Raw genomic sequence first — 129,346 nt, forward strand, 5'->3', positions numbered from 1 at the left:
CTGCAACGACCAGGTCTCTGGGGCGCTGCACCCCCCTAGATACTGGCTTTCTCTGTCACACGCCTCAAATTGTGGCATTTGAGGCTTCCATTCACCTTTTTTTCTGTGTATTACCCTACTTCTATATACTATTTTGCTGTAAAAAATAAAAATACAGGCCACATATTTTACAGTGTGGTATCACCGTGACACGCCTTATCTATCTGTGGGCTACAAATTGTGGCATTTGAGGCTTCCATTCACCTTTTTTTGCTGTGTGTTACCCTAGTTCTATACACTATTTTGCTGTAAAAAAAAATACAGGCCACATATTTTGCAGGGTGGTATCTCCGTGACATGCCTCATCTATCTTTTGGTTACAAATTGTGGCATTTGAGGCACCCATTGAACTGTTTTTGCTGTGTGTTACCCTAGTTTTTGACACCAGCTTGCTAAAAAAAATTGTTACCTACAGGGCAGATATTTTAAACTGCGGTTTTCCCTCACATGGATCACATATAAGTTCAATCCAAAATCAGTCTTTTGTAGTGAACGTGGAAAATATTGTAGTCCATTTAAAATGGTCAAGGCTTGTGGCAAGGGATGGGGTAGTGGACGTGATGGTGATGTTGCATGCAGAGGTCAAGGCCGTGGGCAAGCTGAAAGTGGGCCACAACAAACACCCACATTTGCTGGCTCGACCTTCCTGTCCCAATTACTAGGGGATCACAGCAGGACAGCAGTTTTGAAGCCAGAGCAGTGTGAAAAGGTTGATGGTTGGATAGCGGATAATACTTCCAGTCTGTTTCACACCAGCACCCTGTCTTTTACACATTCAAGTCTGAGTAGCCGTGAGTCTGGACTACATATTCCTCACCCTGATCCTCCTTCCTACCACAATGCTGAGTGCCCAGAGACAACTGATCCCACACATGGACACTCCGAAGAGCTGTTCACTTTTCCATTTATAGATTCAGGCCTCTCGCTTGGTCCACTTGAAGCGGGGCAAGATGAGATTCAATGTAGCGATACCCAAATATTTGAGCAGCCATGGTCACATGAAGGTGACAATGGGAACATGTCACAAGAGGTGGACGAAGATGACACACAATTGCCAGAAAGTCAGAAGGAGGACCAGGGTGCGGAAGTGGAAGACGAGGTGGTGGATGATATAGTAACTGACCCAACCTGGCAGGAGGACATGCAAAGTGAGGACAGCAGCACACAGGGGGAGGGAGGTGTAGCACCCCAACAAGCAGGAAGAAGCAGTGTGGTGGCTGCAGACAGAAGGCGTGCAATCGTTCCCCGTAACACCAACAAGACGGAAGTTCAACTGTTAGGTCTTCCTGAGTCTGTTTGTTTTTTAAAGACTCTCCCGATAACCCCAAACAGGCCATTTTCACCACTTGCCATACCCACATCAGGAGGGGTAGCAAAACTACCAGCATGACCACCACACGCATTATTAGGCACATGGCAGAAAAGCACCCAACTTTATGGGCCGAACCACAGGCTCCAGGAACAATGTCTGCGGGTGACACCACTGCTTCTTCCACTGTTGTGCATGCAAGCCAATTCCCTGTCCATGGTGAATGCGAAAATGCCTCCTATCCTGCACCTGTCATTGCCCCCACTCAACTAGCACCATCATCAAGCACGTCCACGTCCTTGTAACAGCACAGCCTTCAGTTATCCATACCCCAGTTTTTGGAACGCAAGCGGAAATACGCAGTCAAGACGTCCAGGCCACAGTACTAAATTCACACATTTCTCATCTGATTGCACTTGAAATGTTGTCTTTTAGGCTAGTTGAGACGGAAGCTTTCCGCAACCTGATGGCGGCGGCTGTCCCAATGTATTCAATCCCCAGCAACCACTATTTCTCCCGGTGTGCCGTCCCGGCATTAACCATATGTCCCACAATATTGCCCATGCCCTCAACAATGCTGTTACTGGGAAAGTCCACCTAACCACGGAAACGTGGACAAGTGCTTGTGGTCAGGGATGGTACATCTCACTGATGGCAAACTGGGTTAACACAGTGGAAGCTGGGACCCAGTCGGACCTTGTTTTGGAACATGTACTCCCGATGCTGAATATTGCAGGCCCTACATCAATCGTGGTTGCTCCCACAGTCTACAGCTCCTGCACTTCCTCCTCCTCCTCTTCAACCTCCATCTCCGAAATGACCCCATCAGTCACAAGCTTTAAGCACTGCAGCAATGCCTCAGCCAAGCGGCAACAGGCTGTGCTGAAGCTAATATGCTTAGGTGACAAACCACACAATTCTGAAGAGTTGTGGACAGCTCTAAAAGAGCAGGCAGATCTGTGGCTGACACCGCTGAACCTACAGCCAGCATGGTCGTGTGTGACAATGGCCAGAACCTGGTGGCGGCTCTGATGCGAGGTGAGCTCACACGTGCCATGCCTGAACCTCATGGTTCAGCGGTTTCTCAAAACCTACCCGGAGCTGCCCGATCTGCTTGTCGAAGTATGTCGCATGTGTGCCCATTTTAGAAAGTCAGGTACAGCTTCAGCCACCCTTGCCCGTGCTTCAGCAAAGTTTGCAGCTTCCGGCTCACCGACTGGTGTGTGATGTGCCCACGAGTTTGAACTCTACACTGCATATGCTGGAAAGGATTTGTGAGCAGAAGAGGGCTGTTGTTGACTACCAGCATTAACAAGGTGATTGGTACTCAGTTCAGACTCCAGACATAAGACCTCAGTAGTGGACATGGATGTCAGACGTATGTAACATCCTCCAAAACTTTGAGGACTCCACCAAGATGGTGAGTGGTGATCATGCCATAATTAGCTTCACCATCCCGCTTCTCTGTGTTCTGAAATGCTCCATGCTCACAATCAAAGAGGATGCATTGCAGGCAGAGCAGGAGGACATTGAGCAAGGAACCATACATGATGATTACACACAGCCCACCTCATCTCATCCCAACATGGCTTGGGTGACAATGTGGAAGAGGCGGAGGAAGAACAGCTTTCGTGCTCTATAGACGGTACTACAAGCACTACTGTCATACCATCTATTAAGCGTGGATGGCTTGATGACAGGGGGCAGGAGGATAGCAGGGTCAGTCGTCCTCTTGGTGAGGAGGCCCAGGGGAGACTACTGCACGGCAGCCGGTACCAAAGCAGGGGGAAAGGAAAGGACAAGGCAGGGACGACGGGAAAGAAACAAGAAAGAAGATGAGGAACGGGTAATGGGAGACTGACAAAATGGATGGAGAGTGGGAGACAAACCAGTAGACAGATGAGGACACAAGACCACGGAAGAACAGGAGACGAAGGCGGAAGGACTAGGCTGAGGAACAGGAGCACCGAGGAAACGGAGACACAGGGGAACTGGAGCTGAAAGAGAAGCACGGAAACAGACAATGGTTAGGCACTGAAACGAAAAACCAGAAACGAAAGACAAGCCGCAAAGAGAACGCAGAGTATGCTAGGAAGCGTGAGAGCCAGAGACACTTGCTAGAAAAACAAATGACAAACAGGCACAGCCAAAAGGAAGAGGCGGCCTTAAATGCAGACCGGCAGCGTACCTTCCAGGTCATGGTCCTCCAGGACCACAGAGAGCAGCAGAAGGAGCGTCTGGACAAAAGGGCAGTGTGCGCGTGCGCAGAGAACCCTAGTGCGCATGCCCGACAGGAAGCAGGAGCCGGGAGAGCGAGCAGAGGAGACGGCGCTGAAGGAAGAACAGGAGCACGCTGGGACGCCGTGGAGCGGTAAGTATTAGCGGACTGCAGGGACCGCGGCGGTGATAACGGCGACCTGACACCAGTAATGACTGTCATCCAAAATTTTGATCATACGAGGGTCACGGGAAAAGCAGTGCAACATAAAGTCAGCCATGCATGCCAGACTGGCACCAGGCAAGACTTCTGTGTCCTCCTAACGCTCCCTGTAGACGGGGTGTTCTACCTGGTCCACTCGTCCTGGGGAGGTTCGCTGTTTCGGTTCAGTGGGTTCACCTATCTCGTTCTCCTGGTCCCAAATCGTAATAACTGGTTAGTGACAATTTTAGACCCACGCTACAAGGAGAACTTTCAATATATTCTTCCAGAGGCAGACTGGTGTACTAAAATGGTGCTTTACCAGAAAGCCCTTGCTGCGGAATTATTAAAAAAATTCCCATCCGTAAACACTGGTGGCAGAGGTCACAGTTCCTTGGACAACTAAGGAGTTCAGGCGAGAGAGACAGAAGTACAATCCAGCACAGGCAGAGGAACAATGGCAAAGATCCGGGACAGTTTTTTCAGATCCTCCCATCACAGTGGCTGTCACAAGGAGTGCAAAGTTTTGGAAGATGCTGAGGGAGTACCTTGCTGACCGTACCACCGTCCTTTGTGATTCCTCTGTAACTTATAATTATTAGGTCTCAAAGCTGGACACGTGGCATGAACAGGCTCTCTACACCTTGGAGGTCCTGGCCTGTCCTGCCACTAGCGTTCTGTCAGGGCGGGTTTTTAGTGCCACTGGTGGAATTATAACTGATAAGCGAATCCTTCTGAAAACTGAAAATGTTTACAGGCTGACTCATATAAAAATGAACAAGGGCTGGATTGGGCCAGACTTCTGTACACCAATGCATTATAACAGTGAATCCTAACCTCAAATCCAGATATTTTGGGGGAGATACAGAACAGACCAAAAGTTTGGACACACCTCATTTAAAGATTTTTCTGTATTTTCATGACTATGAAAATTGCACATTCTCTCTGAAGGCATCAAAACTATGAATTAACACATGTGGAATAATATACTTAACAAAAAAGTGTGAAACAACTGAAATTACCGTATTTTTCCGACTATAAGACGCACTTTTTCCCAAAAAAAATTGTGAGGAAAATGGGGGGTGCATCTTATAGTTGGAACGTAGGCTTACCGGCATTGTGGTGGCGACAGAGGTGCGGGGATGATGTGGCGCGGTGACCGGAATGGCGTGAGCTGGGTCCCGTGCACATTTGAGCTGAATCCGTGGCCCGGTAATGAAGGAGAGCAGCAGAGCTGGGTGAGTTACGGTTTTCCCAGTGGCGGCGGCCATCTTCCTGAGGCCGCGCGTGCGCAGATTGAGTTTTCTGTTTCCTCGTACTTCAGGAAAATGGCCGCGGGAGGCCGCGCGTGCGCAGATGGAGATCGCGGTGGCCATTTTCCTGAAGCCGAGTTCGCAGATTGAGATCTCGGCTTCAGGAAAATGGCCGCCGCGATCTCCATCTGCGCACGCGCGGCCTCCCGCGGCCATTTTACTGAAGCCATGGGAAGCAGAGTACTGAATCTGCGCACGCGCGGCCTCAGGAAGATGGCCGCCGCCACCGGGAAAACCGTAACTCACCCAGCTCTGCTGCTCTCCTTCAATACCCGGCCACGCATTCATCTCAAATGTGCACGGGACCCTGCTCACGCCATACCGGTCACCGCACCACATCATCCCCGCACCTCTGTCGCCGCCACAATGCCGGTAAGCCCGCCGCCACCGGGAAAACCATGACTCACCCAGCTTGGCTGCTCTCCTTCAATACTGCCGTGGCGTCACCTCACATGGGGAAGGGACCCTGGCTGCCGCCACCTGAGGATGTGACCGCACATCTTCCGCCACCACAGCACTGCCGCAACCTCCCCATGGACACCAGGCCATGGCGTCGCCCACCTAAGCAGGATGGGACCCTGCTCAGGTGCACGCCGTTCCGCCCACCGCACCTCAGCATCACCTCACCTCTGCCACCACCATGCCTCCTGCGACCCTGCTCTGCCACTGCCTGCCCTCAGGTAAGAGATCTTAAATTCAGACAATAAGACGGACCCCCATCTTATAAAAAATCTTTTTTTCTGCAATTTTCACCCCAAATTTGGGGTGCGTCTTATGGTACGGGTATGTCTTATATTCTAGGTTCTTCAAAGTAGCCACCTTTTGCTTTGATGACTGCTTTGCACACTCTTGGCATTCTCTTGATGAGCTTCAAGAGGTAGTCACCGGGAATGGTTTGAAGAGTCTCCCTCGTCAAAGCTGAAGCGAAACGCACGTTGGGCCGTGCGGGTCTATTACCAGGGTATGTACGATCATGGCAACATAACACTGTAAGATGATCATGTTTGATGCACTAATATGGTTCGTATTTTAGTAATTAGGCTACTTTCTATTTGGTATTCCCCATTTTTATATTTATTATCACCTTATCTATTTATACTTTTTGGGACAATTTAGTATTTATGTACAGCGCTCACTTTATTCTGAGTACTTACTTGATATATGCACTTCTAGTTAGAAATGTGAGTATTTAGTGCATTTTAGCCTTTGACATATATTCAATCACTGTTTGGTTTTCTATACGGAACAAAACAATAATAGTAGTGATCATCTTTTTACTGATTAAATTTATTGTCAATTTGATGTATATATTTATTGCCCATACCCCTAGATGGAACCTTGCACTCTATTGCCACCTGGTGGTCTGTTCCCTAATTTTAATGTTGTGATTATTATGTAAACAATAAACTATATACTTTTTAGAAGACTCTTTGGTTTGTGTATCATATTTGTAGGTGTTGAGTGTTTTGATAGATACACGACTCTACATATATTTATCTGTTTGGTTTATTAACCCCATACACTTAGTGTATGGGCATTACAAATATAGGAGACCCGCTCCTTTAACCCCTTAACGACCGACGATACGCCTTTTAACGGCGGCCGCTAAGGGTACTTAAACCACAGCGCCGTTAATTAACGGCGCTGTGGAAAAAGTGAATAGCGCCCCCCAGAGTCGGATTTTCTCCGGGGTCTCGGCTGCCAGGGGTAGCCGAGACCCCAGAGAACATGATTCGGGGGATTTTTAACCGACCCCGCATTTGCGATCGCCGGTAATTAACCGTTTACCGGCGTTCGCAAAAAAAAAAACGCAATCTCTTTTTAATTTCTCTGTCCTCCGATGTGATCGCACATCGGAGGACAGAGAAAAGGGGTCCCAGGTAGCCCCCCAATACTCACCTATCTCCCCCGATGCTCCTCGTGTCTCCCGGTGGGCGCCGCCATCTTCAAAATGGCGGGCGCATTCGCAGTGCGCCCGCCGGCCGGCACCGGGAGAATCTTTGGGGTCTCGGCTGCCGAGGGTAGCCGAGACCCCAAAGAACATGATCGGGGTCGGTTTTACCGACCCCTGTTTTGCGATCGCCGGTAATTAACTGTTTACCGGCGACCGCAAAAAAAAAAAAAAAAAGTAAAGTGTAATTCTCTGTCGTCTGATGTGATCGCACATCAGAGGACAGAGAAATAGGGGGATTCGGGGACCCTAGCACACTCATCTGTGTCCCTGGGTCCTCCTGCTGCTCCTCCTGGCTGCCGGGGAAAAGAAAATGGCGGGCACATGCGCAGTGCGCCCGCCATCTGTCTCCATCTGCTGGCCGGCAGGAGAACAGCAGTTGGGGCTAAAATTAGGGTTAGGGGTAGGGTTAGGGGTAGGGTTAGGGTTAGGGGTAGGGTTAGGGGTAGGGTTAGGGGTAGGGTTAGGGCTAGGGTTAGGGTTAGGGTTAGGGGTAGGGTTAGGGGTAGGGCTAGGGTTAGGGCTAGGGTTAGGGCTAGGGTTAGGAGTAGGGTTAGGGGTAGGGTTAGGGCTAGGGTTAGGGGTAGGGTTAGGGGTAGGGCTAGGGTTAGGGCTAGGGTTAGGGCTAGGGGTAGGGTTAGGGTTAGGGCTAGGGTTAGGGCTAGGGTTAGGGCTAAGGTTAGGGCTAGGGCTAAATTTAGGGTTAGGGTTGGGGCTAAATTTAGGGTTAGGCTTCTTTCACACTTACGTCGGTACGGGGCCGTCGCAATGCGTCGGCCCAATATACCGACGCACGTTGTGAAAATTGTGCACAACGTGGGCAGCGGATGTAGTTTTTCAACGCATCCGCTGCCCAATCTATGTCCTGGGGAGGAGGGGGCGGAGTTACGGCAACGCATGCGCGGTCAGAAATGGCGGATGCGACGTACAAAAAAATGTTTTATTGGACTTTTTTGTGCCGACGGTCCACCAAAACACAACTGATCCAGTGCACGACGGACGCGACGTGTGGCCATCCGTCACGATCCGTCGGCCATACAAGTCTATGGGCAAAAAACGCATCCTGCGGGCACATTTGCAGGATCCGTTTCTTGTCCAAAACTACGGATTGTGACGGATGCCAAACGACGCAAGTGTGAAAGTAGCCTTAGGGCTAGGGTTAGGGTTGGGGCTAAAGTTAGGGCTAGGGTTGGGGCTAAAGTTAGGGTTAGAGTTGGGATTAGGGCTAGGGTTTGGATTAGGGTTGGTATTAGGGTTAGGGTTGGCATTAGGGTTACGCTTGGGATTAGGGTTAGGTTTGGGATTAGGGTTAAGGTTAGGGTTGTGATTGGGGGTGTATTGGGATTAGGGTAAGGTTTGAGGTTAGGGTTGAGATTAGGATTAGGGGTGTGTTGGATTTAGGGTTTTGATTAGGGTTATGGTTAGGGTTGACATTAGGGTTGTTTTGGGGTAAGGGTTGTGATTATCGTTAGGGTTAGTGATTAGGATTATGGATCAGGTTGGGATTAGGGTTAGGGGTGTGCTGGAGTTGGGTTGGAGCTAGAATTGGGGGGTTTCCACTGTTTAGGTACATCAGGGGGTCTCCAAACACGACAGCCAATTTTGCGCTCAAAAAGTCAAATGGTGCTCCCTCCCTTCTGAGCTCTGCCGTGCGCCCAAACAGTGGGTTACCCCCACATATGGGGCATCAGCGTACTCGGGATAAATTGGACAACAACTTCTGGGGTCCAATTTCTCTTGTTACCCTTGTGAAAATAAAAACTTGGGGGCTACAAAATCTTTTTTGTGGAAAAATATATATATATTTTTTTTTATGACTTTTTTTATAAACTTCTGTGAAGCACTTGGGCATTCAAAGTTCTCACCACACATCTATATAAGTTCCTTGGGGGGTCTAGTTTCCAAAATGGGGTCACTTGTGGGGGGTTACTACTGTTTAGGTACATCAGGGCCTCTGCAAACGCAACATAATGCCCACAGACCATTCTATCAAAGTCTGCATTCCAAAACGGCGCTCCTTCCCTTCCGAGCTCTGCCGTGCGCCCAAACAGTGGTTTACCCCCACATATGGCACATCAGTGTACTCGGGATAAATTGGACAACAACTATTGCAGTCCAATTTCTCCTGTTACCTTTGTGAAAATAAAAACTTGGGGGCTACAATATCTTTTTTGTGGAAAAAAAAATATTTTTTATTTTCACGACTCTGCATTCTAAACTTCTGTGAAGCACTTGGGCATTCAAAGTTCTCACCACACATCTAGATAAGTTCCTTGGGGGGTCTAGTTTCCAAAATGGGGTCACTTGTGGGGGGTTACTACTGTTTAGGTACATCAGGGGCTCTGCAATCGCAACATAATGCCCACAGACCATTCTATCAAAGTCTGCATTCCAAAACGGCGCTCCTTCCCTTCCGAGCTCTGCTGTGCGCCTAAACAGTGGTTTACCCCCACATATGGGGTACCACCATACTCAGGACAAATTGGACAACAAATTTGGTGTCCAATTTTTCTTGTTACCCTTGTGAAAATAAAAACTTGGGGGCTAAAAAATCTTTTTTGTGGAAAAAAAAAATATTTTTTATTTTCACGACTCTGCATTATAAACTTCTGTGAAGCACTTGGGCATTCAAAGTTCTCACCACACATCTAGATAAGTTCCATGGTGGGTCTAGTTTCCAAAATGGGGTCACTTGTGGGGGATTTCTACTGTTTAGGCACATCAGGGGCTCTCCAAACGCGACATGGCGTCCGATCTTAATTCCAGCCAATTCTGCATTGAAAAAGTAAAACTGCACTCTTTCTCTTCCAAGCTCTGCGGTGCGCCCAAACAGTGGTTTACCCCCACATATTGGGTATCGACGTACTCAGGAGAAATTGCACAACAACTTTAGTGGTCTAATTTCTCCTGTTACCCTTGTGAAAATTAAAATTTGTGGGCAAAAAGATCATTTTTGTAGAAAAAATGCGATTTTTTTTTTCAGGGCTCTACGTTATAAACTTCTGTGAAGCACATGGGGGTTCAAAGTGCTCACCACACATCTAGATAAGTTCCTTAAGGGGTCTAGTTTCCAAAATGGTGTCACTTGTGGGGGTTTCCACTGTTTAGGCACATCAGGGGCTCTCCAAACACGACATGGCGTCCAATCTCAATTCCAGCCAATTCTACATTGAAAAAGTAAAACGGCGCTCCTTCACTTCTAAGTTCTGCGGTGCGTCCAAAAAGTGGTTTACCCCCACATATGGGGTATTGGCGTATTCAGGAGAAATTACATAACAAAATTTATGGTTACATTTCTGTTTTTACACATGTGAAAATAAAAAAAATGGTTCTGAATTAAGATGTTTGCAAAAAAAAGTTAAATGTTCATTTTTTCCTTCCACATTGTTTCAGTTCCTGTGAAGCACGTAAAGGGTTAATAAATTTCTTGAATGTGGTTTTGAGCACCTTGAGGGGTGTAGTTTTTAGAATGGTGTCACACTTGGGTATTTTCTATCATATAGACCCCTCAAAATGACTTCAAATGTGATGTGGTCCCTAAAAAAAATGGTGTTGTAAAAATGAGAAATTGCTGGTCAACTTTTAACCCTTATAACTCCCTAACAAAAAAAATTTTTGTTTCCAAAATTGTGCTAATGTAAAGTAGACATGTGGGAAATGTTATTTATTAACTATTTTGTGTGACATATCTCTCTGATTTAAGGGCATAAAAATACAAAGTTTGAAAATTGCAAAATTTTAAAAATTTTCGCCATATTTCCGTTTTTTTTCATAAATAATCGCAAGTAATATCGAAGAAATGTTACCACTAACATGAAGTACAATATGTCACGAAAAAACAATCTCAGAATCAGCGGGATCCGTTGAAGCGTTCCAGAGTTATAACCTCATAAAGTGACAGTGGTCAGAATTGCAAAAATTGGCTCGGTCATTAAGTACCAAATTGGCTCTGTCACTAAGGGGTTAACCATGGAAAACATTTTTCTGAAGCCATCCTTCACATTTCTTCCTTGGATGATTGGCATGCATGCAAATTTGGGGCATGCCTTGTATTCACTTCATGGGCAAACTTTATGTGACTTAAAAATATAATAATGTGAACTTGGTTTTCCTGTGACCAGCCAGTACGTGGGTTCGAAGGCTTATTGGGATGTGTATAACTTTGTGGCAGGGCAGGCCTTGCCCTCAATGCATAGGCTAACAGTATGGCAGTACCAAACGAAAAATAATGGGAACTTTGGTTTCATGTGACCATCCAGGATGTCTGTTCAAAGGGTTATTGGGGTGAATGTATCTTTAGAGCAGGGCAGGCCTTGCATTCAATGCTTAAGCAAACACTATGGGAGACCCACTTTCTTAGAATGGGAACATTTTTTCAGGAGGCTCTCCTGTAAGTCTCATGAAAGGGTTATTGGGGTGCATCCTAATTTTTGGCAGCCCAGCCACTCACTGCATAGGCAATAACAATATAACAGTATAGGAGACCCACTGTATAATAATTGACCTTTAAGAATATTAATGCCGCCTGATCCCACTATAAAAATAGGCTTTATGACTTTGAGTCCCTCCTTCATAAATGAAACAAGATGTGTCTGCGTATGTGTCACACACCACATGGCCAGCTAGGGGTGTTAAATGTTACAATGACATTTCCCAGTGAATGCATTTTTATTGGTTGAAAGCAATGTTAAAGTTGAAAAATGCATCAAAAAGGCTACGTGTGAACATAGCCCAAGTGGTGGAGGAACATTTTTTTGGGGGTTCTTTATTTTACCTTATATATAAATTATAATAATATAGTATATATCAGGATATGAAAAGAATAGTTACCCGATTTGCTATAAATAAACTATGTGTTATTATAGTAGAAATGTATGAAAACTGTATTATAAATAAGAGTGATAAATATGACAGACATTTCTGAAAGTATTAGAAGTATGTTAAAAATATTAAAATAATTAAGATCCCCAATGAAAAGACCAATAAAATGTATTAACAATATGATAAATTGTTATAATAAATAATACAATTTATGAAGTCAGAAAGGTGGTCACAAAAATACATCTGTGATTTTGCTGAGTCCATTTGGAGTAAGGTGTTTAGTTTATAAATCCAAAATATTTCTTTCTGATGTAGTTGTCCAGTGCGATTCTGAACCTGTGGGGGAATCTCCTCTGTGGGGAATATTTTCCATTGTTTGTCATCTTTATTGTGTTTGATGGTGCAGTGGCGTGAAAGCCCATGTTTGAGAAAACCCTATTGAATCTTGGAACGGTGCGAGTTCAGCCTTTTGTGGAGGGGTTGGGTCGTCCTTCCCACATATACATTCTGACATTAGCATATAATTACATAATGACATAACTGGTGGAACATGACATGGGACTTTTCATAGGGAAAATTTCACCTGTAGAAATAAAGGTGATTTCAGAGAGACCATGGCAGATCGCATGACAACATAGACAATTTTTCAGATTGTACGTAATGATTTTATTAGGAAGACATGCCACATTTAGTGAATCTTCCATCTTCTTTTTTATCTCTCTTAGTGCTAGGACATTTTTTAATGATGGAGTTGAAATGTCAAAAACGGATTGCTGGGTAATGTTTTTCCCACTCCAGCTGTCTGACTTGCTCACAATGCTCCTGCAGAGTACGTGAGTAACTCAATAACTCATCTAGGAAAATTACCACAAATCTACCAATCAGGTGTATTGAATGCGGTCTTCCATTCATCACCACAGCGTATACGTATAAGGTCATATGGCCCTCTCACGTTGAGTTTGTAAAATAATTTTTTGCTTTTCGCTGCTACAGCACCCAAGAGAGAGGGATTCGTCCATAGGAACAGGAAACCTACAGAAATAAAAGGGGTGGTACCCCTCTCCTCCTCAGTTGGTTTCCTGTCCCTATAGGATTCCCTGGAACACCTGCATGAAATGAAGATCCCAGGGCCAATGCACTCGCCTGCATGGTCTCTGTGGGAACAGCAGGGGCTGCGGCTTATGAAGCAGCGGCGGGGGGACCCACGGCATGCAGCCTCCCCCCTCATCTGGACGCTATCTGGCAGGCTTCAGGGAGATGACTCTGCCTCCCGAGGACACGTTCGGTAGTGGAAGCGGGGCGCGGCCACAGTAAGTGATCTCCGGCGTGTCTGACCTGGAAGTAGCTGAAGCACTTCCGGGGGAAGGCCCGGGAGGCGGTATTGATGGCACCATGTTTTAAAAATGCCGGTGGTATCCAGAGCGGAATGCTCGTTATGTCGTCCCTGGTGCATGAGGTGCACCCAATAGCGGTGGAGCAGAGCAGCACTACTAAGAGTAGCAGCAATAGAAGTACTAAAAGTGCCAGGAGTGGCCACAGTGGCAGCACAAAAAGCAGCAGTACTAAAAAGAGCGGACGCTCCAGAGAGGAGACTTCCACAGGCACAGGGCAACGGAGTAGAGAAGTGGATCTACCTAGAACCCGCATGGCGTCTCCCCCTTCAGAACCGATACTGTTATAGCTTCATTGAGTGAGTGTGAACAAGCCTTTACCTATTAAGATGACCCCTTCCTTCTCTATACCTCTCCCTCCTAGGCTAAGAAAACCCATAAGTCGAAACATGTGGAATGCGCCCTGTGTATACACTCCCTTCCCAACTCAAACCCCAAACGGTTGTGCCCAGGTTGCATTGATCAGACCTTGCAAGAAGAGGCTGCAGTAGTAACCAGAAATATCAGAGCCTTGATCAGACAGAAAATTCAGGCTCTGGAGTGCAATGGTTCAAAGAAACAGTGGAACAGAGTCCCCTCCCCCATCTCAAGTTCAGGATCCGAAGAGGGCTTGATCCGATCATCTTGTCCCTCTGATTCATCTGATTCATCATCTAGTTCATCAGACGACGATGGCAGAACTTGCTTCTCCATCGATAGCATAGATAATCTTGTGAAATCTGTTAGGAATACAATGGGGTGCAGAGACATGAAAGAGTCTCGGTCCGCACAAGATATAATGTTTGCTGGACTAGCACAGAAGAAGCGGCGTGCCTTTCCAGTGGTCTCCGCCATTAAAGACCTTGTTAAAAAGGAATTGGACAGACAAGGTAAAGGATTCCTCCCATCCTGTTCTAAAAGGCGTTATCCTTTTAGTGACGAGTAACTGGCCATAGGGTCTAAGATTCCAAAAGTAGATGTGGCTGTTGCATCCACATCAAAACAGTTGTTTTTACCAGTGGAGGATGCAGGGGTCTTGTCGGACCCAATGGACCACAAAACTGAAGCCTTGCTTAAAAGGTCCTGGGAAACAAAGACTGGAGCTTTCAAACCTGCCATCTCCGGCACATGCATGGCAAGATCACTATTAGTCTGGATAGATCAGCTGGAACAACAGGTCAAAGGGAAAGTGGCGAGAGAAAAAATCCTACAGACAATTCCATTGATCAAAGATGCCACAGCATTTTTAGCTGACGCATCAACAAATTCTTTGTGTCTGGCGTCTAGGTTAGCTGGCCTGGTTAACGCGGCTCGATGAGCCCTCTGGCTAAAGGGCTGGAAAGGGGATTCACAGTCCAAATCTAGACTTTGTATTATCCCATGTCAGGGTGAGTTCCTATTTGGAAAAGTGCTCGATGATTTACTCACCAAAGCAGGGGAGAGAAGGAAGGGATTCCCTAAACAATTTCTTCCTTCCTACAGGAGGGTGTTTAGAAGACGGCCATTTAATAGAAGGAAGCCATATAAGCCACAAAAAGACTGCTGGGATTCGAAAGAAACAAGGCAAAGAGGTGCTTTGTTTAGTGGATCCGATGCAACTAGACGTAATAGATACCGATAAAATAAAAACCCCAGTAGGTGGTAGGTTAATATTTTTTCACCACAAATGGAGACATATAACATCAAGTCAGTGGATCTGGGTTCAAATTGGAGTTTTGTCGGATTCCACAGGATGCATTCATACTGACATCCCTTAGAGGGCCAGAACAACATGAGGCGCTCCAATTACAAATCTTCAGTCTTTTGGCCAAAAAGGTCCTGGTAGAAGTGCCAAAGGATCAGGAAGGAAGAGGATTTTATTACCCTTTATTCCTGGTCCCCAAAGCTGATGGTTCATTCCGTACTATAATAAATCTTAGGAAATTGAATACCTTTCTGTATGAATGTACCTTTAAAATGGAATAAATCAGGTCTACTATCAAACTTTTGTTCCCCAGATGTTTTATGGTCGGACTAGACTTGAGGGATGCGTATTATCTTCCTATTCACGCCAAACAGCAGCAGTACCTCTGGGTGGCGGTCAATCTGGCAGGTCAAACCCGACATTTCCAGTTAGCTGCAATGCCGTTTGGCCTTTCGATGGCTCCTCGAGTGTTCACAAAACTTATGCTGGAGGTGATGGTTATCTATCTTATGGCTGCGACGGCCGAGCCGACGCCTCCACGTCGCCAGACATGACGACGTGGGGCGAGCGTCCCAAGTGGGAATGGAATGTGGACCCACTGGACCACATAGAGTTACCTGGACCTACCCAGACTAGGGAAGGGCAGGGTCTGTGGCAGCTGAGCATGTGAACAAGATGGCGATATGCAGAACTAGATTACACCGCACAACTTCAGGTATGAAGAAACAAAGTTTACTTAAATTAAAGCACAGTACATAACAAAACATAATGATGTCAGGATCCCGATTCCACACATCAGAGTAGGGTACACATCTCAGGATAACAGACGAAGGCAGGAGTACATCACGGGTTGATGACGTCCAGGGTTATCTGGCACGGGCATACTAGGACGGCCTCACTAAGGCCTCAGGCATAGCACTGGCTCAAGACACAAAAGAGAATAGTAAAACAAAAAACACTCAGTTTGAAAAAAATTGCAGTAATCCGCAAGTGCTAGTAAAAGATGTAAAAAAAACAGTGTATTTGGTTGATAGGTTTTTTGCAAAAAATGTATACTAAGCTGCTCTACCAAACTTCACGGTATACCCATATCAGAGCAGTCCTAACTAATGTATGCAATCCCTATCTGATGTATTTAAAAACCTGATCATCTGTATATTACCTGTGTGAACAGGGTTCAGAGAGGAAAAATCCATGTGTGCATACAGAGTAGAACAGCTTTTGTGCAGATAGCCCAAGAGGACTGGCTCAGCAGGAGAACATCAGACACCGGCTTGGGCGGACTTCAGATGATGGCAGGGATCATTACGGGTTGATGCAGTCCAGGGTTATCTGGCACCGGGCATACTAGGACAGCCTCTCTCTCAGGCCACAGGCTCAGCAGGAGAACATCAGACACCAATCCAGGAAGGACATCATCACTGGGTAGACCTCAGGACATCAGGGTACAGGCAGGACATCAGGACACAGGCTGGACATCAGGACACAGGCTGACATCAGGACACAGGATAGACATCTGGGACACTGGCGTGGCAGCCCAGGGCATCAGGTCATCGGACACAGGAAGGACATCAGACACAGGCTGGACATCAGGAATACCGGATAGACATCTGGGACACTGGCGTGGCAGCCCAGGTCATCGGCTGGGACACGGATGGCACAGGACCAGGTAGCGGTGGTCATCAGGTCCCTAGCTACGGCTGTCAGGCTCCGCGCATCGGACCTAGAAAGGAAATCAAGCATGATGGTGCAAGCACCGCCGGACTGAAACTGGGCCAGACGGGGTTAGCACCGCATGGAAGGCTGAGCACAGCATAGTAAGAGCTCAGCAAGAACATCGGACTCCATCTTTAAAAGATGAGCCCTGAAAGTTCAGTCACTGGGTACGGAGTGTCAGACACAAAAGGACTTCAGGAACATAACACAACGGACACAGTTCAGACAGGATCAGGTACTGGATATGCAGCCTCAAGGATAGGCAGGTCTGGGTACTCTGCCCCCAGAGTAGGCGGAAAAACAAAACACAAACGGATCTGGATATGCAGCCTCCAGGATAGGCGGTTCTGGGTACTCTGCCGCCAGATTAGGCGGAAAAACAAAACAAACGGATCTGGATATGCAGCCTCCAGGATAGGCGGGTCTGGAAACTCTGCCCCCAGATTAGGCGGAAAAATAAAACACAAGCAGATTATTATTATTATTATTATAGCGCCATTTATTCCATGGCGCTTTACATGTGAGGAGGGGTATACATAGTAAAAACAGGTACAATAATCTTGAACAATACAAGTCACGACTGGTACAGAAGGAGAAAGGACCCTGACCGTGAGGGCTCACAATCTACAAGGGATGGGTGAGGATACAGTAGGTAAGGATAGAGCTGGTCGTGCAGTGGTTTTGTCGATCGGTGATTACTGCAGGTTGTAGGCTTGCCGGAAGAGGTAGGACTTCAGGTTCTTTTTGAAGGTTTCGATGGTAGGTGAGAGTTTGATATGTTGTGGTAGAGTTCCAGAGTAGGGGTGATGCGCGAGAGAAATCTTGTATGCGATTGTGGGAAGAGGAGATAAGAGGGGAGTAGAGAAGGAGTTCTTGTGAGGATCGGAGGTTGCGTGCAGGAAAGTACCGGGAGACGAGGTCACAGATGTATGGAGGAGACAGGCAGATCTGGGTACTCTGCCTGTTGTGAATTCTGTGGCAGAGCTCCCTCCTGTGGTCACAAGTGGTACTTCGGCTGGTTCTCTCTGTGAGCTTCCGTTGGTGGAGGAAAGTGGTACTGCGGCTTCTGAGTTTCCTTCCTCAGGTGATGTGGTGAAGTCGTTAGGTGCTGCTCTATTTAACTCCACCTAGTGCTTTGATCCTGGCCTCCAGTCAATGTTCTAGTATTGGACCTGTTTCCTCCTGGATCGTTCCTGTGGCCTGCTGCTCTGCATAGCTAAGTTCTTCTTTGCTATTTGTTTGCTGTTTTTTTCTGTCCAGCTTGTCATTTTGTTTTTTACTGCTTGCTGGAAGCTCTGGGACGCAGAGGGTGTACCTCCGTGCCGTTAGTTCGGTACGGAGGGTCTTTTTGCCCCCTTTGCGTGGTTTTTGTAGGGTTTTGTGTTGACCGCAAAGTTACCTTTCCTATCCTCGCTCTGTTCAGAAAGTTGGGCCTCACTTTGCTAAATCTATTTCATCTCTACGTTTGTCTTTTCATCTTAACTCACAGTCATTATATGTGGGGGCTGCCTTTTCCTTTGGGGTATTTCTCTGAGGCAAGGTAGGCTTATTTTCTATCTTCAGGCTAGCTAGTTTCTCAGGCCGTGCTGAGTTGCATAGGGAGCGTTAGGCGCAATCCACGGCTGCCTTTAGTGTGTTGGAGAGGATTAGGGATTGCGGTCAACAGAGTTCCCACGTCTCAGAGCTCGTTCTTGTTTTTTGGGTTATTGCCAGGTCACTGTATGTGCGCTGACCTCTATGTCCATTGTGGTACTGAATTACCTTTCATAACAGTACTGGAGGCCAAAAGTACTAATGATTCTCAATAGAGGGAAAAAAGAAGTTCTGAGACCATTTTTTTTTTTCTTTGCACTGTGTTTTGCCTTTTTTTTCCCCTAGACATTTGGGTGGTTCAGGACACAGGTGTAGCAATGGACATTAAAGGTCTGTCTTCATGTGTGGATCAGCTCACGGCAAGAGTACAAAGTATTCAAGACTTTGTGGTTCAGAATTCTATGTTAGAACCGAGAATTCCTATTTGTGATTTGTTTTTTGGAGATAGAACTAAATTTCTGAGTTTCAAAAATAATTGTAAACTATTTCTGGCTTTGAAACCTCGCTCCTCTGGTGACCCAGTTCAACAAGTTAGGATCGTTATTTCTTTTTTGCATGGCGACCCTCAGGACTGGGCATTTTCTCTTGCGTCAGGAAATCCTGCATTAAGTAATATCGATGCATTTTTCCTGGCGCTCGGATTGCTGTACGATGAGCCTAATTCTGTGGATCAGGCAGAGAAGAATTTGCTGGCTCTGTGTCAGGGTCAGGATGAAATAGAGGTATATTGTCAGAGATTTAGAAAGTGGTCCGTACTCACTCAGTGGAATGAAGGTGCGCTCGCAGCTATTTTCAGAAAAGGTCTCTCTAAAGCCCTTAAGGATGTCATGGTGGGATTTCCTATGCCTGCTGGTCTGAATGAGTCTATGTCTTTGGCCATTCAGATCGGTCGACGCTTGCGCGAGCGTAAATCTGTGCACCATTTGGCGGTATTACCTGAGCTTAAACCTGAGCCTATGCAGTGCGATAGGACTTTGACCAGAGTTGAACAGCAAGAACACAGACGTCTGAATGGGCTGTGTTTCTACTGTGGTGATTGCACTCATGCTATCTCTGATTGTCCTAAGCGCACTAAGTGGTTCGCTAGGTCTGCCACCATTGGTACGGTACAGTCAAAATTTCTTCTGTCTGTTACCTTGATCTGCTCTTTGTCATCGTATTCTGTCATGGCATTTGTGGACTCAGGCGCTGCTCTGAATTTGATGGACTTGGAGTATGCTAGGCGTTGTGGGTTTTTCTTGGAGCCCTTGCAGTGTCCTATTCCATTGAGAGGAATTGATGCTACGCCTTTGGCCAAGAATAAGCCTCAGTACTGGACCCAGCTGACCATGTGCATGGCTCCTGCACATCAGGAGGTTATTCGCTTTCTGGTGTTGCATAATCTGCATGATGTGGTCGTGTTGGGGTTGCCATGGCTACAAGTCCATAATCCAGTATTAGATTGGAAATCCATGTCTGTGTCCAGCTGGGGTTGTCAGGGGATACATGGTGATGTCCCATTTCTGACTATTTCGTCATCCACCCCTTCTGAGGTTCCTGAGTTCTTGTCTGATTACCGGGATTTATTTGATGAGCCCAAGTCCGATACCCTACCTCCGCATAGGGATTGTGATTGTGCTATCGATTTGATTCCTGGTAGTAAATTCCCAAAAGGTCGACTGTTTAATTTATCTGTGCCTGAGCACGCCGCTATGCGGTGTTATGTGAAGGAGTCTTTGGAGAAGGGGCATATTCGCCCGTTATCGTCGCCATTAGGAGCAGGGTTCTTTTTTGTAGCCAAGAAGGATGGTTCACTGAGACCTTGTATAGATTACCGCCTTCTAAATAAGATCACGGTTAAATTTCAGTACCCCTTGCCATTGTTATCTGATTTGTTTGCTCGGATTAAGGGGGCTAGTTGGTTCACCAAGATAGATCTTCGTGGTGCGTATAATCTTGTGCGTATTAAGCGAGGCGATGAGTGGAAAACTGCATTTAATACGCCCGAGGGCCATTTTGAGTATCTAGTAATGCCATTCGGACCTGCCAATGCTCCATCAGTGTTTCAGTCCTTTATGCATGACATCTTCCGAGAGTACCTGGATAAATTCCTGATTGTGTACTTAGATGACATTTTGATCTTCTCGGATGATTGGGAGTCTCATGTGAAGCAGGTCAGAACGGTGTTTCAGGTCCTGCGTGCTAATTCTTTGTTTGTGAAGGGATCAAAGTGTCTCTTTGGTGTTCAGAAGGTTTCATTTTTGGGGTTCATCTTTTCCCCTTCTACTATCGAGATGGATCCTGTTAAGGTCCAAGCCATCCATAATTGGACTCAGCCGACATCTCTGAAAAGTCTGCAAAAGTTCCTGGGCTTTGCTAATTTTTATCGTCGCTTCATCTGCAATTTTTCTAGTATTGCTAAACCATTGACCGATTTGACCAAGAAAGGTGCTGATTTGGTCAATTGGTCTTCTGCTGCGGTGGAAGCTTTTCAAGAGTTGAAGCGTCGTTTTTCTTCTGCCCCTGTGTTGTGTCAACCAGATGTTTCGCTTCCGTTCCAGGTCGAGGTTGATGCTTCTGAGATTGGAGCAGGGGCTGTTTTGTCGCAGAGAAGTTCTGATTGCTCGGTGATGAAACCATGCGCCTTCTTTTCCAGGAAGTTTTCGCCTGCTGAGCGAAATTATGATGTGGGCAATCGAGAGTTGCTGGCCATGAAGTGGGCATTCGAGGAGTGGCGTCATTGGCTTGAAGGAGCTAAGCATCGCGTGGTGGTCTTGACTGATCATAAGAACTTGACTTATCTCGAGTCCGCCAAGCGGTTGAATCCTAGACAAGCTCGTTGGTCGTTGTTTTTTTGCCCGTTTTGACTTTGTGATTTCATACCTTCCGGGCTCTAAAAATGTGAAGGCGGATGCTCTGTCTAGGAGTTTTGTGCCCGACTCTCCGGGTGTATCTGAGCCGGCGGGTATCCTCAAAGAGGGAGTAATTGTGTCTGCCATCTCCCCTGATTTGCGGCGGGTGCTGCAAAAATTTCAGGCTAATAAACCTGATCGTTGCCCAGCGGAGAAACTGTTTGTCCCTGATAGGTGGACGAATAAAGTTATCTCTGAGGTTCATTGTTCGGTGTTGGCTGGTCATCCTGGAATCTTTGGTACCAGAGAGTTAGTGGCTAGATCCTTTTGGTGGCCATCTCTGTCGCGGGATGTGCGTACTTTTGTGCAGTCCTGTGGGATTTGTGCTCGGGCTAAGCCCTGCTGTTCTCGTGCCAGTGGGTTGCTTTTGCCCTTGCCAGTCCCGAAGAGGCCTTGGACACATATCTCTATGGATTTTATTTCAGATCTTCCCGTCTCTCAAAAGATGTCAGTCATTTGGGTGGTCTGTGATCGCTTCTCTAAGATGGTCCATTTGGTACCCTTGTCTAAATTGCCTTCCTCCTCTGATTTGGTGCCATTGTTTTTCCAGCATGTGGTTCGTTTACATGGCATTCCAGAGAATATCGTTTCTGACAGAGGTTCCCAGTTTGTTTCGAGGTTTTGGCGAGCCTTTTGTGGTAGGATGGGCATTGACTTGTCTTTTTCCTCGGCTTTCCATCCTCAGACTAATGGCCAGACCGAACGAACCAATCAGACCTTGGAAACATATCTGAGATGCTTTGTTTCTGCTGATCAGGATGACTGGGTGTCCTTTTTGCCTTTGGCTGAGTTCGCCCTTAATAATCAGGCCAGCTCGGCTACCTTGGTTTCACCGTTTTTATGCAACTCTGGGTTCCATCCTTGTTTCTCTTCAGGGCAGGTTGAGTCTTCGGACTGTCCTGGTGTGGATACTGTGGTGGACAGGTTGCAGCAGATTTGGACTCATGTAGTGGACAATTTGACTTTGTCCCAGGAGAAGGCTCAACGTTTCGCTAATCGCAGATGCTGTGTGGGTCCCCGACTTCGGGTTGGGGACTTGGTTTGGTTATCTTCTCGTCATATTCCTATGAAGGTTTCCTCTCCTAAGTTTAAACCTCGTTTTATTGGTCCGTATAGGATTTCTGAGGTTCTTAATCCTGTGTCTTTTCGTCTGACCCTTCCAGATTCTTTTTCCATACATAACGTATTCCATAGGTCATTGTTGCGGAGATACGTGGCACCTATGGTTCCATCTGTTGATCCTCCTGCCCCGGTTTTGGTGGAGGGGGAGTTGGAGTATATTGTGGAGAAGATTTTGGATTCTCGTGTTTCAAGGCGGAAACTCCAGTATCTGGTTAAGTGGAAGGGTTATGCTCAGGAAGATAATTCCTGGGTCTTTGCCTCTGATGTCCATGCTCCCGATCTTGTTCGTGCCTTTCATATGGCTCATCCTGGTCGTCCTGGGAGCTCTGGTGAGGGTTCGGTGACCCCTCCTCAAGGGGGGGTACTGTTGTGAATTCTGTGGCAGAGCTCCCTCCTGTGGTCACAAGTAGTACTTCGGCTGGTTCTCTCTGTGAGCTTCCATTGGTGGAGGAAAGTGGTACTGCGGCTTCTGAGTTTCCTTCCTCAGGTGATGTGGTGAAGTCATTAGGTGCTGCTCTATTTAACTCCACCTAGTGCTTTGATCCTGGCCTCCAGTCAATGTTCTAGTATTGGACCTGTTTCCTCCTGGATCGTTCCTGTGGCCTGCTGCTCTGCATAGCTAAGTTCTTCTTTGCTATTTGTTTGCTGTTTTTTTCTGTCCAGCTTGTCATTTTGTTTTTTACTGCTTGCTGGAAGCTCTGGGACGCAGAGGGTGTACCTCCGTGCCGTTAGTTCGGTACGGAGTGTCTTTTTGCCCCCTTTGCGTGGTTTTTGTAGGGTTTTGTGTTGACCGCAAAGTTACCTTTCCTGTTGTGAATTCTGTGGCAGAGCTCCCTCCTGTGGTCACAAGTGGTACTTCGGCTGATTCTCTCTGTGAGCTTCCGTTGGTGGAGGAAAGTGGTACTGCGGCCTCTGAGTTTCCTTCCTCTGGTGATGTGGTGAAGTCGTTAGGTGCTGCTCTATTTAACTCCACCTAGTGCTTTGATCCTGGCCTCCAGTCAATGTTCTAGTATTGGACCTGTTTCCTCCTGGATCGTTCCTGTGGCCTGCTGCTCTGCATAGCTAAGTTCCGCTTTTGCTTTTTGTTTGCTGTTTTTTTCTGTCCAGCTTGCTTATTTGTTTTCTCGTGCTTGCTGGAAGCTCTGGGACGCAGAGGGTGTACCTCCGTGCCGTTAGTTCGGTACGGAGGGTCTTTTTGCCCCCTTTGCGTGGTTGTTTGTAGGGTTTTGTGTTGACCGCAAAGTTACCTTTCCTATCCTCGCTCTGTTCAGAAAGCCGGGCCTCACTTTGCTAAATCTATTTCATCTCTACGTTTGTCTTTTCATCTTTACTCACAGTCATTATATGTGGGGGCTACCTTTTCCTTTGAGGTATTTCTCTGAGGCAAGGTAGGCTTATTTTCTATCTTCAGGCTAGCTAGTTTCTCAGGCTTTGCCAAGTTGCATAGGGAGCGTTAGGCGCAATCCACGGCTGCCTTTAGTGTGGTTGGAGAGGATTAGGGATTGCGGTCAGCAGAGTTTCCACGTCTCAGAGCTCGTTCTATGTTTTTGGGTTACTGTCAGGTCACTGTATGTGCTCTGACTCCTATGTCCATTGTGGTACTGAATTACCAAATCATGACACTTTCCTATCCTCGCTCTGTTCAGAAAGTTGGGCCTCACTTTGCTAAATCTATTTCATCTCTACGTTTGTCTTTTCATCTTAACTCACAGTCATTATATGTGGGGGCTGCATTTTCCTTTGGGGTATTTCTCTGAGGCAAGGTAGGCTTATTTTCTATCTTCAGGCTAGCTAGTTTCTCAGGCCATGCCGAGTTGCATAGGGAGCGTTAGGCGCAATCCACGGCTGTCTTTAGAGTGTTGGAGAGGATTAGGGATTGCGGTCAACAGAGTTCCCACGTCTCAGAGCTCGTTCTTGTTTTTTGGGTTATTGCCAGGTCACTGTATGTGCGCTGACCTCTATGTCCATTGTGGTACTGAATTACCTTTCATAACATCTGCCCCCAGAACAGGCGGCAGACAGGTATCAGCTCTCCCAGAACATACTGCAGACAGAACGGGAGCTGGATACTTCACATACAGTACAAGGCAAGACACAGAAACACAATGCAATGCTCTGGCAACGCCCAACAGGAAAGGGAGTTGATATAGGAACTGCCTCTCAGCAATAGGCTGAGGGAGCATCAGCGCACACACAAACCCTGATAAAAGCAGAGTAGGTGTGGCCGCGCACACCCTAAGCACAAACAGAAACCATTACTGCACAGTCAGCAGAGGAACTGTGGCTTAGGGAACCTGGCAGTGACTGCTAGTCTGAACACACGTGGAAAGTCATGCACCAGCTGCAGAGGACCTCGCAACCTGAGGATAGCTTCCACAGCGGTAGCCAGGGGCCGCACATGCGGGTGGTCATGCAGCAGGGCAAAGACATCACAGCACATGTATAGCTATGCAGCGGCACAGGGAACTGAGCAGCATCCATACAGGTAAAATACAACAGTATCCCTGCACATTAAAGGGAGAGGAGAAAGGGTTAAAGCAGAGACATGCAGAGTAACACCGAAGAAACAAGGTATAAACCCAGCGGTGTTACAATCTACGTCAACAGGATAAACTAATCATGCCGTATGTAGATGATTTTCTAGTAATAGGAAAATCTGCCTCCCAATGTAAAGAGCACCTGGCAAATACTATTTAATCTTTACAGACATTAGGATGGATTGTGAATTTCAAAAAATCCAGGCTGGTTCCAGAAACCTTAGAGTCCTTCGTGGGACTACATCTGGACTCCGAAAGTCAGAAGTGTCTCCTCCCAGAATCCAAAAAGATTACCATAATCTCAAAAGTTAGTTTAGGGAAGGACAGCCCTCACATGTCACTAAGGAAGGCCATGTCCGTCATAGGGTCACTCACCTCCTGTAGTCCAGCAGTCCAATGGGCTCAATACCATACTAGATCCTTGCAACATGAGATTCTATATGCACAGCACCATTGTGATGGGCGTTTAGACATAAAAATTACCCTGTCTGAGGAGGTATTAGATTCCCTATCTTTGTGGTTAAATGGAAATCATCTGTCCAGGGGGGTTCCATGGACAATAAGACCCTTTAAAATAATTACCACTGACGCTAGTCCAGATGGGTGGGGTGCTCATTTGGGGAAGAATCTAGCTCAGGGCCTCTGGAACACTGTTGAATTACAACATTCCTCCAATTGGAAGGAATTGAAAGCAGTTAATCATGCTTTGAATTGTTTCCTTCCCCAGCTCCAAGGAACTCACATACTGTAAGAATCCTATCATACAATGTGACAGTAGTTGCGTATTTAAATCATCATGGCGGAAAGCAATCAAAAAGTCTAATGTCTACCTCTAGGAATATTTTCGACTTAGCAGAAATCAACTTGTTGTCTCTCACGGCTCTTCACATCAGAAGCGAGGAAAATACGAAGGCCGACTTCCTCAGTCCCCACACGCTACGGCAGGGAGAATGGACTCTCAATGGTCACATATTCAAGATAATAGTGGAATTATGGGGGCTTCCACAAATAGATCTGTTTGCGACCAGGAAAAACAGGCAGGTGCGGAAGTTCGCCTCTATAAACACAGCATATCGGCCAGACAGTAGATTCGCTTCAATTTTCCTGGCAATTCGACCTTGCATACGCCTTTCCGCCGAGGAAAGAGCAAGGGTGATTCTCATAGCACCCTTCTGGCCAAAGAGACTTTGGTTCTCATGCCTCTGAGCCATGTCTGTATGAGACCCCTGGATACTGCCAGCGGACCCGGATGTGCTATCTCAGGGACCATTCTATCACCCGCAAGTGAAAGGCCTCTACTTGATGGCGTGGAACTTGATAAGCAGATACTAAGATCAAATGGCTTCTCCAATGACCTTATCAACACACTGCTGCTAAGTAGGTAAGAATCTACAACCACAATATATGGCAGAGTGTGGAGAAAGTTTCTGGACTACTATACGGAACCCTTCTCTGAAGTAGTTCCGATTAAAGCCATCCTAGAGGTTTTACAGAAAGGTTGAGAGCTGGGACTATCAGTCAATACATTAAGAGTTCAGGTATCTGCTTTAGGAGCCCTTTATGGTGTCAATATAGCAGGAGATAGATGGATAGCACGATTCATTAAGGCATGTGAAAGAAGTAATCCAGTACACATCCCGCGTCTTCCACCTTGGGACTTGAACCTGGTCCTTGATGCCCTAACTGGCCCCCTTTTGAAGCATTAGAATATATCCTTTTAAAAAACATTTCATATAAGGTAGCTCTATTAGTGGCCTTAACATCTGCCAGAAGGGATATACAAGTCCTTTCGGTAGATCCTCCTTTCCTATTAATATTCCAGGATAGGATAATTCTCAATCCAGATCCTTTATACCTCCCTAAAGTGGCGACAAGCTATCAGGTCACAAGAGATTTTCCTTCCTTCCTTTCATAACGATCCGTCAGGTCCGGAGGAAGAGAAGCTTTATATGTTGGATGTAAGGAGAGCAGTCTTGAGTTACATAGAACCCAGTCCTGGAGACAGAGTAGGGCTCTTTTTATATCTTCTCAGGGTCACAGAAAGGGTCACGGGGTCACAAAGGCTACCTTGTCCCGATGGATCAGAGATGCCATTTGTCTGGCCTACCCGGCAAAAGGCGAGAATCCTCCAGAAGGAGTTAAGGCACATTCTGCTCGGGCTATGGCATCCTCGTGGGCGGAGAAAATGAACATCTCCATTGACCTTATATGTAAGGCCGCCACCTGGTCGACACTTTCAACTTTCTATAATTATTATAAGCTTGACCTGTCTTCGTCATCTGACTTGGCTTTTGGTAGAGCTGTCCTCAGCACGGTGGTCCCACCCAGGTGACGGTTTTCTGCAAATCTCTCATGTAGGTGCTGTCATAGCGAAGAGTAAAAGGACGGATTACTTACCGGTAATGCTGTTTTAATAAGTCCGCGACAGCATTCACTCACTTCCCTCCCTAGTCAAATATATTATTAATAGAATAATGATTCCCTCACGGATGGATATATGTAAATAAGAAAAAATGTATAGAAATTGTGAATAAGTATTAAACTAACACTGGACGGTTCCTCTCGTACTCTGAAAAACAACGGTGGACCGCCCCTTTAATTTCTGTAGGTTTCCTGTTCCTATGGGCGGATCCCTCTCTCATGTGGGTGCTGCCGTGGACTCATTAAAAGATCATTACCGGTAAGTAATCCGGCTTATCTCCAGATAATTGGCTAAACAGGTCAGATATAAGGGGTAAAGGATAGGGAAGGTGAGCTGTGATTTTATTAATCTCTCTGAAGTCCAAGCATGGACGCAGCCCTCCATCCTATTAACAAGAACCCCCACAGCGACTGGAGAGGTGCATGGCCGTATATGACACTTAGCCGGACACTGGAAGGGGATAAATAAGCGAGATTTCGGCATTTTAGCTCCTGGTGTGGAGTCGATAGCACAATCATATGTCGCCATATAGTAGACGTCCGGTAACTGGTGATAATTCCCTCATGTGTGGGGTCTCTTTGTCTCCAGAGAAATCACACGTTACAGTCCACACATAACACTGTGTAGAGAAGGCGGCGTGAGGTAATTGTGCCAGTAGTGAGGGGAAATAATGGCGGAAACGTCACTGACTGAGGAGAAGTTTCCATGTAGCGTCTTCACTGCGGATATCATTCACTGAGGCTCCTGATCATGTGACCCCTGACTCCTCCCCTCATGTGACCTCATCACAGGTCCTGTGCGTGCGCACAGAGCAGCCTTATATGTGGAGTGCGGCTCTGCAGGTGGAGGTATGTGGAGATTCTCCATTACTGAGGGGGGGGGCATTAACCCCTTCAGCACTGAGACTCTTTTGGTGTTATTGTTGCCACTTTATAAGAATCATTGCATTTTTGTTCTGTTTCCTGTAATTGATACACACGGCCCAACTATGGAGGACAGGAAGTGAGGGAACGGATTGTTCTCCTAGTACAGTGCCCCTTTCTTGGCCCCCACACAGTGTAATGCCCCCATTATGCCCCTGTAAGCAGGGTTCTGCCTCACAACCAGCTGCCTCAGGCACTTTACCATGAGCTGGTACCTCAGATTCTTCCCCGCACCCCTTTCCTTTGTTGGCGCCAAATCTGTTCTGCCTTTGGGGCTCTGGCCTTTATAATATCAGTAACTGCGTCATCAAGGTCTCCTGACCAGGTGCACCATCTAGACTCTTCCTCCCTGAAACCTCCCTCTTCCCATTGATGTCACATGGTCCCGTCTGGACGGCAGATTGCAGTATTTGTACAAATGCAGCACAGCCCTGAGGAGTCTTTTTTATGACCCTCCTTTTTACACCCCTTATGTAATATATATGATGCCGCTCACACAGTATAATGTTTCCACAGTACTGGCATCTCTCGTAAAAAAGGTATTTTCACACTACCGCCATACCTTCACACACAGTATAATGTTCGTACAGTACCGCCATACCACCACACACAATATAATGTTCTCATAGCTCCGCCATACCCCTACACACAGTATAATGTTCTCACAGTACCACCATACCCCCACACACAGTATAATGTTCTCACAGTACCATCATACCCCCACACACAGTATAATGTTCTCACAGTACCATCATACCCCCATACACAGTATAATCTTCTCATAGTGCCACCATACCCCCATACACAGTATAATGTTCCTACAGTTCCGCCATACCCCCCACACACTATAATGTTCCTACAGTATCTCCATCCCACCACACACAGTATAATCTTCTCACAGTACCTCCACCCCACCACACACAGTATAATCTTCTCTTAGTACCGCCATACCTCCACACACAGTATAATGTTCTCACAGTACCTCCATCCCACCACACACAGTATAATGTTCTCACAGTACTGCCATCCCACCACACACAGTATAATGTTCTCACAGTACCGCCATAGCCCCACACACAGTATAAAGTTCCCACAGTACCATCATCCCACCACACACAGTATTTTGTTCCCACAATAGCGGCTTCCCACAGACACAGGATAATGTTTCCACAGGACTGGCATCCCCCTTACACACAGTATAATATCCCCACAGTAATGCCATCCCTCCACTTTCTAATGTTCCCACAGTTCTGCCCCCTACATGCACAGTATGGTGCCATCCACCTCACTGACTACCTCCGACCACTGACAGTTAATTAATAAATACTCACTTAGCCTCATTCTTGGTGCAAATACTTGGTTGCTATGATGCCCATAAAATGAGATGGCTCATGGGGTGTGGTATTGGTCATCCTCTCCGTCCCTTCATCACAATTTCAGCGATATCCACATTCCCATGATGGTGATACCGTTGAATAGATTAGTGAATCAGGGAGTTGAAAGCTCCTGATCCACCATTCAGCCTTCACTTTTGAGTCTGAGACTCCGTGCACTGCAGACACAATGATGTCACTACATCACACCTGTAGTATTGAGCCTCAGTACTCACACCGCACAGACCAGGGCAGCGCTCCTCAGGAACAGGGTTGGCTGAGTAGTGTACGTATGTTTTTTTTTTCAAATATCAGGAATTGTGGGGGGCATCATATTAAGAGAAGAGCTGTTGGGACCCCATACTGAATGTGTGGCTGTTAGGGGCCATTATACTGGGGTTGTGGTGGACTGTAAATGCCACCGTACTGAGTGGGGGTCTTTATTTTGTCTAGTAGGATGTGGTGGCCATAATTAGAGATGAGCGAATATGTTAAGAAAACGTAAAAAAGCGAAAGAGACATGCATATACACAGGGATCAACAAGGAAGATTAACAAATTTTATTTATCCAAAGTTTTTTTAAACCACACAAATGACAATTTAAAAAAATTTTAAACTCACAAAACACAAAATATACCCAAAAACAAAATATGGAGAGAGAATAGAAAGCACTGGTCCGGTCCATTATCATATTACCTCATCAACAGTATAATATATAATAACACCTATAATAGATTGGTACCCAATATAGATACAGAAAGTGCAAAGTGCAATCTCTGTGTCAGCCTATGAGGACAAAGTAAATATCCTAAATGCAAAAAGAGCAATTAGTGCCATAATAATAAAGCATCATAGCTAAAGTCGTCACAATTGCTCAATGTGCAAAATACCTCTCCAGAAAGATTTAGCACCAAATGGACATGTTCACACCATACATATCACTGGAGAGAATGGACGATCTAAAACCGGCTCCCATGTAACCCACCCAACGCGTGTCGTCACCTCAGTGACTTCATCAGGGGCAAAGTAGTATGGTTAGCTAGCAAAACAGTGGAATATATATATACACACTTACAAATTGAACAATTCAATGCAGCTGTGGCACGAGTCCCGCCGGAACAAAACAACACTGACAAATTTTCCCATTGGATCCCAGAAACAGTTTGTGCGCATGATCAGGAATCTCCATGGAGATAGAATGGTATCAACTCTATTACACAGGCGCAGTAGCCTAAGTGACTTCCGGGATTGAGTAGGCGGCACATCACTGCGTAAGTGGCCAGACGTTTGCCTAGTGCGCATGCGTAGAGGTCTCCATGGTGAAGCATTGGCGTCAACTCTTTTGTGCAAGCGCAGCGACTTGTACACGGCTGGAATACCTACAGATAGCCACAAAGAGTACGCAAATAAGTAGTTGTAAAGACAGGGATACCCAGCACTCCACAAAGTGCTGGACTTGTCATAGCGTACTAAAGTGCAAGCTTGCCTCCTAATGTCATGCAAAAGTGCAGCAGAACGAACATCCTAAGAAATAAACAATGAGTCATTACATAAACAGCCAAATAATTGAAAGAAAGATAATAGAATACACAGACGCAACAGCGTGGATGGCCTCAAAAATAGACATTGAGACATTGTGAAGTCGGCTGAAGTAGTGTATAATCCAGATGATTCGTCAAACTCAATCTGACAGATGCCCCGCCCCCTATCAAAGTGTATCAAAATGTGTAACCCCTCCCCTTGTCTGACGGCTGGTATCCAGCTGTCCCTCCTTGTTTGATTTCCCCTTTTGATATAGTTTGATATATTTTAATTTGTTGCAGTTTGATATTATTCACGTATTTGATTTATATTAGATGTTCGAGTTTGATTCTGTAAGCTGTGTTTTATTCACAGTGTACACATATAGTGCAGAACTTTTGTTTTATAACACACCAAGCTGTTTATTTGTGTCTCTACTGACCATTAACTAAATGCTTATTTACACAAACAGAAAAGTTATTTGTGTCTCTACTGACCATTAACTAAATGCTTATTTTCACAAACAGAAAAGACAGATTTTCTGTTTGTACCTGTATTGTACCTGTAGGGTTATGTAGGGTTATCTGCGGGTCATTTGCTGGGAATTGTGTTTTATTTATGTTTTTATAACGCACCATGTTTGTTTTTGTATTTGCTTTCTCTTTGCGGCTGTAATTGTTATCTGAGGGGTCATTTGCGCTTTCTCTTTGTGACTGCAGAGGTTATCTGAGGGTCATTTGTTTTTTGTATTCGCTTTCTCAGGGTCAGTGGTATATAATTATATCTTAGGATCTGTACGCTTACATACAGCATGTTATGTTCTGTGAAGCAAACCCTAGGAAACACACAGATCAGCTTAAAATGTTTTTGCTAACCATGATTTTCCCTTTCATCCTGGTATTATTTAAATCACACACACTAATATTGTTTTGGACTCTAGCAAGTGGTAATGCCAAATTCTGAAAATAGCCATTTTATATTGAATTACTAACGTTTTTCTATTTTAGCGCTGCCACATCCACATATATTATTCCAGCTTTCTTTAATTCTGCATTATTTTATCACACATTAATTTCACAGCTGATGAAAATAGCCATTTTATATTGAATTACTGCAGCTCGCGGAGCGTTACCACTGGACTCGTTTCTCAATTAATTTTCCAGCTGGCGGAGCTATCTATAATTATGCTATCTATAATTATGCTTATACCTTAGGCGTGTATTTACATGGCACTGTAATTCGCACTTTTACACACTATATGTGGATTACAGCCGGTATACAGTAACAGTCGGCATGACTGAGTGTAATATTGCACTCAATACTGTGCAAAGGGTCTGAATACTTATGTCCGTGTGATATTTCAGTTTTTCTTTTTAATAAATTCGCAAAAAAAATCTACATTTCTGTTTTGTTCAGGCATGATGGAGTGCAGAGTGTACATTAATATATATATCTCAGAATGCAGCTGAATAGTGTTGCTAATTAGTCCATATAAATATCAAAACTTTGGGTTTCTACATAATTTTCTAAGTGTATGAAAATACACCAATATTAACTATTTGTGCTATTTTAGGCGTAAATTTGGTCTATATGTATAACAGTCAGGAGTTGGGGCGATGAAATATGTGTTACAAGCGTAGTGAATTGCAGATATATTCTGCAGTGTATGTCATTTTGAGAAATGTGTAGCATAACCAATTACCTATCACGGCCACTAGATGGCAGAATATCATATTAATTATACATTGGGGTTTACTTTTGGAAACTTACAAATTCATTGGAAAATTTTTAAGCCATTATTGCTTAGGCAAATACAGAATATAAAAAGTAAAAACATTAAATAGTACAAAAATGTTTTATTGTCAGAACTAATTGGAAATAAAGAACACATTTTAAGCTAACCGCACTCACTTTACACAATCAGAAAAAAGGAAACACACTTTAAGTTAGTTAACAGCATGATGCTGACAAATGCATCTTTGCGGAATCTGATAACAACGCGCTGAACAAAGGGATGAGCCTGAAAATCTTGATCTTTTAAAGCTTTTTTACATTTCTATTGGTGTTACATTTCTATTGGTGTTACTTTTGCACATGTATTACTGGATTCTTTAAAAATATGAATATTATCTAGTTTACTTATGTTGCGGTATTTTATTTTCCTGGTGTTACTTTTGCACATGTATTACTGTTTTTCTTGTTTTTTGTGTAAAATCTCGGTCAGGCAGGCACGAACACACACACACACACAACACACAGAACCCACACACAACAAACACACATAACATACAAAACACACAACACATACAACACATACGACAAACATACACACACAACATACAGAACACATACAACACATGCAGCACACACAACAAATACACAGAACACACACACAAGAAATAGACATTTAGGACTTATTTATGTTATTATGTTTTTGCACTTTGCCTGTGCTGCCTATAATTTGACTCCTTTTTATTCAAAGACAGCTAACATATGCAGACTTTTAAAGCTTTTTTTTACATTTCTATTGGTGTTACATTTCTATTGGTGTTACTTTTGCACATGTATTACTGGATTCTTTAAAAATATGAATATTATCTAGTTTACTTATGCTGCGGTATTTTATTTTCCTGGTGTTACTTTTGCACACGTATTATTGTTTTTCTTGTTTTTGTGTAAAATCTCGGTCAGGAAGGCACGAACACACACACACACACACACAACGCAGAACCCACACACAACAAACACACATAACATACAACACACACACAACACATACAACACACACGACAAACATACACACACAACATACAGAACACATACAACACATGCGGCACACACAACACACACACAACAAACACACAGAACACACACACACAAGAAATAGACAATTAGGACTTATTTATGTTATTATGTTTTTGCACTTTGCCTGTGCTGCCTATAATTTGACCCCTTTTTATTCAAAGACAGCTAACATATGCAGACTTTTAAAGCTTTTTTTTACATTTCTATTGGTGTTACATTTCTATTGGTGTTACTTTTGCACATGTATTACTGGCGTCTTTAAAAAATATGAATATTATTTAGTTTACTTATGTTACAGTATTTTATTTTCCGTGTGTTACTTTTGCACATGTATTACTGGCGTCTTTAAAAAATATGAATATTATTTAGTTTACTTATGTTACAGTATTTTATTTTCCGTGTCTTACTTATGCACATGTATTACTGGCAGCTTCAACAGTTATGATCCATACCTTTTCTATATAAATATGGGTAAATGAATACACCATTATAGAACCATTTCGAATCCGTGTTTTGTTGATACAAATCTTGAATTTGCGCGCTCTGATAACAATAAGAAAAACAACAATTGTTCAGGAATGTCACAAAAGCGCGTTGCTTCGCGGCCTTACTAGGGATCTCAGGATCCCATGTTTAGTACTGTCATATGTTGCATAATTTTAGCACATTTCCTGTACCACAGTATATTTTATCATGTGCATCATTATTAGTCATTTAGGACTTATTTATGTTATCATGTTTTTGCACTTTATTAATATGCTGTCCACATAGGTCAGTGATTTCTTGCACTTTATTAATATGCTGTCCACATAGGGCAGTGATTTTTGCACTTTATTAATGTGCTGTCCACATATAGTATTTTTGATATCTCAAAAGGGTGTGACACATTCCCATATATTATTCCAGCTTTCTTTAATTCTACATTATTTTAGCACATATTAATTTTACAGGGCCTGTGCTTCCTATAATTTGACTGCTTTTTATTCAAAGACATCTAACATATGCAGACTTTTAAAGCTTTTTTACATTTCTATTGGTGTTACATTTCTATTGGTGTTACTTTTGCACATGTATTACTGGCTTCTTTAAAAATATGAATATTATCTAGTTTACTTATGTTGCAGTATTTTATTTTCCTGGTGTTACTTTTGTACATGTATTACTGGCTTCTTCAAAAAATATGATTATTATCTAGTTTACTTATGTTGCAGTATTTTATTTTCCTGGTCTTACTTTTGCACATGTATTACTGGTGTCTTTAAAAAATATGAATATTATTAACCAATTAGCTATCACGGCCACTAGATGTCAGAATATCATATTAATTATACATTGGGGATTACTTTTGGAAACTTACAAATTCATTGGAAATTTTTAAGCCATTATTGCTTAGGCAAATTCCTTGGAAATTATAAATTTATTATACTAACTACAGGCACGCATATTGATAAAACTTTACCTCAGCCTCAATGACCCATGTAATTTTTTGCTGAATTAAAAATTATACAGTTATTTCATATTTTTTGGGGCTTACTTCCAGGAGAAATTATTGATAGAAACCCAAAGTTTTGATAAGTGTATGAAAATACACCAATATTAACTATTTGTGCTATTTTAGGCTCAAATTTGGTCTATATGCATAACAGTCAGGAGTTGGGTCGAAGAAATATGTGTTACATGCGTGATGAATTGCAGATATATTCTGAAGTGTACGGCATTTTGAGAAATGTGTAGCATAACCAATTACCTATCACGGCCACTAGATGGCAGAATATCATATTAATTATACATCGGGGTTTACTTTTGGAAACTTACAAAGGCGGTGTGTATGTGCACAGGATGAGTTATTTTGTTTTTATAATCACTAGTATTCATATTAAATGCCTCTTTAGCTTTATGAGTAAGAGACATCCTACAAATAGAATCCTTTTCCCTAGTAGTTTTATATTCCATGTCTGATATATTTCTACACAAAGCTACAAAACTATTTTGTAGTTTATAATGTATCACAGTAGTTTCATGTGAAGTTACATCTTAGGCTCTGTTCAGACTATTGTAATATCTGTAGCTTAAAATAGAGCCAAATAGCTACTTTCAAACCCGGACATACACCATTGATTTTCTTCACAAATGGATCCAATATACACTATATATGGCTCAAATACAGACGGCAGGCATCCTATTTACACTGCACTTTATAAAATCTTTCGTTTGAAAGGTTATTCTGTATTTCTAAAGCGCAACTCTGTATCGATAAGCGAGTAATTCTAAAAGCACAGTCAAACATATGTGTCAAAGTTTATTTTTCTGCGTTATGGTTTAAAGTTATAATCATTTAAATAATAATTTTCTCATTAGATATGTGACTTGCACTATTTATTTGCTTAGGCTAGATCATTTACAGTTTAACAATACATTTTATTACAAAAATGACCTTATCTGGGTACCTAGAAATAACCTAGCAGCATTAGTAAGCCCCTTTCTTTTTGCATTATCAAGTAAGTACGTAAGTTTATATGCATAAAGCTTTTAATATAGCGCACCAAACATTACATGGTTTTTGATTTCTCTGAACTGTCGCAAACAAAACATATAAGGTTAAAAATACGAACATTATTGAATATAATGTTTTACTTTTGTTTACAGTATTTTATTTTCCGGGTGTTACTTTTGTTCATGTACTACTGGCTTCTTCTTCAGTTGTGATTTTTACCTTTTCTATATAAATATGGGTAAATGAATTGTCCATTATAGAACCATTTTGAACCCGTGCTTTGGCGGCCTTAAACATTTTGTATAACAGATGTGTTTCTCCTGATTTTTCTTGCTTAAGGGCTCACTGATGTTTTAATAAACTTTGAATAAATAACTGGGCATACATAAGAAACCATGCAATATATCTTTATAGAAATAATACTTCTGCACTCATGGCCACTTCTCCGCCACCTTTGTCTCCTGAACTCATCATTCACTGTGAAATAATGCAAAAATTCATCTTTGTATTGACGGATGCCGCAACATTTTGCCATTGTAAGTTTATGGTTCTGTATGTTATGTGTGTTTGTTGTGTGTGTGTGTGTGTGTGTGTGTGTGCTGCATGTGTTGTATGTGTTCTGTATGTTGTGTGTGTGTGTGTGTATGTTTGTCGTGTGTTGTATGTGTTGTGTGTGTTTTGTATGTTATGTGTGTTTGTTGTGTGTGTGTTCAGTGTTGTGTGTGTGTGTTCTGTGTGTTTGTTGTGTATGTTTGCAGTGTGTGTTGTGTGTGTGTGTGTGTCTGCAGCCATCTCCTTTCTGTAATTCTCCTCTCTCCTTACAGAACCATAAACTGCACTGAAGAAGAAGCCAGTAGTACATGAACAAAAGTAACACCCGGAAAATAAAATACTGTAAACAAAAGTAAAACATTATATTCAATAATGTTCATATTTTTAACCTTATATGTTTTGTTTGCGACAGTTCAGAGAAATCAAAAACCATGTCATGTTTGGTGCGCTATATTAAATGCTTTATGCATATAAACTTACGTACTTACTTGATAATGCAAAAAGAAAGGGGCTTACTAATGCTGCTAGGTTATTTCTAGGTACCCAGATAAGGTCATTTTTGTAATAAAATGTATTGTTAAACTGTAAATGATCTAGCCTAAGCAAATAAATAGTGCAAGTCACATATCTAATGAGAAAATTATTATTTAAATGATTATAACTTTAAATCATAACGCAGAAAAATAAACTTTGACACATATGTTTGACTGTGCTTTTAGAATTACTCGCTTATCGATACAGAGTTGCGCTTTAGAAATACAGAATAACCTTTCAAACGAAAGATTTTATAAAGTGCAGTGTAAATAGGATGCCTGCCGTCTGTATTTGAGCCATATATAGTGTATATTGGATCCATTTGTGAAGAAAATCAATGGTGTATGTCCGGGTTTGAAAGTAGCTATTTGGCTCTATTTTAAGCTACAGATATTACAATAGTCTGAACAGAGCCTAAGATGTAACTTCACATGAAACTACTGTGATACATTATAAACTACAAAATAGTTTTGTAGCTTTGTGTAGAAATATATCAGACATGGAATATAAAACTACTAGGGAAAAGGATTCTATTTGTAGGATGTCTCTTACTCATAAAGCTAAAGAGGCATTTAATATGAATACTAGTGATTATAAAAACAAAATAAGTCATCCTGTGCACATACACACCGCCTTTGTAAGTTTCCAAAAGTAAACCCCGATGTATAATTAATATGATATTCTGCCATCTAGTGGCCGTGATAGGTAATTGGTTATGCTACACATTTCTCAAAATGCCGTACACTTCAGAATATATCTGCAATTCATCACGCATGTAACACATATTTCTTCGACCCAACTCCTGACTGTTATGCATATAGACCAAATTTGAGCCTAAAATAGCACAAATAGTTAATATTGGTGTATTTTCATACACTTATCAAAACTTTGGGTTTCTATCAATAATTTCTCCTGGAAGTAAGCCCCAAAAAATATGAAATAACTGTATAATTTTTAATTCAGCAAAAAATTACATGGGTCATTGAGGCTGAGGTAAAGTTTTATCAATATGCGTGCCTGTAGTTAGTATAATAAATTTATAATTTCCAAGGAATTTGCCTAAGCAATAATGGCTTAAAAATTTCCAATGAATTTGTAAGTTTCCAAAAGTAATCCCCAATGTATAATTAATATGATATTCTGACATCTAGTGGCCGTGATAGCTAATTGGTTAATAATATTCATATTTTTTAAAGACGCCAGTAATACATGTGCAAAAGTAAGACCAGGAAAATAAAATACTGCAACATAAGTAAACTAGATAATATTCATATTTTTTAAAGAAGCCAGTAATACATGTACAAAAGTAACACCAGGAAAATAAAATACTGCAACATAAGTAAACTAGATAATATTCATATTTTTAAAGAAGCCAGTAATACATGTGCAAAAGTAACACCAATAGAAATGTAACACCAATAGAAATGTAAAAAAGCTTTAAAAGTCTGCATATGTTAGATGTCTTTGAATAAAAAGCAGTCAAATTATAGGAAGCACAGGCCCTGTAAAATTAATATGTGCTAAAATAATGTAGAATTAAAGAAAGCTGGAATAATATATGGGAATGTGTCACACCCTTTTGAGATATCAAAAATACTATATGTGGACAGCATATTAATAAAGTGCAAAAATCACTGCCCTATGTGGACAGCATATTAATAAAGTGCAAAAACATGATAACATAAATAAGTCCTAAATGACTAATAATGATGCACATGATAAAATATACTGTGGTACAGGAAATGTGCTAAAATTATGCAACATATGACAGTACTAAACATGGGATCCTGAGATCCCTAGTAAGGCCGCGAAGCAACGCGCTTTTGTGACATTCCTGAACAATTGTTGTTTTTCTTATTGTTATCAGAGCGCGCAAATTCAAGATTTGTATCAACAAAACACGGATTCGAAATGGTTCTATAATGGTGTATTCATTTACCCATATTTATATAGAAAAGGTATGGATCATAACTGTTGAAGCCGCTAGTAATACATGTGCATAAGTAAGACACGGAAAATAAAATACTGTAACATAAGTAAACTAAATAATATTCATATTTTTTAAAGACGCCAGTAATACATGTGCAAAAGTAACACACGGAAAATAAAATACTGTAACATAAGTAAACTAAATAATATTCATATTTTTTAAAGACGCCAGTAATACATGTGCAAAAGTAACACCAATAGAAATGTAACACCAATAGAAATGTAAAAAAAAGCTTTAAAAGTCTGCATATGTTAGCTGTCTTTGAATAAAAAGGAGTCAAATTATAGGCAGCACAGGCAAAGTGCAAAAACATAATAACATAAATAAGTCCTAAATGTCTATTTCTTGTGTGTGTGTGTGTTCTGTGTATTTGTTGTGTGTGTGTGTTGTGTGTGCCGCATGTGTTGTATGTGTTCTGTATGTTGTGTGTGTATGTTTGTCGTGTGTGTTGTATGTGTTGTGTGTTTTGTATGTTATGTGTGTTTGTTGTGTGTGGGTTCTGTGTGTTGTGTGTGTGTGTGTTCGTGCCTGCCTGACCGAGATTTTACACAAAAAACAAGAAAAACAGTAATACGTGTGCAAAAGTAACACCAGGAAAATAAAATACCGCAACATAAGTAAACTAGATAATATTCATATTTTTAAAGAATCCAGTAATACATGTGCAAAAGTAACACCAATAGAAATGTAACACCAATAGAAATGTAAAAAAGCTTTAAAAGATCAAGATTTTCAGGCTCATCCCTTTGTTCAGCGCGTTGTTATCAGATTCCGCAAAGATGCATTTGTCAGCATCATGCTGTTAACTAACTTAAAGTGTGTTTCCTTTTTTCTGATTGTGTAAAGTGAGTGCGGTTAGCTTAAAATGTGTTCTTTATTTCCAATTAGTTCTGACAATAAAACATTTTTGTACTATTTAATGTTTTTACTTTTTATATTCTGTATTTGCCTAAGCAATAATGGCTTAAAAATTTTCCAATGAATTTGTAAGTTTCCAAAAGTAAACCCCAATGTATAATTAATATGATATTCTGCCATCTAGTGGCCGTGATAGGTAATTGGCTATGCTACACATTTCTCAAAATGACATACACTGCAGAATATATCTGCAATTCACTACGCTTGTAACACATATTTCATTGCCCCAACTCCTGACTGTTATACATATAGACCAAATTTACGCCTAAAATAGCACAAATAGTTAATATTGGTGTATTTTCATACACTTATCAAAACTTTGGGTTTCTACATAATTTTCTATTTATATGGACTAATTAGCAATACTATTCAGCTGCATTCTGAGATATATATATTAATGTACACTCTGCACTCCATCATGCCTGAACAAAACAGAAATGTAGATTTTTTTTGCGAATTTATTAAAAAGAAAAACTGAAATATCACACGGACATAAGTATTCAGACCCTTTGCACAGTGTTGAGTGCAATATTACACTCAGTCATGCCGACTGTTACTGTATACCGGCTGTAATCCACATATAGTGTGTAAAAGTGCGAATTACAGTGCCATGTAAATACACGCCTAAGGTATAAGCATAATTATAGATAGCTCCGCCAGCTGGGAAATTAATTGAGAAACGAGTCCAGTGGTAACGCTCCGCGAGCTGCAGTAATTCAATATAAAATGGCTATTTTCATCAGCTGTGAAATTAATGTGTGATAAAATAATGCAGAATTAAAGAAAGCCACCACAGTCTCCTCCCACCACCCTAAAAACAGGTTTGCATATGAGGGCGCACACTGCACCCCCCATAGCAGTACCAGAGATCTGCATGTAGTATTTCCTGTCCAAAATAAAATAATTTTTGTAAAGGACAAAATGGAGTTGTTCCAACAGGAACAGATTATGCTCACCGCCATCTTGATGTCTATCCAAAAAGAAGGATACCGCTTGGATTCTTTGATCATGAGCTATGCTGGTATATAATGATTCCACATCAAGACTGATCAGGATAGTACCCTCTGGAATATACAACTCTTCAAGATTTGTCATCAGATGTACTGAGTCCCTTATATAGGAATCCAAGGAAAAGGCTAGTGGTTGGAGAAAATGATCCAAGTAGAGGCATGGCCGTTCCATAATGCCACCGATGCCGGATACTATCGGCCTCCCCGGAGGTTGGGTGAGTGACTTATGCACTTTCAGCAAGATGTAAAATGTAGGAACTACAGGATGATGAGTAGCAAGGAAATCAGCTTCCTTCTTGTTCAGGAAGCCCTCATAGGTTGCGTTTTTTATCAGACGATCCAATTTGTCCTTAAATACCCACGTAGGGTCTGAGAGAAGAGCATGATAAAAATTATTAAAGTGTTATTGAGTTGACGTAACGCCTCCATAACATACCGTACATGTCATGTGGCCAAAGGACCACATTTCCTCCTTTGTCTGCCCCCCGAATTAAAAACTCCCCATTGTTGCGTAGTTCCTGTAAGGCTCTCCTTTCTTCAATATTTCTTCAATATTACGGCTGCACACTTCCCGGATAATTATGCTTTCTATATAAACGTGAGTTATCCACTACAGCACACACTTCCCCTGACGAAGCCGCTGCGACGGCGATACGCGTGGGGTTCTCTCCACATTCCCTATTTTGTCCTACGCTGGTTACACCTGAGCATGGACATCTGCATGACTCTTTGTAGTCACATCATCTTTGGGCTCCAGCTTGCTTTCTCCTCACCTCAGCTGAGTATATAGGACATATTCTTGCTCCCACTACCTATACAGGTCTTTACCCTTTCCATCTGTCTTGCACCTTATTCAAGGGCTTTTCAGTGGGTTTAGTATGGGTACCCTTTCAGCAGGGTTCACTATGTTCCAGCTATTTGAGGACACATAGGGATCTTGGTTATTTAGCTTTTATGCATTCTTACTTGTGTGCTTTCAGCATATTGGATGTGATTCCCTCTCAGCTGGGGGGTATCATTTTTCTATATGAGGTGATACATATTGATACTGACCCAATGTATTATGCTTTATATACATATCTTGTGCAGAGATACGGTGTTTAAATAGGGGTGTTTTGTACATTATTGTTACATTTTAATTGTTTTTATATGTTTTTTGTGGTGTTTAACCCCTTAGCGACCGCCGATACGCCTTTTAACGGCGGCCACTAAGGGTACTTAAACCACAGCGCCGTTAATTAACGGCGCTGTGGAAAAAGTACATAGCGCCCCCCACAGGCCGATTTTCTCCGGGGTCTCGGCTGCCAGGGGTAGCCGAGACCCCAGAGAACATGATTCGGGGGGGTTTTAACCCTCCCCGCATTTGCGATCGCCGGTAATTAACCGTTTACCGGCGATCGCAAAAAAAAAAAAAAAAAAAGCGATCTCTTTTTAATTTCTCTGTCCTCCGATGTGATCGCACATCGGAGGACAGAGAAAAGGGGTCCCAGGTGGCCCCCCAATACTCACCTAGCTCCCCCGATGCTCCTCGTGTCTCCCGGTGGGCGCCGCCATCTTCAAAATGGCGGGCGCATGCGCAGTGCGCCCGCCGGCCGGCACCGGGAGAATCTTTGGGGTCTCGGCTGCCGGGGGTAGCCGAGACCCCAAAGAGCATGATCGGGGTCGGTATTACCGACCCCTGTTTTGCGATCGCCGGTAATGAACTGTTTACCGGCGACCGCAAAAAAAAAAAAAAAAAGTAAAGTGTAATTCTCTGTCCTCTGATGTGATCGCACATCAGAGGACAGAGAAATAGGGGGATTCGGGGACCCTAGCATACTCACCTAGGTCCCTGGATCCTCTTGCTGCTCCTCCTGGCCGCCGGCAGAAGAACATGGCGGACGCATGCCCAGTGCGCCCGCCATCTGTCTCCATCTGCCGGCCGGCAGGAGAACAGCAGTTAGGGCTAAAATTAGGGTTAGGGTTAGGGGTAGGGTTAGGGGTAGGGTTAGGGTTAGGGGTAGGGTTAGGGGTAGGGTTAGGTTAGGGGTAGGGTTAGGGTTAGGGGTAGGGTTAGGGCTAGGTTAGGGCTAGGGTTAGGGGTAGGGTTAGGGCTAGGTTAGGGCTAGGGTTAGGGTTAGGGGTAGGGCTAGGGTTAGGGGTAGGGTTAGGGCTAGGGTTAGGGCTAGGGTTAGGTTAGGGGTAGGGTTAGGGGTAGGGTTAGGTTAGGGGTAGGGTTAGGGGTAGGGTTAGGTTAGGGGTAGGGTTAGGGCTAGGGTTGGGGCTAAATTTAGGGTTAGGGTTGGGGCTAAATTTAGGGTTAGGGTTGGGGCTAAATTTAGGGTTAGGCTTCTTTCACACTTACGTCGGTACGGGGCCGTCGCAATGCGTCGGCCCGACATACCGACGCACATTGTGAAAATTGTGCACAACGTGGGCAGCAGCTGTAGTTTTTCAACGCATCCGCTGCCCAATCTATGTCCTGGGGAGGAGGGGGCGGAGTTACGGCCACGCATGCGCGGTCAGAAATGGCGGATGCGACGTACAAAAAAACGTTTCATTGAACTTTTTTTGTGCCGACGCTCCGCCAAAACACAACTGATCCAGTGCACGACGGACGCGACGTGTGGCCATCCATCACGATCCGTCGGCAATACAAGTCTATGGGCAAAAAACGCATCCTGCGGGCACATTTGCAGGATCCGTTTCTTGTCCAAAACGACGGATTGCGACGGATGCCAAACGACGCAAGTGTGAAAGTAGCCTTAGGGCTAGGGTTAGGGTTGGGGCTAAAGTTAGGGTTAGAGCTGGGATTAGGGTTTGGATTAGGGTTGGTATTAGGGTTAGGGTTGGCATTAGGGTTACGCTTGGGATTAGGGTTAGGTTTGGGATTAGGGTTAAGGTTAGGGTTGTGATTAGGGGTGTATTGGGATTAGGGTTAGGTTTGAGGTTAGGGTTGAGATTAGGATTAGGGGTGTGTTGGATTTAGGGTTTTGATTAGGGTTATGGTTAGGGTTGACATTACGGTTGTTTTGGGGTAAGGGTTGTGATTATGGTTAGGGTTAGTGATTAGGATTATGGATCAGGTTGGGATTAGGGTTAGGGGTGTGTTGGGGTTAGGGTTGGAGCTAGAATTGGGGGGTTTCCACTGTTTAAGTACATCAGGGGGTCTCCAAACACGACAGCCAATTTTGCGCTCAAAAAGTCAAATGGTGCTCCCTCCCTTCTGAGCTCTGCCGTGTGCCCAAACAGTGGGTTACCCCCACATATGGGGCATCAGCGTACTCGGGATAAATTGGACAACAACTTCTGGGGTCCAATTTCTCTTGTTACCCTTGTGAAAATAAAAACTTGGGGGCTACAAAATCTTTTTTGTGGAAAAAAAATATTTTTTATTTTCACGACTCTGCATTCTAAACTTCTGTGAAGCACTTGGGCATTCAAAGTCCTCACCACACATCTATATAAGTTCCTTGGGGGGTCTAGTTTCCAAAATGGGGTCACTTGTGGGGGGTTACTACAGTTTAGGTATATCAGGGGCTCTGCAATCGCAACATAATGCCCACAGACCATTCTATCAAAGTCTGCATTCCAAAAAGGCGCTCCTTCCCTTCCGAGCTCTGCCGTGCGCCCACACAGTGGTTTACCCCCACATATGGCGCATCAGCGTACTCGGGATAAATTGGACAACAACTATTGCAGTCCAATTTCTCCTGTTACCCTTGTGAAAATAAAAACTTGGGGGCTACAATATCTTTTTTGTGGAAAAAAAAATATTTTTTATTTTCACGACTCTGCATTCTAAACTTCTGTGAAGCACTTGGGCATTCAAAGTTCTCACCACACATCTAGATAAGTTCCTTGGGGGGTCTAGTTTCCAAAATGGGGTCACTTGTGGAGGGTTTCTACTGGTTAGGTACATCAGGGGCTCTGCAAACGCAACATAATACCCGCAGACCATTCTATCAAAGTCTGCATTTCAAAACGGCGCTCCTTCCTTCCGAGCTCTGCCGTGCGCCCAAACAGTGGTTTACCCCCACATATGGGGTACCAGCATACTCAGGACAAATTGGACAACAACTTTTGGGGTCCAATTTCTCTTGTTACCCTTGTGAAAATAAAAACTTGGGGGCTAAAAATCTTTTTTGTGGAAAAAAAAAATATTTTTTATTTTCACGGCTCTGCATTATAAACTTCTGTGAAGCACTTGGGCATTCAAGGTTCTCACCACACATCTAGATAAGTTCCATGGGGGGGTCTAGTTTCCAAAATGGGGTCACTTGTGGGGGGTTTCCACTGTTTAGGCACATCAGGGGCTCTCCAAACGCGACATGGCGTCCAATCTCAATTCCAGCCAATTCTACATTGAAAAAGTAAAACGGCACTCCTTCTCTTCCAAGCTCTGCGGTGCGCCCTAACAGTGGTTTACCCCCACATATTGGGTATCAGCGTACTCAGGAGAAATTGCACAACAACTTTTGTGGTCTAATTTCTCCTGTTACCCTTGTGAAAATAAAAATTTGTGGGCAAAAAGATCATTTTTGTAGAAAAAATGCGATTTTTTTTTTTTCACGGCTCTACGTTATAAACTTCTGTGAAGCACATGGGGGTTCAAAGTGCTCGCCACACATCTAGATAAGTTCCTTAAGGGGTCTAGTTTCCAAAATGGGGTCACTTGTGGGGGGTTTCCACTGTTTAGGCACATCAGGGGCTCTCCAAACGCGACATGGCGTCCAATCTCAATTCCAGCCAATTCTACATTGAAAAAGTAAAACGGCGCTCCTTCACTTCCAAGCTCTGCGGTGCGCCCAAACAGTGGTTTACCCTCACATATGGGGTATCGACGTATTCAGGAGAAATCGCACAACAACTTTTGTGGTCTAATTTCTCCTGTTACCCTTGTGAAAATAAGAATTTGTGGGCGAAAAGATCATTTTTGTGTAAACAAAAGCGATTTTTTATTTTCACGGCTCTACGTTATAAACTTCTGTGATGCACTTGGGGGTTCAAAGTGCTCACCACACATCTAGATAAGTTCCTTAAGGGGTCTAGTTTCCAAAATGGTGTCACTTGTGGGGAGTTTCCACTGTTTAGGCACATCAGGGGCTCTCTAAACGTGACATGGCGTCCGATCTCAATTCCAGCCAATTCTGCATTGAAAAAGTCAAACGGCGCTCCTTCACTTCTAAGCTCTGCGGTGCGCCCTAACAGTGGTTTACCCCCACATATGGGGTATCGGCGTATTCAGGAGAAATTGCATAACAAAATTTATGGTTACATTTCTGTTTTTACATTTGTGAAAATAAAAAAAATGGTTCTGAATTAAGATGTTTGCAAAAAAAAGTTAAATGTTCATTTTTTCCTTCCACATTGTTTCAGTTCCTGTGAAGCACGTAAAGGGTTAATAAACTTCTTGAATGTGGTTTTGAGAACCTTGTGGGGTGTAGTTTTTAGAAAGGTGTCACACTTCATTATTTTCTATCATATAGACCCCTCAAAATGACTTCAAATGTGATGTGGTCCCTAAAAAAAAATGGTGTTGTAAAAATGAGAAATTGCTGGTCAACTTTTAACCCTTATAACTCCCTAACAAAAAAAAATTTTGTTTCCAAAATTGTGCTGATGTAAAGTAGACATGTGGGAAATGTTATTTATTAACTATTTTTCGTGACATATCTCTCTGATTTAAGGGCATAAAAATACAAAGTTTGAAAATTGCAAAATTTTAAAAATTTTCGCCATATTTCCGTTTTTTTCATAAATAATCGCAAGTAATATCGAAGAAATTTTACCACTAACATGAAGTACAATATGTCACGAAAAAACAATCTCAGAATCAGCAGGATCCGTTGAAGCGTTCCAGAGTTATAACCTCATAAAGTGACAGTGGTCAGAATTGCAAAAATTGGCCTGGTCATTAAGTACCAAATTGGCTCTGTCACTAAGGGGTTAATAAACATTTGGTCATTTTTCGATATCTTATGGTTGTGCGGGCCTGCTTTATAGTCCAATCTGTTTTCTTTTTCTGGTTTAATTACGACTGGGCATTAAGTGGTTTTTAGTATTATGGGAACCACATAGTCCGCCATACAGTATTATAGACAACCACATAGTCCTCCATACAGTATTATAGGCAACCACATAGTCCTTCATGGAGTATTATGGGCACCACAGTCCTCTATACAGTATTATGGGTGACTAAATAGTCCATCATACAGTATTATGGACGACACATAGTCCTCTATATAATATTATGGGCAACCACATAGTCCTCCATGCAGTATTATGGGCAACCACATAGTCCTCCATGCAGTATTATGGGCAACCACATAGTCCTCCATGCAGTATTATGGGCAACCACATAGTCCTCCATACAGTATTATAGGAAACCACATAGTCCTCCAAGGAGTATTATTATGGGCACCTCATAGTCCTCTATACAGAACTATGGGCGACCACATAGTCCGTCATACAGTATTATGGACACCTCATAGTCTGCCATACAGTATTATGGGCAACCACATAGTCCTCCATGCAGTATTATGGGAAACCACATACTCCTCCATGCAGTATTATAGGCACCATATAGTCCTCCATACAGTATTATCAGCACCACATAGTCCTCCATACAGTATTATGGGCCCCATATAATGCTCATTCATACTGTATTGTTGTGATAGGCAATTCAGTATCACAATGGACATAGCGGTCAGAGCACATACATTGATCTGACAATAACCCAAAATAATAGAACGAGCTCTGAGACGTGGGAACTCTGCAGACCGCAATCCCTAATCCTCTCCAAACAACACTAGAGGCAGCCGTGAATTGCGCCTAACTCTGCCTATGCAACTCGGCACAGCCTGAGAAACTAATTAGCCTGAAGACAGAAAATAAGCCTACCTTGCCTCAGAGAAACACCCCAAAGGAAAAGGCAGCCCCCCACATATAATGACTGTGAGTTAAGATGAAAAGACAAACGTAGGGATGAAATAGATTCAGCAAAGTGAGGCCCGACTTTCTTAACAGAGCGAGGATAGGAAAGATAACTTTGCGGTCTACACAAAACCCTAAAGAAAACCACGCAAAGGGGGCAAAAAGACCCTCCGTACCGAACTAACGGCACGGAGGTACACCCTTTGCGTCCCAGAGCTTCCAGCAAAACAATTAGACAAGCTGGACAGAAAAAATAGCAAACAAATAGCAAAGAAGAACTTAGCTATGCAGAGCAGCAGGCCACAGGAATGATCCAGGGAAAAACAAGTCCAACACTGGAACATTGACAGGAAGCCAGGATCAAAGCATTAGGTGGAGTTAAGTAGAGAAGCACCTAACGACCTCACCAGATCACCTGAGGGAGGAAACTCAGAAGCCGCAGTACCACTTTCCTCCACAAACGGAAGCTCCCAGAGAGAATCAGCCGAAGTACCACTTGTGACCACAGGAGGGAGCTCTGCCACAGAATTCACAACACTGTATATCACGGGCTACATATAATGCTCCTCCATACTGTCATGTCTGCGGATACTTACCCGTCCGTAACCTGCCTCCGGCGTGTCTCCGACGGGGTCGGTCCCTCGCCGCTCCCCATCTGTCTTCTTAGGGTCGCGGCACGTCAGCACTTCGCGCATGCGCGGTCACGCTTTTCCCGCCGCTAAGCCCTCTGGGAGCTCACGACCCGCTGGCTCCGCCCCATCATGGCGGCGCCCATCAGGTATTTCTTCTCGGCATCTGTACAGGTAAGACGCCTGGTTATCTTTTGCAGTTACGCTTGCTTTCCTGCTGGCGTACTCCCTAGTTCCCTGGCTCCCTTTCTCTGCTCGCTCTTCCTGTCTCAGCTGTACCAGCTCGGTGCCTCAACCGTACCTGCCCTGTGTCTTCTCTGTGTCTCTCCCGTACCTGCTCTGTATCTCTGTCGTATCAGCTCTGTATCTCTGCCGTGCCTGCTCAGTGTCTCAGCCATACCTGCCCTGTGTCTCACCCATGTCTGCCCCGTGTCTCAGCCGTACCTGCCCTGTCTTGCCGTGTCTCTCCCGTACCTTCCCTGTCTTGCCGTGTCTCTCCCGTACCTGCCCTGCGTCTCTGTCGTATCAGCTCCGTGACTCTGCCATGCCTGCTCAGTGTCTCAGCCATACCTGCCCTGTGTCTCACCACGTGTCTGCCCCGTGTCTCAGCCGTACCAGCTCGGCGCCTCAGGCGTACCTGCCCTGTCTTGCCGTGTCTGCTCTGTCTCTCCCGTACCTGCCCTGTGTCTCTGTTCGTATCAGCTCCGTGTGTCTGCCGTGCCTGCACAGCGTCTCAGCCATACCTGCTCTGTGTCCACTCGTGCCTACCAATTCAGTTTATTCCTGTTTGTCATTACCTTTTTTGTTCCTCTCTTGCAGCATCGTGCCACCGCTCCGTCTCTGGTTCTCCTGGTCCCATTTACGTCCCATATTCCATAGTTTCCGTTTGCTCTCTGTTCATCTACCACCTCCATACCCCAGTCTCTTCTCTCTCTTTATTTACCCTTAGGCTCCAGCCGTTGTGGTTCCATCCCCTTTGGGCCTGCCCCTAATGCTCCCTGTATAGGGGGTGGTTCTAACAGGTCCGCTCGCCCTTGGGGGCTCTAGAACTATAACCCAGAGGGTCCACTTTTGGGTCTTACCATTCGAGTCCTGATACATACAGTATTATGGGCACCTCATAGTCTGCCATACAGTATTATGGGCAACCACATAGTCCTCCATGCAGTATTATGGGCAACCACATAGTCCTCCATGCAGTATTATGGGCAACCAGATAGTCCTCCATGCAGTATTATGGGCAACCAGATAGTCCTCCATACAGTGTTATGGGCAACCAGATAGTCTGCCATACAGTATTATGGGCAACCACAAAATCCACCATACAGTATTATAGGCCCCTATAATGCTCATGCATACAGTATTATGGGCCCCATGCTTCTCCATACATGATTATGCACTCCCATGTAATGCTGTATACATTAGAAAAAAACTAAAACAAATACTCATCTCAGACGTTCCGGTACACTCAGCGTCTCTCCTGGCTTTGCAATGCTCAGGATAGAGAGGCTGAGCACACAGTGGTGATGTCATAGCTTCCTCTGCCCTGAGACATTGCAGAGTCAGAGGGCGCTGGCACCGTGCTCTCCCGACTCACGGACCCCATAGCGTCTCACCCCCAATGCGGGGGGTCGGGACTGCGTACACGTGCCCCTCTACGTTTTTAAAGGACCTGCATCCCCTTTTTTTTTTTTTTCTTTCTTCCTCGTTCTCTCTGGTGTCCACCGGGTATTTCACCAGTGTCCCGGTGGGCCAGTCCAACCCTGTTTGCGCTCTTTTATGGTGACTGTCGGTTGCGCTCTTTTTTGATGACTGTCGGTTGCGCTCTGTTATAGTCACTTTCGATGGCGCTCTGTTATGGTGACTGTCAGTTGCGCTCTTTTACAATGACTGTCAGTTGCGCTCTTTTACAATGACTGTCAGTTGCGCTCTGTTATAGTCACTTTCGATGGCGCTCTGTTATGGTGACTGTCGGTTGCGCTCTGTAATGATGACTGTCGGTTGCCCTCTGTTATGGTGACTGTCGGTTGCCCTCTGTTATGATGACTGTCGGTTGCCCTCTGTTATGGTGACTGTCGGTTGCGCTTTTTTGATGACTGTCGGTTGCCCTCTGTTATGGTGACTGTCGGTTGTGCTCTGTTATGGTGACTGTCGGTTGCCCTCTGTTATGGTGAATGTCGGTTGCCCTCTGTTATGGTGACTGTCGGTTGCGCTCTGTTATGACTGTCGGTTGCGCTCTGTTATGGTGACTGTCGGTTGCGCTCTGTTATGATGACTGTCGGTTGCCCTCTGTTATGGTGACTGTCGGTTGCCCTCTGTTATGGTGACTGTCGGTTGCGCTCTGTTATGGTGACTGTCGGTTGTGCTCTGTTATGATGACTGTCGGTTGCCCTCTCTTATGGTGACTGTCGGTTGCCCTCTGTTATGATGACTGTCGGTTGCCCTCTGTTATGATGACTGTCGGTTGCCCTCTGTTATGGTAACTGTTGGTTGCGCTCTGTTATGATAACTGTCGGTTGCCCTCTGTTATGGTGACTGTCGGTTGCGCTCTGTTATGGTGACTGTCGGTTGCGCTCTTTTTTGATGACTGTTGGTTGCGCTCTGTTATAGTCACTTTCGATGGCGCTCTGTTATGGTGACTGTCGGTTGCGCTCTTTTTTGATGACTGTCGGTTGCGCTCTGTTATAGTCACTTTCGATGGCGCTCTGTTATGGTGACTGTCGGTTGCGCTCTTTTTTGATGACTGTCGGTTGCGCTCTGTTATAGTCACTTTAGATGGCACTCTGTTATGGTGACTGTCGGTTGCGCTCTGTTATAGTCACTTTCGATGGCGCTCTGTTATGGTGAATGTCGGTTGCGCTCTTTTTTGATGACTGTCGGTTGCGCTCTGTTATAGTCACTTTCGATGGCGCTCTGTTATGGTGACTGTCGGTTGCGCTCTTTTTTGATGACTGTCGGTTGCGCTCTGTTATAGTCACTTTCGATGGCGCTCTGTTATGGTGACTGTCGGTTGCGCTCTTTTTTGATGACTGTCAGTTGCGCTCTGTTATAGTCACTTTCGATGGCGCTCTGTTATGGTGACTGTCGGTTGCGCTCTGTTATAGTCACTTTCGATGGCGCTCTGTTATGGTGACTGTCGGTTGCGCTCTGTTACAGTCACTTTCGATGGCGCTCTGTTATGGTGACTGTCGGTTGCGCTCTTTTTTGATGACTGTCGGTTGCGCTCTGTTATAGTCACTTTCGATGGCGCTCTGTTATGGTGACTGTCGGTTGCGCTCTTTTTTGATGACTGTCAGTTGCGCTCTGTTATAGTCACTTTCGATGGCGCTCTGTTATGGTGACTGTCGGTTGCGCTCTGTTATAGTCACTTTCGATGGCGCTCTGTTATGGTGACTGTCGGTTGCGCTCTTTTTTGATGACTGTCGGCTGCGCTCTGTTATAGTCACTTTCGATGGCGCTCTGTTATGGTGACTGTCGGTTGCGCTCTGTTATAGTCACTTTCGATGGTGCTCTGTTATGGTGACTGTCGGTTGCGCTCTTTTTTGATGACTGTCAGTTGCGCTCTGTTATAGTCACTTTCGATGGCGCTCTGTTATGATGACTGTCGGTTGCGCTCTGTTATAGTCACTTTCGATGGCGCTCTGTTATGGTGACTGTCGGTTGCGCTCTGTTATAGTCACTTTCGATGGCGCTCTGTTATGGTGACTGTCGGTTCCGCTCTTTTTTGATGACTGTCAGTTGCGCTCTGTTATAGTCACTTTCGATGGCGCTCTGTTATGGTGACTGTCGGTTGCGCTCTGTTATAGTCACTTTCGATGGCGCTCTGTTATGGTGACTGTCGGTTCCGCTCTTTTTTGATGACTGTCAGTTGGGCTCTGTTATAGTCACTTTCGATGGCGCTCTGTTATGGTGACTGTCGGTTGCGCTCTGTTATAGTCACTTTCGATGGCGCTCTGTTATGGTGACTGTCGGTTGCGCTCTGTTATAGTCACTTTCGATGGCGCTCTGTTATGGTGACTGTCGGTGGCGCTCTGTAATGATGGCTGTCGGTTGTGCCTTTCTATGAGGACAGTTGGTTGCGCTCTATTATGACTTTCGGTGGTGTTCTGTTGTGATGACTGTCGCTGGCGCTCCGTTATGATGGATGCACCATTAACTGTCATGATCCCAATGGCAGGGGATCACAAAAGGACAAGCACAAAAACAAAACAAGCTCTAGGGTGATGGAACCTGAGCTGACCGCGATCCTGAACCTAAACACACAACTAGCAGTAGCCGGGGAACGTGCCTACGATGAATCCTAGACGTCTCGCGCCAGCCGAAGGATTAACTTCCCCTATTAGAAGAAACACAGACCTCACTTGCCTCCAGAGAAACACCCCACAGAAATAGCAGCCCCCCACATGTAATAACGGTGAAATGAGAGGAAAGCACAAACGTAGTTATGAAAACAGAATCAGCAAAAATGAGGCCCGCTAAAGCTAGATAGCAGAGGATACAAAAGTGAACTGCGCGGTCAGCGAAAAACCCTTCAAAAAAACATCCTGAAATTACTTGAACTCATGTGCCAACTCATGGAACATGAGGAGTAATTTCAGCCCACTAGAGCAACCAGCAGCAAGGAATCACATATCTGCTAGCTGGACTAAGACAAAAATTAAGCAAAACTGGAACAGGAAAATCAAAACTTAGCTTGTCCAGAAGATTACAGACGCAGGTAGCAGAAGTAAAAAGACACACTGATTACATTGATAGCCGGCGAGGAAATGACAAGAAAGCCAGGTTAAATAGGAAACTCCCATAACCTGATGGAACAGGTGGACACCAGAGACCGCAGAGAACAAAAGTCACCCAGTACCATCAGTAACCACCAGAGGGAGCCCAAAAACAGAACCCACAACAGTACCCCCCCTTGAGGAGGGGTCACCGAACCCTCACGAGAACCACCAGGGCGACCAGGATGAGCCCTATGAAATGCACGGACTAAATCGGCAGCATGAACATCAGAGGCAACAACCCAAGAATTATCCTCCTGACCATAACCCTTCCACTTGACCAAATACTGGAGTTTCCGTCTGGAAACACGAGAATCCAAGATCTTCTCCACAACATACTCCAATTCACCCTCCACCAGCACCGGAGCAGGAGGCTCAAGTGAAGGAACAACAGGTACCTCATACTTCCGCAACAACGACCGATGGAACACATTATGAATAGCAAACGATGCCGGGAGATCCAAACGAAACGACACAGGGTTAAGAATTTCCAAGATCCTATAGGGACCGATGAACCGAGGCTAGAACTTAGGAGAAGAGACCTTCATAGGAACAAAACGAGAAGACAACCACACCAAGTCCCCAACAAGAAATCGAGGACCCACGCGGCAACGACGATTAGCAAACTGCTGAGCCCTCTCCTGGGACAACTTCAAATTGTCCACCACATGACTCCAAATCGGATGCAACCTATCCACCACCATGTCCACTCCAGGACAATCAGAAGGCTCCACCTGACCAGAGGAAAAACGAGGATGAAACCCCGAATTACAAAAGAAAGGAGAAACCAAGGTAGCAGAACTAGCCCGATTATTAAGGGCAAACTCGGCAAGCGGCAAAAAGGTAACCCAGTCATCCTGATCAGCAGAAACAAAACACCTCAAATAAGTTTCCAAAGTCTGATTAGTTCGTTCCGTCTGGCCATTCGTCTGAGGATGGAATGCAGACGAAAAGGACAAATCAATGCCCATCTTAGCACAGAACGTCCGCCGAAATCTAGACACAAACTGGGATCCCCTGTCAGAAACGATATTCTCCGGAATGCCATGCAAACGGACCACGTTTTTAAAAAACAGAGGGACCAACTCAGAGGAGGAAGGTAACTTAGGCAAGGGTACCAGATGAACCATCTTAGAAAAGCGGTCACACACAACCCAGATGACGGACATTTTTTGAGAGACAGGGAGATCCGAAATAAAGTCCATGGAAATGTGCGTCCAAGGCCTCTTCGGGATAGGCAAAGGTGACAACAATCCACTGGCCCGAGAACAGCAAGGCTTAGCCCGAGCGCAAACTCCACAAGACTGCACGAAAGAACGCACATCCCTCGACAAGGAAGGCCACCAAAAAGACCTGGCCACCAAGTCTCTAGTACCAAATATTCCAGGATGACCTGCCAACGCAGAAGAATGGACCTCGGAGATGACTCTACTGGTCCAATTATCCGGAACAAACAGTCTTTCCGGCGGACAACGATCAGATTTATCCGCCTGAAACTCCTGCAAAGCACGTCGCAAGTCTGGGGAGACAGCCGACAAAATCACCCCATCCCTAAGGATACCAGTGGGCTCAGAATTTCCAAGGGAGTCAGGCACAAAACTCCTAGAAAGAGCATCCGCCTTCACATTCTTTGAACCTGGCAGGTATGAAACCACAAAATTGAAACGGGAGAAAAACAGTGACCAACGAGCCTGTCTAGGATTCAGACGCCTGGCAGACTCAAGGTACATCAGATTTTTGTGATCAGTCAAGACCACCACACGATGTCTAGCACCCTCCAGCCAATGACGCCACTCCTCAAATGCCCACTTCATGGCCAAAAGCTCCCGATTACCAACATCATAATTCCGTTCAGCGGGCGAAAATTTTCTAGAAAAGAACGCACATGGCTTCATCACTGAGCCATCGGAGCTTCTCTGTGACAAAACCGCCCCCGCTCCGATCTCGGAAGCATCAACCTCAACCTGAAAAGGAAGCGACGTATCTGGCTGGCGCAACACAGGAGCAGAAGAAAACCGGCGCTTAAGTTCCTGAAAGGCCTCCACAGCCACAGGAGACCAATCAGCAACATCAGCACCCTTCTTAGTCAAATCCGTCAAAGGCTTAACAACACTAGAAAAATTAGTTATGAAGCGACGATAAAAATTAGCAAAGCCCAAGAACTTCTGCAGACTCTTAAGAGATGTAGGCTGCGTCCAGTCACAAATAGCCTGAACCTTGACGGGATCCATCTCAATAGTAGAAGGGGAAAAAATATACCCCAAAAAAGAAATCTTCTGGACTCCAAAGAGACATTTAGAACCCTTCACAAACAAAGAATTGGCCCGCAGGACCTGAAACACCTTCCTGACCTGCTGAACATGAGACTCCCAGTCATCAGAAAAAAACAAAACATCATCCAAATACACGATAATAAATTTATCCAGATATTCACGGAAAATATCGTGCATAAAAGACTGGAAGACAGAAGGAGCATTAGAAAGTCCAAAAGGCATCACCAAATACTCGAAATGGCCCTCAGGCGAATTAAATGCGGTCTTCCACTCATCACCCTGCCTTATCCGCACAAGATTATACGCACCCCGAAGATCAATCTTAGTGAACCATTTAGCCCCCTTAATGCGAGCGAACAAATCAGTCAACAATGGCAAAGGATACTGATATTTGACTGTAATCTTATTCAAAAGATGATAATCTATGCAAGGCCTCAAGGAACCATCTTTTTTGGCCACGAAAAAAAAACCTGCTCCCAAAGGGGACGAAGATGGACGGATATGTCCCTTTTCCAAGGACTCCTTAACATAATTCCGCATAGCAGCATGCTCTGGCACTGACAGATTGAACAAACGACCTCTAGGGAATTTACTGCCAGTAATCAAATCTATAGCACAATCGCAATCCCTGTGAGGAGGAAGCGAACTGAGCTTAGGCTCCTCAAAAACCTCCCGGTAATCAGACAAAAATACCGGAACCTCAGAAGGAGTAGATGAAGCCATAGAAATCGGAGATGCATCATCATGAACCCCCTGACATCCCCAGCTTAACACAGACATTGTTTTCCAGTCCAGGACTGGGTTATGAGTTTGTAACCATGGCAGACCAAGCACTAAAACATCATGTAAATTATACAGTACCAGGAAGCGAATCACCTCCTGATGAACAGGAGTCATACGCATGGTCACTTGTGTCCAGTACTGAGGTTTATTCATAGCCAAAGGTGTAGAGTCAATTCCTTTCAAAAGAATAGGAACTTCCAGAGGTTCCAGACTAAACCCACAGCGATTGGCAAATGACCAATCCATAAGACTCAGGGCAGCGCCTGAATCCACATAGGCATCGACGGAAATAGATGATAATGAACAAATCAGAGTCACAGACAGAATGAACTTAGACTGTAAAGTACCAATGGCAACAGACTTATCAACCTTTTTTGTGCGTTTAGAGCATGCTGATATAACATGAGCTGAATCACCACAATAAAAACACAATCCATTTTTCCGCCTATAATTTTGCCGTTCACTTCTGGACTGAATTCTATCACATTGCATTATCTCAGGTGCCTGTTCAGAAGACACCGCCAAATGGTGCACAGGTTTGCGCTCCCGTAAACGCCGATCAATCTGAATAGCCATAGTCATGGACTCATTCAGACCTGTAGTGTTGTGAGTTCTGTTTTTGGGCTCCCTCTGGTGGTTACTGATGGTACTGGGTGACTTGTCTTTCCTGGGTCTCTGGGTTCCACCTGTTCCATCAGGATATGGGAGTTTCCTATTTAACCTGGCTTTGCTGGCATTTCCTCGCCGGTTATCAATGTATCCAGTGTGTCTTGTTACCTCTGCTCCCTGCTCCTAGAACCTTTTGGTCAAGCTAAGTTTGGATTTTCCTGTTTTGGTGTTTTGCTTAATTTGGTTTTTAGTCCAGCCTGCAGATATGTGATTCTTTGCTGCTGGTTGCTCTAGTGGGCTGAAATTGCTCCTCATGTACCATGAGTTGGCACATGAGTTCAAGTAATTTCAGGATGGTTTTTTGAAGGGTTTTTCGCTGACCGCGCAGTTCACTTTTGTATCCTCTGCTATCTAGCTTTAGCGGGCCTCATTTTGCTGAAACTGTTTTCATACTGTGTATGTGCTTTCCTCTCATTTCACCGTCATTATATGTGGGGGGCTGCTATTTCTGTGGGGAATTTCTCTGGAGGCAAGAGAGTTCTGTGTTTCTTCTAATAGGGGAAGTTAGATCTTCGGCTGGAGCGAGACGTCTAGGATCATCGTAGGCACGTTTCCCGGCTACTTTTATTTGTGTGTTAGGTTCAGGGTCGCGGTCAGCTCAGGTTCCATCGCCCTAGAGCTTGTTTGTATCTGTGCTTGTCCTTAAGTGATCCCCTGCCATTGGGATCATGACAGTATAACCGGCCCACTAAGTGTTAATTGTATTGGCTGAAGTAGGAGGATAAGTAGTCTGAGGAAGTTTTTTTTTTTTTTTTTTCTTTCTCTCAGAGTTTGCTGCCTAGCCTTATTGCAGCCTGGCTACTTCCTCCTCCTCTTAATCTTTGAATGGCTCTGATCCCAGCTGTTTATCATGGACGTCCAGAGTTTGGCTTCCAGCCTGAATAATCTTGCCGCTAAGGTTCAAAATATACAGGATTTTGTTGTACATGCTCCTATGTCTGAACCTAGAATTCCTGTCCCAGAGTTTTTTTCTGGAGATAGATCTCGTTTTCTGAATTTTAGGAACAATTGCAAGTTGTTTCTTTCTTTGAAATCTCGCTCCTCTGGAGACCCTGCTCAGCAAGTCAAGATTATTATATCTTTCCTGCGGGGTGACCCTCAGGATTGGGCATTTGCATTGGCACCAGGGGACCCTGCGTTGCTTAATGCGGATGCGTTTTTTCTGGCATTGGGTTTGCTCTATGAGGAACCTAACCAAGAGATTCAGGCTGAAAAAGCTTTGTTGGCCCTCTCTCAGGGGCAAGATGAAGCAGAAATTTATTGTCAAAAATTTCGGAAGTGGTCGGTGCTTACTCAGTGGAATGAGTGCGCCCTGGCTGCAAAGTTCAGAGATGGCCTTTCTGAGGCCATTAAAGATGTTATGGTGGGGTTCCCTGCGCCTACTGGTCTGAATGAGTCTATGACTATGGCTATTCAGATTGATCGGCGTTTACGGGAGCGCAAACCTGTGCACCATTTGGCGGTGTCGTCTGAACCGTCACCTGAGATAATGCAATGTGATAGAATTCAGTCCAGAAGTGAACGGCAAAATTATAGGCGGAAAAAAAGGTTGTGCTTTTATTGTGGTGATTCAGCCCATGTTATATCAGCATGCTCTAAACGCACAAAAAAGGTTGATAAGTCTGTTGCCATTAGTACTTTACAGTCTAAGTTCATTCTGTCTGTGACTCTGATTTGTTCATTATCATCCATTTCCGTCGATGCCTATGTGGATTCAGGCGCTGCCCTGAGTCTTATGGATTGGTCATTTGCCAATCGCTGTGGGTTTAGTCTGGAGCCTCTGGAAGTCCCTATTCCTTTGAAGGGAATTGACTCTACACCTTTGGCTATGAATAAACCTCAGTACTGGACACAAGTGACCATGCGTATGACTCCTGTTCATCAGGAGGTGATTCGCTTCCTGGTACTGTATAATTTGCATGATGTCCTAGTGCTTGGTCTGCCATGGTTACAAACTCATAATCCAGTCCTTGACTGGAAATCAATGTCTGTGTTAAGCTGGGGTTATCAGGGGGTTCATGATGATGCACCTCCGATTTCTATCGCTTCATCTACTCCTTCTGAGATTCCTGTGTTTTTGTCTGACTATCGGGATGTTTTTGAGGAGCCTAAGCTCAGTTCGCTTCCTCCTCACAGGGATTGCGATTGTGCTATAAATTTAATTCCAGGCAGTAAATTTCCTAAAGGTCGTTTGTTCAATCTGTCAGTGCCAGAGCATACTGCTATGCGGGATTATGTTAAGGAGTCCTTGGAAAAGGGACATATCCGTCCATCTTTGTCCCCTTTGGGAGCAGGTTTTTTTTTCATGGCCAAAAAAGATGGTTCCTTGAGGCCTTGTATAGATTATCGTCTTTTGAATAAGATTACCGTAAAATATCAGTATCCTTTGCCATTGTTGACTGATTTGTTTGCTCGCATTAAGGGGGCTAAATGGTTCACTAAGATTGATCTTCGGGGTGCGTATAATCTTATACGAATAAAGCAAGGTGATGAGTGGAAAACCGCATTTAATACGCCTGAGGGCCATTTTGAGTATTTGGTAATGCCTTTTGGACTTTCTAATGCTCCTTCAGTCTTCCAGTCTTTTATGCACGATATTTTCCGTGAATATCTGGATAAATTTATGATTGTGTATTTGGATGATATTTTGTTTTTTTCTGATGACTGGGAGTCTCATGTTCAGCAGGTCAGGAAGGTGTTTCAGGTCCTGCGGGCCAATTCCTTGTTTGTAAAAGGCTCAAAGTGTCTCTTTGGAGTCCAGAAGATTTCTTTCTTGGGGTATATTTTTTCCCCTTCTACTATTGAGATGGATCCCGTCAAGGTTCAGGCTATTTGTGACTGGACGCAGCCTACATCTCTTAAGAGTCTGCAGAAGTTCTTGGGCTTTGCTAATTTCTATCGTCGTTTTATAACTAATTTTTCTAGTGTTGTTAAGCCTTTGAAGGATTTGACTAAGAAGGGTGCTGATGTTGCTAATTGGTCTCCTGCGGCTGTGGAGGCCTTTCAGGAACTTAAGCGCCGGTTTTCTTCTGCTCCTGTGTTGCGTCAGCCAGATGTTTCGCTCCCTTTTCAGGTTGAGGTTGATGCTTCCGAGATTGGAGCGGGGGCGGTTTTGTCACAGAGAAGCTCCGATGGCTCAGTGATGAAGCCATGCGCGTTTTTTTCTAGAAAGTTTTCGCCCGCTGAGCGGAATTATGATGTTGGTAATCGGGAACTTTTGGCCATGAAGTGGGCATTTGAGGAGTGGCGTCATTGGCTAGAGGGTGCTAGACATCGTGTGGTGGTCTTGACTGATCACAAAAATTTGATTTACCTTGAGTCTGCCAGGCGTCTGAATCCTAGACAGGCTCGTTGGTCACTGTTTTTCTCTCGTTTCAATTTTGTGGTTTCATACCTGCCAGGTTCAAAGAATGTGAAGGCGGATGCTCTTTCTAGGAGTTTTGCGCCTGACTCCCTTGGAAATTCTGAGCCCTCTGGTATCCTTAGGGATGGGGTGATTTTGTCTGCTGTCTCCCCAGACTTGCGACGTGCTTTGCAGGAGTTTCAGGCGGGTAAACCTGATCGTTGTCCGCCTGAGAGACTGTTTGTTCCGGATAATTGGACCAGTAGAGTCATCTCCGAGGTCCATTCTTCTGCGTTGGCAGGTCATCCTGGAATATTTGGTACTAGAGACTTGGTGGCCAGGTCTTTTTGGTGGCCTTCCTTGTCGAGGGATGTGCGTTATTTTGTGCAGTCTTGTGAGGTTTGTGCTCGGGCTAAGCCTTGCTGTTCTCGGGCCAGTGGATTGTTGTCACCTTTGCCTATCCCGAAGAGGCCTTGGACGCACATTTCCATGGACTTTATTTCGGATCTCCCTGTCTCTCAAAAAATGTCCGTCATCTGGGTTGTGTGTGATCGCTTTTCTAAAATGGTTCATCTGGTACCCTTGCCTAAGTTACCTTCCTACTCTGAGTTGGTCCCTCTGTTTTTTCAGAATGTGGTTCGTTTGCATGGGATTCCTGAGAACATCGTTTCTGACAGGGGATCCCAGTTTGTGTCTAGATTTTGGCGGACGTTCTGTGCTAAGATGGGCATTGATTTGTCCTTTTCGTCTGCATTCCATCCTCAGACGAATGGCCAGACTGAACGAACTAATCAGACCTTGGAAACTTATTTAAGGTGTTTTGTTTCTGCTGATCAGGATGACTGGGTTACCTTTTTGCCGCTGGCCGAGTTTGCCCTTAATAATCGGGCTAGTTCTGCTACCTTGGTTTCTCCTTTCTTTTGTAATTCGGGGTTTCATCCTCGTTTTTCCTCTGGTCATGTGGAACCTTCTGATTGTCCTGGAGTGGACATGGTGGTGGATAGGTTGCATCGGATTTGGAGTCATGTGGTGGACAATTTGAAGTTGTCCCAGGAGAAGGCTCAGCAGTTTGCTAATCGCCGTCGCCGCGTGGGTCCTCGACTTCTTGTTGGGGACTTGGTGTGGTTGTCTTCTCGTTTTGTTCCTATGAAGGTCTCTTCTCCTAAGTTCAAGCCTCGGTTCATCGGTCCCTATAGGATCTTGGAAATTCTTAACCCTGTGTCGTTTCGTTTGGATCTCCCGGCATGGTTTGCTATTCATAATGTGTTCCATCGGTCGTTGTTGCGGAAGTATGAGGTACCTGTTGTTCCTTCGCTTGAGCCTCCTGCTCCAGTGCTGGTGGAGGGAGAATTGGAGTATGTTGTGGAGAAGATCTTGGATTCTCGTGTTTCCAGACGGAAACTCCAGTATTTGGTCAAGTGGAAGGGTTATGGTCAGGAGGATAATTCTTGGGTGGTTGCCACGGATGTTCATGCTGATGATTTGGTTCGCGCTTTTCATAGGGCTCATCCTGGTCACCCTGGTGGTTCTCGTGAGGGTTCGGTGACCCCTCCTCAAGGGGGGGGTACTGTTGTGAGTTCTGTTTTTGGGCTCCCTCTGGTGGTTACTGATGGTACTGGGTGACTTGTCTTTCCTGGGTCTCTGGGTTCCACCTGTTCCATCAGGTTATGGGAGTTTCCTATTTAACCTGGCTTTGCTGGCATTTCATCGCCGGTTATCAATGTATCCAGTGTGTCTTGTTACCTCTGCTCCCTGCTCCTAGAACCTTTTGGTCAAGCTAAGTTTGGATTTTCCTGTTTTGGTGTTTTGCTTAATTTGGTTTTTAGTCCAGCCTGCAGATATGTGATTCTTTGCTGCTGGTTGCTCTAGTGGGCTGAAATTGCTCCTCATGTACCATGAGTTGGCACATGAGTTCAAGTAATTTCAGGATGGTTTTTTGAAGGGTTTTTCGCTGACCGCGCAGTTCACTTTTGTATCCTCTGCTATCTAGCTTTAGCGGGCCTCATTTTGCTGAAACTGTTTTCATACTGTGTATGTGCTTTCCTCTCATTTCACCGTCATTATATGTGGGGGGCTGCTATGTCTGTGGGGAATTTCTCTGGAGGCAAGAGAGGTCTGTGTTTCTTCTAATAGGGGAAGTTAGATCTTCGGCTGGAGCGAGACGTCTAGGATCATCGTAGGCACGTTTCCCGGCTACTTTTATTTGTGTGTTAGGTTCAGGGTCGCGGTCAGCTCAGGTTCCATCGCCCTAGAGCTTGTTTGTATCTGTGCTTGTCCTTAAGTGATCCCCTGCCATTGGGATCATGACACTGTAGGCGCCGGGAACCCCACCATAACATCTTTAATGGCCTCAGAAAGGCCATCTCTGAATTTTGCAGCCAGAGCGCACTCATTCCACTGAGTAAGCACCGACCATTTCCGAAATTTCTGACAATATATTTCTGCTTCATCTTGCCCCTGAGAGAGAGCCAATAAAGCTTTTTCAGCCTGAATCTCTAGGTTAGGTTCCTCATAGAGCAAACCCAATGCCAGAAAAAACGCATCCACATTGAGCAACGCAGGATCCCCTGGTGCCAATGCAAATGCCCAATTTTGAGGGTCACCCCGCAGGAAAGATATAACAATCTTGACCTGCTGAGCAGGGTCTCTAGAGGAGCGAGATTTCAAGGAAAGAAACAACTTGCAATTGTTCCTAAAATTCAGAAAACTAGATCTATCTCCAGAAAAAAACTCTGGGATAGGAATTCTAGGTTCAGACATAGGAGTATGTACAACAAAATCTTGTATATTTTGAACCTTAGCAGCAAGATTATTCAGGCTGGAAGCCAAACTCTGGACGTCCATGATAGACAGCTGAGGTCAGAGCTATTCAAGGATTAAGAGGAGGAAAGAAGCAGCCAGGCTGCAATTAAGGCTAGGCAGCAAACACTGAGGAGGGGAAAAAAAAAAAAACTTCCTCAGACTACTTTTCCTCCTACTTCAGCCAAAATGATGACCAATTTTTTTTTTGTGGCCGGCTATACTGTCATGATCCCAATGGCAGGGGATCACAAAAGGACAAGCACAAAAACAAAACAAGCTCTAGGGTGATGGAACCTGAGCTGACCGCGATCCTGAACCTAAACACACAACTAGCAGTAGCCGGGGAACGTGCCTACGATGAATCCTAGACGTCTCGCGCCAGCCGAAGGATTAACTTCCCCTATTAGAAGAAACACAGACCTCACTTGCCTCCAGAGAAACACCCCACAGAAATAGCAGCCCCCCACATGTAATAACGGTGAAATGAGAGGAAAGCACAAACGTAGTTATGAAAACAGAATCAGCAAAAATGAGGCCCGCTAAAGCTAGATAGCAGAGGATACAAAAGTGAACTGCGCGGTCAGCGAAAAACCCTTCAAAAAACCATCCTGAAATTACTTGAACTCATGTGCCAACTCATGGAACATGAGGAGTAATTTCAGCCCACTAGAGCAACCAGCAGCAAGGAATCACATATCTGCTAGCTGGACTAAGACAAAAATTAAGCAAAACTGGAACAGGAAAATCAAAACTTAGCTTGTCCAGAAGATTACAGACGCAGGTAGCAGAAGTAAAAAGACACACTGATTACATTGATAGCCGGCGAGGAAATGACAAGAAAGCCAGGTTAAATAGGAAACTCCCATAACCTGATGGAACAGGTGGACACCAGAGACCGCAGAGAACAAAAGTCACCCAGTACCATCAGTAACCACCAGAGGGAGCCCAAAAACAGAACCCACAACAATTAACCCCTTCCCGTCTGGCCAGCGACGTCTGCGCCATTAACCCCTTCCCGTCTGGCCGGTGACGTCTGCGCCATTAACCCCTTCCCGTCTGGCCGGTGACGTCTGCGCCATTAACCCCTTCCCGAACAAAAGAAGAAAGACACTGCATAAATGCGTGCACACCTACAATATATATATAATAAGATACAACTTTATTGTGTAGAAGCAAAGGACATACAAAATATAAAACCAATTAAAACCTGATCCATAAGGATCAAACACGAGCACACCATTCCCCCCATGCGGTGTTAAACCAGCGAAAGGCAAAAAATGGATACTGGTACAGTAATAATATATATCAGTATCGGAAAGTTAAATACAATATAAGGTATACATTTAAACCTAATAAAAGTAACTGGCATTAACCATATGTATATATACTCCCACAAAAAGTGACAACACACAGGGCGTCCCCAGAGTTGTCAAAGACCAACAGCACCAAACCCAGTGCTATATAGTAATAACTGGATATAAGCCAGACTCAAAGCCCAATATACAGCAGCACTGGGATTGCTAGCAAAGATGAAATAGAAGCAGGTATCAGGCCAAAAGCTGGGTATGCCCGCTGTGAAAACACAGCCTGGTGGCAACCTGTTGCTAATGAGGCCAAGCTATATATAAAGTATGCTCACAAGGAGTAGAGATCCAAAAAAATGGATCAGCGCGGTATCCGGAAGAAAAAGCCCCATGCTGGCTGGTCAGTGGAGATGGAGGAGACGGTGTGGGAGAATCCCACGCGTATCGCTGCAGATAGGCAGCTTCGTCAGGGAGGATAGCTCTCCAAAGCACGAGTACTGCTCTAAATAGCTGCGATAATTACCCAATGCAAGAGCGGTGTGTCGTAATCCAGCAGACCGGACGAAAGTGCCTATCAGGGCAGGAGGCGCAGGCGCAGAGATCGGGTGAGTAGGGAGGGCAAAGAGCATGTGTGGGAAAGTGAAAGTGAAAGCAGGCGCGTTGTACGGCCGCACAAGAAGCAAGGGGAGGAGCAAAAGATGCAGAGCTCCTACTACAAGCACGCAAACAAGGCGTGCACCAAGGGGAAAAGGGCAACAATGGCTGAAACATATATACATAAAAGAAAAATGAGGACTTGAATGAATGGTAGAGCCAACAGAAGATGGAATGCAGGCAAAACCAAAGATACACCAGTCGGCAGATAAACTGCACGGCAACCTAGAAGGAAAAAGGATTAGGCATATATGTAAGCCCCAATAATACGGAGATTCCAATAATATGTAAACCTAAAAACAAGTACCCTCATAAACCTACACAGTGCAATGTAACTACATAAAGAAAATGCACACAGAAAAATAATAAAAAAGGATAATCATAATAATACTCCATAATGAAAAATAGAAATTAGAAAAAATAAATGGAAAAAATAACTAAACAAAATCAAAGTAGTAAACAAAATAAATATATATAAGAAACAGGAAATCAAACATGATACATAAAGAAAAATTCCACAGATAATGCACAAGTCCAAAGCCATATGAATAGTCCAATTGTTGGAGCATGTCACTGCCCTGATTAATGACCCAATCCAAAGAGTACTCCATAAATGTCTTTGGGTGTAACCATATACAGTGGGGCAAAAAAGTATTTAGTCAGTCAGCAATAGTGCAAGTTCCACCACTTAAAAAGATGAGAGGCGTCTGTAATTTACATCATAGGTAGACCTCAACTATGGGAGACAAACTGAGAAAAAAAAATCCAGAAAATCACATTGTCTGTTTTTTTTAACATTTTATTTGCATATTATGGTGGAAAATAAGTATTTGGTCAGAAACAAAATTTCATCTCAATACTTTGTAATATATCCATTGTTGGCAATGACAGAGGTCAAACGTTTTCTGTAAGTCTTCACAAGGTTGCCACACACTGTTGTTGGTATGTTGGCCCATTCCTCCATGCAGATCTCCTCTAGAGCAGTGATGTTTTTGGCTTTTCGCTTGGCAACACGGACTTTCAACTCCCTCCAAAGGTTTTCTATAGGGTTGAGATCTGGAGACTGGATAGGCCACTCCAGGACCTTGAAATGCTTCTTACGAAGCCACTCCTTCGTTGCCCTGGCGGTGTGCTTTGGATCATTGTCATGTTGAAAGACCCAGCCACGTTTCATCTTCAATGCCCTTGCTGATGGAAGGAGGTTTGCACTCAAAATCTCACGATACATGGCCCCATTCATTCTTTCATGTACCCGGATCAGTCCTCCTGGCCCCTTTGCAGAGAAACAGCCCCAAAGCATGATGTTTCCACCACCATGCTTTACAGTAGGTATGGTGTTTGATGGATGCAACTCAGTATTCTTTTTCCTCCAAACACGACAAGTTGTGTTTCTACCAAACAGTTCCAGTTTGGTTTCATCAGACCATAGGACTTTCTCCCAAAACTCCTCTGGATCATCCAAATGCTCTCTAGCAAACTTCAGACGGGCCCGGACATGTACTGGCTTAAGCAGTGGGACACGTCTGGCACTGCAGGATCTGAGTCCATGGTGGCATAGTGTGTTACTTATGGTAGGCCTTGTTACATTGGTCCCAGCTCTCTGCAGTTCATTCACTAGGTCCCCCCGCGTGGTTCTGGGATTTTTGCTCACCGTTCTTGTGATCATTCTGACCCCACGGGGTGGGATTTTGCGTGGAGCCCCAGATCGAGGGAGATTATCAGTGGTCTTGTATGTCTTCCATTTTCTAATTATTGCTCCCACTGTTGATTTCTTCACTCCAAGCTGGTTGGCTATTGCAGATTCAGTCTTCCCAGCCTGGTGCAGGGCTACAATTTTGTTTCTGGTGTCCTTTGACAGCTCTTTGGTCTTCACCATAGTGGAGTTTGGAGTCAGACTGTTTGAGGGTGTGCACAGGTGTCTTTTTATACTGATAACAAGTTTAAACAGGTGCCATTACTACAGGTAATGAGTGGAGGAAAGAGGAGACTCTTAAAGAAGAAGTTACAGGTCTGTGAGAGCCAGAAATCTTGATTGTTTGTTTCTGACCAAATACTTATTTTCCACCATAATATGCAAATAAAATGATAAAAAGACAGACAATGTGATTTTCTGGATTTTTTTTTCTCAGTTTGTCTCCCATAGTTGAGGTCTACCTATGATGTAAATTACAGACGCCTCTCATCTTTTTAAGTGGTGGAACTTGCACTATTGCTGACTGACTAAATACTTTTTTGCCCCACTGTAAATAGGTCACCACAGTCATCCAAAATGAAAGAGGAGTCCAAGATACTGTCCGAAACCTCCTATAGAATGTCCAAGACTCAGCAAAGCAGGCATATCGAGATGAGAGCCGAGGAAGCATAAAGCTGATGAAGGGATGTTATCCTAAAAAGCCAGGAGGTTTCGGACAGTATCTTGGACTCCTCTTTCATTTTGGATGACTGTGGTGACCTATTTATATGGTTACACCCAAAGACATTTATGGAGTACTCTTTGGATTGGGTCATTAATCAGGGCAGTGACATGCTCCAACAATTGGACTATTCATATGGCTTTGGACTTGTGCATTATCTGTGGAATTTTTCTTTATGTATCATGTTTGATTTCCTGTTTCTTATATATATTTATTTTGTTTACTACTTTGATTTTGTTTAGTTATTTTTTCCATTTATTTTTTCTAATTTCTATTTTTCATTATGGAGTATTATTATGATTATCCTTTTTTATTATTTTTCTGTGTGCATTTTCTTTATGTAGTTACATTGCACTGTGTAGGTTTATGAGGGTACTTGTTTTTAGGTTTACATATTATTGGAATCTCCGTATTATTGGGGCTTACATATATGCCTAATCCTTTTTCCTTCTAGGTTGCCGTGCAGTTTATCTGCCGACTGGTGTATCTTTGGTTTTGCCTGCATTCCATCTTCTGTTGGCTCTACCATTCATTCAAGTCCTCATTTTTCTTTTATGTATATATGTTTCAGCCATTGTTGCCCTTTTCCCCTTGGTGCACGCCTTGTTTGCGTGCTTGTAGTAGGAGCTCTGCATCTTTTGCTCCTCCCCTTGCTTCTTGTGCGGCCGTACAACGCGCCTGCTTTCACTTTCACTTTCCCACACATGCTCTTTGCCCTCCCTACTCACCCGATCTCTGCGCCTGCGCCTCCTGCCCTGATGGGCACTTTCGTCCGGTCTGCTGGATTACGACACACCGCTCTTGCATTGGGTAATTATCGCAGCTATTTAGAGCGGTACTCGTGCTTTGGAGAGCTATCCTCCCTGACGAAGCTGCCTAGCTGCAGCGATACGCGTGGGATTCTCCCACACCGTCTCCTCCATCTCCCACTGACCAGCCAGCATGGGGCTTTTTCTTCCGGTGACCGTGCTGATCCATTTTTTTTTGGATCTCTACTCCTTGTGAGCATACTTTATATATAGCTTGGCCTCATTAGCAACAGGTTGCCACCAGGCTGTGTTTTCACAGCGGGCATACCCAGCTTTTGGCCTGATACCTGCTTCTATTTCATCTTTGCTAGCAATCCCAGTGCTGCTGTATATTGGGCTTTGAGTCTGGCTTATATCCAGTTATTACTATATAGCACTGGGTTTGGTGCTGTTGGTCTTTGACAACTCTGGGGACGCCCTGTGTGTTGTCACTTTTTGTGGGAGTATATATACATATGGTTAATGCCAGTTACTTTTTTTAGGTTTAAATGTATACCTTATATTGTATTTAACTTTCCGATACTGATATATATTATTACTGTACCAGTATCCATTTTTTGCCTTTCGCTGGTTTAACACCGCATGGGGGGAATGGTGTGCTCGTGTTTGATCCTTATGGATCAGGTTTTAATTGGTTTTATATTTTGTATGTCCTTTGCTTCTACACAATAAAGTTGTATCTTATTATATATATATTGTAGGTGTGCACGCATTTATGCAGTGTCTTTCTTCTTTTGTTCAGTATTTGTAGTCTCATGCATTGTGTAGCACCCTGATTTACATTGTGCCTATACCTGGTATTGGTAGTGCTCCGAACAAGTCTTGTTTTGATTAACCCCTTCCCATCCGGCCGCCTCAGTGCGGAGCTGTGTACTGCGGAGCGGCTGACATGAGAATCTCCCTCCACTGCAGACACAGCCGCCTCCTGCTGGCGATCGGTCGCTCCCCAGTGACGCCACGCCACTAAATTCTGTGAATGAACAGCTCTCACTGGGAGTAACATCCCGGAATAAAGCAGGCGTAACTCCGCCCACCAGAGCAAAACTCCGCCTACTCGTAATTTTAAAGGGAACCTGTCACCCCGAAAATCGCGGGTGAGGTAAGCCCACCGGCATCAGGGGCTTATCTACAGCATTCTGTAATGCTGTAGATAAGCCCCCGATGTTACCTGAAAAAGGAGAAAAAGACGTTAGATTATACTCACCCAGGGGCGGTCCCGCTGCTGGTCAGGTCGGATGGGCGTCTCCGGTCCGCTGCGGCGCCTCCTATCTTCTTTCCATGACGTCCTCTTCTGATCTTCAGCCACGGCTCCGGCGCAGGCGTACTTTGCTCTGCCCTCTTGAGGGCAGAGGATAGTACTGCAGTGCGCAGGCGCCGGAAAGGTCAGAGGCCCGGCGCCTGCGCACTGCAGTACTTTGTCTGCCCTCAACAGGGCAGAGCAAAGTACGCCTGCGCCGGAGCCGTGGCACATGTTAAGGAGCTGAAACTCCTAAACCCTTCATCCAATTTTAATGTGGATACCCTCAAATGAAAGCTGAAAGTCTGAACTTCAGATATACCGTATATAAAAACAATCCGCGCTGGGTTCTATAGTTTTATGGCCACTAGGTACCTCCAAAAGAACAATAAGTATTTACACCTTTTATATGGCTTTAAAATCTATTTAAAATAGGTTTGTGCTGTTTTTAAAATATCTCCACCATGGAGCACAACATTGCCCAAATAACAAGAGGTTCTGAGCGATGTTAACTGTCCGTTGAATAATAAGTTAGATTTTTACCTGGTGCAGTGTAAACGGTAATGTCCACAGTTCCCTTTAGTCGGTCTTTGTGAAAATCCAAATGTGGAAGAGTGCGGCTTCGGTGGAGTTTGCTCTTCCGCTTTCACGTGAGCGGGCTCCAGGCAGTGCCCCCGCCGGCAGCAAACAGCCCTGTGCTCGCCCACTACTAGCAGCGACCAAGCGCTGTTGTGCAGCTCTCGGTTCTCTGCCTCTGCAGGACCTTGCGTGACGTCACGGTCAGGTGATTACTCACGTGACTTGCTACGGATACTGTCTCCTGTCAGGAGACAGTACTGGGCAGGAGACAGTATCCGTAGCAAGTCACGTGAGTAATCACGTGACCGTGACGTCACGCAAGGTCCTGCAGAGGCAGAGAACCGAGAGCTATACAACAGCGCTTAGTCGCTGCTAGTAGTGGGCGAGCACAGGGCTGTGTGCCGCCGGCCGGGGCACTGCCTGGAGCCCGCTCACGGGAAAGCAGATTCATCAGAAAGAAGAGGTAACTCAGAAGGAGTAAACATCAATACATCCATACCTATAACATCATGACATAAGAATAAAAGAGTATGTATAGTGAATATACAGTATAATGGGCACAGAAACACATAACGGCAAATCATATGAAGGAAAGTAAATCATATTCCCCATTCAAACCCTCAGGAGAAAGCGTTTGTAGCTCATGGATCCAGAATGCCTCCTTTCTCTAGTCACCTTCCATGACAGCAGTATCGGAGGATGTCTCCCCGCCCTAATGGAGGACAGGAAACGCAAATAGGTTAAATACCCCTTCCCTTCCTACAACCACCAGTGTTTTTCCTGTCCCCTATGGGGCATGAAGAGGTCTTCTGATAGTGCTGGCGATCTGGAGCACCCAGGACTATTTACTTACTGCCGGCAAGCTGAGGTCGGGGGCTCTGCTCTCCTCCTCCACGTGCTGCTCCCGTCTCCATGCTTTTCCGTATGACTCGAGACCTTTTACCCGCCCCTCCTGTGCCTCCTTGGGGGTTAAAGTGAGGCAATGATGTGCGGCCAGGGTCCCCTTGCAGCTTCCCGACGTCCTCCTCTTGCCGGCGGAATCCGGATGCCATGCGTACCTGAAGTGACGTCAGGCCGAACTTTCGGTTCATTTCCTGTGCATTGCACGTTGATTGTGGAAACAAAAAAGCTTTTCTAAAAGCCTCAAACTTGTGTGGGTGAATCAGACCTGAGATCTAACGTGACAGAAGATTACAGTGCGGGGAAGACGGGAAACCTTCATATAGACGGCCGGTGGTGATGGAGTCAGTGACTGACTCTGGCCAAATCTGTTTGTAGAGCCGTAGTAGAAGATGAAGATGTCGTCCTCATCATGAAGTAGTTATTTCTCATGTCACGTATAATGAATATCTCCTGCAGTATTGCTAATGCCGATTCCAGTGTCGGTAAATGAGACGAGAATTGGCGTTATGGAAGATGAGTCTATGAGAAACGTATTCAGCTGCCGATTCCGAGGAGGAAACTGCTTGTTGTCTGTGGCCTAAATATATAGGTTTTATTTGTAGTTCTAAAGAATAAAACTAAATATTGTAAAATAATAAATCTCATATGTTTCCCTTATCATCTACAGTAATTGTATTATTACACAGGATTCTTATGATGTCACATCGGATCATCTCATTCAGGGCTCTACAATATCGGATCCTCTCAGTGAAGATCTTCTACAAAAGAAAATTTTCCTGATGTACCCATCAAAGATGGATATTGACAAAGACAATATGGCGGAGAGGATATTACACCTCACCCTAGAGATCCTCTTCCGGCTTACTGAAGAGGTGAGAGATTCTGATGACGTCACATTACATCATTCTTATCTATGGGAATAACAGATGGACAGAACTGGAGAGGTGAGGACTCTGGAAATGTCTGTAGTGAGATTTATTAATGTGTCTCTCCATTATCAGGATTACACAGTAGTGAAGAAGACCTCTAGTGAGCGCTGTCAGGACCCTGTGTTTGAGGGATGGGGAAGACCCCTGAGCCCAATCATGGGGCCACCACCTCACACACTGATCCATCAGGACATCAATGACCAGAAGATCTTAGCACTCACCTACAAGATGATTGAGCTGCTGACTGGAGAGGTGGAAATGCTGGGACATTATACAGTAACACTGTAAAGGGATCGGGGGGATGACGGTATCATTGTTTGTGTCAGGTTCCTATAAGGTGTCAGGATGTCGCTGTCTATTTGTCCATGGAGGAGTGGGAGTATTTAGAAGGACACACAGATCTGTACAAGAACATCATAATGGAGGTTCCCCAGCCCCTCACATCTCCAGGTAATAGACAGGACTAAATAATAATAATAATAATAATCTTTATTTATATAGCGCCAACATATTCCGCAGCGCTTTACAGTTTAACAGTTTCAAACACAAAAGTCATAAGTAACAACGTTAACAATACAATAATTAAAGCAAAATAAGACGACCCTGCTCGTGAGAGCTTACAATCTACAATGAGGTGGGGGAGATGCAAAGTACAGGTGTGTATTTACAATGATGTATTTACAATCATGGTCCAGCCATCTTCAGGGGTTGGGAAATAGATGGGGATAGTGAATGGGCTACACACACACAAACATAACATAACTTTGATTAGTGAACGTGATAGGCCGCTCTGAACAAATGTCTTTTGAGCGAGCGCCTAAAACTATGCAAATTATGGATGGTCCTAATATCTTGGGGTAGAGCATTCCAGAGGATTGGCGCAGCACGGGAGAAGTCTTTGAGTCGGGAGTGTGAGGTACGGATTAGTGCAGAGGTTAATCGAAAGTCATTTGCAGAGCGCAGTGGTCTGTTAGACTGATAGACAGAAATGAGGGAGGAGATGTAAGGGGGTGCCGCACTGTGGAGAGCTTTGTGGGTGAGAACAAGTACTTTGAATTGTATCCTGTAATGAATGGGTAGCCAGTGTAACGACTGGCGAAGAGCGGACGCGTCCGAGTAACGATTAGCCAGATGGACGACCCTGGCTGCTGCATGACTGGAGAGGGGAAAGTCGAGTGAGGGGGAGGCCAATTAATAGAGCGTTACAGTAACCCAGGCGGGAGTGGATCAGGGCGACAGTGAGGGTTTTAGCTGTCTCCATGGTGAGAAAAGGGCGGATTCTAGAGATGTTCTTTAGGTGTAAGCGGCACGAGCGGGCAAGAGATTGTATATGGGAGGTGAAGGAGAGATCGGAGTCAAACATAACACCCAGACAGCGCGCCTGCTGCCGGGGTGTTATTATGGTGCCACCCACGGAGAGGGAAATGTCAGATTTAGGGAGGTTAGTAGATGGTGGGAGCAGAAGAAGTTCAGTTTTGGAGAGCTTGAGTTTCAGATAGAGAGCGGACATGATGTTGGAGACTGCGGACAGACAGTCAGTGGCGTTCTGTAGTACAGCGGGGGTAAGGTCAGGGGATGACATATATAGTTGTGTGTCGTCGGCATAAAGATGGTACTGAAAGCCAAATCTGCTGATGGTCTGTCCAATTGGGGCCGTGTAGAGAGAGAACAGAAGGGGGCCAAGGACTGAGCCCTGAGGTACCCCAACAGTGAGAGGAAGAGGAGATGAAGTGGAGCCAGAGAACAGAACACTGAAGGAGCGGTCAGAAAGGTAGGAGGAGAACCAGGAGAGAGCAGTGTCCTTAATGCCTAGTGACTGGAGCCTAGAGAGAAGGAGAGGGTGGTCAACAGTGTCAAAAGCTGCAGAAAGGTCGAGAAGAATGAGCAGAGAGTGGTCACCATTGCGTTTTGCTGTCAGAAGGTCATTGGTCACTTTGATGACTAAATACACACGACCTATAATTATCTGTATGTAAAGAATGAATTTACTCCCTGTATGTGTTTCCTCCAGATCTATCCAGTAAGAGGACAACACCAGAGAGATGTCCCCGTCCTCTTCTTCCACATGACTGTAACCAAGAAGATTCCAATGCTCCTCAGGATCATCAGGTAGATGGAGAGAAGGTGTCAGGAGATCTCCCCTATGATGTGTAGACGGCTGTGATGGTCTTGTGCTGAGTCTTGTTTTATCCACCAGTATTATATGTTTTATACTTGTGTAATGAGAACGGTGGAGATGGCAGGATTAGAGCTGATCATAGATGTGACTTCTCCATATGTCGTTGACTTTTATAATATCTGTTTCAGGGTGAAGATCTGACCCATGTTAATACTGCAGAGACATATGTGAGAGATGATGAGTTGTATAAAGAGGAGATTCCTACATATGACTACCCAGGTGAGCAGTAACCACTAAATGCAGAGAAGTCACAAACTCTTCTCGTCACCGGCTGTGGCTGCTTTATCGGTGGTGTAGTCCGGCCGTATTACTATGATCACCATTTTGCCATTTAGACCATATTCTCCTCCACCCAAAACTGTTCGAATGACTTTGGTCATTGAAAGCCCTTTTCTATAGAACTTACAACCTGGTAGATCCACCTACCCCCTGAGTTTAGGAGACGCTGTTATCTGCCCAGATCTGTAAACTACAAAGCCAAATGACAGCATACGTAGGGCAGAGACAAGGGTTACTTCAAGGCAGCGGATTTCCAGGACAGGGGAAAGTGTGATTTCATTTATTTAGGTAGGGAAGATATGCGAAATGGAGGAAAGATAATTCGTTCAGATTTAGTTTAGCCAAGTAACAGCGTACGTAGAATGTGCTGACAAGGTAGAAAATCACTTGAAGAAAAATATTATGATGGGCCTGTAAGAGAAAGCGGAGAAATGATGCTGCTGGCTTCCTAGAACCCTGAGATCTTATCGGATGAATCTACCTTCTCTCCCTTCTGTGCTGCTGAATGTGCTCATATGGTCTCTACAAGACCAGGTCCAGTCTTTCTGGCCAAACTTCACTTTCATGATCGACAATAGGGTTGAGCGAAACGGGTCGAACATTTTCAAAAGTCGCCGACTTTTGGCTAAGTCGGGGTTTCATGAAACCCGATCCGACCCCTGTGCGGGGTCGGCCATGCGGTACGCGACTTTCGCGCCAAAGTCGCGTTTCAATGACGCGAAAAGCGCCATTTCTCAGCCAATGAAGGTAAACGCAGAGTGTGGGCAGCGTGATGACATAGGTCCTGGTCCCCACCATCTTAGAGAAGGGCATTGCAGTGATTGGCTTGCTGTCTGCGACGTCACAGGGGCTATAAAGAGGCGTTCCCGCCGACCGCCATCTTACTGCTGCTGATCTGAGCTTAGGGAGAGGTTGCTGCCGCTTTGTCAGAAGCAGGGATAGCGTTAGGCAGGGTCCATTAACCACAAAACCGCTTGTGCTGCAGCGATTTGCACTGTCCAACACCACCCTCGGTGTGCAGGGACAGTGGAATTTTTTTTTTTTTTTTTTTTCCCCTCAGCGCTGTAGCTCATTGGGCTGCCCTAGAAGGCTCCCTGATAGCTGCATTGCTGTGTGTACGCCGCTGTGCAAACCAACTGCTTTTTTCAAAGCACAAATCCTCTTGTTCCTTCCTTTCTGCACAGCTATCTTTTTTGTTTGTCCACACTTTTTATTTCATTTGTGCATCAGTCCACTCCTTATTGCTGCCTGCCATACCTGGCTGAGATTACTGCAGGCAGGGAGATAGTAGCTGCCTGCCATACCTGGCTGAGATTACTGCAGGCAGGGAGATAGTAATTGTAGGACATTCCCTGTTTTTTTTTTTTTTTTTTTTTTGGTGGGAGATTAAGATTGGCAATTTGGCATTTCTGCTAGAGTGCCATCCCTGTGTGTGCCATCTCTCTCACATAGTGGGCCATAGAAAGCCTTTTCATTTTTCTGTATTTTTTTTTGTGGGGTGTATAAATTCTCCCTGATAAAAATACAGTGGGAGATTAATATTGGCCTTTGGGCTTGTGTGCCAGTCCTGAGTGTGCCATCTCTCTCACAAATAGTGGGCCATAGAAAGCCTATTTATTTTTTTTTTTGGTTTTATAAATTCTCCCTGAAAAAAAGGGAGATTAATATTGGCCTCTGGGCTTGTGTGCCAGTCCTGAGCGTGCCATCTGTGCCAGCCCTGAGCGTGCCATCTCTCTCACAAATAGTGGGCCATAGAAAGCCTATTTAATTTTTTTTTTTGTTTTATAAATTTTCCCTGAAAAAAGGGAGATTAATATTGGCCTCTGGGCTTGTGTGCCAGTTGTGAGCGTGCCATCTGTGCCAGTCCTGAGCGTGCCATCTCTCTCACAAATAGTGGGCCATAGAAAGCCTATTTAAATATTTTTTTGGTTTTATAAATTCTCCCAGAAAAAAAGGGAGATTAATATTGGCCTCTGGTCTTGTGTGCCAGTCCTGAGCGTGCCATCTGTGCCAGCCAGCCCTGAGCGTGCCATCTCTCTCACAAATAGTGGGCCATAGAAAGCCTATTTAATTTTTTTTTTTGTTTTATAAATTTTCCCTGAAAAAAGGGAGATTAATATTGGCCTCTGGGCTTGTGTGCCAGTTGTGAGCGTGCCATCTGTGCCAGTCCTGAGCGTGCCATCTCTCTCACAAATAGTGGGCCATAGAAAGCCTATTTAAATATTTTTTTGGTTTTATAAATTCTCCCAGAAAAAAAGGGAGATTAATATTGGCCTCTGGGCTTCTGTGCCAGTCCTGAGCGTGCCATCTGTGCCAGTCCTGAGCGTCCCATCTCTCTCACAAATAGTGGGCCATAGAAAGCCTATTTTATTTTTTTTTTGGGTTTTAGAAATTCTCCCTGAAAAAAGGGAGATTAATATTGGCCTCTGGGCTTGTGTGCCAGTTGTGAGCGTGCCATCTGTGCCAGTCCTGAGCGTGCCATCTCTCTCACAAATAGTGGGCCATAGAAAGCCTATTTAAATATTTTTTTGGTTTTATAAATTCTCCCAGAAAAAAAGGGAGATTAATATTGGCCTCTGGGCTTCTGTGCCAGTCCTGAGCGTGCCATCTGTGCCAGTCCTGAGCGTCCCATCTCTCTCACAAATAGTGGGCCATAGAAAGCCTATTTTATTTTTTTTTTGGGTTTCAGAAATTCTCCCTGGAAAAAAAAAGGGAGATTAATATTGCCCTTTGGGCTTGTGTGCCAGTACTAAGCGTTCCATCTCTCTCTCTCTCTCAGTCAGTGGGCCATAGAACGCATATTTTTGGTTTTATTTGTTTTCTAAATTCTCCCTGAAAAAATCATTTTATTTTATTTGGTTTCTAAATTCTTCCTGATAAAATCATATTTTTTTTATTATTTTTTTTTCTAAAGTCTCCCTGAAAAAAAAAAAAAAAAAACAACCAAAAAAACAGTGGGAGATTAATATTGGCCTTTCTGCTTGTGTGCCAGTCTTGACTCCTGGGTGTGCCATCTCTCTCTCTCTCTCTCTCTCTCTCTCTCTCTCTCTCCAATTGTGGTCCATAGAAAGCCTATATTTTTTTTTCCTTGATTTGGGTTCTAAAATCTACCAGAGAAAATAACTACATCAATCATTGGTAGAAAAATATTGGCCTCTGGGTTTGTGTGCCACTCCTGACTCCTGTGTGCGTCATCTCTCAGTCAGTGGGCCATAGAACGCCTATTTTTGGTTTTATTTGTTTTCTAAATTCTCCCTGAAAAAATTATTTTATTTTATTTGGTTTCTAAATTCTTCCTGATAAAATCATATTTTTTTTATTATTTTTTTTTCTAAAGTCTCCCTGAAAAAAAAAAAAAAAAACAGTGGGAGATTAATATTGGCCTTTCTGCTTGTGTGCCAGTCTTGACTCCTGGGTGCGTCATCTCTCAGTCAGTGGGCCATAGAACGCCTATTTTTGGTTTTATTTGTTTTATAAATTCTCCCTGAAAAAATCATTTTATTTTATTTGGTTTCTAAATTCTTCCTGATAAAATCATATTTTTTTTATTATTTTTTTTTCTAAAGTCTCCCTGAAAAAAAAAAAAAAAAAACAACCAAAAAAAACAGTGGGAGATTAATATTGGCCTTTCTGCTTGTGTGCCAGTCTTGACTCCTGGGTGCGTCATCTCTCAGTCAGTGGGCCATAGAACGCCTATTTTTGGTTTTATTTGTTTTATAAATTCTCCCTGAAAAAATCATTTTATTTTATTTGGTTTCTAAATTCTTCCTGATAAAATCATATTTTTTTTATTATTTTTTTTTCTAAAGTCTCCCTGAAAAAAAAAAAAAAAAAAACAACCAAAAAAAACAGTGGGAGATTAATATTGGCCTTTCTGCTTGTGTGCCAGTCTTGACTCCTGGGTGTGCCATCTCTCTCTCTCTCTCTCTCCAATTGTGGTCCATAGAAAGCCTACATTTTTTTTCCTTGATTTGGGTTCCAAAATCTACCAGAGAAAATAACTCCATCAATCATTGGTAGAAAAATATTGGCCTCTGGGCTTGTGTGCCACTCCTGATTCCTGTGTGCGTCATCTCTCACTCAGTGGCCCATAGAAAGCATATAGTTTGTTACATTTGTTTTCTAAATTCTCCCTGCAAAAATCTATTTTTTTTTTTTTGGGGGGTTTCTAAAGTGTTCCTGAAAAAAATAAAAATAAAAAAAAAATAATAGTGTGACATTAATATTAACATTTGTGCTTCAGTGACAGTCCTGCGTGTGGGGCATCTCTCTAATTTGCAGCCACCAAAAAAAGAGTGTGTAACATTGGGCCTGATTTTCGCTGTGGTCTCACCAACCTGTAAAGGGGTAGCTAAATCATACTGAAGTTATAGCTCACCGTGTAAGTTGTGTGACTGCAACAAATAACGTTAGTTTGGTTACGTTTTTAAAACAATGAGGAAGTCTAGTGGAAGAGGTCGTGGCCGGGGGCGTTCATTGTCAGCTGGTAATGAGGGTAGTGGTAGTGGTGGAGCATCAGGTGGTCGTGGGGGAAAAAATATTGCACCTAAGTCTGGAGCTGTGGAGCCAGGTTCGTCGTCCGGCTACACAAGGCCTCGAACGCTCCCTTTTCTGGGATTAGGAAAACCGCTTTTAAAGCCGGAGCAGCAAGAGCAAGTTTTGGCTTATCTTGCTGACTCAGCCTCTAGCTCTTTTGCCTCATCTCGTGAAACTGGTAAAAGTAAAAGCAGCGCGTCGTTAGTGGATGTTCACGGTCAGGGACAAGTCACTTCCTTGTCCTCTTCAGCAAAAACAACAACAGAGAAGAATGCAGCAGGCGACACAACGGGTTACTCCATGGAGCTCTTTACACATACCGTCCCTGGCTTAGAAAGTGAAGCAGTTAACAGTCCATGCCCATTACAAATTGAATCTGACATGGAGTGCACTGACGCACAGCCACAGCCAGACTACTATGCTGGTCCTTTGACTCAGACCACAACATTGCCCTCGCAGGGTGCTGATCAAGAATCAGACCCTGATGAGACTATGTTGCCCCATCACGAACGCTATACCACCGAACGACACGGTGACACAGACGAAGTTGCGCAGGAGGTACAAGAAGAGTTATTAGATGACCCAGTTCTTGACCCCGATTGGCAGCCATTGGGGGAACAGGGTGCAGGCGGCAGCAGTTCTGAAGCAGAGGAGGAGGAGGGGCCGCAGCAGGCATCAACATCGCCACAGGTTCCATCTGCCGGGCCCGTATCTTGCCCAAAACACGTGGCAAAGCCAAAACCTGGTGGAGGACAGCGTGGCCATCCGGTTAAAGCTCAGTCTGCAATGCCTGAAAAGGTATCCGATGCTAGAAAGAGTGCAGTCTGGCATTTTTTTAAACAACATCCAATTGATCAGCGCAAAGTCATCTGTCAAAAATGTTCTACTTCCTTAAGCAGAGGTCAGAATCTGAAAAGTCTCAATACTAGTTGCATGCATAGACATTTAACCACCATGCATTTGAAAGCTTGGACTAACTACCAAACGTCCCTTAAGGTTGTTGCACCCTCGGCCAATGAAGCTAGTCATCAACGCAACATCCCTTCCGGCAGTGTAGGACCACCATTTAGCGCACCACCTGCTGTATCTGTGCAGGTATCTTTGCCAGGCCAAAGCAGTCAGGGTCAGGGAATCACCAGTTTCGTAGTAGGAAACACTGCATCTAGGGCACCGGCGGCAACAATACCATCTCCCACCGTCTCTCAGTCTGCCATGTCCACCGGCACCCCCGCTAGTTCCACGATCTCCAGCTCTCCAGTCCAGCTCACCCTACATGAGACTATGGTTAGAAAAAGGAAATACTTAGCCTCGCATCCGCGTACACAGGGTTTGAACGCCCACATAGCTAGACTAATCTCGTTAGAGATGATGCCCTACCGGTTAGTTGAAAGCGAAGCTTTCAAAGACCTGATGGACTACGCTGTACCACACTACGAGCTACCCAGTCGACACTTTTTTTCCAGAAAAGCCATCCCAGCCCTCCACCAGCATGTTAAAGAGCGCATCGTCCATGCACTCAGGCAATCTGTGAGCACAAAGGTGCACCTGACAACAGATGCATGGACCAGTAGGCATGGCCAGGGACGTTACGTGTCCATCACGGCACACTGGGTAAATGTGGTGGATTCAGGGTCCACAGGGGACAGCAAGTTTGGGACAGTTCTGCCTAGCCCACGGTCTAGTAAACAGTTGTCTGTAGCCGTTCGCACCCCCTCCTCCTCCTCCTCCTCGTCCTCCTGCAGAAGCAAGAGCTCGTCCACAGACCGCAGTCGCACAAACACTCCATCCGCACCTGCCACTGTTGCACACCAGGTCTCCCATTATGGGGCAGCTACTGGCATACGTCAGCAGGCTGTATTGGCTATGAAGTGTTTGGGCGACAATAGACACACCGCGGAAGTTCTGTCCGAGTTCTTGCAGCAAGAAACGCAGTCGTGGCTGGGCACTGTAGATCTTGAGGCAGGCAAGGTAGTGAGTGATAACGGAAGGAATTTCATGGCTGCCATCTCCCTTTCCCAACTGAAACACATTCCTTGCCTGGCTCACACCTTAAACCTGGTGGTGCAGTGCTTCCTGAAAAGTTATCCGGGGTTATCCGACCTGCTCCTCAAAGTGCGTGGACTTTGCGCACATATCCGCCGTTCGCCTGTACACTCCAGCCGTATGCAGACCTATCAGCGTTCTTTGAACCTTCCCCAGCATCGCCTAATCATAGACGTTGCAACAAGGTGGAACTCAACACTGCACATGCTTCAGAGACTGTGCGAACAGAGGCGGGCTGTTATGTTTTTGTGGGAGGATACACATACACGGGCAGGCAGTAGGATGGCAGACATGGAGTTGTCAGGTGTGCAGTGGTCGAAGATTCAAGACATGTGTCAAGTCCTTCAGTGTTTTGAGGAATGCACACGGCTGGTTAGTGCAGACAACGCCATAATAAGCATGAGCATCCCCCTAATGCGTCTGCTGATGCAAAGTTTGACGCACATAAAGGATCAGGCGTCTGCACCAGAGGAAGAGGAAAGCCTTGATGACAGTCAGCGATTGTCTGGTCAGGGCAGTGTACATGACGAGGTACCGGGCGAAGAGGAGGTGGAGGATGAGGAGGATGATGGGGATGAGTATATTTTTAATGAGGAAGCTTTCCCGGGGGCACGGGAAATTGGTGGCGTGGCAAGGCCGGGTTCTGGTTTTTTGAGGGACACAAGTGACGTAGATTTGCCTGCAACTGCCCCTCAACCAAGCACAACCGCAGATTTGACAACGGGAACTTTGGCCCACATGGCGGATTATGCCTTGCGTATCCTCAAAAGGGACACACGCATTACAAAAATGATGAACGATGACGATTACTGGTTGGCCTGCCTCCTTGATCCTCGCTATAAAGGCAAATTGCAAAATATTATGCCACATGAGAACTTGGAACTAATATTAGCAACAAAACAATCAACTCTTGTTGACCGTTTGCTTCTGGCATTCCCTGCACACAGCGCCCGTGATCGTTCTCACACGAGCTCCAGGGGCCAGCAGACCAGAGGTGTTAGAGGGGCAGAAATCAGAAGTGGCGTTGGACAGAGGGGTTTTCTGACCAGGTTGTGGAGTGATTTTTCTATGACCGCAGACAGGACAGGTACTGCAGCATCAATTCAAAGTGACAGGAGACAACATTTGTCCAGTATGGTTACAAACTATTTTTCATCCCTTATCGACGTTCTCCCTCAACCGTCATTCCCATTTGATTACTGGGCATCCAAATTAGACACCTGGCCAGAATTGGCAGAATATGCATTGCAGGAGCTTGCTTGCCCGGCAGCTAGTGTCCTATCAGAAAGAGTATTCAGTGCTGCAGGTTCAATACTAACAGAAAAAAGGACTCGTCTGGCTACCCAAAATGTAGATGATCTAACCTTCATTAAAATGAACCACAACTGGATTTCAAAATCTTTTGCCCCACCCTGCCCGGCTGACACCTAGCTTTCCTATGAAAAGGTCTTGCCTGTGGACTATTCTGAATGACTTTTCCAATCTCGTAATTTTCTTCACCTGATTGTCCAGCATACGACATGTTTCCACCTCACGAAATGGCCAAACTCCCCACACGGGGCCGTGCTATCGCCACTTTGCGCTTGGACCCTTGAGAGTGCTGTTTGTCTGAAGAGGTGGGTGTGGCCGCTTTTGGTCGACGGCACTGCCACTGGGTCCCTCATAGTACAATAAAGTGTCTCTGGCGGTGGTGGTGCGCACCCAACGTCAGACACACCGTTGTAATATGAGGGGCCCTGTGCCTGTACCGCCGGCCACAAGACAGTTCCCCCCCCCAGCTCAAACAGTGCTCTACCACTAGCAAAATTATCTCTCACAGCTTCACCAATGTGTAGTCTAGCCGCTGACATCCTTCAATGCCTGGCACTGACAATACCATTGTTTTGACATTTTTGTTATGTTAGGCCTTCGAAGCCTGTCTGCGGTCCCTTCTTTCTACAACTACTACACTGACCAGGCCACTGCTGGCCGTGTTACCCTGGAACCAATTTAAAAGTGCCTACAGTCAGCCCAATTTTGTTATGTTAGGCCTTCGAAGACTGTCTGCCGTCACTCCTTCCACTAGACTTCCACTGACCATACACTGCTGCCCATGTACCCCTGGAACCAATTTAAAGTGCCTACAGCCAGCCCAATTTTGTTATGTTAGGCCTTCGAAGCCTGTCTGCGGTCACTCCTTCCACTAGACTTCCACTGACCAGACCACTGCTGCCCGTGTACCCCTGGAACCAATTTAAAAGTGCCTACAGCCAGCCCAAGTTTGTTATGTTAGGCCTTGGAAGCCTGTCTGCGGTCACTCCTTCCACTAGACTTCCACTGACCAGACCACTGCTGCCCGTGTACCCCTGGAACCAATTTAAAAGTGCCTACAGCCAGCCCAAGTTTGTTATGTTAGGCCTTGGAAGCCTGTCTGCGGTCACTCCTTCCACTAGACTTCCACTGACCAGACCACTGCTGCCCGTGTACCCCTGGAACCAATTTAAAAGTGCCTACAGCCAGCCCAAGTTTGTTATGTTAGGCCTTGGAAGCCTGTCTGCGGTCACTCCTTCCACTAGACTTCCACTGACCAGACCACTGCTGCCCGTGTACCCCTGGAACCAATTTAAAAGTGCCTACAGCCAGCCCAAGTTTGTTATGTTAGGCCTTGGAAGCCTGTCTGCGGTCACTCCTTCCACTAGACTTCCACTGACCAGACCACTGCTGCCCGTGTACCCCTGGAACCAATTTAAAATTGCCTACAGCCATGTGTTATTATTTTAGGCCTTCGATGCCTGTCTGCGGTCACTCCTTCCACTAGGCCTCCACTGACCACACCACTGCTGCCCGTGTACCCCTGGAACCAATTTAAAATTGCCTACAGCCAGCCCAATTTTTTTATTTTAGGCCTTCGATGCCTGTCTGCGGTCCATTCTTTCAACTACTACTACACTGACCAGGTCACTGCTGTCCGTGTACCCCTGGAACCAATTTAAAATTGCCTACAGCCAGCCCAATTTTTTTATTTTAGGCCTTCGATGCCTGTCTGCGGTCCATTCTTTCAACTACTACTACACTGACCAGGTCACTGCTGCCCGTGTACCCCTGGAACCAATTTAAAATTGCCTACAGCCAGCCCAATTTTTTTATTTTAGGCCTTCGATGCCTGTCTGCGGTCCATTCTTTCAACTACTACTACACTGACCAGGTCACTGCTGCCCGTGTACCCCTGGAACCAATTTAAAATTGCCTACAGCCAGCCCAATTTTTTTATTTTAGGCCTTCGATGCCTGTCTGCGGTCCATTCTTTCAACTACTACTACACTGACCAGGTCACTGCTGCCCGTGTACCCCTGGAACCAATTTAAAATTGCCTACAGCCAGCCCAATTTTTTTATTTTAGGCCTTCGATGCCTGTCTGCGGTCCATTCTTTCAACTACTACTACACTGACCAGGTCACTGCTGTCCGTGTACCCCTGGAACCAATTTAAAATTGCCTACAGCCATGTGTTATTATTTTAGGCCTTCGATGCCTGTCTGCGGTCACTCCTTCCACTAGGCCTCCACTGACCACACCACTGCTGCCCGTGTACCCCTGGAACCAATTTAAAATTGCCTACAGCCAGCCCAATTTTTTTATTTTAGGCCTTCGATGCCTGTCTGCGGTCCATTCTTTCAACTACTACTACACTGACCAGGTCACTGCTGTCCGTGTACCCCTGGAACCAATTTAAAATTGCCTACAGCCATGTGTTATTATTTTAGGCCTTCGATGCCTGTCTGCGGTCACTCCTTCCACTAGGCCTCCACTGACCACACCACTGCTGCCCGTGTACCCCTGGAACCAATTTAAAATTGCCTACAGCCAGCCCAATTTTTTTATTTTAGGCCTTCGATGCCTGTCTGCGGTCCATTCTTTCAACTACTACTACACTGACCAGGTCACTGCTGTCCGTGTACCCCTGTAACCAATTTAAAATTGCCTACAGCCATGTGTTATTATTTTAGGCATTCGATGCCTGTCTGCGGTCCATTTTTTCAACTACTACTACACTGACCAGGTCACTGCTGCCCGTGTACCCCTGGAACCAATTTAAAATTGCCTACAGCCATGTGTTATTATTTTAGGCCTTCGATGCCTGTCTGCGGTCACTCCTTCCACTAGGCCTCCACTGACCACACCACTGCTGCCCGTGTACCCCTGGAACCAATTTAAAATTGCCTACAGCCAGCCCAATTTTTTTATTTTAGGCCTTCGATGCCTGTCTGCGGTCCATTCTTTCAACTACTACTACACTGACCAGGTCACTGCTGCCCGTGTACCCCTGGAACCAATTTAAAATTGCCTACAGCCATGTGTTATTATTTTAGGCCTTCGATGCCTGTCTGCGGTCACTCCTTCCACTAGGCCTCCACTGACCACACCACTGCTGTCCGTGTACCCCTGGAACCAATTTAAAATTGCCTACAGCCATGTGTTATTATTTTAGGCCTTCGATGCCTGTCTGCGGTCCATTCTTTCAACTACTACTACACTGACCAGGGCACTGCTGGCCGTGTACCCCTGGAACCAACATCAGAAAATATAAAAATAAGTATTTTGCTTATAAAAAAGAAAATACTGGTGAGATATCAAATGCAGACATTTTAACATTAAAAACAAACACACAACTCTAATCTGGTACAGTACTAAAAATGGCCACCAGCTACAATTACTTTCTCCTGCAAGTAGTTAACTGAAAGTTTTTTTAAATTGAAAACACACATATGGCATCCACCGAGTGTTGTCCTGTCGCGTCTTCTTTATATTATTGCCGAGAAGATGCAAAATAATGAAAATAATAAAATCATTAATTACCAAAATAATAGAGAAAGTCAACACCACATTGCAAATAAACATTCATTCCAAATAAAGAAGCAGGGCGCGTCCGAGGGTGAGTATATACCTAATAAGAATATAATCACCCTCGGACGCGCAATGCTTATTTCCAACAGCCTTCCTTCCTAAGAATCAGCCCTTCCGTCGTGTAGAGAGACGTTGTGTTACACTCCAAGGTGTTCCCCAGGTTGCCTTTCCTGAGCTTCGATCTTCCGGCTCTCGTTTAGTAGTTCTTGGAAACTACTCTGCATTAGGCCTTCAAATTGGGTATGGGGTGTAGAGAGATGGTGTGTTCCACTCCAAGGTGTTCCCCAGGTTGCCTTTCCTGAGCTTCGATCTTCCGGCTCTCGTTTAGTAGTTGTTGGAAACTACGCTGCATTAGGCCTTCAAATTGGGTATGGGGTGTAGCGAGAGGGTGTGTTACACTCCAAGGTGTTCCCCAGGTTGCCTTTCCTGAGCTTCGATCTTCCGGCTCTCGTTTAGTAGTTCTTGGAAACTACACTGCATTAGGCCTTCAAATTGGGTATGGGGTGTAGAGAGAGGGTGTGTTACACTCCAAGGTGTTCCCCAGGTTGCCTTTCCTGAGCTTCGATATTCCGGCTCTCGTTTAGTAGTTGTCGGAAACTACGCTGCATTAGGCCTACAAATTGGGTATGGGGTGTAGAGAGAGGGTGTGTTACACTCCAAGGTGTTCCCCAGGTTGCCTTTCCTGAGCTTCGATCTTCATGCTCTCGTTTAGTAGTTGTCGGAAACTACGCTGCATTAGGCCTACAAATTGGGTATGGGGTGTAGAGAGAGGGTTTGTTACACTCCAAGGTGTTCCCCAGGTTGCCTTTCCTGAGCTTCGATCTTCCGGCTCTCGTTTAGTAGTTGTTGGAAACTACGCTGCATTAGGCCTTCAAATTGGGTATGGGGTGTAGCGAGAGGGTGTGTTACACTCCAAGGTGTTCCCCAGGTTGCCTTTCCTGAGCTTCGATCTTCCGGCTCTCGTTTAGTAGTTGTTGGAAACTACGCTGCATTAGGCCTTCAAATTGGGTATGGGGTGTAGCGAGAGGGTGTGTTACACTCCAAGGTGTTCCCCAGGTTGCCTTTCCTGAGCTTCGATCTTCCGGCTCTCGTTTAGTAGTTCTTGGAAACTACACTGCATTAGGCCTTCAAATTGGGTATGGGGTGTAGAGAGAGGGTGTGTTACACTCTAAGGTGTTCCCCAGGTTTCCTTGCCATTGCTTCGGTCTTCCGACTCTCGTTTAGTAGTTGTAGAAAAGTACACTGCATTAGGCCATACAAAATGGGTATGGGGTGGAGAGAGATGGTGTGTTACACTCCAAGGTGTTCCCCAGGTTGCCTTTCCTGAGCTTCTATCTTCAGGCTCTCATTAAATTGTGGTTAAATGGAACAACTGCATTTGGCGTACTAGTTGGTTTGGGGCCTACTATCGGTGTCTGCCACTCCTTGCTGTTCTCCTCCACTGAACAAAGCTGTGCCGCCTGTTTACTACGGTTGCCAATTTTGAACTGCATTTCGACTACTTACTGATTTGGCCCTACTCTCTGTGTCAGCCTCTCATTCCAGTTGTCCTCCACTGCAATGCCCCCTGGTTATTCCTGTGTTACCAATTTTGAACTGCATTTAGCCCACTTTCTTCTTTGGGCCTATATCTGTGTTTCCACTTCATCGTGCCCATTGCCCAGCCAGTGATAGATGAGTCTGCTGGTACATTGACCCATAACGCAACATTCCCCGTGCACGCTACACAACAACATTGTGACCCTGCTGAAAGTCAGGTTGCTCTTCCCGCATACCATACCACCTTACACGGGGACAAAGAGGAAGGTGCAGATGAAAGTGCAGGTTCCTTCATCAGGTGGGGGGAGGAATACTAGTTGGCGACGTCACTGGCACAGGGCCTCTCATAGTACGCAAAAGTGTTGCTGCCGGTGGGAGGCGCCCCCGCCGTGCAAACACACCGCTGTACTTTGAGGGGCCCTGTGCCAGTGCCAATGCCAACGAGTGGGCCCCCCCTGCTTGCTCAGGTTCACAGCACTTGCAAAGTTGAAATACTTACCTCTCCCTGCTCCACTGCCGTGACGTGGTCCAGATTTCCTGGGCCCACTAATTACTTGAACCAGCCCTACCCCCCACAACTTTAGCCAAATGACCCCCAATTTCAAATGCCTTCCAATTATTATAAGGTAAATTACGCTTGACAAGCTTCATTAAGAAGAATGGATGGTTTTGACATTAAAATGGCCACTCTAGGTGTTTTCCTGGCCCCCACTCACTGCCGACTATGCTGCCCCATTGACTTGCATTGGGTTTCGTGTTTCGGTCGATCCCGACTTTACGTCATAATCGGCCGATTTCACTCGACCCGACTTTGGACATAGTCGGGTTTCGCAAAACCCGGCTCGACTCTAAAAAGGTCAAGGTCGCTCAACTCTAATCGACAACATTAAATGTGCAGTGAGGGCAAATGTGAATTTCTGTACAATAACAGCAGAGTTTCCCTTTATCCTGACTTTTCAATTTATATTAAAACCGACTAAGTTCACGGAGGATTGTGATAAACTACATAAAACACATTCTACCTGTGCCATGATATATCTCTGAGCTGTGCGTGGCTGATGGCTGTAATATACATTTATTCCCGCCTGCAGGAGATGTGTTGGCATGGCTCGAGCCCTGGTTTCATGGATTCACTCCACCTCATAAATTACATTGTTTCTGATAGTAAGAAATTCAGATTACTGCACAATCTCTCCTGAAATGGGGAGCAATATTATTTTTTCTATTCTTCTGGCAGGATTCATAGTAGCTCCAAATCTGGTTTACTGTTGTTTAATCTGTATTTGTAGTTTTCAGTTAATTAGATTCTCGTGCTGCGGGGCTGTGGGCGGGACTTTGTGGTGCTCTGACTACATATTCATCTGTATTGGCTTATGACAGGTCGCTGATCCCTCACTGACCTGCCCCCCATTTTTACATAATACATATAATAGTGTTGATATTATTGTTGTTAATGCCTATAATATTGTGGCTATTGGGAGGCTTAGAAAAAAAAAATTAAATCCAGCAAAATGTCACCAGTGATGGTGGCGCCTGTCCAGTAGCATATATAAGTAAGAGATAGATGCTACTGCGCAGGCGCCGCCATCACCGGTGGCATTTTGCTGGATGTAATTTTTTTTCTAATCCTCCCAATAGCCACAATATTATAGTAACCCAACGTCACGGGTCCCCATGCTTACGAGTCCTACTCGAACCAATGTTAGCACAAAAACAGGATTCAAAGATCCTCCAAAAATTCAGAAAAATAGCAAAAAAGGCAAGAGATGCTTACCTGACTTGGCCTCCAAACAAATGCAGGATGCAGTGGACCACATACAGGTCTCTAATGTGCAGTCATATGCCAAGCAGCCACCCCCTCCATTAATTTGGTAGGTTGTGAGTGGCTGCCTCATCGGTATTTCTGCACCTGTGTTGCCATCTTAACCATATGGGTCCACTGCATCCTGATAGTGCATTTGTTTGGAGGCCTAGGCAGGTAAGCATCTCCTGCCTTTTTTGCAACTTCTCACAATACCCTACATATACGATTGTACACTACTCTCTGGGCACATGGCAGCGCTCAGAAGGGAAGGAGCCCCATTTAGCTGTTTGAATGCAGATCTAGCTGGAATAGTTTGCAGACACAATATATTGGGAGCACTGTTCGTTGTCAACTGGCAGCTCAAAAGATCTCCACCATGAACATCCTTGGCACTATCTTCTCTGCTTTCCGTATCCCAAGGATTGTCTTGCTCATCTCCTTTTAACACCATTACATGGATCTGGACTTACACTGGGACCCCAAGACTTAAACCATGGTGTTACCTGCTATTCTGTGGTATTAAATGGCAAGAAGAATAGTCAGGTAGCTGGGTCAGAAGCAGAAGGACAGAATACAGGATCAGAAGACACGAGTAGTCAGTAAATGGGCCATGGTCACAACACTAAACAAACACACAAGCCGCAAGCTGAGCACAGAGGACTGAACCAGAGGAGAACAACGCTGTATCTGGCAGATTCCAGCCATGTGCTTTGAGCTTTAGTAGGGTGTGTTACTTTCCAGTTGGCTGAAGTAGGGAGCAGATTACTCCTGCTGGACAGCAGGAACAGATCCCATAAAGTAACTCCATTTTATAAATTAATTCACTGTGGGTTATAATCTATACATATGTGGTCAAAATTGTTGGTACCCCTCTTTTAATGACAGAAAAACACACAATGCTGACTGAAATAATTTGAATCTGACAAAAGTAATAAGAAATGAAAGATCTATGAAAATTATCAGACAGACATTACTTTTCAACCATGGTTCCACTGGATTTTTAAAAAAAATAAAACTAATGAAATAGGCCTGGACAGAAAAGATTGTACCCCTGAAAATAATGTGACAAAAGGGACATGTTAAATCACGGCGTGCTACTAATTAGCATCACAGGTGTCTACAGTCTTGGATTCAGTGAGTGGCCTGTATATAGGGCTACAGATACTGTGCTGTTTGGTGACATGTTGTGTATCACACTCAACATGGACCAGAGGAAGCGAAGGAAAGGGTTGTCTCAGGAGATTAGAAAGAAAATGATAGACAAACATGTTAAAGGTAAAAGTTATAAGACCATCTCCAAGCAACGTGATGTCCCTGTGACTACAGTTGCACATATTTATTAAGAAATTTATTATCCATGAAACTGTAGCCAACCTCCCTGGACGTGGCCGCAGGAGGAAAATTGATGGCAAATCAAAGAGACGGATGGCAACAAAAGAGCCAAGAAAAACTTGTAAACAAATTAAAGGTGATCTTCAGGCTCAAGGAACATCAGTGTCAGATTGCACCATCCATCGTTGTACGAGTTAAAGTGGACTTCATGGGAGATGACCAAGGAGGACACCATTGTTGAAGAAAAAAATCATAAAAAAGCCAGACTGGAATTTGCTAAACTACATGATGACAAGCCACAAAGCTTCTCGGAGAATGTCCTATGGACAGATGAGACAAAAATGGAACTTTTTGGCAAGGCACATCAGCTCTATGTTCACAGAGGGAAAATGAAGCATATCAAGAAAAGAACATTGTCCCTACTGTGAAACCTGGAGGAGGCTCTGTTTTGTTATAGGGCTGCTTTGCTGCATCTGGCACATGGTGTCTAGAATCTGTGCAGGGTACAATGAAATCTCAAGGTTATCAAGGGATTCTAGAGAGAAATGTGCTGCCCAGTGGCAGAAAGCTTGGTCTCAGTCGCAGGTCATGGGTCTTGCAACAGGATAATGACCCAAAACACACAGCTAAAATCACCGAAGAATGGCTAAGAGGAAAACATTGGACTATTCTGAAGTGGCCTTCTATGAGCCCTGACCTAAATCCTATTGAGCATCTTTGGAAAGACCTGAAACACGCCGTCTGGAAAAGGCAACCTTCAAACAGGAGACAACTGGAGCAGTTTACTCTTGAAGAGCGGCCAAAATACCAGTCGAGATGTGCAGAAGTCTCTGACAGTTACAGGAATCGTTTGATTGCAGTGAATGCCTCAAAAGGTTGTGCAACAAAATATTAACCCCAGAGCCTGTTTTTGCCTTCATGACCGGGCCAATTTTTACAATTCTGACCAGTGTCACTTTATGAGGTCATAACTCCAACGCTTCAATGAATTCTGGTTATTCTGAGATTTTCTTGTGGGCATCACGGTGGCTCAGTAGATAACACTGCAGCATTGCAGCGCTGGAGTCCTATAATTGGATAATTATAATTGGATATTATAATTATGATTGTGTGCAAACTGTAAAGCGCTGTGGAATATGTTAGCGCTATATAAAAAAAAAAAAAGAAAAAAAAATAGACATATTGTACTTCATGATAGTGTTAACATTTCTTTGATATAATTTGTTTTTTTATTTGTTAAAAAAGGGAAATATGGCGAAAATGTTGAAAATTTCACAATTTTCTAAATTTTAATTTTTATGCTCTTAAATCAGAAAGTCATATCACACAAAATAGCTAATAAATAACATTTCCCACATGTCTGCTTTACACCAGCACAAATTTTGGAAACAACATTTTTGTCACTTAGGAAAATATAAGGGTTAAAAGTTGACCAGCGACTTCTCATTTTTACAACAAAATTTACAAAACCATTTTTTTAGGGACCACCTCACATTTGAATGAATTTGGGGGGAGTCAATATTTTCAGAAAATACTCAAAAGTGACACCATTCTAAAAACTGCACCCTTCAAGGTGCTCAAAACCACATTCAAGAAGTTTATTAACCCTTCAGGTGCTTCACAGGAATGAATGGAATGTGGAAGGAAAAAATAAACATTTACTTTTCTTTCACAAAAAATGTCATTTAGATCAATTTTTTTTTACTTTCACTTGGCTAACAGGAGAAAATAGACTATATATTGTTTTGCAATTTCTCCTGAGCATGCCCATGACCCATATGTGGGAGAATACTACTGTTTGGTCACATGGCAGAGCTCAGGAGGGAAGGAGCGCTATATTGGAGAGCAGATTTTGCTGGAATTGTTTGTGGGTGACATGTCACATTGTCAGAGCCCTTGAGGTGCCAGAACAGCATAAGCCCCCAAAAGTGACTGCATTTGACAAAAGACTTCCCTGAAGGAATTCTTCTAGTGGTGCAGTGAGCATACTGACACCACAGCTGTTCCATAGAAAATTACACCATTGGGCAGTGAAGAAAAAATAATTACATTTTTACCACTAAAATGTTGTTTTAACCCAAGATTTTACATATTAAAATAGGTAGATGGGTAAATGGTCACTACACCCATAGATGAATTCGAAGAGGGGTGTCATTTCCAAAATGGGGTCACTTCAGGGGGGATTATGCTGTTATGGCACTTTGGAGAGCCGCTAAGTATGAGAACAAAAGAATCCCCCCTGAAGTGACCCCATTTTGGAAATGACACCCCTCTGTGAATTCATCTATGGATATAGTGACCATTTCTACTATATGGATGAGTTCTAGAAACACATAGTGGAAGTTTTAGAGCAAAGATTGCAAAAATGTCATTGTAGTTCCCAATATATTTTGCCCAGCTTGTGTCTCTGGAGACATCCCCCACCTACACCCAGAAATTAAGTCCGCTCTACTCAGATGTGTCTGTCACTAAATAAACCAAATGCTTGACTGTCAAAACAGTTTAAAAACGTGGTTCTGTGTGGAAGATTTTAAAGCGGTCATGGAGGCATTAGGCTAGCAATGATGGGCATTGTGGGCAATAATAGTGGGTATGATGCCTCATTCCTCTCTTGGAACATACACAAGAAGTTCTCTGAGGTTCTTTCTTGTTTCAGTTGCTGGAATGAGTGCAGTAAAATGTCGCTCAGTGAGTCTTCTGGCATCTTCAGATTATAAAGGATTGGCGGCGACAACCTTTTCAAAAACAAGATTTTCAATGACCTTTTCCTGATAATCAAAGAAAGTATCTGCATTTCCGGCTTTTTACAAAAGAATATGTAGCCACCTGAAACCAATAAATGACTTTTTATACCAGGTATATGATCTTGATATCTGGAATGGCTATAGAACCTGATCTGCAAGGTCCAAATACCCCATATATTTGTTGTAGTCAATGAGAGATAGAGGTTTTGGAGTAGTGGATCCCTGTTGGTCTGCAGTGACCCTTGTGGCATCTGTGTGGATCGAGCTCAGGATAAAAATATCTTTTTTTTATCCTTATACTTAAGGGCAAGCAGCTCTCCATTGCGTGAAGCCACTGACTGCCCTCTTTCGGCACTTTTTGTTGACCAATGATTGTGGAAACCCTTGACTGTTTTTGTGAATTGTCCCACAAGCCCTTATATTATGTTCAACCAGACTTTTAAATGGGAGTGTGCTGGTGTAGCACTTGTCAACATACAGATTGTAGCCTTTTTATAAAAATGGAGTTATCAGCTGCCAAATGATTTTTACAGATGTCCCCAGATAAGTAGGGCATCCTGGTGGGTTTAGTTGGCTATCTTTCCCCTCATAAATGCGAAAAACTGATGTGTATCCGGTTGAACTCTCGCACATTTTATAGAGCTTTATTCCGAACCTTGCCCTCTTAGAAGGAATAAATTGCTTGAGGTGCAGTCATCCTTTGAATTTTACAAGGGACTCATCAATGGAAATGTTTTCTGATGCGGTGTAAAGCTTTAAGAACTTTTCTGTTAAGTCTTCGATGATGGGTCTGATTTTGAATAGTCTGTCATGTTTTGGGGCATCTCTGGGCAGGCATTGACTGTTGTCATTAAAATGCTAAAATCTCATGAGCATTTCAGAACGGGTCCTAGTAAGAACGGCAGGAAACAATGGGGTGGCTTGAACAGGGTGGTTGGACCAATAGGACCGAATGCTCGTTTTTTTTAACAAGCCCCATAACGAATGTAAGTCCTAAAAAAATTTTTATTTCTAGGACATAAGTTGGTGTCCATAAATTTGACCTAGCATAATAGGATAGTGGATTCTGGCTGATGAATTGGGACACATAAATTTGTAGGACACTATGCTCTAGCAAGCTATCTGTCATAAACAAATTTAAAAAATTAATTGATCCAAAATTTTCCACCTCCATATTTATGCCGGGAATGGCATTAAAATTAGAGATGAATGGAGTAGCCAAATCTGAAGCCTCCCATCTGGGAAATGCTACATCAAGTGGCAAAGCCCCTTGGACATTAGTGCTCGTGAATTGGCGCTAGTACTGGGCATTGTTCCCGGAGTTGGAGAGATTTCTCCAGAAGCGCTATTTGTCCTTCTTGTTGTACTGGTCCTTGTGTGTGAGGATGGACCAGAATCACTGCTAATTTCTGAGCTATCATTGTCGCTGCTACTAAACCCCTTGAAATCCACATCGCCATCTGGCACTGCACTTTCTTCGCTGTCCGAACATAAATGTACATAAGCCTCCTCTGCACTATAATACTGACTGGCCATTTTACTTGTTTTTTTTTTCCGGAAATAGAAAACTCTGACGTGACTGAGGTGACCAAAATATTGGGGAGACAATTGAAAAAAAGCCTTATTCTTAAGCCTAACCCTAACTTTAGAATAAACTCTAACTTTAGCCTAACAGTATCCTTATCTTTAACCTAACAGTAACTCTAAATTTAGCCTAACCCTAACTTTAGCCAAGCAATAACCCCAACAGTAACCCTAACTTTAGCCCCAACACTAACCCTAACTATGACACTAACCCTAACTATGGCACTAACCCTAACCTGCCTTATCTGTTTTTTTTTCTTTATAGCAAGATCGCTGACTGACACAGCTGTTGCCAGCAGCACTTGTAAGGCTATGTGCACACGTTCAGGAATTCGTGCAGAAAATTCCTGTGAAAATCCGGACATTTCTGGCAGATTTCCGCATGAAATCCGCATACGTTTTTTTGCGCGGTTTTGACGCGGTTTTTGCGCGTTTTTTCCCGGACATTTCCCAATGCATTAGACAGTGGAAATACCGCGAAAAAACTGCAAAATTAATGAGCAGGTTCATTATTTTAACGCAATGCGTTTTTCATGCGGAAAAACGCACATCATGTGCACAGAAATTGCGGATTTCATTAAAAATGATAGGATGCTTACTGTATGCAGATTATTTGCGGTTTTATAGCGTTTTTATAGCGCAAAAACGCTAAAAAAACACAAATAATCTGCAACGTGTGCACATAGCCTAACACTGTTTCTCCTCTAATCTCTCACTGACCGGAGATCTGAGGAGAAACAGTTTTTTTGAGGCAGATCACCCGGGAAAGTTCGTTGCTACAACAAACTATCCTAGTGATTTGTCTCATTGGCTGGTGTGACGCTGACGTCATCAAGACCTGAACCAATCTGGTCTCGATGAGGTCGGGGTTCACAGGAAGTGTTGTGCGCCGGAATCTCCTTGTTATAAGGTACGTGGGGGTCCCGATGAGAACAAAACCGTAGACAAACGGCACTGCACAAAGCCCTGCTTTCGCTGACATTTATCTACCGTTGGCGGTCACGAAGTGGTTAATTAAGGGTACCATAATTTCTGTCCAGGCCTATTTCCTGAGTTTTTTTTTTAATTCTGTGGAAGTATGGTTGAAAAGCAATGTGTGACTTTTATTTCTTCATTTTCATAGATTTTTGATTTATTATCACTTTTGTCAGATTCAAGTTATTTCTGTGACCATTGTGGGTTTTTCTATCATTAAATGAGGGGTTACAACAATTTTGACCACATGTGCAGAAGGATTGAATATTTTGACTCCACAGCCACTTTCCAGAAATTAACACGCAGTGGATGTTGGAGAGTAAAAATTACACATTTGCTATTTTATTACCCAACACATAGTGCCCAGATTGTGCTCCAGGAGACACACCCCGCAAATTAAGTGGATTCTTCTCACTATAATATTGCTAAATATAAATGTTGTTTGAGCACACTGCAAGACTCAGAAGTGAAAGCGGATTTTGCTGGATTGGTTTATAGAAATGCTGTTGCTTTTCAACCTTTGAGTAGCCTTTTAGCCACTAGTGGTGTGGGAACCTCTGTTTTTCCATTGACAGATGATGGACCTGAGTGGGGACTTGTTTATGTGAGATGAGAATTGGTATTATTTTCACCTACATAACATTGATTGGATTCTTTTTATTCGATATTTGGGAGGCAGAATGAACAAACAGTTCAACACCACACACTACTTGTTCATCCAACAAGGTTTTCTATTAGACTGTGAACTGTCATTGGCTTGGTAACTAATTAATTAAATATTTTTTACATAGCTTGCCATTTTTATGGACAGTTTAAGTAGAAATGTTCAATAATATAAAATGCAAGGATATTTTATTAAAAAAAATGTTTATCTTAGCAGATGACTGTACCAGGAGATCAGAGGGACAGCTGACATCTTCGAAGTTTAAATCTGATGATCTTGAGATCCTACAAGATACAACTGAAGTGATTGCTGTTACTCCAGATATATCATCATCCATTCACAACAAAGATCTATCATCTGATCCTATGAAAAAGGTCCTGTCTTCTCATTCATTACTGACTACTAAGGAAAATCAAAGTCACAAAAGAGGCATTAAAAAACAAACTGCTCCTAAAGCAAAGAAGTCATTTTCATGTTCAGAATGTGGGAAATGTTTTAACAAGAAATCACATTTTGATAGGCACCAGAGAATTCACACAGGGGAGAAGCCTTTTTCATGTTCAGAATGTGGGAAATGTTTTGCACATAAATCACTGCTTGTTACTCACCATAGAACTCACACGGGGGAGAAGCCTTTTTCCTGTTCAGAATGTGGGAAATGTTTTGCACATAAATCACTGCTTGTTACTCACCATAGAACTCACACAGGGGAGAAGCCTTATTCTTGTTCAGAATATGGGAAATGTTTTATCCAGAAGGGGGGTCTTGATAAACACCAAAGAATCCACACAGGAGAGAAGCCTTTTTCCTGTTCAGAATGTGGGAAATGTTTTGCACATAAATCACATTTTGTTACACACCAAAGAACTCACACAGGGGAAAAGCCTTTTTCTTGTTCAGAATGTGGGAAATGTTTTAACCAAAAGGGGAATCTTGATAAACACCAAATAATCCACACAGGAGAGAAGCCTTTTTCCTGTTCAGAATGTGGGAAATGTTTTAAATGGAAAGTGCTTCTTGTTAGACATCAGAGCAGTCACACAGAGGAGAAGCCTTTTTCATTTTCTTAATGTGGGAAATATTTTACTTGGAAATCAACTGTTAATAAACATCACATAGGGGAGAAGCCTTTTTTATGTTCATAATGTTGGAATAGTTTTAACCAAAATTGAATCTTATTAAATTTGTTGTCTCTTGTCATTTCTTATGTTTGCTGACAAAAGGATGAAACTAAACTTTATTAACTCTAAATGCAAAACTATACCCTTAATTTACCCCCTGAAGGTTAGTCAGTAGGTGACTAATAGAAAAAACATGTACCCCACAGTTCAGTATATAGCAGTATTTCCCAAATTCCAGTCCTCACGGACCCCACGGGTCATGTTTACAGGATTTCGTTAGTGTTGCACAGGTGAGACAATTCCTGATTCCTTGATGATACTTCCACTACTTGCACAATACTAAGGAAATTCTGAAAACATGACCCGTGGGGTCCTTGAGGACTGGAGTTTGGGAAACACTGGTATATAGGGTGAGGTGACTTATGCACACTCACTCTCCATTTCTACGGGTTTCATTGTCCTCACCAAAGGCGACTCATCAGGAGACTATTTAATATTCAAGCGAAACTAGACAAAACTAAAATCATGTATCATGTTATCGGAAACAGAAAACTAGCCTCATATTGTGAAATCCCTGACCTCAAACTATATACTTCGTAGGTTTATAAGCCACTCCAGTGTCAGGAATAGACAGTATGTGAAAATACAGTATATTTCTTAAGTTTTTTTTCTCCTATAGGTACTGCCCTAGTTTGGCATTGTAACAGCTGTGTGATGAAGTTCACATTTGTTTTTTATTTTTTGAGTGGGACCTCGATCCTGGGGGCTCCAAAGGAGACCTAACTAGTGAGCCCCAGGTATCCGTAGTTAGGTCCCTCGAAGAGGACCAGAATGGAATACTTGGGAACACATGCTCCACCTCCAGTTGGACCCCGGACAAGTGGCAGCTGTCCCAGCGGGATTAACAGATATGGTAGAGCTGACCAGCGTACACCGGGTATGAGATATGAAGCTGGGTCTGGTGAATGAAGTCAGATTCTAGGTAGATGGGAGGAAGCTGGCTGCAGCACCTTTATTGTTGTCCAGGAGTTTGGATGGCGAGTGACGGAACGGGATGGCAGTAGAGTATGTAGGTACAGGTGTCGTCTTAGGATTGCCAAACCACTGATCACTGATATTCTGCGGAAACAAACAGTATAAGCAGAGTGCCAAACAGAATGCTATAACAGCGCAGACAGAGCAGGAACAGAACCGGAAATAGCAAGAGTAGATACTCCTTGCCCCGGGACCCTCCCTATAACGGAGGGGCCAGAAGTAGTAATCAGTGCGCTGCCATTGGTTAATTAACCAAAAATAAACACAGCTTTATTAAGATGAACTCACAAGACACTTGACTTTTAAAAACATGAAAAAAGGGGACATTTTTGTGCCCTGTAGACAATTCATAAACAAAGCCCAAAAAAAGGCTACAACCTGCGCATGACTCATAAGAATAATGACAATATGACCTGAAATAAGGTACCTATATAGACAGCAAAGCCATGGTGTAATTGTTATACCGTGCTCTGTGTGTGTGTAACTCTTACACATGTAATGAAAGGTGTGTATTAATACACCATCTGAAATAGATATGTTACGCGCTAAGTGCTCAATGGTTCTCTGACCGTGTTATCCAGTAACCAAACAGCATATAATGAGATGGCTTCTAGCAATATAATAAAAGCATAGACGGTATAAGGCAGAACTAATCATCAAATAAGCAGGGCAAAAAAGCTTGTTAGAGTTACATCAAATTATTAGTCCACAATACATTCACACCCTGATAGGCTTGTGGATCACAGAGAAAGTACCAAGATATTAACACGTCAGATAATCAAGCTGAACATATGCACATTACAAATCCCACTCTGCATGACCGACCAGATACAATATCCTAGGGCCGCCCGGTGTAATACCCTAATCCTAACAGTCAGGCACAGGAAAAGCGGATGCCCAACGCGTGTCGCCACTAACCAGTGGCTTCGTCAGGGGTGACCCCTGTGCCTCTGTGATCCACAAGCTTGTGGTGATCTCCGTATGACCTATTCTGTCTTTTTTTCTTCTAATGTACTAGGTATTTCATAGGTCTGGGTTTGGATCCCACTGTTTAGACTGTGGTGCCACCTCAATTCTTATATTTAGCTATTGGTTAAATGGAATTTTCAAAAAAATGCATGCGGTCCCTTTAAGAGACTGGAGGTAAGCGCACTTGTGTCCTAAGCATTCTTCCTGGAGGCCTCCTGGCAGCGTGCCAGGAATTGGGGGAGAGAGAAGCAGCAACAGGACACGGAGGAACAGACAGAGAACCAGGATCCCGACAGGGAGCTCGCAGAGGTATGGAAGCAGCCTCAGGAGCGGGTGAGGGACCAGAACTGGGGGCAGAACCAGGTGTAACAGCTGTTGATTATTAGTGCAGACAAATTGTCCTAGACTAAACTCCGTTTTCAGACCGCCCAATATGTACCCCTCAGGGAAACTTACCTGCTCCAAAGATCAATAGCAGCTTCTAACTAATGGCCATGCTGCGGTCTGTCAAGGAATGAGTGCAATATCATTATAAAGACTAGGGATATGTGCAACCATAATGTCTGGGAGATCTGGGCTATTATTCAGTATGAATATGGAAATTATATCTGGAAGTTAAGTGTTCACTGAGCGGTATATACTGTATTTTCACATAACCTCTTTCTGACCTCGGACGGGATAGTACGTCCGAGGTCAGATCCCCTGCTTTGATGCAGGGTTCCGCGGTGAGCCCGCATCAAAGCCGGGACATGTCAGCTGTTTTGAACCGCGATTTCACCTGCCGCTATTAACTAGTTAAATCCCGCTGTCAAATGCAGACAGTGGCATTTAACCGGCGCTTCCGGCCGGGTGGCCGGAAATGAGCGCATCGCCGACCCCCATCACATGATCCGAGGTCGGCGATGCTTCTGAATAGTAACCATAGAGGTCCTTGGGACCTCTATGGTTACTGATCCCTGGCAGCTGTGAGCGCCACCCTGTGGTCGGCGCTCACAGCACACCTGCATTTCTACATAGCAGCGAACATCAGATCGCTGCTATGTAGCTGAGCCGATCGAGTGGTGCCAGCTTCTAGCCTCCCATGGCTATTGAAGCATGGCAAAAGTAAAAAAAAAATATAAAAGTTTAAATCACCCCCCTTTCGCCCCATTCAAAATAAATCAATAAAAAAATAATCAAACCTACACATATTTGGTATTGCCGCGTTCAGAATCGCCCGATCTATCAATAAAAAAAAAGCATTAACCTGATCGCTAAACGGCGTAGCGAGAAAAAAAATTTGAAACGTCAGAATTACATTTTTTTGGTCGCCGCAACATTGCATTAAAATGCAATAACGGGCGATCAAAAGAACGTATCTGCACCGAAATGGTATCATTAAAAACGCCAGTTCAGCACGCAAAAAATAAGCCCTCAACCGACCCCAGATCATGAAAAATGGAGACGCTAAGAGTATCGGAAAATGGCGCAATTTTTTTTTTTTTTTTAGCAAAGTTTGGATTTTTTTTTCACCACTTAGATAAAAAATAACCTAGTAATGTTAGGTGTCTATGAACTCATACTGACCTGGAGAATCATAATGGCAGGTCAGTTTTAGCATTTAGTGAACCTAGCAAAAAAGCCAAACAAAAAACAAGTGTGAGATTGCACTTTTTTTGCAATTTCACTGCACTTGGAATTTTTTTTCCCATTTTCTAGTACACGACATGGTAAAACCAATGATGTCGTTCAAAAGTACAACTCGTCCCGCAAAAAATAAGTCCTAATATGGCCAAATTGACGGAAAAATAAAAAAGTTATGGCTCTGGGAAGGAGGGGAGCGAAAAACGAACACGGAGAAATGGAAAATCCCAAGGTCATGAAGGGGTTAATAATAATCTTTATTTATATAGCGCCAACATATTCCGCAGCGCTTTACAGTTTAACAGTTTCAAACACAAAAGTCAAAAGTTACAACGTTAACAATACAATAATTAAAGCGAAATAAGACGACCCTGCTCGTGAGAGCTTACAATCTACAATGAGGTGGGGGAGATACAAAGCACAGGTGTGTATTTACAATGATGTATTTACAATGATGATCCAGCCATCTTCAGGGGGTGGGGGATAGATGGAGATAGTGAATGGGCTACACACACACAAACATAAAATGACTTTGATTACTGAATGTGAAAGGCCGCTCTGAACAAATGTGTTTTGAGCAAGGGCCTAAAACTATGCAAATTGTGGATGGTCCTAATATCTTGGGGTAGAGCATTCCAGAGGATTGGCGCAGTACGGGAGACGTCTTGGAGTCGGGAGTGGGAGGTACGGATTAGTGCAGAGTAGGGTTGAGCGAAACAGATCGGCCAATTTCAAAAGTCGCCGACCTTTGGCAAAGTCGGGTTTCGTGAAACCCGACCCGATCCCACTGTGGGATCGGGTCGGCGATCTTTTCTCCAAAGTCAGATTTTGTTATATATATATGTATGTATATATATACAGTGGGGCAAAAAAGTATTTAGTCAGTCAGCAATAGTGCAAGTTCCACCACTTAAAAAGATGAGAGGCGTCTGTAATTTACATCATAGGTAGACCTCAACTATGGGAGACAAACTGAGAAAAAAAAATCCAGAAAATCACATTGTCTGTTTTTTTTATCATTTTTTTGCATATTATGGTGGAAAATAAGTATTTGGTCAGAAACAAACAATCAAGATTTCTGGCTCTCACAGACCTGTAACTTCTTCTTTAAGAGTCTCCTCTTTCCTCCACTCATTACCTGTAGTAATGGCACCTGTTTAAACTTGTTATCAGTATAAAAAGACACCTGTGCACACCCTCAAACAGTCTGACTCCAAACTCCACTATGGTGAAGACCAAAGAGCTGTCAAAGGACACCAGAAACAAAATTGTAGCCCTGCACCAGGCTGGGAAGACTGAATCTGCAATAGCCAACCAGCTTGGAGTGAAGAAATCAACAGTGGGAGCAATAATTAGAAAATGGAAGACATACAAGACCACTGATAATCTCCCTCGATCTGGGGCTCCACGCAAAATCCCACCCCGTGGGGTCAGAACGATCACAAGAACGGTGAGCAAAAATCCCAGAACCACGCGGGGGGACCTAGTGAATGAACTGCAGAGAGCTGGGACCAATGTAACAAGGCCTACCATAAGTAACACACTACGGCACCATGGACTCAGATCCTGCAGTGCCAGACGTGTCCCACTGCTTAAGCCAGTACATGTCCGGGCCCGTCTGAAGTTTGCTAGAGAGCATTTTGATGATCCAGAGGAGTTTTGGGAGAATGTCCTATGGTCTGATGAAACCAAACTGGAACTGTTTGGTAGAAACACAACTTGTCGTGTTTGGAGGAAAAAGAATACTGAGTTGCATCCATTAAACACCATACCTACTGTAAAGCATGGTGGTGGAAACATCATGCTTTAGGGCTGTTTCTCTGCAAAGGGGCCAAGACGACTGATCCGGGTACATGAAAGAATGAATGGGGCCATGTATCGTGAGATTTTGAGTGCAAACCTCCTTCCATCAGCAAGGGCATTGAAGATGAAACGTGGCTGGGTCTTTCAACATGACAATGATCCAAAGCACACCACCAGGGCAACGAAGGAGTGGCTTCGTAAGAAGCATTTCAAGGTCCTGGAGTGGCCTAGCCAGTCTCCAGATCTCAACCCTATAGAAAACCTTTGGAGGGAGTTGAAAGTCCGTGTTGCCAAGCGAAAAGCCAAAAACATCACTGCTCTAGAGGAGATCTGCATGGAGGAATGGGCCAACATACCAACAATAGTGTGTGGCAACCTTGTGAAGACTTACAGAAAACGTTTGACCTCTGTCATTGCCAACAAAGGATATATTACAAAGTATTGAGATGAAATTTTGTTTCTGACCAAATACTTATTTTCCACCATAATATGCAAATAAAATGTTAAAAAAACAGACAATGTGATTTTCTGGATTTTTTTTTCTCAGTTTGTCTCCCATAGTTGAGGTCTACCTATGATGTAAATTAGAGACGCCTCTCATCTTTTTAAGTGGTGGAACTTGCACTATTGCTGACTGACTAAATACTTTTTTGCCCCACTGTATATATCCCTAAATGCAGAGAAAAAAGAAGGCAGCACTCACCGATCTTCAGAAGCAGGTGTCTTTATTTACTCACATAAAATCTTCACGGCCGGGAGTGCAGGAGTACAGAGTGTGGCGGGGACTGACGACGGCCGTTTCGCGCCTACCTGGCGCTTCTACGGGTCATATATTGTCATAGAGACACACACACACACATATATATATATATATATATATATATATATGGTCTTATCCAGGAGGCTTGGCACCCACCGGTGAGCATTGTGCTGCTCTCATCTTTTTCCACCCCAGATGTGCCTTTTCTGGGGTGGCTGTGGGCAGATGTTTTTAGCCAGGGGGGGCCAATAACCGTGGACCCTCTCCGGGCTATTAATATCTGCCCTCAGTCACTGGCTTTACTACTCTGGCAGAGAGAATTGCGCGGGAGCCCACGCCAATTTTTTCCGCGATTTAACCCTTAAAATTAATAGCTACAGCGCCCAAATTTTGCACATACACACTACTAACATTAGCAGTGTGGAATATGCAAAAAAAATGGGGATATGACATGGTTTACTGTATGTAAACCATGTCTCATCATGTCGGGTTTAGGAAGGAGAAATGAAAAGCCGGCAACTGAATTACCGGCTTTTCAACATTATCGCGCTGAAGTAAATATAAATATATAGAGATTTTCCAATGACTTGCATTAGGTTTTGTGTTTCGTCCGATCCCCCGACCACGACTTTTCAAGATAATCGGCCGATTTCACTCGACTCGACTTTTGAGAAAGTCGGGTTTCGCGAAAACCCGACTCGACCTCAAAAAAGGAAAAGTCGCTCAACCCTAGTGCAGAGGTTAGTCGAAAGTCATTTGCAGAGCGCAGCGGTCGGTTAGGCTGATAGACAGAAATGAGGGAGGAGATGTAAAGGGGTGTTGCACTGTGGAGAGCTTTGTGGGTGAGAACAAGTACTTTGAATTGTATCCTGTAATGAATAGGCAGCCAGTGTAACGACTGGCGAAGAGCGGACGCGTCCGAGTAATGATTAGCCAGATGGACGACCCTGGCTGCTGCATTAAGGATGGACTGGAGAGGGGAAAGTCGAGTGTGGGGTAGGCCAATTAATAGAGCATTGCAGTAGTCCAATCGGGAGTGGATCAGGGCAACAGTGAGGGTTTTTGTTGTTTCCATGGTGAGAAAAGGGCGGATTCTAGAGATGTTCTTTAGGTGTAAGCGGCACGAGCGGGCAAGAGATTGTATATGGGAGGTGAAGGAGAGATCGGAGTCACACATAACACCCAGACAGCGCGCCTGCTGTCGGGGTGTTATTATGGTGCCATCCACGGAGAGGGAAATGTCAGATTTAGGGAGGTTAGTAGATGGCGGGAGCAGAAGTTCAGTTTTGGAGAGGTTGAGTTTCAGATAGAGAGCGGACATGATGTTGGAGACTGCGGACAGTCAGTGGCGTTCTGTAGTACAGCGGGGGTAAGGTCAGGGGATGATGTGTATAGTTGTGTGTCATCAGCATAAAGATGGTACTGAAAGCCAAATCTGCTGATGGTCTGTCCAATTGGGGCCGGGTAGAGAGAGAAGAGAAGGGGACCAAGGACTGAGCCCTGAGGTACCCCGACAGTGAAAGGAAGAGGAGATGAAGTGGAGCCAGAGAACAGAACACTTAAGGAGCGGTCAGAAAGATAGGAGAACCAGGAGAGAGCAGTGTCCTTAATGCCTAGTGACTGGAGCCCAGAGAGAAGGAGAGGGTGGTCAACAGTGTCGAAAGCTGCAGACAGGTCGAGAAGAATGAGCAGAGTGGTCACCGTTACGTTTTGCTGTCAGAAGGTCATTGGTCACTTTGATGAGTGCGGTTTCTGTTGAATGTAAGGGGCGGAAACCGGACTGTGAAGGGTCTAAGAGGGAGTGAGTGGAGAGGTAAAGGGTAAGGCGGGAGTATATCAGGCGCTCCAAAAGTTTAGAGATGAAGGGGAGATTGGAGACTGGTCTGTAGTTGTTTGTGCAGGATGGGTCGAGGGTGGGTTTCTTTAGTAATGGAGTAATGATAGTGTTTGAAGGAGGAGGGGAAAATGCCAGAGGAGAGGGAGAGATTAAAGATTGTAGTTAGGTGAGTTGTGACGACTGGAGGAGGTGTGAGGGAATGGGGTCGGTAGTGCATGTAGTCGGACGAGGAGAGGAGCCTGGAGACTTCTGTGATGGGATCGAATGTGGAGAATGAGCCAGGGGAAATGAAGGGAGGGATGGAAGTCACTGAACTTGGTGATTGGGAGTGGATTTCTTGACGGATGTTATCTATTTTCTCTATAAAGTGGGAGGCCAGGTCATCAGCACAAATGTCTGTGATAGGGGCTTGTGCTTTTGGCCTGAGGAGGGAGTGAAAGGTGTCGAAAAGCTTCTTGGGGTTGTTGGATAGTGATGAGATCATGGTGGTGAAGTAGGTCAGTTTGGCGAGGTGAAGGGCAGAGTTATAGGTCCTTAACCTAAATTTGAAGTGTATGAAGTCTTCTGGTGTGCGTGTTTTCCTCCATAAGCGTTCAGCACACCTAGAGCATCGCTGGAGAAATCGGGTTTGCGATGTGAGCCAGGGCTGTTTCACTCTGTGTTTGGAGGTCCTGAGGGTGAGAGGAGCTACTTGGTCAAGGGTGCTTCTAAGAGTGTCATTGAAGTGATGTACAGCCAGATCAGGACAGGAAAAAGAAGAGATTTGGGACAATGATGAGTGTAGGGAGTCTGAAAGTGTATGAGGGTTAATGGCTTGTAGATTTATGACTGAATGGTAGGTAGGAGGGTGCTGGGTTGAGCAAGGATTTGTGAGTGTGTAGTAGATAATGTTGTGGTCAGAGAGGGAAAGCGGTGAGTTATCTTGGTAGGAGATTGAGCAGAGCCGGGCGAAAACGAGGTCCAGGGTGTTACCGTCTTTGTGTGTTTCAGAGGTTGAGAGCTGTGAGAGGCCTAGAGAAGTGGTTAGTGATAGAAGCTGGGATGCAGATGTGGAAGTGGGGCTGTTAATGGGGATATTGAAGTCTCCAAGGATAAGGGTTGGTAGTTCTGAGGACATGAAGTGCGGCAGCCAGGCAGAGAAATGGTCCAGGAAGTGGGTGGGTGAGCCTGGGGGCCGGTGTATGATTGCTACTTTGAGGGAGAGGGGACGAAAGAGCCTGATGGTGTGGACTTGAAAAGAAGGGAATGTGAGTGATGGAACTGGGGGGATGACCTGGAAAGTGCATTGTGGGGACGAGTATGCCGACTCCACCACCAGGTCTGTTTGTTGGTCTCGGGGAATGGGAGAATTGTAAGCCACCATGGGAAATGGCAGCAGGAGAGACAGTGTCAGAATCCTGAATCCAGGTTTCCGTGAGGGCCAACAGATTCAGAGAGTTTATCAGAAAATAATTGTGTAGGAAAGGAAGCTTGTTGCATACAGACCATGGATTCCAAAGGGCACAATTAAAAGAAGGAAATGGAGTGCAATTAATATTAGTAAGATTATTAAGGTTTTGATGTGAGGTAGGGTAGGGGTTGAGGTTGGGGGATGGTGGATCGGGGTTCGGGGAGATGTCCCCTGAAATCAGTAGGAGCAGGAAGATAAAGAGCAAGTAGTTTTTGGAATTTTATGAAGTTTTTTGTGCAGTGTGTTTGGGCAAGATGGACTGAGGTTTTTCAGGAAGGTGAAAAGGGCATGGGAGCTGTACATGGGAGAGGGAAGGAGTAAGGAGCTGATGCATATGAGTAGTGATGGAGGGGGGATTGGTCAGTGAAAGTGGATTGCAAGGGAACATAGGACGATAGGAATAAAGCACATGGATAGATGGGAGAGCAGAGTGTGGGTTACCTGACTCCTGCCATGGAATTACTGCTGTATCAGAACGCTTTGCTTCTGGGACGCTTACGTGCACCCCCACATGCGTGCACCCCTAAGGATGTTTCTAAATTTCTAGTCTAGACTGGATTGTGGGAACTGGTGGAGGATAATTTGGCAGCTGGTGCCAGCACACCAGGATTTTTTTTTTAGATGATCAAAGACATTTAACCTGGTAACATCTACTTTCACACCTTCCACCAGATAAGATCTACACAGATCCCAATCATGGATCTGCAACAGTGAGTTTTAAGTACAATGCACCAAATGAATTATACCAATGAAAAAGCAAACACATTAAATTATGTTTCTAGATGGTAAAGCAGCAGATGACACAGCAAGCAGAGGTGGGAAGTTATACCATAAGAGTCTATTGCAGCAGATGAGACAGCAAGCAGAGGTGGGAAGTTATACCTGTGTGAAGAGAGAAGATGGGTGTACTATCTATTCCTGACACTGGAGTGGTGTATAAACTTACAAAGTATATAGTTTGAGGTCTGCCAATATGTGGCTGGTTTGAGTGATTGTGTATACGTCACCTCACCCTATATACTGAACTGTGATAGTCCCGGCGAGTACTCTGGCATCTGTGCTCTGCTTGTGATGTCCCTGCCATGTGCTGCTTACAAGCATAAAGCAGCTGCTGGCATTGGAGCAGAACTCTGAGGGAGCGCCGGTAGGTAAGTGTAATGTTTTTTTTTTAAAATGTTTTCTGATGGGGCCATGCATAGCAGAATGGGGGTGGGGCAGTTATAAGGATTGGGCCAGTCATACCAGAATAGGGATGGGGCCAATCATACCAGGATGAAATGGTGGGCCATGCATACTAGTATAGGGATGAGGGCAATCATTGCTGTCAGGATGGGGATGAGGGGGCCATACATACCAGGATGGGGATGAGGGGGCCATATATACCACGATAGGGGATGTTAAGTACAGAGTTGACCACATTTTTTGCTTCAATTTTTTTCCTAATTTCCTTTTCTAAAACCTAGGTGCGTCTTATACTCCAAAAAATACGGTATATACTGTATATACCTGTGTCCTCTCCCCTGTATATAGTTTATACCTGTATGTCATCTCCCCTGTATATAGTATGTACCTGTGTGTCATCTCCCCTGTATATAGTATATACCTGTCATCTTCTGTATATAGTATATACCTGTGCTGTCTCCCCTGTATATACCTGTACGTCATCTCCCCTGTAAATAGTATATACCTGTGTCCTCTCCCCTGTATATAGTATATACCTGTGTCCCCTACCCTGTATACAGTATATACCTGTGAGTCATCTCCCTTGTATATATTATATACCTGTACGTCATCTCCCCTGTCTATAGTATATACCTGTATGTCCTCCCCCTGTATATAGTATATACCTGTATCCACTGGCGGACAGTGTCAGAAAAGGGCCCCTGTGCAAGAACAATATATGGGCCCTTTGCAGCCCGAGAACTCCTAAAAATGCAAAATTGCACTTGCTTTGGAGCGAGAAATGGGCCCCCTTACCTCTTGCAGCCGCACAGGTTGCACCAATGGTATGTCCGCCCCTGCCTGTATCCTCTCCCCTGTATATAGTATATACCTGTGTCCTCTCCTCCTGTATATAGTATATACCTGTGAGTCATCTCCCTTGTATATATTATATACCTGTCTGTCATTTCCCCTGAATATAGTATACAGTTAGGTCCATATATATTTGGACAGAGACAACATTTTTCTAATTTTGGTTATAGACATTACCACAATGAATTTTAAACAAAACAATTCAGATGCAGTTGAAGTTCAGACTTTCAGCTTTCATTTGAGGGTATCCACATTAAAATTGGATGAAGGGTTTAGGAGTTTCAGCTCCTTAACATGTGCCACCCTGTTTTTAAAGGGACCAAAAGTAATTGGACAATTGACAATTGACTCCAAGGCTATTTCATGGACAGGTGTGGGCAATCCCTTCTTTATGTCATTCTCAATTAAGCAGATAAAAGGCCTGGAGTTGATTTGAGGTGTGGTGCTTGCATTTGGAAGGTTTTGCTGTGAAGTAAACATGTGGTCAAAGGAGCCATCCTTAAGCTGCGAAAACAGAAAAAACCCATCCGAGAAATTGCTGCGATATTAGGAGTGGCAAAATATACAGTTTGGTACATCCTGAGAAAGAAAGAAAGCTCTGGTGAACTCATCAATGCAAAAAGACCTGGGCACCCACGGAAGACAACAGTGGTGGATGATCGCAGAATAATCTCCATGGTGAAGAGAAACCCCTTCACAACAGCCAACCAGGTGAACAACACTCTCCAGGAGGTAGGTGTATCAATATCCAAATCTACCATAAAGAGAAGACTGCATGAAAGTAAATACAGAGGGTTCACTGCACGGTGCAAGCCACTCATAAGCATCAAGAATGAAAAGGCTAGACTGGACTTTGCTAAAAAAAATCTAAAAAAGCCAGCACAGTTCTGGAAGAACATTCTTTGGACAGATGAAACCAACACCAACCTCTACCAGAATGATGGAAAGAGAAAAGTATGGCGAAGGTGTGGTACAGCTCATGATCCAAAGCATAGCACATCATCTGTAAAACACGGCGGAGGCAGTGTGATGGCTTGGGCATGCATGGCTGCCAGTGGCACTGGGTCACTAGTGTTAATTGAAGATGTGACACAGGACAGAAGTAGCCGAATGAATTCTGAGGTATTCAGAGCCATACTGTGTGCTCAGATCCAGCCAAATGCAGCCAAACTGATTGGTCATCGTTTCATACTACAGTTGGACAATGACCCAAAACATAAAGCCAAAGCAACCCAGGAGTTTATTAAAGCAAAGAAGTGGAATATTCTTGAATGACCAAGTTAGTCACCTGATCTCAACCCAATTGAGCATGCATTTCACTTGTTAAAGACTAAACTTCAGACAGAAAGGCCCACGAACAAACAGCAACTGAAAACTACCGCAGTGAAGGCCTGGCAGAGCTTCAAAAAGGATGAAACGCAGCATCTGGTGATGTCCATGCGTTCAACACTTCAGGCAGTCATTGCCAACAAAGGGTTTTCAACTCAAGTACTAAAAATGAACATTTAATTTAAAATTATTGAATCTGTCCAATTACTTTTGGTGCCTTTAAAAACAGGGTGGCACATGTTAAGGAGCTGAAACTCCTAAACCCTTCATCCAATTTTAATGTGGATACCCTCAAATGAAAGCTGAAAGTCTGAACTTCAACTGCATCTGAATTGTTTTGTTTAAAATTCATTGTGGTAATGTCTATAACCAAAATTAGAAAAATGTTGTCTCTGTCCAAATATATATGGACCTAACTGTATACAGTACAGGCCAAAAGTTTGGACTCATCTTCTCATTGAAAGATTTTTCTGTATTTTCATGACTGAAAATTGTACATTCATACTGAAGGCATCAAAACTATGAATTAAGGCTAGTTTCACATTAGCGTTCAAATCCGCAACGTTTAATCCGCATCCACAAGTGCAGGAAAAAACGCATGGAAACACGTACAAACGCGGCGTGTTCTAGACGCATGCGGTTAAAAGAACGCAGCGTTTGCACGCTTTTCTATGCATTTTTTCCTGCGTTTGTGTTTTTGGTGCGCATGGTGAAAAATTTTACAGGAGAAAAATCTAGATAACCAGACACCGCCAATCTGACTACAGAGGGCGTGTATTATGGGATATCTTTATATAGACCCTTGAACAGCTGAAATCTTCAGATTTTGCTCCTGCATCCTGTGTCATGATGGATCTTCGCATGGAGAGCTTTTATTTCCAGCTGGATTTAAGCATCAAGCTGTTTCTTGCCTGTGCGTTTGCTTGGGAGCAAGACAGAAATCGCAAAAGATGGAGAAGGAGACATCGTAGGCGTTTTTGGAGACACCCCATTATCGAACTACGTGAGAGCCATGGAGCCTATCACACGCTGTATGGCGTGCTTAATGCCAACCCTGAGAAATTCCATGACTATACAAGGATGTCACAAGACTCGTTCCGGGATTTGCTTGCTTGTGTCCAAGGAGCCATGCGGAGACAGGACACCCAGCTCCGTACAGCGATTCCTAAAGAGGAACGTCTGCTGGTTACATTAAGGTACGTTCCAAATCTAAACCAATGACAGTCCAAATTTTGGGGTTTCTGACATGTATTTTTTTTTTTTTTTAAACTTCTTTTTATTAACTTTTAAGATAACAAAGTGTACATTCAATACAATTAGATATGTCATATAGCAAAATGATACCCAAGAACCCTAACCCTCCCCAATCCCTCCCAAACCCATCTCTGCGTGCATTGAATATAGAGTTATTTATGGGATAGGTGTGTGACCGCCAATTCGCTGCTCTAGATACCATTGGGTATTTTCAAAATGGTCTCGGAGTTTGTCCCTAACCCCCAGGGGTAAGGATGGAATGAAGTAAGACCATGTGTTTAAAAATTTACCAGACATCTTTTCTTTACTCGTCAACGCGTCCATCCATTCCATTTTGAAAAGGAACATAATCTTAGCATGGATGAGAGACTATGGTGGGACAAACGGACTTAACCAGTGCTGTAATATGCTTTTCCTAGTAGCCGAGGCCCAGATCGTGAGAGTAGCTTTAATATGTTTAGGTAATTTGTGTTGATTTTCACCTAAAATGTTAAAAATAGCCCATTGTGGTGTAAGTGGGAAATTAATCCCGCACATTGTCTGCAACCCATCATGTACCATTACCCACAGCTCCTGGATCTTTGGGCAATCCCAGAGATAATGATATATATCGGTATTTCGTATTTTACATTTGGAGCAAGAATAAGAATTTGAAGGAGACATTCTAGACTGCAAATAAGGGGTAATATAGGCCCTGTGTAATATCAGTAAGGCCATATCCGTATAGCTACTGTATGCCAGTATCTTTCTTTGTGCTAAAGTGGCTTCAAGGAAGTCACCTGCCCCGAAACCTGGGATATCCTTTGACCATTTTGCTAGTCCCGTGTCCCTCCCCTCCCATGACCATCTTTTGCGTATTATAGAGTAAATGCTACTTGTAGAAGCCGGCTGCGATCTAGTGTTTCTGATAAAGCTGTCCAAACTATTCCCTACCTCCCCCACATCTCCATCTGGAAGACATTTTTGTGCTAGACTGCGTGCCTGTAGGAATAAGAAAGGATTGTTGTTAAACAACGGGAAACGTTGTGATGCTATGTCAAAGGAGAGTAAAGAGAATCCGAAATCCATCAAATCAATTGCTTGTGTGCATCCCTGGCCTGCCAGAAGACTATAGAACGGTGGCGGAGTCCCTCGTAGAAAACCAGGATTGCCTAGGAATGGTTGAAATGGGGATATCCCAGCACGTACTTTGCAGAGCCTTCTACATCGCCTCCAAGTCTGTATCGTTTGCCACAATATCGGGTGCTCCTGAAGCTCGGACGGAAGTCCATCCCCGCCCAAATGCAACATAGCTGACAACGATATATGTGGATATATTTGTTGTTCTAAACTAATATTAGCAAAATGAGAAACTCCCCGTATCCAATCCATGGCGTACCTAAAGTTGGCTGCTAAATTATACCTTCCTATATCAGGGAAATTAATTCCTCCCTCAGTCCTTGAAGTCTGTAATTTTAATAGTCCTATACGTGTTCTGCCCCCAACACCCCATATAGACATGTATTTTTTTTGTGTATTTTCCTTTCTGTCTTTAGCGTTACCACACCATAAATAGAATAGATTGTAATTTTTTTCTGTTTTGTTTTTCTTACAGATTTCTGGCAACCGGAGAGAGTTTATCATCCCTCCACTTCCAATACCGGCTTGGAATATCCACCCTGTCTGGAATGGTTGCGGACACCTGCCGGGCTTTGTGGAATTTACTCCAGGATGAGTTTATACCCCTACCCACCTTGGACATGTGGCTTGAAATTGCAGAAAAATTCTGGAGTGTGTGTGATTTCCCAAACTGTTTGGGAGCGGTTGATGGAAAGCACATTCGCATTATCAAACCAGCCAGAACCGGATCGGAGTACTTCAATTACAAAAAATATTTTTCTGTTGAGCTCATGGCAATAGCCGATGTGGACTGTCGCTTCATCGCCGTGGACATTGGAGCTTTTGGCCGTGGCAACGATTCCCAGACTTTTAAGAACTCTGATATGGGCCGCCGTGTGTATGGCAAAAATTTTAATTTTCCACGGCCACAACTGCTCCCCAACAGTCAAGGTCCACCGATGCAATTTGTTATGGTTGGGGATGAGGCCTTTCAGATGTGTGAAAACCTACTGAAGCCATATTCCAGTCGGGACTTGAACCACACTAGAAGGATCTTTAACAACAGACTGACCAGGGCCCGAAGAACAGTAGAGTGTACCTTTGGCATTCTAGTCTGAAAATGGTGCATTCTTGCATCAGCCATTAATATAAAAATGGAGACAGTCGACGAGGTGGTCAAAGCCTGTGTGGTTCTGCACAATTATATAATGGCAAAGGAGCAACCCAACATTGAACTGGATGAACCAGTGCCACACCCACTGCCCGATTACCAGCATCACCCGCTGCGGTCAACTGCTGAAGTTGGTCACATGTGGGACCAATTTGCTGCCTTTTTTGATTCTGATATTGGACGTGTGTCATGGCAGGACAATGTTGTGTAAATGTCCTGTTGTAATTTTATCTGTACAAGTAATTTTCTTAAATGTTAATAATATTTCTCATTAATAAACTTTATTTTTGGTTGTGTTGACCGTGTCTCCTATGTATTTCCTCTACAAACCAAGGCTGTCCTAAAACTAGCAGTATTTGGTCTGTATTTAATATCAGTATTTGTAATCCAAAACCTGGAGTGGGTGATAAAGGTGCTAGTTATTATGTTAATATCAAAATTTACCTCTAATTGTTCCACTCCTCGTTTTGGCTTACAAATACTGATATAAAACACTGACCACATACTGCTAGTGTGACGGCAGCCATGTTGCTTTAGTGGTAAGCTTGTTGACGTCATTGCGTCCTGATTCTGTTCTGCAGTATCCATTGGACACAGACTGAAGAGACAATGACTGTCACACTAAAGAGATCTATACTCCTCAAGTCAGGTGTCAGAAATAATGAATTCATGATGCACATATAACAGCCTCATGAATTCACTATTTCTGACACCTGTGCAGGTGAGCATAGATATGCCGTGTATAACCACCATCGTCCCTTCACTTTGTGTGGAATAGATTACGTACACAGAAGAGAAAATGGGAGGTTATACAAGGCAGTTCTCTACTCACCAGGTCAGGTGTCCTAACTAATGAGTTTTTTGACACCTGACCTGTTGAGTATAGTTCTGCATTGTATTTCCGCCATTTTCTCTTCAGAAGGAAGAGATTATGGAGATAATACATGAATTAATTTTTTGGCCCACCTCATATCTCTATACTAAAGACACACAAAGCTGCAGTCTTTTATTTGCTAACTACTGGAGATATGATGTGGCCAAAAAATAAAGTGTGTGGCGAAGTTTCTTATTTGGCGAACGGTGTGTGTTGCTGGCGGCGATAGACACAATAAACTAAACAAAATTGGGGCAAAAAATTGTATTTTATTTTTAACAACAAAAATATTTCTTTAACTGCGCCGGCTTGGAGTAGAGTGATGTAAACGGGGGGTGTGAAGCACTGAGGCCTGGCTAACCGTGGACGACGCAGAGGTGGCAGGAGAAGGGGCAATGAAACTAGTGGGGTCTGGTAGTTCGGGGATGGGGCTTGACACATGAGGCTTGAGACTCACTGGAAGGGTGAGACAAACCTGACATTACAGACACACTGGGAGGTGAAGGGGGAGGAATACTAAGAGTCCGCTGGTTTTTTTGTGATTGCCGGGTTCTGGGAAGCCTCGGTGGGCTCATGTCTTTGCATGGTCGTGGTGGGTGACCTGTCAGGGTCCGGCTGCACTGTGTCAGAGTCCATAGTGCTCATAGAGCGTGCAGCCATGCCAGAGTCCATAGTGCTCGTAGAGTGTGCAGCCATGCCAGAGTCCTGCTGCATCGTGGTGGTGGCGGTACGGAAGGCCATGCCAGGGTCCTGCTGCATCGTGGTGGTGGCGGTACGGAAGGCCATGCCAGGGTCCTGCTGCATCGTGGTGTCAGTGGAGGAGGTCCAAGCAGGAGCAGCGGTTGTCATGGTGGTGGCGGTGGGCTGTCCAACAGCACTCGGCATGGTAGTGGTGCTGTACTGGTGTCCGACATTGCTAGGAATAGAGGTGGCCGTGCAGTGGTATGCAGCAAAGGTCGGCATTGAGGTTAATCGTGACAGTGAAAGCACACGTGGATATGCCACCACTGTCTGCTGAAAATACCGACTCTGCTGCATAGCCTGCACGTAAGCAGCATTGCAGGCCTGACACTCAGATGGAGGTCAGGAGTAAGGTGTTCCGACATGCCCTGCTCAATTTGGTTAAAAAAATGATGTGCTGGCCTCTGGAGGTCGGCTTTTACTTGGTCAAGGCTTTTGGTGACCTGGATACGTGTATTCATGTGGCTAAGTGAAATATCCATTCGGTCACCCAAAGCCTTGAGTTCTACGTGAAAAACCAAGCTCAAGTGCAAAAACTCGGGCATGAGGGACCTGTCCGATGCCGTCTGCTGCTGCCGGGAGGTGCCCCAAAAAAAAGGCAGTGGCAGAGGACTGGGAAAGGGGAACACCTGATGGACCAGCTTCCTGGTCTCCAGTTAGTGTGGCAGGCCCACTTGCTGCAGCGCTAGAGGATGGCTGGGACGGGTCCGTGGCTGTGATGAAGGACCGCTCCAGAACCTGGGCCAACTGTAGTGCTCCATGTGCTGTGAAAAAAGTAAAAAGAAAATGAATACCAAAAATTAACCAGACGCAAAATCCTGTGGCATAGGAATATACAGATTATGGCAATACAATACAACCTAATGCAAGGGAAAAATACTTACGTTCTCTGGGCAAGGACCGGTCTTAAAAATGCCAGAACGCGATGGTATTTGTATTTTCTGATCCTTGCTCCTGAACCACTGGGAGCACGGCTCTCTTGACACAGGTCCTTGTTAAAGGGGTCCTTCATCGAACGCCAACGTGTTTTGACTTTGGCCACTGTTAAAAAAAAACAAAAACATTATTGTCAGAAAATGTACTTTTGGTCGTGCTCACACAATTGTGTGATCACGACCAAGGTCTCTGCTGCTTCACACTGCATTGCAATACTTACCAAATGCAGTTCGGATCCGATTCTAGGCGTTGTCCTAGCCATCCCACATCGCTATGGCCACCTCATTCCATAGGCGCCGGATTGTCACATTTGAGTGCAGTGGATCCCGGGTGTCCCACAACGGGACTCGCTCCTGGACAAGGGAGATGAGGAGGTCATTTTCTATGAGGTCTTCATCCTGTTCTGGAACCTAAAAATTAAGTAAAGACATTAATGTTGGGTCAATTAACATAAGAAAAAGAATGAAAACAGAGCCTGAGAAATGGCATGAATAGGAAAGTCAAGATACAAAAGGATTCCAGAAGAAAAATGTAAAGAAATAGGAATGTAAAGAAAGGAAGATTCAAGAATACTAAAGTGAGGATACAGTTAACAGTCAGCCTTGTATACGTACATGCTGCCGCCTTGCCACCCGACCTTGACTCCGCTGCTCCTGCCCAGTCTCTGCCGCAGAAGAAGAGCTCTAAAAAAATGAAGAACAAAAATTGTCATATGTGTAGATGTGACAGTGAATACTTACCAATCTGAGGAGGCAAGTATTCACCTCACTGACATGTTCTACTTCAGAAGGCCCAGGACGTTGCTCCTCATCAGAAGACGACATTCTGATGCATGCAGAAAGAAAGAAATGGCAGAAATTAGGACATGTAGAGACAGAAAATAAAAAATAAAGGCATTGGCTAGGATATACTCACATTGTTCAGAGGCTTGTTTGCTCCAAGGTGCTGTGATCTGTATGCTCTGCTTGGCTGTCTGCTGTGGTCCGTCTGTTCTGCTTGGCTGTCTGCTGAGTAGTGACCTGCAAATGTCCACTACCTCCCTTTATCACCTTGTATGTGGGGGTGGCTTATCAGTGTCTAGACATGTTTTTCTCTTGTGAAACGCATGCGTTCACAAACGCAAGCAAACGCATGTGCTTGTGAACGCATGCGTTCATATAGACAGCAATGTGTTTTTTTGGCGCATTCCTTGCGCAATCGACCGCATACGTTTCCAGGCGGCAAATTGACGCCTCTAAAAATTACTACATGTTGCATTTCTGGCGAAAAGCCACAGACGACGAAACGACGCATGCGTCGTCAAATGCGGCAAAACGCGAACGATCGCAGATGCATGCGTCCCTAATGTTCAATATAGGAATACACAACACATGCGGATATTTGCGGAAGAAATGCTGCAGACACAACCGCAAATGTGAAACCGGCCTAACACATGTGGAATTATATACTTAACAAAAAAGTGTGAAACAACTGAAATTATGTCTTCTATTCTAGGTTCTTTTAACCCCTTCACCCCAAAGGCTGTTTTCACCTAAGTGACAGGGCCAATTTTTACAATTCAGACCACTGTCACTTTATGAGGTTATAACTCTGAAACGCTTCAACGGATCCTGGTGATTCTGACACTGTTTTCTCGTGACATATTGTACTTCATGATAGTGGTAAAACTTCTTCGATATGACTTGCATTTATTTGTGAAAAAAACAAAAATTTGTCGGAAATTATGAAAATTTAGCAATTTTCAAACTCTTAGTTTTTATGCCCTTAAATTAGAGAGTTATATCACATAATATAGTTAATAAACAACATTTCCCACATGTCTGCTTTACATCAGCACAATTTTGGAAACATAATTTTTTTTTGTTAGGACGTTATAAGGGTTAAAAGTTGACCAGCGATTTCTCATTTTTGCAACAAAATTTGCAAAACCATTTTTTTACGGACCACCTCACACTTGAAGTGACTTTGAGGGGTCTATATGACAGAAAATGCCCAAAAGTGACACCATTCTAAAAACTGCACCCCTCAAGGTACTCAAAACCACATTCAAAAAGTTTATTAACCCTTCAGGTGCTTCACAGGAATTTTTTGAATGTTTAAAAAAATTGAACATTTAACTTTTTTTTCACAAAATTTTTACTTCAGGTCCAATTTGTTTCATTTTACCAAGGGTAACAGGAGAAATTGGACCACAAAAGTCGTTGTACAATTTGTCCTGAGTACGCCGATACCCCATATGTGGGGGTAAACCACTGTTTGGGCACATGGCAGAGCTCGGAAGGGAAGGAGCGCTATTTGACTTTTCAATGCAAGATTTGCTGGAATTGAGATCGGAGCCCATGTCACGATTGGAGAGCCCCTGATGTGCCTAAACAGTGGAAACCCCCACAGGTGACACCATTTTGGAAAGTAGACCCCCTAAGGAACTAATCTAGATGTGTGATGAGCACTTTGAACCTCCAAGTGCTTCACAGAAGTTTATAATGTAGAGCCGTAAAAAAAAATTTGTTTATAAATTTTCACAAAAAATGATCTTTTTGCCCCAAATTTTTTATTTTCCCAAGGGTAAAAGGATAAATTGGACCCCAAAAGTTGTTGTGCAATTTGTCCTGAGTACGTCGATACTTCATATATGGGGATAAACCTCTGTTTGAGCGCATGGCAGAGCTCGGAAGGGAAGGAGTGCCATTTGACTTTTCAATGCAAAATTGGCTGGAATTGAGATCGGACGCCATGTCGCATTTGGAGAGCCCCTGACGTGCCTTAACAGTGGAAACCCCCCACAAGTGACCCCATTTTGGAAAGAAGACCCCCTAAGGAACTTATCTAGATGTGTGGTGAGCACTTTTAACCCCCAATTGTTTCACTAAAGTTTAGAATGTAGCATTGTGAAAATTAAAAAATCATTTTTTCTTTCCACAAAATGATGTTTTAGCCCGCAATTTTTTTTTTCCCAAGGGTAACAGGAGAAAATGGACCACAAATGTTATTGTCCAATTTGTCCTGAGTACGCTGATACCCCACATGTGGGGGGGAACCACCGTTTGAGTGCATGGCAGAGCTCGGAAGGGAAGGAGCACCGTTTGAAATGCAGACTTAGATGGAATGGACTGCAGGTGTCATGTTGCATTTGCAGAGCCCCTGATGTACCTAAACAGTAGAAACCCACCACAAGTGACCCCATATTGGAAACTAGACCCCCCAAGGAACTTATCTAGATGTGTTGTGAGAGCTTTGAACCAACAAGTGTTTCACTACAGTTTATAACGCAGAGCCGTGAAAATAAAAAATATTTTTTTTTCCACGAAAATGATATTTTATCCCCTATGTTTTTATTTTCCCAAGGGTAACAGGACAAATTGGACCCCAAAAGTTGTTGTCCAACTTGTCCTGAGAACGCTGATACCCCATATGTTGGGGGGAACCACTGTTTGGGTGCACGGCAGAGCTCGGAAGGGAAGGAGCGCCATTTGAAATGCAGACTTAGATGGATTGGTCTGCAGGCGTCATGTTGCATTTGCAGAGCCCCTGATGTACCTAAACAGTAGAAACCCCCCACAAGTGACCCCATATTGGAAACTAGACCCCCAAAGGAACTTATCTAGATGTGTTGTGAGAGCTTTGAACCAACAAGTGTTTCACTACAGTTTATAACGCAGAGCCGTGAAAATAAAAAATATTTTTTTTTCCACGAAAATGATATTTTATCTCCTATGTTTTTATTTTCCCAAGGGTAACAGGACAAATTGGACCCCAAAAGTTGTTGTCCAACTTGTCCTGAGAACGCTGATACCCCATATGTTGGGGGGAACCACTGTTTGGGTGCACGGCAGAGCTCGAAAGGGAAGGAGCTCTATTTGAAATGCAGACTTAGATGGATTGGTCTGCAGGCGTCATGTTGCATTTGCAGAGCCCCTGATGTACCTAAACAGTAGAAACCCCCCACAAGTGACCCCATATTGGAAACTAGACCCCCAAAGGAACTTATCTAGATGTGTTGTGAGAGCTTTGAACCAACAAGTGTTTCACTACAGTTTATAACGCAGAGCCGTGAAAATAAAACATTTTTTTTTCCACGAAAATGATATTTTATCCCCTATGTTTTTATTTTCCCAAGGGTAACAGGACAAATTGGACCCCAAAAGTTGTTGTCCAACTTGTCCTGAGAACGCTGATACCCCATATGTTGGGGGGAACCACTGTTTGGGCACACAGGAGAACTCGGAAGGGAAGGAGCCCTGTTTTACTTTTTCAAAGCAGAATTGGCTGGAATTGAGATCGGATGCCATGTCGCGTTTGGAGAGCCCCTGATGTGCCTAAACAGTGGAAACCCCCAATTATAACTGAAACCCTAACCCCAACCCCAACCCTAACCCTAACCCTAGCCCTAGCCCTAACCCTAGCCCTAACCCTAGCCCTAACCCTAGCACTAATGGGAAAATGGAAATAAATACATTTTTTTACATTTTATTATTTTTCCCTAACTAAGGGGGTGATGAAGGGGGGTTTGATTTACTTTTATAGCGTTTTTTTGGCGGATTTTTATGATTGGCAGCTGTCACACACTAAAAGACGCTTTTTATTGCAAAAAATAGTTTTTGCATCACCACATTTTGAGAGCTATAATTTATCCATATTTTGGCCCACAGAGTCATATGAGGTCTTGTTTTTTGCGGGACGAGTTGTCGTTTTTATTGGTAACATTTTCGGGCAGATGACATTTTTTGATCGCTTTTTATTCCGATTTTTGGGAGGCGGAATGAACAAAAACCAGCAATTCCTGAATTTCTTTTGGGGGGGGTGTTTATACCGTTCCACGTGTGGTAAAATGGATAAAGCAGTTTTATTCTTCGGGTCAGTACGATTACAGCGATACCTCATTTATGTAATTTTTTTATGTTTTGGCGCTTTTACACAATAAAAACTATTTTATATAAAAAAATAATTGTTTTTGCATCGCATTATTCTGAGAGCTATAACTTTTTTATTTTTCTGCTGATGATGCTGTATGGCGGCTTTTTTTTTTGCGGGACAAGATGACGTTTTCAGCGGTACCATGGTTATTTATATCCGTCGTTTTGATCGCGTGTTATTCCACTTTTTGTTCGCCTGTATGATAATAAAGCGTTGTTTTTTGCCTTGTTTTTTTTTTTTTTTTTTTTGCGGTGTTCACTGAAGGGGTTAACTAGTGGGATAGTTTTATAGAGCGGGTTGTTACGGACGCGTCGATACCAAATATGTGTACATTTATTGTTTTTTTTTTTTTTACATAAATAAATGGATTTATTGGGAAATGTTTTTTTTTTTTTATTTGGGGATTTTTTTTTTTTTTTTTTTACACATTCTATTTTTTTTTTTTTTTACTTTCTAACATTGTCCCAGGGTGGGACATCACTGTATTAGATCAGATCGTTGATCTGACACTGTGCATAGCACACTGTCAGATCAACGATCTGACAGGCAGCTTAGCTGGCTTCCAGCGCCTGCTCTCAGCAGGCGCCGGCTAGCCAGATCACTTCATGACCCGGAAGGAGTCCGGCGGCCATCTTGGATCCGGGGACTCCTTCCGGGTCACCGGAACAACGCGATCTCATTGCGTTGCTCCGGTGGGAGAGTGCAGGGAGCCCCCGTCCCTGCGCGATCCCCCTCTATGCCGCTGTCACTACTGACAGCGGCATCAGAGGGGTTAAATGCCCGCGATCGGCGATAGCGCCGATCGTGGGCATTGCTGCGGGGTGTCAGCTGTCATATACAGCTGACACCCGCACCCGATCACTGCGGCGCTCAGCGCGAGACCGCGGTGATCGGTGCGCCGTACTAGTACTGCTGCTGGCACTAATGCAGTGCCGGCAGCGCAGTACTAGTACGGCGCGTGTCGCGAAGGGGTTAAAGTAGCCACCTTTTGCTTTGATTATTATTATTATTTGTTTATATAGCACCATTAATTCCATGGTGCTGTACATGAGAAAGGAGTTACATACAGGGTTATAGATATCGATTACAGTAAGCACACTCTTTGCACACTCTTGGTATTCTCTTGATGAGCTTCATGAAGTAGTCACCGGGAATGGTCTTCCAACAATCTTGAAGGAGTTCCCAGAGATGCTTAGCACTTGTTGGCCCTTTTGCCTTCACTCTGCGGTCCAGCTCACCCCAAACCATCTCGATTGGGTTCAGGTCTGGTGACTGTTGAGGCCAGGTCATCTGGCGTAGCACCCCATCACTCTCCTTCTTGGTCAAATAGCCCTTACACAGCCTGGAGGTGTGTTTGGGTCATTGTCCTGTTGAAAAATAAATGATGGTCCAACTCGTAAACGCAAACCGGATGGAATAGCATGCCGCTGCAAGATGCTGTGGTAGCCATGCTGGTTCAGTATGCCTTCAATTTTGAATAAATCCCCAACAGTGTCACCAGCAAAACACCATCACACCTCCTCCTCCATGCTTCACGGTGGGAACCAGGCATCTAGAGTCCATCCGTTCACCTTTTCTGCGTCTCAAATTTGGACTCATCAGACCAAAGCACATATTTCCACTGGTCTAATGTCCATTCCTTGTGTTCTTTAGCCCAAACAAGTCTCTTCTGCTTGTTGCCTGTCCTTAGCAGTTGTTTCCTAGCAGCTATTTTACCATGAAGGCCTGCTGCACAAAGTCTCTTAACAGTTGTTGTAGACATGTCTGCTGCTAGAACTCGGTGTGGCATTGACCTGGTTTCTAATCTGAGCTGCTGTTAACCTGCGATTTCTGAGGCTGGTGACTCGAATAAACTTATCCTCAGAAGCAGAGGTGACTCTTGGTCTTCCTTTCCTGGTGCGGTCCTCTTGTGAGCCAGTTTCTTTGCAGCGCTTGATGGTTTTTGCCACTTCACTTGGGGAAACTTTCAAAGTTTGCCCAATTTTTCAGACTGACTGGCCTTCATTTCATAAAGTAATGTTGACCACTGGTTTTTCTTTACTTAGCTGCTTTTTTCTTGCCATAATACAAATTCCAACAGTCTATTCAGTAGGACTATGAGCTGTGTATCCACCAGACTTCTGCACAACACAACTGATGGTCCCAACCCCATTTATAAGGCTTATAAGGCAAGAAATTCCACTTATTAAACCTGACAGGGCACACCTATGAAGTGAAAACCATTCCCGGTGACCACATCTTTAAGCTCATCAAGAGTGTGCAAAGCAGTCATCAAAGCAAAAGGTGGCTACTTTGAAGAACCTAGAATATAAGACCTAATTTCAGTTGTTTCCACACTTTTTTGTTAAGTATATAATTCCACATTTGTTAATTCATAGTTTTGATGCCTTCAGTGTGAATGTACAATTTTCATATTCATGAAAATACAGAAAAATCTTTAAATGAGGTGTTTCCAAACTTTTGGTCTTTACTGTACCTGTGTCCTCTCCCCTGTATACAGTATATACCTGTTTGTCATCTGCCCTGTATATAGTATATACCTGTCCTCTCCCCTGTGTATAGTATATACCTGTGTCCTCTCCCCTGTATACGGTATATACCTGTGTGTTCTCCCCTGTATATAGTATATACCTGTGTGTCCTCTCCCCTGTATACAGTATATACCTATGTGCCATCTCCTGTATATAGTATATACCTGTGTCATCTCCCTTGTATATAGTATATGTCATCTCCTCCTGTATATAGAATATACCTGTCACCTCCCCTGTATAGTATATACCTGTATGTCATCTCCCCTTTTATATAGAATATACCTGTGTCCTCTCCCCTGTATACAGTATATACTTGTGTCCTCTCCCCTGTATATAGTATATACCTTGTGTCCTCTACCCTGTATACAGTATATACCTGTGTCCTCTCCCCTGTGTATAGTATATACCTGTCATCTCCTGTATATAGTATATACCTGTTACCTGTATGTCATCTCCCCTGTATATAGTATATACCTTGTGTCTTCTCCCCTGTATAAAGTATATACCGGTGTCCTCTCCCCTGTATATAGTATATACCTGTATGTCCTCTCCCCTGTATATAGTATATACATGTGTGTGTCCTCTCCCCTGTATATAGTATATACCTGTGTCATCTCCCATGTACAGTCATGGCCAAAAGTATTAACACCCCTGCAATTCTGTCAGATAATACTAATTTTCTTCCTGAAAATGGTTGCAAACACAAATTGTTTGGTATTATTATCTTCATGTAATTTGTCTTAAATGAAAAAACACAAAAAGAATTTTCCTAAAGCCAAATTAGATATAATTCCACACCAAACATAAAAAAGGGGGTGGACAAAAGTATTGGCACTGTTCGAAAAATCATGTGATGCTTCTCTAATTTGTGTAATTAACAGCACCTGTAACTTACCTGTGGCACCTAACAGGTGTTGGCAATAACTAAATCACACTTGCAGCTAGTTGACATGGATTAAAGTTGACTCAACCTGTGTCCTTGTGTGTACCACATTGAGCATGGAGAAAAGAAAGAAGACCAAAGAACTGTCTGAATACTTGAGAAACCAAATTGTGAGGAAGCATGAGCAATCTCAAGGCTACAAGTCCATCTCCAAAGACCTGAATGTTCCTGTGTCTACCGTGCGCAGTGTCATCAAGAAGTTTAAAGAACATGGCACTGTGGCTAACCTTCCTAGATGTGGACGGAAAAGAAAAATTGACAAGAGACTTCAACGCAAAACTGTGCGGATGTTGGATAAAGAACCTCGATTAACATATAAACAAGTTCAAGCTGCTCTGCAGTCCGAGGGTACAACAGTGTCAACCTGTACTATCCGTCGGCATCTGAATGAAAAGGGACTGTAAGGTAGGAGATCCAGGAAGACCCCACTTCTTACCCCGAGACATAAAAAAGCCAGGCTGGAGTTTGCCAAAACTTACCTGAAAAAGCCTAAAACGTTTTGGAAGAATGTTCTCTGGTCAGATGAGACAAAAGTAGAGCTTTTTTGGCAAAGGCATCAACATAGAGTTTACAGGAGAAAAAAAGAGGCATTCAAAGAAAAGAACACGGTCCCTACAGTCAAACATGGTGGAGGTTCCCTGATGTTTTGGGGTTGCTTTGCTGCCTCTGGCACTGGACTGCTTGACCTTGTGCATGGCATAATGAAGTCTGAAGACTACCAACAAATTTTACAGCATAATGTAGGGTCCAGTGTGAGAAAGCTGGGTCTCCCTCAGAGGTCATGGGTCTTTCAGCAGGATAATGACCCAAAACACATTTCAAAAAGCACTAGAAAATGGTTTGAGAGGAAGCACTGGAGACTTCTATGGTGGCCAGCAATGAGTCCAGACCTGAATCTCATAGAACACCTGTGGAGAGATCTAAAAATGGCAGTTTGGAGAAGGCACCCTTCAAATATCAGGGACCTGGAGCAGTTTGCCAAAGAAGAATGGTCTAAAATTCCAGCAGAGCATTGTAAGAAACTCATTGATGGTTACCGGAAGCGGTTGGTCGCAGTTATTTTGGCTAAAGGATGTGCAACCAAGTATTAGGCTGAGGGTGCCAATACTTTTGTCTGGCCCATTTTTGGAGTTTTGTGTGAAATGATCAATGTTTTGCTTTTTGCTTCATTCTCTTTTGTGTTTTTTCATTTAAGACAAATTAAATGAAGATAATAATATCAAAGAATTTGTGTTTGCAATCATTTTCAGGAAGAAACTGAGTATTATCTGACAGAATTGCAGGGGTGTCAATACTTTTGGCCATGACTGTATATAGTATATAACTGTTGTCTCCTTCTGTATATAGTATTTACCTGTGTGTGTCATCTCCCCTTTATATAGTATATACCTGTGTCGTCTCCTCGTGTATATAGTTTATACCTGTGTATCGTCTCCTCATGCAGGGCCGCACTGGCCATTTGGCAATTCTGGCAAATGCCAGAAGGGCCTGTCTGGTTGTGGGCTGCCTTGCTGCTGCATTGTTAACTAGGCAGAGAAAGACCGCAAGAGCGGATGCAAAGCGGAAGCACCGGAGCTGGAGCCAAGAGCAGGAGGCGGCGCCAAGAACAGAAACGCAGAAGTCGGAGCCAAGAGCAGGAGGTGGAGCCAAGAACAGAAATGCAGGAGGCGGAGCCAAGTAGAACCGCAAGGAGCGGAGCCAGGTAGAACCGCAAGGAGCGGAGCCGCAGAGCAAGAGCTGAGCGGAACCACAGAGCAGAGAAGGACCAAAGAGTGCAGAGCCGAGAGCGGCGAAAAGCAAGACACCGAGTGCAGAGCCGAGAGCAGTGCAGAGCCAGACACCAAGTGCAGAGCAGAGCAAAGTTAGAGTGCAGAGCAAAGTTAGAGTGCAGAGCCGAGAGCAGTGCAGAGCCAGACACAGAGTGCAGATCAAGGTCACAGAATGAAGAGCAAGGAGCAAAGCAAGATACAGAGTGCAGAGCCGAGAGCAGAGCAAAGCAAGACACAGAGTATGCACGGCAGAGAAAGCAAACCAAGACAGGGACATAAACAGACACAGGAACAGGACTAAACTAAGACAGTCAGGAACAGAACAAGGCACAGAGACACGGACACAAGCCAGGGTACGACACCCCACTGGGTGGCGGACTCAGGCCAGGGTACAGGAAGCCTCATGGCGATTGGCCGGGGACACATTAGCAAGGTGCACACAGTCTCAATAAGAAACAGGAGTTGCCGGCGCCGCACCCCTATGCACACAGAAGACATGCACAGAGCAAGCTGGAAACATGAGGCACACAGCACGGAGCTGGCAGGAGAGAGAAGTCACAACATGGCCCAGAGAAGCGAGTGAGTCTGTGTGTAAAGCAGGTGGGTGATGGGAGCCAATGCAGTGATGCTGGCAGGGTTGTAACAGTACCCCCCCCCTTTATGGCCCCTCTTCAAGCCCACCAGGATGATTTGCAGAAGAAGAATGGTCCACACACAGACCAGGCTATGATGACATCTTCAGGGTAGAATAAGGCAAGCGGGTCACCAGGAATCTCAGAAAACAAAGTCTCTTGGTGCTCAACAGGGTGGCTTCCACAATGAGCTGGACCACCTCTTCCAGGTAGATAGGTAACAGGGACTTGAATGCTGCTGCCTTAACATCTTCACCAGCCGGACACTTGGAAACTGGAAACCTCACAGGGTTTAACTTTTGCCCGACAGGTAGCAGAGATGTTCTTAGGTACGGAATACAAGAAAGGTCATCGGTGATGAGTGTGGAGAAAAACACCTCCACCCGGTCAGGGAAAAATCCAGAAGAAATTGTCCAAGCGGCAGGGATGTTCCTGGGAACAGATTGCTGGTATAGTCGCTGGAGATGTGTGGAGAGATGGTCACCGCCTCCCCATCTTTGGTGATGTCACTACATCTTGACTCGACGACTAGCAGACCAGCTGAAGATGACACAGCTGACTGTCTTTGATGCACAGGAACCAGACACTTCTCAAGACTGGGTAGGTTCAAATGAAGCACTTTACTGGAACTCTTGACCAGAGCAGGTGGTAGAGTCCTTGACTCAGAATAATCTATGTGCATAACAGACAGCATACGGAAAACAAACTTCTTTGTGTATAAGACTCCAACTTGGAGCTGTAGTTGTCCTTGCAGGACTAGACGGCTCTTTAGCAGGGCTCAGCCATTATCAGACAATGCCCACACGGGTTCTGGAGCTGTAGAATGGAGACCATACACCAACTCTGTATGACAGGCGGCTTAAACATACCAAAGCTCCCAGAAGGCAGAGAAACAGTCATTAACTTTGATGGAGAGGACGTACTCTCGCCAGGGGCAGCCTCTCCTACTGTCCCAGGGTTTTGGAGTATAGGCTTCACAGGGCAGAGACCATCAGAATGTTCTTTACAACCACAGGGATACCGTATTTCAAACTCAGCACAAGATTCAGGCTGCAGATTTGCCAGCCCCCTTTTATTAGACTTCTTGGATCTTGCTCGGGCGGCTGCTTCGGCAGGTTGTGGAACAGATAAGTCTTGGACCGTCATGGACAGAAGTGACGTTTACCCACAGGTTTCTTTCGTCTGGACCGTCTGTGAGCTAGGAGAGGAAGACTTTTCAGGAGACGCAGTACTAGGCTTATCGAAGGTCTTACAGAAGGCCACCAGGAAGGCCGGCAGATTCGAGGTGATGGGGTCCCCTGCTTCCCAGAAGGGGTTGAGCCACATCAAAGCATCTCCTGTTAAGTAGGTCATTAAGAAACCTACTTTAACCCGGTCTGTGGCGAAATAGGGAGCATGCCACTTGAAATAACGCAAGCACTGATCCAAGAACACACGACATTGCTTTGGATCCCCATCGTAGCATGGAGGATCTGCTGGGACGAGTTCGTCATTTGGAGCACAGGCTTGAAGTTGATCAAATAGCTCATTAGAGATGACAATTGTGGGTGGAGAAGTGAAGGACTGGATTTCAGACTAGGTAAACATTTTCCTCGGAGGCCAATACTGACGAGAGTTCATCTTGCTCCGAGAGCG

General features: G+C 44.3%; 1 protein-coding gene across 1 annotated transcript; it reads left to right on the top strand.

Moving 5' to 3' along the window:
• The first annotated feature begins 27,969 nt into the window (after window positions 1-27,969).
• LOC138663471 (oocyte zinc finger protein XlCOF8.4-like) lies at window positions 27,970-98,056 on the top strand. The gene is made up of 7 exons (XM_069749691.1): window positions 27,970-28,035; window positions 72,083-72,268; window positions 72,398-72,577; window positions 72,652-72,775; window positions 74,337-74,434; window positions 74,633-74,723; window positions 97,104-98,056. The coding sequence occupies exons 1-7, from the start codon at window positions 28,009-28,011 to the stop codon at window positions 97,955-97,957; spliced, it is 1,560 nt and encodes a 519-aa protein (XP_069605792.1). The 5' UTR covers window positions 27,970-28,008; the 3' UTR covers window positions 97,958-98,056.
• The last annotated feature ends 31,290 nt before the right edge of the window (window positions 98,057-129,346 follow it).

This window comes from Ranitomeya imitator, chromosome 2, assembly GCF_032444005.1.
Source record: "Ranitomeya imitator isolate aRanImi1 chromosome 2, aRanImi1.pri, whole genome shotgun sequence".
NCBI lineage: Eukaryota > Metazoa > Chordata > Amphibia > Anura > Dendrobatidae > Ranitomeya > Ranitomeya imitator.

Bases quoted from the DNA above. Each gene is read 5' to 3' on its own strand.
- LOC138663471 (XM_069749691.1), top strand. From the start codon at position 28,009: ATGTGGAGTGCGGCTCTGCAGGTGGAG. The intron at 72,269-72,397 runs GTGAGAGATTCT...CTCCATTATCAG, and splicing joins TCTTCCGGCTTACTGAAGAG to GATTACACAGTAGTGAAGAA. The intron at 74,724-97,103 runs GTGAGCAGTAAC...TTATCTTAGCAG, and splicing joins TCCTACATATGACTACCCAG to ATGACTGTACCAGGAGATCA.